This window comes from Magnolia sinica, chromosome 9 (assembly GCF_029962835.1).
Source record: "Magnolia sinica isolate HGM2019 chromosome 9, MsV1, whole genome shotgun sequence".
Taxonomy (NCBI): Eukaryota; Viridiplantae; Streptophyta; class Magnoliopsida; order Magnoliales; family Magnoliaceae; genus Magnolia; species Magnolia sinica.
In genome coordinates, this window is record NC_080581.1 from 4,559,459 (window position 1) to 4,703,637 (window position 144,179).

At 39.3% G+C, this 144,179-nt stretch overlaps 6 protein-coding genes and 1 non-coding gene across 10 annotated transcripts; 3 read left to right on the forward strand and 4 right to left on the reverse strand.

Annotated features, from left to right (window-relative positions):
- Positions 1-26,682: 26,682 nt before the first annotated feature.
- Positions 26,683-26,789, forward strand: LOC131257110 (small nucleolar RNA R71). Its single transcript, XR_009177129.1, has one exon. It is a non-coding gene; the product is annotated as a small nucleolar RNA R71 (small nucleolar RNA).
- Positions 26,790-50,866: 24,077 nt separating this feature from the next.
- On the forward strand, positions 50,867-64,152 carry LOC131256711 (protein-S-isoprenylcysteine O-methyltransferase B-like). 3 transcript variants are annotated; one of them, XM_058257716.1, is made up of 5 exons: positions 50,867-51,259; positions 60,316-60,559; positions 61,977-62,105; positions 63,644-63,749; positions 63,847-64,152. In XM_058257716.1, exons 1-4 carry the CDS (start codon positions 51,004-51,006, stop codon positions 63,732-63,734), a joined length of 720 nt encoding a protein of 239 aa, XP_058113699.1. In that variant the 5' UTR covers positions 50,867-51,003; the 3' UTR covers positions 63,735-63,749; positions 63,847-64,152. The 3 variants fall into 3 exon arrangements, with proteins under 3 accessions (XP_058113699.1, XP_058113698.1, XP_058113702.1); XM_058257715.1 differs by having other exon boundaries at positions 63,644-63,745; XM_058257719.1 differs by lacking the exon at positions 61,977-62,105 and having other exon boundaries at positions 63,644-63,745.
- A 3,724-nt stretch (positions 64,153-67,876) lies between these two features.
- LOC131256712 (pyruvate dehydrogenase E1 component subunit alpha, mitochondrial-like) lies at positions 67,877-87,859 on the reverse strand. Its single transcript, XM_058257720.1, has 8 exons — positions 87,061-87,859; positions 86,762-86,841; positions 82,412-82,489; positions 77,392-77,487; positions 77,220-77,291; positions 76,965-77,018; positions 76,775-76,840; positions 67,877-68,257 (listed from the first exon to the last, which is right to left on the reverse strand). Exons 1-8 carry the CDS (start codon positions 87,788-87,790, stop codon positions 68,213-68,215), a joined length of 1,221 nt encoding a protein of 406 aa, XP_058113703.1. The 5' UTR covers positions 87,791-87,859; the 3' UTR covers positions 67,877-68,212.
- A 7,163-nt stretch (positions 87,860-95,022) lies between these two features.
- Positions 95,023-99,712, forward strand: LOC131256714 (nifU-like protein 3, chloroplastic). Of its 2 annotated transcripts, none has more exons than XM_058257723.1 (4): positions 95,023-95,255; positions 95,500-95,620; positions 96,656-96,945; positions 99,385-99,712. In XM_058257723.1, the coding sequence occupies exons 1-4, from the start codon at positions 95,142-95,144 to the stop codon at positions 99,574-99,576; spliced, it is 717 nt and encodes a 238-aa protein (XP_058113706.1). In that variant the 5' UTR covers positions 95,023-95,141; the 3' UTR covers positions 99,577-99,712. The 2 variants fall into 2 exon arrangements, with proteins under 2 accessions (XP_058113706.1, XP_058113705.1); XM_058257722.1 differs by having other exon boundaries at positions 95,028-95,255; positions 96,647-96,945.
- Positions 99,713-100,268: 556 nt separating this feature from the next.
- Positions 100,269-102,161, reverse strand: LOC131256713 (pentatricopeptide repeat-containing protein At3g61360). The gene has a single exon (XM_058257721.1). The coding sequence runs from the start codon at positions 102,002-102,004 to the stop codon at positions 100,442-100,444; it is 1,563 nt and encodes a 520-aa protein (XP_058113704.1). The 5' UTR covers positions 102,005-102,161; the 3' UTR covers positions 100,269-100,441.
- Positions 102,162-103,547: 1,386 nt separating this feature from the next.
- LOC131256715 (uncharacterized) lies at positions 103,548-108,022 on the reverse strand. The gene is made up of 3 exons (XM_058257724.1): positions 107,810-108,022; positions 107,541-107,711; positions 103,548-103,900 (listed from the first exon to the last, which is right to left on the reverse strand). Exons 1-3 carry the CDS (start codon positions 107,941-107,943, stop codon positions 103,654-103,656), a joined length of 552 nt encoding a protein of 183 aa, XP_058113707.1. The 5' UTR covers positions 107,944-108,022; the 3' UTR covers positions 103,548-103,653.
- A 29,237-nt stretch (positions 108,023-137,259) lies between these two features.
- On the reverse strand, positions 137,260-141,970 carry LOC131256716 (squamosa promoter-binding-like protein 8). The gene is made up of 3 exons (XM_058257725.1): positions 141,282-141,970; positions 139,170-139,366; positions 137,260-138,000 (listed from the first exon to the last, which is right to left on the reverse strand). Exons 1-3 carry the CDS (start codon positions 141,899-141,901, stop codon positions 137,573-137,575), a joined length of 1,245 nt encoding a protein of 414 aa, XP_058113708.1. The 5' UTR covers positions 141,902-141,970; the 3' UTR covers positions 137,260-137,572.
- Between the last annotated feature and the right edge of the window lie 2,209 nt (positions 141,971-144,179).

Here is a 144,179-nt window from a genome sequence, read left to right on the forward strand (position 1 = left end):
CCCCACCATTTGTATTCAAATTCCATAAAATCAGTCCGTTTAAATAGTCAACTGCTCCACATCATTGGAAAAAAAACAGACGGGTAGAAAAAACTCAGTTTATCCGTCTATTCGTTTCATTCAATTAGGACCATCCAATAACTGAAACATCCTAAAAGCAGTGTTACGAGAATTTTTAACGGATCAGATCTAAAACAAGTGTTCCAAATTATCAAATACGGTGGCGTGTACACATACGCGTGTGGAATTAGCAAAGCGTCGAAAGGAAGTGAATGTGGTGCAGGTAAATCTGGCCAATCAGAATCAAGGACAGAAACGTAAATCTGTACAAATGTCAGGGTCATTTTAGGAAAAGGGGACCATTCGATGAATAACATGGAAGCAGAAGATTTTTTTCATTCATTTCATATACGGACAGAGAAGACAGAAACCTGACGGCATCTTTCTGTAGTCAGGAGTAGATTGGATTGCAACGAGCACGCGCTGCTGCCCGTCCAAGGTGCAGCCGTACACCTGTGGGGCCCACCTGGCACCTCATCCTCGTTATCATCATCACCATCCGCACCATCATCTGAAACATCATCAGGCATTGATCAAAATCTTCAGAATAACCCTACAACGAAATACTTGGGTACTCTGCGAGAGTTTGATGGTTCATACACACGCACTGAAACACGTGCATGCGTTTATCTCAAATCTAACGGTCCAAATAGTGGGCCTACATACTTTGGACCTTAAAAGAGCGATTATCCTGAATGGATTCTCAAAATTTGGTGGATTGATGAATGGAAATAGTAAACGGTCTATAATTAAAAAAGGTCCACTAATTAGAGGTTAGGAACATTTTATGTTTTTATAATTTCTGCATTGGGTCCCACGATTTGGACGGCTCTAATGAGTTAGAAGTATGTCATCTCTACAGTTTATGATTGCATAAGCATGAAACATCTGTCCTGCTAGAGTATCAAATAAGATAATAGAATACCTAATCTACGGCTAGTATTGTAATGGGGTTGACAGATCTTGCTTGCCAGGCGCTACTACATGAAAATCAACGCCAACTCATCTGTCCTAAATAAAATAAAATCCCAGCCACATGTTTCACCTTTTCTTTATAATATAGGATAGAAGTACTCTCGTGCACGAATCTCTGATGGGGAGGAGTAGGTAGCCAGCCAGCCATACCAGAAGTGGCTGGGGGCTTTTTAGACTCGATGGTGGGGCCCACCTGATGAATGGATGGATGCGGATTGCCTGCTACCCCAACCGACAAGAAGTTCCTGTGATCATGTGAGAAATTCATCAGGAACATTCATTTAGTCATGAGCTCAAAATTGAAGTCGATGTAAAATTCAAGTGGGTCACACCATGAGAAATAGTTAAGATTGAACGCCCAACTCATGTTTACTCGTGAGCTAGAAAATGAAGCCAATCCAAAACTACAATGAGCCATGTGATCCAAAAAAAAAAAAAAAAAAAACAAAGAAGATTAAACACCCAATGTTAAAACATTTGTTAAGGCCACAGAAGTGGATGTAGCACACATGTACAAGATCCATCCATTCACAAAGTGGGGCTCAACATGAGGATGACTTATTCTAAAACCCATGTGGCTCTACTCTATAGATTAGTCCTTTTGGATTGAAAATTGAGTACAACCTTTTTTTCCTTTTTTTTTTTTTTTTTTTTTAATACACACACACATACCCCCACACACTCATGCTGGTGGAATTTCACCACCATGGATTCTTGGATCTATCTTATTTTTAGGCTCAATCCTTAAAACAGGCTCACCAAGTGGACGGACGGTTTGGATATAACTCATACCTCATAATGGGACCCGCATAATTTGGTGACGTCAACACACCAGCCACATCGAAGGTGTGTGGTACACCATCCAATCCGCTTCCTAAGCCCCGATTCAGTACTAGATCTCCGTACAATTTAACTAAAGGAAAATCATCACAGTCGACAGATAGAGCTTTCAATTAGTACAATTCCGATATCCGAGCCAGCCCTACTAATTGGACGGTCGGATTGTCGTACATGTATGGCCCATATGCCGTGGACGTGCGTCCGTGTATCACCTACAGTACTCTGACATACTTTGGTTTTGTTACTCTTCTGTCATTTCATCCACAGAAAGTGGGCCTAGTCACGTTCATCATCCCACCTGCTTTGCTCCACTCGTACCTTTTACCTTAAAAGCGGATTGATTACTGAGTAAAATTTGTGGGGCCCACCGTGATGTATGAGTCTTATCTAAGCCGTCCATCCGCTTTTCGAGAGGCTTTCTCTCAATGGTGGATGTCACTATCCCCACTGTGTCCTGTGGTGTGGTCCACTTGAGCTTTCGATATATTTAAAATTTTCAACCATGGCTAAAAGGAGCTGGAGAAACGGATGAACGGTGTGGATGAGACACATACATCACGCTGGGCCCCACAGAGTTTAGCGTGCTGAGTTACTCAGTACGCAATCTGCGTCCAGCTTTACTGAACTATTATTAAAAGTGTTAAAAAAGAATAGTAGTTTTAGGTGTACCCAACAAATATAGTACATCAGAGATTCCACTCTCTGAATCAACAGTACACAGGTGTGAATTACGTGGGGCCTGCCCATGTAGTTGCTAGTTCCACACGCGTGTGTAGCCATGCCCATGTAGTTGCAGGCACACGTGCAAGATCCGAGCTTTCCATCAGGTGGGCCACACTGTTTAGATAATGTGCCCCAAAAGTTGGGCGGTTTTGATTGTCGATTTCGTTTGTATACTGTAGCCCACCTCCTGAGCCGTGAACCGCCTGATTTTTTTAGCAGAAGATCTAAGCCCATGTGCAAGGGCACCAAACGTGTGGAAGTTGCTGACCTCAAATAGCATTATGTGCAATACCATCACCGTTCAATTTTCTGACCACACGGTGATGGGAAACACGGGATCTGTTTGGTGGGCCGCACATCATCATCTTTGCATGATCCTGAGGTTCATTTCTCTATTGCTCTCATTGCACGGTATGGTGCTCCTGCTCCTGAAAGTTCAGTTAGAGAGTCTAATCAATCGATCTGAACTGTCCGTTACGTCAGGAAAATATTTCTCAGACTACCGTACAAAAATCTCAGTGCTAAATGATCCAATTCATCCTGATTTGGCTTGATTGTTTATAGCCGTTGTTTTTCTAAGCCGTAGATGGGATGGCTACGATTATCTAACAAAAATGATTCAGCAATCCAAGATGGCCTCTAACAAAAAGATGGATCAAATTGTATATTGGACTTCTTTTTGTGTAAATGATCTTGACCGTCCAAATTAAAGACATTGATGGAATGGTTAACCTTTGTTATATTGGTGTGATTCTTTCATCATTCACTATAAATGATCAAATGATTTCAATGGTAGACCTTCAATCCCCCACTACGTTTTGCAGTGTGGTCCACTTGATATTTGAATCTGTCCTATTTTTCTGCTCAAGCCTTAAGAAAAGCTACGGTATAGATATAACACATGCCTCATGATGGGACCCACATAACTTGGTGACAACACGCCACCAATGTATGGGTGGTGTGTGATACACCATCCAATTCGCTTCCCATCACTATCCATCTCGATGGTTATGAGATCCAGTGGAATTTGTGCAGCTCTTGGCAAAGACATTCGCAAGAGAGTATCATAGGTGTACAGTAACTTTCAAACCTACTTTGCATGACTTAATCGTTTAAGTAGCAATCAAAGCTCACCCCATCCCAAGACTATCGAATTAGGTGGTGCCGTAGTTACCACGCAATCTAAGTATTTTATATATATATATATATATATATATATATATATATATATATGGAAAAGGTACTATGCACTCAACGTCACGATTAGCTCCCGTGAGGTCGAGCTGTGTGGGCCCCACCGTGATACCTGTCGACCATCAATTCCGTGCATTTGATGGGTACCCTCTAAATTATGGGATATCCCAAAAATCAGCCGTATACGGAACTCAGGTGGGCCATACCATTTAAAATTATGTGAAACACCGTTAAAACATATAAAAGCACTTGGTGGGGCCCACCTGAGTTTTGAATGCTGCTGAAACTTGGTCTGAACCCTCATGCAAGTGGGACACACATAATGGATGGGCTGGATTTGCAAACCACATCTCGGTGGGCCAAAAAAACGGATTATGAATGTTTTAATGGTGCACGGCCCCTCCTCACTTTTGTATATGGTGTGGCCCACAGAAGTCACGGATTGACTTGATTTTTGAGCCCTAAGCCCATGATGGAATGGTGCATCTGACTGATGGGTTAGATGTTCGAAACGCATCACAGTGGGGCCCACATAGCTCGACCTCATGGGACGGACTCGTGAGGTCAAGCGCATAGTACCTTTTCCCATATATATATATATATATATATATATATATATATATATATATATATATATATATATATATATATATATATATATATGTTCATCAAGTCCTATATATAGACATACACATGTATGGACACTTTGGTCTCACAATGTAGGAATCTTTAGTGGGTCCGGAATAGGATCGGCTTGGGAAACTCCAACTTGACAAAGACCAGATGGATTTGTATTGCCATCACATATACTTATAAGTTCTGGGAGATAGATCAGGGCATTGTTGATCCGATCGACACAGTGAGGTTCTCTTCGATGGAGCAAAATAGGACACCATTAGTCTAACTAACAAGTGAGTTGAATCAATAGCATGTGATCCGACTGATAGTGAGTTGTTGGTCTGACCAACGGTGCATCGGTCCAACCGATAGTGTTACGCAGATCAGTGTAAGTCGAGGTATTTAAGTCCAATTGCGATAAGGGCTTAATTGATATAAGTGTTTTCTTTCAGAGTAATAGGTTCTCTTCGATGGAGAAGAGTAGGACACCATTAGTTCAACTGATAGGTCAGTTGGATCAATAGTGTGCAATTTGATTGACAATGAGTTGTAGATCGAACTGATGGCATGTCGGTCCAACTGACAGTCTTACGTGGATCTGCGTAAGTCGAGGTATTTAAGTCTGATTGTGATTAGGGCTTAATTGATATGAGTGTTTTCTTTTAGATGGCAAAAGTTTCGGAAAGTGAGAGAATTTTCTACACTTGTAAGGGATTGAAAAAGAATTTTCTCATGGGGCTAGGATTTTTCCTATATACGCATTGCAAGGGAAGATTGTGTTACTTCTGGAATCGAAGAAAGTGAGTGTTGTAACTTGAAGTTTTTTTTTTAAAAAAAGAATTATAGTAGAGATCTCTATCATTTTGTATCGTGGCTTCTTTTTTTTTTTTTTGCGAGGCTTTTCCAAGAAAAAATCGTGTGATTGTGTTTTGCTTACTCTAATTAATTTAATTGTTCTATCTTTGTCAGTCGTGCTTCCACAAGACACAGGATTGACGTTGGTGTTAGATCTAAATTTCTAATATATATAGTTAATCCAAATTTATTATAACTCGAAATTACATCATAGTGGTGTGAGATAAAAGCCGATTAACTCTGATGCTAATTTGCTAGATTACAAATCGATCTTAGCAGTCTCGTATAAATGCATGATCACGATGAGTGAACTGTGGGTCATCATTGTTAGTCCCACACAAGGTTGAAAAACCCTAATCTATTTTTATTTTAAAAAAAAAAAAAAACCTTTATCAACTTCGTTATTTGATTAGTACTCTCTTTTTCTATTAGTTGTTCGATTAATATTGGATTTAAATAGAAAATTATTTAATAATTTAAATTAGATTAAAATTTTGTTTGTAATATTGCATTTTTTTAAAAAAAATTATTTTGAATTGATTATTAGGTTTTTCTCTTTTTCTTTTTCTTTTCCTTCTAAATGGAGGTTGAAGACCTTCTTAAGTAAAACATGTGTTTGGTGAACAATGGAATTGTAACCAACTGACTAAATTTCACAACTAATGTCGTTGACTTGTACACGTGTGACTTGAATGTCATGTGTAAATGGCGCAAATATATGCGCAAGGTAGTTAAAACACATGCATCAACATGGCCCCCATAGATGTATTGGAATTCAAAATCTATTACAAATCCTGCAATATCTAGGGTTGGTACTAGATGATTTGATATCTGGGTTAATCCAATTCTTCCCATTGTTTTCAAATAGCATTTGAAATTTACATGGGCCCCACTTGCATTTTAGATATGCCTGCTGTGAAACAAATATGCTCATGGATTGCTTCACTCACTAATGTTTCTACAATTTTAGAAGTCTTATTTCATGGCACACATTTTCTATGTGAAGAGAACACTCTTTCATAAAGGAAAGCCATTCTCATAAAAGAGAGATGGATCCTTTGAAAGGAAAGGAACTGTCTTATTTTATTTTTTTTAAAACAAGGTTCTAAAGGTGACTTAGCTCCATTAGGAGATACACCTTGATCCATAGCTCAAGTAGCAGACTGAGTAAAAGATACCTCATTTCAACACTGAGGTCTCGGTATCAATTTCCTAAGTGGGGGTGGCTAAGAGTGATGTGTGAACTGACAGTGGGGTATACTAACAAGCTAACAAAAAAAAGAAGAAGCACATTTAGGAGATAGGGTTAGACATGGTTGGATTTTATAACTTTGTAACCTAAACTTCCTTTCTACAAGTGGTGTGGTCTGCTTGTGACCAAACAGCTAATGCTCATGGATTGCAGTTACTGTTAGGGTTCGAAAACTCCAACCTGATTTTTCGACAGACTCGCAAGAGTTTCAACACTAAGGTTATGGTTTCCGTACCCATTGTGGTTAAATCCTTCTATAACGTGAGTGCATAGATATATATAGGGTCGTGATTGCATGTAAAAAGTTAAAAACCTTTAAAATTAAGCATTGGTGAGTGAATCAATGGAAACTTGGAGGTAATTCACCACAAGAAGGTGGAGAATTTGCGGGTATTCCAAGTACAAGAAAAGGCATATGAACTGGTCAGCAGAAATACTGAGAAAGATGATGGGCGCCTGTAAATCCTTTGTCAGTACACTCCTTTTTCGATATTTTTCGATTGATTTTTCGATCTTTACTAACAAGTCTGACCGCTGATAAAGGTTATTTTTCTTGTAATGGTTTGTATCTTTTAATATGCGTTTCCAAACATGCATTAAAGCTATATGTATTTTTTAAAGGACATGAAAAGGGTATTAAGGTCTTTTAGTTTTTTATTTTTTAACAAGAACTGTAAATAAGTCGTACAAATTATTGGTATTTGAGTCTGATGGGTATCAAACAAAAAAATTATATAAGGACATCTATCATCATAGCTTTCTCAATAATGAGTTTTCAAGATAAGACGTTTCCTCATTCGCCGCTTCCTTCCAAAACTTCCCATCCACACGCACACATTTGAAATGTGTGTGAGATCTGGGCTTTTCATGCGGTGGAATTGTGCTGTGGGGCCCACTGTCTGTTCAGTTCATTTTAGGGCATGAGCCCAAAATTGAAGTAGATAACAAAGCTCAAGTGTATTACACCATAGGAAATGACAGGAATTGAATGGTTACCGTTGACATATTCTTGGGTCATACAGTAGTTTTGGATCAAGCTGATATTTCTGTTTTCTCTTCATCTGTGTATGTGTGACCTTATGAATGGGTTGGATGATAAATAAACATCACTGTAGGCCTTAGGAAGGTTTCTACGGTAGACATCATTATTTCCATTATTTCCCGTGGTGTGTCCCACTTGATCTTTGGATATGCTTTAATTTTTGAGTCATGCCGTAAAATGAGCTGGTAAAAAGGATGGACGGCCTGGATAAGAGACATACATCACCTGTGGGCCCCACATCTGCTCTCATCCAAAATAACGATAGTATCTTCTGCCTCAGTAATCAGACTGTTTCACTGCTCAGGTGGGCCACCGTAAAAAAGGTAACCTGAACCGTTAAAACAATTTTTATTTTCTAGCCATTCATTTTTTCTATATACCATGGCCCACCTAAGGTGTGAAATGGCCTGATTTTTAGGCCATTACTGTAGCCGACGTGATGGAAAGTTATGATCAAGCACACGTGTTTGATCCTGTCACGTATACCTCTGCGTGGATATGCGGCGGCGCTGGACTTGCGTGTAGAATTAGCAAACCTAGGAAGATATAAGACTTAAAGAGTAATGGAGAATGGGCCCCACGTACTAGGTACACGTGGGGCCCACAATTGCAGTCATCCTTGATGTGATGTTGTGCATCGAAAATCTACGAGTTGGAAGATCCTAACTGTCAAATCTCCGGCCTTTTCTCTGTTAAAAAAAGTGGACGGTTGTTGCATTTTTCTGCCTTTCTCACCACCAATTGAAGGGTTGAGATTAAGTTGGAAGATCTTAGCTGTCAAATCTTGGGCCTTTTCTCTGTTAAAAAAGTGAACGGTTGTTGTATTTTTCTACCTTTCTCACCAACAATTGAAGGGTCGAGATTTTTCCATCTGGGAAATTTTATTGCTTGGGGTATAGAGCGTGTGGCCCATCATATCAATTTTTTGGATAGCTAGAGGATGGCCTCATCAAGGACCTTTTTTGTACAGGGACCAACCAAAGTGGGCCCCATAATATCAACGGTTTGGATCACCAACCAGGACCCACTTGTATGAGCATTGTGTAATTTTGTAGGAACGAGTATGGAGAATTGATCCGATCCGTCCAGCTAAGATGGCGCTTGTGTAGGAGATCACTGCCACGAAACAGTAGGCCCCAACATGAAGATCACCTGGGATGAAAATCGGGCCGTTGAATTTTTCAGGTGGGCAAAACCATGCATTGGGATCATATGACAACCAACGGTCTGATTCAACATACAGGTGTGGTCCAATGGTAGAGTGGATTATCTTGCGTTTTGAGAAGGATGATCTGCACGGTGGGTCCCACCATTTTCATGGTACCGATGTACTATACAAGTAGCATGTTAGTGAGAAAGATTGTATGGTACCACAAGTTGAGGCATCCTTGCCTGTATGAGATCAGTCCTGACAGGCCCGAGTATGAGAAGAGGATGAGAGCTGACTAGGATAAGGGTCTTTTAGTCATTTAAAAGAGGAATTTTATTATTTCTGTTCTGATTCACGTGCAGCATGATTGTGTACTATACACGTGGCAGTTGTACGATGGTCCGAATAGGCATTCTGTTGGCTAGTAACGAAAAACTGATTCATTGAACTTTCCCGACCGTCCAATAAATGGACCTTTTTCAGCTAAATGTCAGTCATTTCTAACTTGTCTTTTTATGTTCATTTGTAGCCACAGATCAGTAAATTAAAAATTTCCTAACTGCACGCTGTATTTGACCTATCAAATGAAAGGTGGACCCCCATCATAGATCACATGTGGAAAATATCTGCACATGATAAAAACCAGTGGATTGCCAATGATCTGACCCAACACACAGGTGTGGCCCACCTGACTATCAGAACAGCCTAAAATTTTTCGCTTGGCAATCCTCATGATGGTTCCCACCTTTTGTATGGCTCAGATATCCTGCACTGCAATCTGATGATGGTGGCTGCCTCGAAATCTCAAGATTGGAAACTACTAAACTTTCAACTGATGGCCCACCAAACAAAGGTATTTTTTGGGTGTCCCCATAAACGGATTACCCATCATATTAACGGTCTGGATCATAGATCCAACGGCTAGTCCCGATATATCTAATAACAATACATCGGGATGCATTGTAGCCTCGGATCTTGCTACGTATCTTCTGTAAAGCTCTATTCTTCTGCATAAGATATCGCTAAATACCTGCCGACATGATCCGAGCCACGCAATATTTTAAGTTCAAACTCCAAAGATGATGTAGTTTCCCAATCACCAATCTGGTTCGTACAATGTAAGATCCTTAGTGGGCCCCACCAAAGAGTAGTGAAAATTGGGCCATTGACTCGTCTACTCGCGACTCAGGCTCAGACCATCCCGGTCTCTGGGTCTTAGACCCATGATTCTGGTCGATGGTTACGGCTACTGCCTCCTATGGTAAGCGGAAGCGGATTGGCTTGTGTGCCGAGCACCAATGATTTGGCTGGTGTGGGTACGCTGTGGTGCGAAGTCGAGTGCTGCCCCTCCTCCGGCCTAGGGCTGTACATGAACCGAGTTAGATTGGTTAGCTCACTTGACTCGAAAAAGCTTGATTTAAAACTGTGTTCCAGTTGAGTTGTGCTGATTTTTTTAGAAAAAAAAATTTCGAACTGAGTTTGAGCTTGCTCGATCTTGACTCGACTCGGATCAAATTCAGCTTGAATTAAACTCGGTTTGAACTAATTCGGTGGCTCAATTACTTAGATATTGATGTTGCTCACCAAGTGTTTGATGAGATGACACAATGAAGTATAACTAGTCACGAGGAAGGCATGCATATGAAACAATATTATTTTTTTAAAAAAATGTTGCTTAGAAGATGTTTGATGAAATATCTATAAAACCACTGTTATTATTTTACATACAGTGAGATTTTGAAGCTGCAGTTTATGTGTTTGTAAAAATGCTACACAGGCGAACTTGGCTTGAATTGGCCTGAGCTGCTGACCAAACCGAGCTGGAGCTGGCCTGTTAGGCTCAAGGACCAAGCCGAGCCTAGTTCAAGCTGGGGTTAGCAAGTGACCGAGCCAAGTCGAGTTGTACCAGCTCTACAGCTTGACTGGGTTCGACTAATATACACCTCTCTACTTAAGCCCCAGGTTGTACAAACGGTTCAAAGATACATGGCCTCAAAATGATGTATTTATTAAATCCACACCATCTATCTATTTTATGAGGTCATTTTAGAGCACGGTACCAAAAATGATTTATATCCACAGTAGAAATAGCATTGGGAAAATGATTCTCACCATTAAAACATATGTATGGCCCACCATAGCATTTGTTTTCCATCTAATATGGTAGTAAGGTCACACATGCATGCATGAAAAGTAAAAACAAATATCATATTAATCCAAAACTTTTGTGACCCCTAATAGGGTTTCAATGGTAGCCATTCAATTCCCCACAGCTTTTTGTACTGTGGTCCACTTAATCTTTAGATCTAGCTTATTTTTCGATTCAAGCCTTAAGACTAGCTCGCCAATTGAAAGGACGGTTGGGATATCACACATACCTCCGGATGGGACCCACAGAACTTGGTGGCGTAAACACATCAGCCAGATTGGTGGTGTGTGTTACGCCAGCCAATCCGCTTCCACACCAGAGTGGGCCCACTAACATTTGTCTCTCACTAACTGATTGAATTTCCTCATCAATAGATTACCAACACGTGTTATTGCGTGCGCTGGTGCTGTCCAAGGTTGATGAAATCTAATGGTCACGCGTGATTTGACCCGTCGATGGTCTGTTTGATTGGTGAGAGTTATTTAATACCTCCAGAGCGCATGTCTATCCATGTACACGCACCAGCAACTAGAATGAAAATAACACATATTTACCTCAATCCAAACCGTCCAAAACACTGGGCCCATCGAAAATCCATTGTAACCCAAAATGTTCGAATTGTAGACCACCAAATGAGTGGTAATCAACAGCCGGAATTAACAACCAAACATCCACTAATCAGAGTTTTGGATAATCCAGCTCGTTTAATTTAAAGTTTGTAGTACATCTCAAACTGGCCCACGATCTGAATGGTTTGGATCGGTTTGATAGATAAATGTGCATTGAAAGTCATATTTCACAACAACATCATTGTTTTATTGATGATAGATACCCATCAAAGAAAGGTAGTTAAACAAGCAATTGACCGTCCATCTTCCGGACAAGTCGACGGATTAGATTCTACATTCTTGAGTAATTTAATTGGGCACGGAAGCAGCAACGGGGCAGCTGGATGACACTTTTAAGATGCAAAAGGTGAGTTTTTCTACTAAAAAGAGAACATTAATTACATGAAAACTCTCGCATATTGCTTAGAGTTAGTTCCAATGTTCAATGAATTAGATTTGATAGACTTTGAGTCTTTATAATAAAGAGGCGACGAGATGGTTGATGGTTCACCATTGCTTTTTTAATATGGTGGGACCCACAGGAGATTTGATAATTCCACACCTATATAAAGCCATACATATCTACATGATGGCACATGTGCAAATATGAAACATTTGTATGACACTCGAGCTTTTTATAAGACTGAAATATAAATAATGTTTAGACCTTCTACCTGAAAAATTAAATGATTTGTTTCTTTAGGTGGGGTATTTGTTTTCATGCATTGTGGGTGATGCGAATTGAAATACGAATAATGTTTAGACCTTCTACCTGAAAAATTAAATGATTTGTTTCTTTAGGTGGGGTATTTGTTTTCATGTATTGTGGGTGATGCCAATTGTATACGGAAGCCTTTTGCAGGATTTTCATTGAATGCTAGGTGGGACGTACTATGATGTTTGGTAGGAATTCAGTAAATTTATCTATTTTGCTAAATCATGTTAGGACATAAGACTAAGAATGTAGTTCCAAATCTCAAGTAAGTCGCATGATAGGAGATGATGAGTATTGTATGTCCATCATTGAAATATTTTGTGGGGTTGTAGAATTTTTGGACAAGGTTAATAGTTTTGTATTTTCAGCTTATCCCCATAGGAATGAACTTTTGAATGGTATAGATGTCATACAAACATTACTGGTGGTCCCATATAGGTTTCAATACTTTTTATAAATACATTTTCTTTTATGTTGCCCACTTGAGTTTTACAATTACCTCATTTTTTAGCCCATTTCCTAACTTAATTTGACAAAATGAATGGACATGGTAGATTCCTCACAAACACCATGATAGGCCCCACCTACTATGTATTGTAATAAATATCTTAAATCAAGTCTGTTACTGGGTTTGTCGATGTCATTGATGGTCTGTTCGATGTCACCTTCGATCACATCGAATAGTTCTCGATCCCATCGATATTTTTTGAATTTTTTTTAGTTGGTCACTAGACTAACTGGACACTTTTTCAATGTCATCAATGAGTGTTCGATGCCATCGAGAATTTTTGAAAAATCTTATTTAGTCTCTGTATAGTTAAGGTGTTAGTTTGATGTCATCAAAGGATTAGTTTCGATGCCATTTATGAGTGTTCAATGGCATCGATAGATTTTGCTCAAATTTTTCACAAAGCTGGGAATTTGCAGGATTTGTTTCCGATTTCAATTGGGATTCTTTCCAAGGCTATATATATGGGTAAACGGGAGTAAGAGATATTTTAAGGGTTTCTAAATCGTTCTAGGGTTTCAAAGGATATAACAAGGGTGGAATTCTAGGTTGTTTGAATGGGCTAAGCTCTTTCTCTTTGTAATTTCTGCTTTTAAAGTGATTATCTATCGTCTTGTGCCATGGTTTTTTCCCAAACGAGTTTTTCCACTTTAACTTGTTGTGTTTTCTTTGTGTTATTGGATAGCTATTCTTGATTCATCTCTGTGTGCTTCCGCGGTCCCCCAACACCATGATCTGACAAAATGGATGTACAGGGTGGATTCGTCACAAACACTGCGGTGGCAGCAAAAGACTTTTGCAGGCAACCAGCATCCCCTCGTGGTCCACTTGAGTTTTGAAATGTGCTGAAGTTTATGCTAGAAGATCTAGCCAGTACATGTTACCAGATGGAAAGCTCATACATCTTGACGCATGATTATCTTTGGTAATCCAGACCATTGAGTCGTGGGACCAATTACAAGCATAAGCATGATTATAATCAGGATTATCAAGCTATCCTATCCATGAAATTAGTGCCCATGAAATGGATGTTTTAAAGTAAAATCGTCAGCAGTCCAAATAAAAAGTCAAAATCAGATGGTTAGTATAATCTTGAACCTTAAAAGTGGATGTCATGAGCTATCTAAATCACACAGTTTGGACTCTGACTTGGACGGTCTCGATTGCCCGACAAGTTTGCTTAGTGGATGAGTCACACCACAATTTTGAAAGTGGTGGTGAACCATCACAAGATAAGATGGGTGAGAGAGAGAGAGAGAGAGAGAGAGAGAGAGAGAGAGAGAGAGGAATCTGAAAGGGGAGGGCCCAACCTTTTCCCTTATCTTATGAGCTTATCCGTTTGTATTTTAGAATAATATCTCCATCCCATATGCTGTCTAAGTGCCTCCTTATTTGTAAGTGATGCCTCATCTCAAAGTGCAATGCAATCCTTGGATACTCCTATCATATACCTCTATGGCAAACATAATCCCTTTTCTCTCTCTCCATGAAGGATCATTTGATTTTATGGATGAGACAGAGACAAGTGTTTTTGAAATGACTGAAAGATCCTTGAGGAATGCTTGCACCTACTAGGGTACAAAAACTGACCCCCCTCAAAAAAATAAAAAATAAAAAATTCCAAGTGGAGTATGGCTTTCCCTATTAAGGTTGGCTATTCCTACTAAGGTATTTAATAACGGCAACAGTGGCTGTAACTATCTTATGGTCATTACAATAACAGTTATAAATGAGTTTTTAATGGAAAAAATGTATCAACTTTGTTTTGACCCATCATGGCCATTACAAGCCCAACGGTCACCACCATTAATATCGTTATGTGATGGCTATTACAATTGTAATGTAATTGTATTTTAATACCATGATACATACACATGCATGCATATGCTATTTTTGTTTAGGTCAATTTAAGCTCGATTTACCTGACCTAAGTTTTGGTCAAGTTGGTTCATGTTGTCAAGGTATTTGGTTAGGGTTAGGGTTCGAAAACTCCAACTTGATTTGAAATCGAATTGGGTTTGGGTTGAGAAAATTAACATCGGGTTAGTTGGGTTGGGAATAATCATATTTATTTGGATCGCATCTGGTCGGTTTAGAGTTTATTACAAAGGAATTTGGATTGGAATTTAGGTCAAGTTGGGTTCTCTTTTAAGGTTGGGTTGAGCTCGAGTTGATACTGAATTTGAGCTGGAGTTGCGCCAGTAATGCAACCATGAGGTTTGGATTTGAACTATATATCAAAGATTGGACTACTTGGTGGCATAAGTATAGCAAAGTACCATTTAAAAGTGCAATGTAAATTTTTAGTATTAGATGAATCATTGCTAAAGTTAGAAATTTTTTATTTAAAAAACATTTTTTTAAAATATGTAACTTTTTTTCCCAATTCCTTTTAAGTGTTATTAGGAAAGACTTTATATTAAGATTTTCATCTAGAGGTTTGTAATGCAAACCAAGACTGTAGTAGGGACATCCTCACATGCATACGCGCTATGCCGGGCTATGGCCGTCCATGAGCCACTTGTATTCTTGTTTTTTTTTTTGTGTTGCTACACACGTATGTAAGTCTACTTCTTTCTCTACTCTTTGTGTGCAAATTAGTAAAGATTTCTCTATCTTCAAGAGGCTTTGATTGTGTGTGCACTTGATCCAAGCTATCCATCATTGAAGAGAACTATTATATCCCAGAAACAAAAGTGCTGCGATGCAGTGCGTCAAGGTTTAAATTCTTATAGGAATAAATGTCTTTAAGACAACAACATTAACATGCCTCGAAAGTCTCTTTCTCTCTCTCTCTCTCCCCTTATTTTATTATCCATTTCGATTTTTGAATTATTAATTTTCTATTTATCTCTATATTTTGAACCAACAGCTTAGCCTTGGTACATGCAAATGACATATGAAATTCCTTTAGGGCCAGTTTGGTTTTCCAAATTCAGTGTAAATACTCTATAAATAACCAATTATTACAATTTTACCTTTTTGAAAATAGGCAGGAATTTCTGCTTTGAAAAACAGGCCAAAAGGACCAGCTTAAATTTGTGGGGCCCACTGTCATGTATATGACATATCCGCGTCATCCATCCATTTTACCACAACATTTTGAGGCATGAGCTAAAAATTGAAGCAGATCCAACATTCAAGTGGCCCGCACCAAGGTAAACAGTGGCCCCAAGAAGTTTTCAACAATGGGTGTTCGATTCCCTTTTTATTGTAGTGTAGTCCACTTGAACTTTGAATCTGCCTCATATTTTAGCTCATGCCCTAACTACAGTTGGCATAACGAATGGATGGTGTGCATATATAATCCACATATATCACAGTAGGCACATATATTTGGTAGCATCTTCAATTTTAATGTTGAAAAAAGTATAAGTCAAATCAATCTTACGAAACAATACAATAATTATCAAAGAAAATAATTATTATCCATTTCAATGTATTTAAATTTACTTTAGAAAATCAAACATGCCCTTAGCTTGCTTGGGAGCGTGTAAATAAAAGAAGTGATAGTGACATTTTCTTTGAAAGTTGTTTTTCAATAAAGCATTTGGAGAGAATTAAAAATAAAAATAGCAGAAATAGTGGCCAAAAAGCATTTTATACTACTTTTTCTATAAAAAGACATCTTGTAAAAAGTGTTTTCCATCAAAAAGTGAAATCTTAATTGAAGAAAATTGTCATTTCATGGAAAGTATTCCACCCAAAGCATTTCAAAATAAGACAAATGTAGGAGTGTAGCTCTTTGTTGAAATGATAATTGGGAAAGAGCCAAATTGAGATTAATCAATGGTTGACGTCCAAACATGGCCAAAAATAAAATTTTGGATTGAATTTTGTGAGAATTGAGTATCTATTACAAGGATGTGTTTGGTTGGCCAAATGTCATGAAATTTCAAAATGCCATGAAATTTCTTGACATTTGGTGCAACCAAACGAGCTTTTAAATAGAATAAATGCATTTGGATTTCGTGCTTGCAATAAAAGTTTTTTACTAGCAAATCGTATCAATATTAGGCATTGACCTAAGTGGAAATTTATTTTTATTTTTATTTTTATTTTTTTGAAATACATCTTGAATGCAACCTTGAAAATCAAGAGACGTGGCAGACGTGGAGGAGATCTGGGCCCTCGATGTTCCCTTGATGTAAGAGCTGATTTGCATCACCCGTGGTGACATGGAACATGTGTGTGAGATCAGGCCGTTCATCAGTCCACCTGATGAGCAAAAAATGAACGGTTAAGAAAAGGATGACGATACGTGTCTCGCCTGATGACTGACATTTCTAGATTTTTGGACAACGGGATGTTGAGGCTGAAAACCCACCTGCTGAATGGCCGAGATAACCTACACGTGTGCCATGAACCACGTCAGGTTTTCTGATGTTGGATGGGTATGTAAGGACTGAAGTAGCTGTTCTACCCAATTTGTGGTGATTTTGAGAAAGCCAACAGGAGGGCCACACGACAGGGTTGTATGGTGAATAAAAAGGAGATCACAATAGCTTTAAAGACTTGGAGTGTGTTTGCATGTTAGAGGTAGCGTAAATCTTATAATACATGCCATCGATTGCTTGAATTGTATTATCGCTGATGTTATAGGTAAAAATGGACTTACCAGATTTACAGACTCGAAGACTGGATTGTTTGAGGGCTGAAAAATCACATCGGAATCGGATACCGACCTCGGCCTCGACCAAAGACCTAGATTTTAGAGGTCGACCTTGGACTTGGATACCAACCCTGACTTCGGAGGTCGGCTTCGGATACCAACCTCGGCCTCGGGTACCAACCTTTGGCTCGGATATCACCACTACCTTAGAATACAAATATACATACAATATATTCAGATAGGATTATCCTCTGAGATATTCGGATAGGATTATCCTTCAAGATATTCGCCCAGGATCTCGGGAAGTCAACATGACACGTCCGAAGGAAGATATCTCTCGTAATATGCAATTACCATTCAAGAGGTATTGCTATATACGCCATCACCCCTAAAAGTCTATAAATATATCATCTACCATGAGTAAAGGTACACACAATTCAACTCAGAAAATACTCTAAAAAACTTGATGTTCAACTAGACCTAGCTTGCCAGTTTGACTTTGGCATCAGAGGGTCCCCTGTTGTAGCCAGGGTCTCCATTTTTGTCTAGTTTTGTAGGTCTCAAGTGGTCTAAGGAGGAGGTCCGAATTTCTGCATCAACGGTTTGACACTGTCTGTGGGAATGACATCAAAGTCATTCTCATCTTCTACAGTGATTCTACAATGGCGAAAAGCAGGAAGAGTGATTCTACAACCACGAAGACCCGCCCTCACAAATTCAGACTGATTCCGCACCCGCAGGCCTTGTGCAGCGGTCCTGAAACCAAGGAGGTCAACTTGTCTCTCTAGAACATCAAGTCGAAGCCTTGACCGATAATATTAACTAGATAATTTAGATCTTGGAGAAGCAAAACCCATCCCGACTAAGGGATAAATGCACGGTGTTCACTCCCCAAGTGTAGGGTTGTGATGTAGTAATAAACTCGGTAAGACCGAGGTCGAATCCACAGAGACTGAAACTTGTACGTTTCCTAAAACTAGGTAGAAATAGAACTAGCCTAAGATGCAATATAAATCAAATATAAATTGATGAATAATGGTGAGAGATTAATGTAAAACTTAAGGAATTCAGAGGAAGGAAACTAGGGTTTCAGAGGATCCACTTGTAGAGATCAGGGAGATCTTATGCCTGCTTCAAAAATCATGAAAATTAAACTGAACTTCTTCTGATATAATTCTAAAGAGATGAAAGGTATATGAATTAGAATGGATTCCATCACTAAACCATGCCCAGGAGACAAAGTTAACAAAGAATTAAACTAATTACCAACCAATCAACATGCTATGAAGGTCAGGAAGGGTACCGTCATCCAACCATGCCCAGGAGATGATGGCGAACAGGGCTTCCTAACGTCATAATCAAAATAAGGAAAAAGAAATACTCAAAGCAATTGCAAACCCATTGTAATTTCAGTCACAACAGGCCATTAAAAACTAAAAATATTCCCATATTAAAATTACATGGAAAACCTCTTCAATTTAAATAACAAGGCACAAGCAACATCTCTCCCATTAGACTACAAGCTTCACCTCTTAGCCCCAGCTAAGAGGTTTAGCCTAAGATAGACATAATTAGGCTGATTCTTTAAAATAAATAAAAATAAAAGAAAACAAACTCTTCACTACTCTGTCTCTGACTGCTCCACATCCAGCCGAGTGCCCCAAACCGAGTCTCCCACGGCTGCCTCTGTCCACGTCCCCACGAAAAAAAGATCCCCTCCCCACATGCTCTCCCTCCTTCTTATAGCCAGGGAGTCGGTTGGAGAACCTACGCACCTGCGGAGCGCTGGAGTCGGTGCGTAAGCTTGCTTTACGCCCCTGTTTCTTTTACGCAGCAACTTTAAGCGCGTTGCGTTTGCCCCATGAATGCCTCATATGTTAGATCCAAGCCATCCAGGCTCCTTGAACTTGATCGATGGTCCCCTGGGTTGGATTTGGACAGTCAGAATCATCGGACCAATCCTGTCAATGGTCCCTGAATGGCCCGAATCAACCGGGTCTCGGACTATGTTGTCGCAAGTTGCTTGTGCTGACGCTTTGTGTGGCCTAGGATCGATCGTTAGGCCATAAATCCATTCCAACCATTGGATTGGTCTCGTCGGTCGGAATTGATGTTGTTCGGGTCGCATCTAGTGTGGCCCATCAAGAATATCGTTCTACCGTCCGAACTGCGTTTGGCCAAGACTCTTCTGAGTGTGTGTGCATGGGTTTAGAGAAACTCCTTTTGTACGGTCGGTTCGACCTTCTGGAACGAATGGACGGCTTGGATCATCCTGATCAATTCAGAGGGTGGCCCAACATGATTTTTCACAAGCTCCGTTGCGAAACAGAGCTTTCGGACCTCTGTTTTGATGATCGGTGGGCCTATGATCAAGGTGTTCAGGACAATCCAATCCATTCATTGGAATGCTCTCGAAAAACCATTCGAAAAAGACTATTTTTGAACTGGAGTCGGTGTGGCCCATACGATCTTCTGTGCTACCGTTCATCTTGCTTGCGGTTAAGATCTTCACCCGTATGCTTGCATGAAGGAGAAAGGAAACCTAAGCGTCGATTTTGGCTAACCCTTGGAACGAATGGACGGCTCTGATCATCACTCCGGGCGTCTAGTGGGGCCCACTGGCCAAAACCGCAGCTGCGGAGTGAAGACGCTGGAGTTTCTTTTGAAAATTTGAGAAGATATCGGTCAGCGTAACGCTGACCGATTGGGAAAATGGCGGTGGACGGCGAGTGCGTGCACATTGTGCACATGCACTCTCTTGAGTGGGGTCCACTGAGATTTTTGTGAGAAATCCGTTTCGTCCATCCTTTTCCTCATCCACTTTAAGGCGTTGATAATGAAATTTAAGTATATCCAGATATCAGGCGGGCCCCAAATCAAGATTTTAGGGGCTGATCTGTCCGTTAGGCCACTTCTAGAGGGATCTGAAGGTTGAAATTCGCCATGTACGGTTAATTTGTGGGCCCTTTGCCATGTATGAAGTTTTGAGCTGAACGGATGGTGGGAACCTCGTGATCTTGCATTCTGGCTGACTTTCAGGCCGCTTGAGCTTTAGTTTCTCGATTTTCGTGGATCCCTGGCTTGTAATTCCGTTGATCTTGGTCCCCTGGAGTCCGTCGCTTGCCTTGGTGACTTTAGACCGTTAAATCCATGCTTTCAGTACCCTTTCCCAATCCAGGCTCAGCTCGCAATTCCACCTTGCAACACAAACATGATTAAAATGGGCTATTCAATGGTACCATGTTTGTAAATCCTGGCAATAACTGGAGTCTGATATGCAATATTCGACCCTCAACACAACCCCCAATCAGCATCTTGCTAGTCCCGAGCAAGGTATGCGAAAAATAAATTCAGAATTACAGGACAATTTCTACAAACTCAAGAGATTTATGAAAAACAATTCAGATACTCGAATTCTAAGATTCATGAATGTTGGCATTACTTTCTCCTGAAATCAAGCTCACGGTAAACTTCATAATCAAGCTCAAATATTAATCCATTAATTAAAATGATTCTAAATATTGAGTTCCATGGGTGTATCGTGTAATCTCAACTTATCATTAAGGTTCACTTCTTAATTTCATGATATTATCGGTAAACACTAAGATAATTCATAATAACTCAAACTTTCCTCACGGATCATCTTTTCATTAATCGACCTTTGATATATATATATATATATATATATATTTTTCATTAAAATACCGCCAAGGGGAGGAATCAAATCTTCACCTATAGGGAGCAAACCTATGATGAAGACCATTGCCCACCCCTTTCCATCGGCTACTTTGGAAAATCAAACCTTCACCTATAGGGAGCAAACCTATGATGAAGATTATTCACCCAATCCTTTCAATTTTCTCAGGCCGGTTCCTTTCATGCTTAGTGAGTACCAACTTAACCCTTCAGTATCAAAATGAAATCTTAATGTGTAAATGAAATGTGACATGTGAAATCATGACTCAATCAATGTTTAAAACCTCTAACCATGGACTAACAATTTAAACTTAATTAAGCACTCTAACAGATACTGAATCCAAACGTCTTAAATTTCCAACATCATGTATCTTGAAATTCCAAGTGCCCTAGATGGTTGTCAAAAATCCCTTCGAATTCACAAGAAAGTCCAGAAAAATTAAAAATTTCCACAATTTTTACTTAAGACGAAGAAAACACTGATCAGATAACCTAATTTCCCACCCCCAACCTAAAATCTACATTGTCCTCAATGTAAAAGAATGAGCATGCAATGCACATGAGACAACGAAAGTAAATGAGAAGTGATGGGAAGATAATACCTGAACGAAAGAATCAAGAAGCTTTCCAAGAGATCGTAGTATGGGCATCGGTCAGCACGAGAGAGAAACCAACAGAAGTAAAATAAAATAATAAAATTCTACCTATACCACTTTCGTAGGTGCTCTCAATTGCATTTAGCGTATGCAACAAGCCTTTAAACCCCTAGGTTTCCCCTAGTGGACGAGTTGTAGTCTCGTGAGGGTTTGTAGTAATGTTACCCACAAACATTGAACTAACTATTGATAAAAATGAAATGAAATGAAGAGCTGGGTTGCCTCCCAGGAGCACTAAGTTTACCGTCTTCAGCCAGCCAAATAAAACAACTACCCTAGTCCTATGAAAGCGATAAACCTACCTATACCTCCATCAGACTAGGAGATCAATCCTGGTAAACAGGAGCAGTTAGGGGCATGGACATGTCCTCTGAATCAAATTTCTCGACAAATGGTTTCAATCGATGTCCATTGACTTTAAACTCCTTGCCATTGTCGGGATCTCTTATCTCAACGGCCCCATAAGGAAAAACAATAACAACAATGTAAGGGCTGGTCCAACGAGATCGAAGCTTACCCGGAAAGAGATGTAATCGAGAATTGTACAAAAGGACCTTCTGACCAGGCGTGAATAATTTTCACAAAATGTGTTGGTCATGAAATGCTTTCATCTTGTCCTTGTAAATTCTCGAATTATCGTACGCATCATTCCGGATTTTCTCAAGTTCATTCAATTGAAGTTTGCGTAACGAGCCCGCGTTGTCCAGATTGAAATTAAGATTTTTGATCGCCCAGTACGCTTTATGTTCCAGCTCCACAGGTAAGTGACAACCTTTCCCATAGACAAGTCTAAAGGGAGACATTCCAATAGGGGTTTTAAAGGCAGTACGGTATGCCCATAAGGCATCGGTCAATCGGATTGACCAATCTTTACGATCAAGGTTAACCGTTTTCTCCAAAATGTGTTTAATTTTCCTATTAGAAATCTCAGCTTGCCCACTTGTCTGTGGGTGGTAAGGGGTGCTCACCTTATGAGAGATACCGTATTTCTTCATTAAGCTCTCAAATGGTTTGTTACAAAAGTGTGAGCCCCCATCACTAATGTTGGCTCGAGGCTTCCCGAATCGAGAAAGGATGTTTTCTTTTAGGAATTTAATGACCGTGCGATGGTCATTAGTTCGACACGGAATCGCTTCGATCCATTTAGTGACATAATCCACGGCGAGCAGAATATACAGATTTCCAAACGATTGAGGGAATGGTCCCATGAAATCGATGCCCCAGCAATCAAATGCTTCAATGATAAGGATGGGATTCAAGGGCATCATATTTCGACAGGACAATGCTCCCAATTTCTGACAACGCTCACAAGCTTTGCAAAACTCATGAGTGTCTCTAAACATAGTGGGCCAGTAAAAGCCACACTGCAGAATCTTGACCGTGGTCTTTTTAGCAGAAAAGTGACTACCATGGGCTTGAGACAGAAGGAGATGACACTTCGATGCTCATCGTCTGGTACACATCTCCTTAGGATTTAGTCTGACAATATTTAAATAAATAAGGATCATCCCAAAAAGTTGCATACCTCGGTGAAGAATTTCTTCTTATCTTGCGATCCATTGTGTCGGTATGGCACCCGTAGCAAGATAATTAGCAATATCATCAAAACAAGGTGAAAGGGAGAATCAGAACATAAGTTAATCAGGGAACATGTCATTGATATGGGTCGTCTCAGGGGAATCAGAGGTATTAAGGCGAGACAGATGATCGGCCACTACGTTCTCTACTCCCTTTTTATCTTTAATTTCCAAATCAAATTCTTGGAGTAGAAGGATCCATCGTATCAGGCGGGGCTTAGAATCATTCTTAGAAAGAAGATACTTCAGTGCCGCATGATCTGTATAGATAATGATCTTGGATCCGATCAGGTAGGACCTAAATTTGTCCAAGGCGAACACTACAGCTAAGAGTTCCTTTTCCGTAGTCGAGTAGTTCACCTGGGTAGAATATAAAGTTCTACTTGCGTAATGAATGACGTAGGGCCTCTTATCTTTTCTCTGGCCTAGGACCGCCCCGAGCGCATAATCAAAAGCGTCGCACATAAGCTCAAAAGGAAGGCTCCAGTCGGGTGGCTGCATGATAGGTGCAGTGGTTAACGTGCCTTTAAGCTTGGTGAAAGCTTCCTGGCATTGCTCAGTCCACTCGTACGGAGCATCCTTTTGAAGAAGGTTACATAAAGGACGAGAGAGGAGACTAAAGTCCTTTATGAATCGCCTGTAAAACCCTGTGTGTCCTAAGAAGGATCGCACATCTCTGATGTTCTTGGGTGGAGGTAGGTTAGAGATAAGATCGATTTTTCCCTTATCTACCTCAATTCCCTTGGACGAGATGATATGCCCAAGGACAATTCCCTTCTGAACCATGAAATGGAACTTCTCCCAATTAAGTACTAAGTTCTTTTCTTCACATCTTTTCAGCACACATTTAAGACTTTCCAAGCACTTGCTGAAGGATGGACCGTAAATAGAGAAATCGTCTGTGAAGACCTCTAGATATTGCCCCACCATGTCAGAAAAGATACTAAGCATACATCGCTGAAAGGTAGCAGGGGCATTACATAGTTCGAATGGCATCCTTCGGTAGGCAAAAGTGCCGTAGGGACATGTAAATGTAGTCTTTTCCTAGTCTTCAGGGGCTATCTCTATCTGGTTGTAGCCTGAATACCCGTCAAGGAAACTATAATAGGAATGACCAGCTAACCTTTCCAGGATCTGATCAATGAATGGTAAAGGAAAGTGATCTTTCCTCGTGACGGTATTCAACTTCCTGTAGTCAATGCACATTCTCCAACCAGTAGTGACTCTAGTTGGCACGAGTTCATTATTAGCATTGGCTACGATAGTGATTCCGGACTTCTTAGGGACCACTTGAGTTGGACTCACCCATTGACTATCAGATATAGGGTATATGATACCCACGTCCAATAGTTTAAGAACCTTGGCCATAACCACTTCCTTCATGTTTGGATTTAGTCTACGTTATGGTTGCCGAGCGGTTTTTGCATTATCCTCAAGATATATGCGGTGAGTACAAATCAAAGGATCGATTCCCTTGAGGTCCGCTATCGTCCATCCCAGGGCTCCTTTATGCTCAATGAGAGTAGAAATGAGCATACTCTCTTGTTCTTTCTCCAGGTGGGCAGAGATCACCACCGGGTATGTTTCATCTTAACCTAAATAAGCATATTTCAAATCAGAGGGCAAAGGTTTTAGGTCAAGCTTCGGCGGCTTGAGATTAAACGGTAGAGGCACTACATCGGTTTGTGGCAATTCTTCAAATTGTGGCCTCCACCGGTTAACTTCAAGTAGCGGTGCAGTATCAAGCAAGGCGCACGTCTCCCTAATCATGTCATCATCAAAATCATGGGAGTGGGCCAGGCACGTCTCTAGAGAGTCAGAGGATAAGGTTAGAGGTGTCGTATCTTCCACTAAAGAGTCAATCATGTTAATGTCGTGGAAATCGTCATCCTCCTCTAATTTTTTGCCGTTATTGAAAAAGATGTTTGACTCTAATGTCATATTCCCAAAAGACAGTCATGACACCATTCCTGCAATTGATAATTGCATTTGAAGTGGCAAGGAATGGGCGGCCAAGAATGACGGGGATCTGAGTGCTTATGTTGTTGATGGGTTCGGTGTCTAGGATGATAAAATCTACAGGATAGTAAAATCTATCAACTTGGACCAACACATTATCAATTATCCCTCTTGGTACACGAACAGAGCGATCAGCAAGTTGTAGTGTGGTTAGGGTGGGTTTTAATTCACCCAAACCTAACTGTTTGTATACCGCGTAGGGAATCAGATTGACGCTCGCTCCTAAATCAAGAAGTGCATAATCAATTCGATGGTCCCCGATTACACATGATATGGTTGGGCTACCGGGATCCTTGAATTTCTGTGGCACGTCTTGCTTTAGGATGGCACTCACTTTCTCGGTCAAGAAGATCTTCTTTTGAATACTCTGCCGTCGTTTAGTCGTGCATAGGTCTTTCAGAAATTTGGCATATGAAGGTATCTGTTTCACGACATCAAGTAGAGGAATGTTGACTTTCACTTGTTTCAACACCTCTAAGATATCCTGAGAGTTAGAGAGAGGTTTTGGTGAAACCAACCGTTGGGGGAATGGAGCAACTGGCTTCTCTAGAAGTTCCGGTTCTAATTTTTGTGGGGCATTACTAGATCCATCATTGTTGTCCTCTTCTGATTCTTGAGGCTTTTCAGGCCTAACCGGAAGAGTTTTATCAATGATCTTTCCACTCCTAAGAGTGGTGATGGATTTAACGTGCCTCATCTGATTTGAAGAGCTGGGATCATTGATCTCGTACTGCGGTTTAGGATTGGGGAGAGGTTGTGCAGGAAGCATCCCCTTTTCTATAACCGTCATACGAGAATCTATCTTTTGCATAAAATCTGTAATTCCCCGCATTGCCTGAGCCAGCTCTTGTATGGAATTTTGAGCCGGTTCCTCTTGAGGTTTCACTTGATTTGGATTTTGATTGAAGAAACCTTGAGGGGTAGCCGTTTGTCCATTCCTCCAACTAAAGTTTGGATGATTTTTCTAACCAGGATTGTACGTATTGGAGTTAGGTCCAGTAAAAGGTCTTTGATAGTTATTTACGGCATTAGCTTGTTCATTCAACACTCCTCGAAAGGCGGGTATTGTAGGACAATTTTCAGTTGTATGAATGTTGCAATCACGGATGGCGCAAACAATTTCATTAACCTTATCCTTCTTTCCTTCCATGGCCTCAACTTTTCTTATGAGAGTAGTCACTTTACACTTGAGATCATCCTCTTCTTTCAAGAGATATAATCCACCTTTCTCCTTTAATTGAGTCGACCTAGACGTGGTGTTCGACTTTGGGTAATAGTCCCATTATTGTGTTTTTTCAGCAAGACTATCGAGGTAATCCCATACCTTGTCAACATCTTTATTAATGAACTCTCCATTACATATTGTCTCGACCATTTGGCGCATGGAAGATGTCAGTCCATCATAGAAAAAGTTTGTAATGCGCCACGTTTCAAATCCGTGTTATGGGCATGAACTAACTAAATCTTTGAACCTTTCCCAACATTGGAAGAATGTTTCATCTTCCTTTTGGGCAAAGTTCATGATTGCTTTTCTGAGGGTAATCGTTTTATGATGTGGGAAGAATTTTTTTATGAATTCCCTCTGCATGTCGTTCCATGTGCCAATGGATCTAGGACGCAGTGAATGTAACCACGTCTTAGCTTTCTCTTTTAAGAAAAAAGGAAAGAGTTTCAGCCTAATTGTATCCTTCGATACATTAGGAAAACATAATGTAGCTATAATCTCATCGAACTCTTTTAAATGTAAATATGGACTTTCTGATTCAAGTCCATGGAATTTGGGAAGGAGTTAGATAACTCCTGGCTTGATGTCCATTTGTCCTGTGTTTTCAAGGAAAATCATGCATGAGGGCATACTCACTCCCGCCGGTTGTAGATAATCTCGTAAAGTACGAGGCGGGGGTGCCTGATGCACCTCATTCTCATCTTGGGTATCCTCCACCCTGGGTGGAAGTAGAGGAGGTTGGTCTTCAGCCATAACTTCAATTAACTCAGGAAATTTCGAGCGGTGTCTAGTCTTGCGATGGATAGTCAACCCCTCAACCAATCCTCCTTCAGTCAAGAGACGTCGAGTGTTGTCACGGGCCCACTTGGGCATAAAACACTCGTAGCCCTCAATTTAAATTTGAAACCTAATCCTAAGAAAGAAAATCTAAAAAGAAAGAGAGGGTTGGAAAGGAGTTACCAAATTGGAGCCCCTAAGTTGAAGACCTGCAAAATAAAACAAAATAAGTTAGATTTTAAAAAGGAGAAGAACAATCCTTAAAAAGAAAGGTAGCAGTGAACTGATTTCTAAAAGAAGGAATTCCTAAAAGAAAGTGGAAATTTCTAAAATTAGGAAAGTCCTAAACTAGAAAGAAAATTACTAAAAGAGAACTGAAAAATAGAAAGTAGGGAAGGAGCTTACCGAATTAGAAATTTCTATCTTAAAGGCCTACAAAACAGGAAGGTTAGTTTCTAAAAAAAAATTCTAAAAATAAATTAGGAAACAAAATTAGATTCTAAAAGAGTTAAAATTAGAAAGTTACTAAAAATAAAAATAAAAATAGAAAGTTAATCCCTAAAAAGGGAAATAACTAGCCTAGTTTCTAAAAACAAAAGAGGAAAATTTCCAAAAATAAACTATTTCCTACAAATAAGAAAATACTAGAATTAGAAGATTTCTAAAATTTAAACCCTAATTTTAAAAGTGAAAAAAGTAGAGCAATTAGGAAGGAATTACTAATTTAAGAACTTATGTCAGGATCCTACAAAACATGGAAACAAGTTAGTTCTGGAAATCAATTAAAAATCTAAAACTAAAGTTAGTCAAATTCTAATATTAAACTAATTCTTAAACCTAATTAATTTCAGGAAATCGCAACCATCAGTCCCCGGCAACGGCGCCAAAAACTTGTTCACTCCCCAAGTGTAGGGTTGTGATGTAGTAATAAACTCGGTAAGACCGAGGCCGAATCCACAGAGACTGAAACTTGTACGTTTCCTGAAACTAGGTAGAAATAGAACTAGCCTAAGATGCAATATAAATCAAATATAAATTGATGAATAATGGTGAGAGATTAATGTAAAACTTAAGGAATTCAGAGGAAGGAAACTAAGGATTCAGAGGATCCATTTGTAGAGATCAGGGAGATCTTATGCCTGCTTCAAAAATCATGAAAATTAAACTGAACTTCTTCTAATATAATTCTAAAGAGATGAAAGGTATATGAATTAGAATGGATTCCATCACTAAACCATGCCCAGGAGACAAAGTTAACAAAAGAATTAAACTAATTACCAACCAATCAACATGCTATGAAGGTCAGGAAGGGTACCGTCATCCAACCATGCCTAGGAGACGATGGCGAACAACAGGGCTTCCTAACGTCATAATCAAAATAAGGAAAAAGAAATACTCAAAGCCATTACAAACCCATTGTAATTTCAGTCACAACAGGCCATTAAAAACTAAAAATATTCCCATATTAAAATTACATGGAAAAACTCTTCAATTTAAATAAAAAGGCACAAGTAACATCTCTCCCATCAGACTACAAGCTTCACGTCTTAACCCCAGCTAAGAGGTTTAGCCTAAGATAGACATAATTAGGCTGATTCTTTAAAATAAATAAAAATAAAAGAAAACAAACTCTTCACTACTGTCTCTGACTGCTCCACATCCAGCCGAGTGCCCCAAACCAAGTCTCCCACGGCTGCCTCTGTCCACGTCCCCACGAAAAAAAGATCCCCTCCCCACATGCTCTCCCTCCTTCTTATAGCCAGGGAGTCGGTTGGAGAACCTAAGCACCTGCGGAGCGCTGGAGTCGATGTGTAAGCTTGCTTTACGCCCCTATTTCTTTTACGCAGCAACTTTAAGCGCGTTGCGTTTGCCCCATGAATGCCTCATATGCTAGATCCAAGCCATCCAGGCTCCTTGAACTTGATCGGTGGTCCCCTGGGTTGGATTTGGACAGTCAGAATCATCGGACCGATCCTGTCAATGGTCCTTGAATGGCCCGGATCAACCGGGTCTCGGACTATGTTGTCGCAAGTTGCTTGCGCTGACGCTTTGTGTGGCCTAGGATCGATCGTCAGGCCATAAATCCATTCCGACCATTGGATTGGTCTCGCAAAATCGGTCGGAATTGATGTTGTTCGGGTCGCATCTAGTGTGGCCCATCAAGAATATCGTTCTACCGTCCGAACTGCGTTTGGCCAAGACTCTTCTGAGTGTGTGTGCATGGGTTTGGAGAAACTCCTTTTGTACGGTCGGTTCGACCTTCTGGAACGAATGAACGGCTTGGATCATCCTGATCAATTTAGAGGGTGGCCCAACATGATTTTTCGCAAGCTCCGTTGTGAAACAGAGCTTTCGGACCTCTGTTTTGATGATCGGTGGGCCTATGATCAAGGTGTTCAGGACAATCCAATCCACTCATTGGAATGCTCTCGAAAAACCATTCGAAAAAGACTATTTTTGAACTGGAGTTGATGTGGCCCATACGATCTTCTGTGCTACCATTCATCTTGCATGCGGTTAAAATCTTCACCCGTATGCTTGCATGAAGGAGAAAGGAAACCTAGGCGTCGGTTTTGGCTAACCCTTGGAACGAATGGACGGCTCTGATCATCACTCCGGGTGTCTAGTGGGGCCCACTGGCCAAAACCGCAGCTGCGGAGTGAAGACGTTGGAGTTTCTTTTGAAAATTTGAGAAGATATCGGTCAGCGTAACGCTGACCGATTGGGACAATGGCGGTGCACGGCGAGTGCATGCACATTGTGCACATGCACTCTCTTGAGTGGGGTCCACTGAGATTTTTGTGAGAAATCCGTTCCGTCCATCCTTTTTCTCATCCACTTTAAGGCGTTGATAATGAAATTTAAGTATATCCAGATATCAGGCGAGCCCTAAATCAAGATTTTAGGGGTTGATCTGTCCGTTGGGCCACTTCTGGAGGGATCTAAAAGTTGAAATTCGCCATGTACGGTTAATTTTTGGGCCCTTGGCTATGTATGAAGTTTTGAGCTGAACGGATGGTGGGAACCTCGTGATCTTGTATTCTGGCTGACTTTCAGGCCGCTTGAGCTTTAGTTTCTCGATTTTCGCGGATCCCTGGTGTGTAATTCCATTGATCTTGGTTCCTTGGAGTCCGTCGCTTGCCTTGGTGACTTCAGACCGTTAAATCCATGCTTTTAGTACTCTTTCCCAGTCCAGGCTCATGAATACGCCCTGCATCACAAACATGATTAAATCAGGCTGATAAACAGTACTGTGTTTGTAAATCCTGGCAATAACTGGGGTCTGATATATAATATTCGACCCTCAACACACGGGCAGCCACCGAGTTCTCTGCACCACCTTAAGCATTGATTGACTCGCAGAGAACCAATCAACATCCTAGGCAGTCGAGCCATGCGCCCTTTTACACCTTGGGAACTATCACGCTCGTCGACTCCGACTTGCACCACACGTTGGAGAAGAAGAGGCATGGAAAAGCTCCTGAGGCGGTAGCCGAGAACGAGGGCCACTGGAAGGCTGAGCTCATGAGGATTTGAGGATAAATCGGCGACATCCAACAAGTTTATCATGCTCGAGTCCCGACCTCAGTCGAGGCTATGTTGGAAGAGATCGAGACCATCATACCAACCAACATCTGAAAAGTCACTTCCATTGGTACACTCTCTTGAACACCAAGCCGAAGCAGGTAATTAAGGAAGCTAGGCTGGTCAAGTAAACCTGACAACCAAGTTGAACCAATTAACTGAGCTCGGTAATAAGGCTCATTGGATAATACCGACCTCCACGTCAGATACAAAGGAGTGCATTGACTGACCGACCTGCTCGATTACAAGCGACCTCCCTTTTTAAAAGGGAAAAAGGTGCTCATGATTCTACTATTGTATTTTCTACTGTTTTATAGGCTTCTACAATAAAAGAATTTCCCTCAAGTTATGGGAAAAAAATTCTTTTAAATGATTTCTTGACTATCCAAACTACGTGACTAACTACGAGGACTTCCCTTGATGTAAAGGAAGAAAGCCCTCTACCATGAATTCTACTATGGAAGAGTTTTCCTAGATCAGGAAGAAAATCTCTTTTGCCACGATTCAAGTTATGCGATCAACTACGAGGGCTTCTCTTAGTGCTAGGGAAGAAAGTTCTCCACCATGAATTCTATAATGAAATAACTTCCTCGGGTCAGGGGAGGAGAATTTCTTTCAAATTTTCACTATCCGAGTTGTACGATTGACTAAAAAGACTTCCCTTAGTATAAGGGAAGAAAGCCATTCTACTGAGTAATTGGCCTACTATTACGTGAACGACTGAGACTTTCCTCAGTTAAAGGGAAGAAAAATTCCTCCTATTAGTTCTACATCGCTTGACCTACTCGTTCTACTTCGATCGGCCGTTGATTGAGACTTCCTTCAGTTGAAGGGAAAAAAAATCACTCCTATTAATTCTACCGTGCGCAATCTACCGCTGAAAAATTGACTTATCAATCTTACGATTGCTCGGCCCACTAGATATACTCTGTCTGACCTCTTGACCTCCTAACCTCTTCGGCGCAAGTCATCACATAGTGTCAGTCCACACTAACTTACTTCCCGAGCTCTTGAAGAACGCTCGGAAGTAGAGGGCTACTGTTGTGAAAAAAATGGACTAAACAAATGTATAGACTCGAAGAGTATGGATTGCTTGAGAGCCGAAAAATCACATCGGCCTTAGATACTGACATCGGCTTCGGGTATCAACCTCGGCCTCAGAGGTCGATCTCGACCAAAGACCTCAACCTTGGAGGTCGGCCTCGGATACAGACCTCAGCCTTGGGTACCAACCTCTGCCTCGAATATCACCACCACCTCGGAATACAAGTACATTTTTAATATATTAAGATAGGATTGTCCTTTGAGATATTCGGATAGGATTATCCTCCGAGATATTCACCAAGGATCTCGGAAAGTCAACACGATTTGTTCGGAGGATGATCTCTCCCGTAATACGTAATCACCATCCACGAGGCATTGCCATATACTCCACCACCCCCAAAATCTTATAAATACACCCGCTTCCATGAGTAAAGGTACACATAATTCAACTCAGAAAATACTCCCAAAAAGCCTACGTTCAACTAGGCCTAAAGTGCCTGTTTGACTTTGGTATCAGAGGGTCCCCTGTTGTAGCCATGGTCTCCTTCTTTGTCTTGTTTTGCAGGCCTCAAATGGTCTAAGGAGGACGTCTGGATTTCTGCATCAACAATTAATATACAAAAAGCATGGTCAAGTGATTAACATGGAAAGATGTGGAGTGCAATTGAAAAGTTTAAGATATAAAAGACAACCATATAAAAGGTGACTAAGGGCAACCAAAACAAAGCCTTGGCCGACATATGAAGTAACCGAGTAGTATTTAGAAGCGAAACAAACAAAGGGACATATCAAAAAAAGAAGGGTCTAGAAAACTACGTGGCAATGATTCAGATGTCATGTTAAAGAGAGAAAAATTTAGAAGAATTAATACTACACGTCATCAGACGACCGACAAAAGCAATGCAGCCGATGTACCGATGAATAATTAGTAACCAAAGCAGAGCTTGGTTGAAAGAAGAGAAATACTCAGGAAATAAATAAATATACGAAAAGAAGGTTCTAGAGAAAAGTAGAATTAAAAAGGCTTTTCGATTACCATAACTATTACAGTAATGAAAGAAGTATTTGCAAGAATAAGTTACAACAGAACTATATAATTAGTAGAGGAAGTGAACGGAGCAAAAGGGTCTTACATCAATCAAACCAAACAAACCTATCAATGTATTTTATTTCAGCCTATCTTAGGAATAATGATAATCAAATTGGTAGTAATTCTGAGCTATAATCTTTAGATATAATCCAAATATACACTCATACATTGGATTTGTTCTTAATTCAATATCAAACATTTTTATTAAGAGACGCATTCTTACTATTGATCCTAGTGATCAATTACGAATTTTTTCTTATGTTTGATTTGTACTGGTATTATAGAAGTATTTTCTTGTGGAAGGCACAAAGTAAGCCATCTTTGAAGGAAAAATCTAACCCTTCAATTGCCTAATGGTTACAAGCTTCTGTAAGTGGCTGAGTATGCAACCGATCTTCTCATTATCTGGATATATACCTTGATAATATTGGATGGACGTATCTACCTATTTTGACGCTTGGATTTAAAGTTGATCGGCTTGAATTGAGAGCTGTAGTGATTCTGGTATGTCTGCGCATACTACACATGACAGAAAGCAAATCAAGCGGCCAACAATAACAACTATTACTGGTACAACATTTGACTCATTTTTCACATTTCTTATGAAATGAAAGTGATCCATCCACGGCATGTCTCAATCACAAACCTACCAAAATCTGATTCTTTTTAGTCTCATCAAGGTCAACCCACCATCAAATTGGGATGCCACGTAAAAAAATTAGGCCGAGCCAGTGGCTCACAACAAGAGTTCAAAGGTTTTTGGACGGTTGTATATTGTTTTTATTTATGTGGGGCCCACCTTGTTGTGGATATACCCTCCCTAATTTTGTATTATGTGATCTCTACCGTGATGATGAGATGCTCTTATGAAACCTTAGGTGGTGATACCATTTTAAAAATAAATAAATAAATAAATAAAACAATCAACCATCTAAAAACCTTTAAACTCATGTGGACCACGTGATGGTTGAATTAGCCATCCAGGCCATTGGTCCATTGAGTCATGGTCCGGCAATCCGGCCGAGTATTTTATATGGTAAGACCTGGAATATCATTAGCCAATGATTAAATGATTAAATCTATGTTATTGGTCATTGAGAATATATATATATATATATATATATATATATATATATATATATATATATATATATATATATATATATATATATATATATATATATATATAGTGTAATTGAGATTATGGGGTATCTCAGATTTGCATTTCAATCATGACAAATAGGGCCATGGTTCGATAATCCAGACCATTAATCTGTTGAGTCTCATGCGGTAGATTGAGAGTGTCCCAAAAATATCATGATGACCAAGTGCATGGAAACCTTCCCATGCACATAGTTGCACTTGGAGTTTTTGGTATTCCCATGGCCCATCTGAACCGTCCTTTAGGTCCATCCCCCTCTTCTTCCACTACATAGCGATTAGAATGGTTTTAAACATCTGTGATTGGGTGTGTGTGTGTGTGTGTGTGTGTATATATATATATATATATATAGAGAGAGAGAGAGAGAGAGAGAGAGAGAGAGAGAGAGAGAGAGAGAGAGAGAGGAATGGTCTCTTGCGCAGGCCCCGCAGGGAACCTTTGTGCACACCAAGCTAATGTAGTGGGAGTGAGTAGGCTGGGAGCAGGCTCTACGGTGATGTGTTGGTGAAATCTACTCTGACCATTTTATTTTTTTTTATATAGTAATTTAATGGTAGGTCCAAAGAATAGATAGATTCATGATTCAAGTGGACCATACCAAGAGAAACACTAGGAGAAGGATATGCCTACCGTTGAATTTTTGCAGGGCCTATAGTGACTTTTATATAAAATCTACTCCAACCATTAGATGCCTCATGAAAATATATGCATTGGATAAAATTTTAGACATTTATGTGATTTATGTGGGCCATACCAATCCAAACAATTTAGACAGTGGGCGTTCCATTCATTGTTTCCACTTATATGGTCCAATTAAATTATGAATGTGGATGATTTTTAAACCCTATTGATAAATTATTGTGACACATCTTATTATCAGAGTGGATTTCCACGCTATAGCAAGACCAGCAGTTTACATGCCGAGCGAACGGATTAGGTGTGATCTGGGACTGACCCAAGAGGATACCACCCTTAACATGGGCCCACCTTGATGTATGTATCCTGTATCTACTCTATCCATCTGTTTTGCCAACTCATTTTATGACGTGTTTTAAAAAATGAGGCAGGTAAAAATTTGAGGTGGACCACACTACAAAAAAACAATGGTTACTGAACGCCCCCCATTAAAACCTTTCTAAGGCCCACTGTAATATTTATTTGTCATCCAACCGGTTGATTAGGTCATGTAGACCTAGATGAAGGGAAAATACAAATATCAGCTTGATTCAAAGCTTTTGTGACCCTGAAGAAATTTTTAATGGTGGAGTTCATTCACCACTATTTCCCGTAGTGTGGTTCAACTAAGCTTTGGATCTGCCTCGTTCTTGATCTAATGAGATAAAATAATCCAACAAAACAGATGCACAATATGGATAAAACATATGTTATAATGGGGCTCACATAACACTTTCAGTACTCACTAGAGCTGGGCATCGGTCTGGATCGGATCGAATTACGTCCAACTCGATCCGATCTGAAATCTCAATGACTTGACCTGAACTCGATCCGATCCAAGACTGAATCCAGGTCACAAGACTCGGAGCGATCTGATGCATGGTTGGCCTGACCCGAACCGAGTCGGATCGAGTTGGGTACGATTCGGATCGTATGAATTTAATCCAACTGTTTCATGTGGTGTGGTCCACTTCAGCCTTTAATATATTGCCTTTTTGTGCTCAAGGCCTAAAATAATATGTCAAAATGGATGAACAGGTTAGATAAAATATATACATCAAGGTGGGCCCCACATGGCTCTGAAAGACTTTTAATCTACCGTATACAGGTTTTTACTGGACTTGGACTTTTGACGTGCACTGCACAAAATGGCAGTAGCTTGCTTTTCACGCAAGCACAGCTTCCACATAATGACTACTATATCTACGTTAGCGAGTTCTGTGGGTCTGATCATGCGGTATGTGTTATATCCAAACCGTTCATCCATTTGGCGAGCTCGTCTTAAGGCTTGAGAAGAAAAATAAGATAGATCTAACTATCAAGTGGACCACACGAATAGTTTAATGGTGAAAATCATTCTCTGCTACTATTTGTGGTGTGGTCCAGATGAGCTTTGGATATTATTTATTTTGTGCATAATTCTCTATAATGATCTCTAAAAATATATGAATGATGTAGATATAATAAATACATCACTGTGAGGCCCATATAACTTTGATCTCCTTTGAACCGTTTGTACAACTTGAAGCTCGAGGAGCACCAGACGCCAGTACCCGTACTAGAAACGGACTGGCTACTCCCCTTGCCACCGGCCAATGGTGGTTGGTGCTCTGTGGGCCCCACCATGATGTATGTGTTTCATCCATGCCCTCCATCTATTTTTATAGATCATTTTATGTTATGAGAAAAAAAAATGAGGTATATCGAAATCTCAAGTGGCCCACATTATAGGAAACAGTGTTGAATGAACGTTGACCATTAAAAATGTTTTGGAGGCCATAAAAGTTTTTGATCAAGCTGATATTTATTGTTTCCCTTCATCTGGGTCCTTATGACCTAATCAACAGATTAGATGTCAAATAAACCATACAGTGGGCCTTAGGAGGATTATAATGGTGGATATCCAATCATTATTATTTTCCCGTGGTGTGGTCCACCTGAGATTTATATCCCTATCATTTTTTTTGTATAAAGTCCTGAAATGATTTGTAAAATGGATGAATGGAATGGATGAAACACATATATCTCCGAATCAGGTCGGATCAGATCGAATCGGATCCAATCGGATCGGTCCGGGTAGGTATGGATCCGAACTCGACCCGAAACACTTTTGGATCTGGACTACCTTACTCAATCCGCACCGATCCAAGCCGTCGAATCGGTTCAGATTGGGTCGGATCTACTGGATCGAGTCAGGATTGCCCAGCTCTAGTACTCACCAGCAGGAGGTAGCTGCTAGAAGAGTCAGCATGCACAAGGACGTGGATAGGTAGGCAAGGCAGGGAGAGCCGAGGTGGGCCCACCTATTGTGTACAAGAAATCCACTTCGATCATGAGATGCATGACATGAATTTAACCATGGTGCTAAAAGCTCACCCGCATACACAATTCAGGTGGGCCATATGAGTGAAAATAGTGCATGATGCGTCCACCATTTAGATTGTTTCACTTGTATGGCCCCACATAAATCTAGGATGGGCATGATTTTTTGTCCTTGTGTATGTATTTCTAGGAGTTAGGTAATGGATTGAGTGGATTTCGCATAAATATCACAGTTGACCTTGTAAAATTTTAATAGTAGACGTATCCTTCTACTACTGTTTCTCTTGGTATGGCCCACTTGAATTATGAATCTGTTTATTCTTTTAAACCTATAGTTAAATTGCTATCAAGAACCTAATGGTCAGAGTGGATTTCACATAACATCACCATAAAGCCCACCCCAAGCCCACTCACTCCCGCTCCATTACTTTGGCGCGCATAAAGATCTCATGTGATACGGTGTGCAGGAGACCATTACTCTGTGTGTGTGTGTGTGTGTGTGTGTGTGTGTGTTGTATTAAAAGAACAATCTTCTTTTTCCATTTTGCTAGATCATGTGTATTAGTATGAATTTTTCAATGCAGCCAATGGAAAGTGCACTGGACCTAATGGATGGCCCAGATAGGCCAAATGGATGGACAGGAGTCCAAGCTCTTATTTCTCTTGTTAGTTACCAAGAGAGATCAGAGGATATTTTTTGGGGGTACATCACATCCACGGAGAGACAAAACAGACCAATGATTTGGATTACACCAATTTCCTGCTAACAAAAAGCTCCGCGGAGCCACCATAATGTGTGCCACATCCACTCCATCCATCATTTGAACCAACTCATGTTATGACCCTAGCAGAAAAGTAAGGCCCAATCAAAACTCAGGTGGGCCATACCAATTTTCTTGGGGTTGAGTTGAAATTTCGGATCAAGCTGATATTGGTTTTTTCCTTCATTTCGGTGGAACTCTGGATGGCATATAATATATTGGCACTCGGTTTGTTTTTTGTCACGTGTAATATGTGTCTGTGTGTAAAAATCGATAAAGCAGCTCGATCCAAACTATCTAAACTAATCAACTTTCAAGCATCGAAATAAGTAGAAATGTGTAATGCAAACTTTCGAGAAGATCAATCACTGAGCCACTTACAAAATTTTGTAAATGATCAGGCGATCATAAGAGGGTAGGGTTCTTCCTCCGAAAGTGGGTTGTGTATTGTCTTCCATAAGAAAGGACTTTTCAGAATACCAGTGCAATCGAGTAAAATGAAAAACTCACAATCGGTCATTAGGAGCTAGTGTAGGAATGCATCTCTTAAAAGAACTACGTGATATAAGATAAAAGACAAATCCAACGCACGAGCGTAAATTTGGATTACAACTACTGGATTACCGTTATTCCTAGGATAAGCTAAGATAAAAATAGATTTGTTTTGATTTGATTGTGTGTTGGATTGAATTGGGGTTCTGTTGATTTTTCCTGCAACTTATAGATTTCTCATGCTACTCTACTTCATACGTTTGTCTCCTTCAATCCAATGATTATGGCCGCTGAGGAGTTGTCACATTAGCTTTTCATATTTTCCTTCTTTTCTTAATATGCGTCCCTCTGACCTTTCTATTTCGCTCGATCATTTTTCACTTCTGGACACCTCTCGGCCACTTGTTCTGCTTCTGAACACCTCTCGGTCATATCTTTCCACTCGGCCGCACATTACTAAATGCCTCTCAGCTACTTAGTTTGTTTTTAAATACCTCTTGTTCGCACCTCCTAGATGCCTCTCGGCCACCTTTGCTTTTAAATACCTATTGGTTGCTCTCTATCTTATCATTCTGCTCGTTATGATTCCGTAAAAAGCACTCCAAATATCATTGAAAATCTTTAGCATGTCATATCTTTCCCTTACTATAACACGTGTCCATCCTAGATTAACTACTTCAGGAACGGTCAGAAATATGATACAACACCTCTTCAACAGCTGCTTCATTTGTTACAACAACATTAGCAGTTGCAAAAGCATTACGACCACCCATCCAGCTCATGATTTTGCACCATTGATGTACCGGTTAGTATATTTATAGTCAGAGTCCAACTTGGCATGTAAAAAATTATTGGCACTCTATTTATTTTCTGTCACGTGTAGTGTGTGCAGACATGCCAGAATCGATAAAGCGGCTCGATCCAAACCGATCAACTTTCGACCCCAAGCACTAAAATAAGCATACACGTCCAATGCGAATGTATATGATCAGATTCTGAGAAGATTAGTTGCTTACTAAGCCACTTGTAGAATTTTGTAATAATCAGATAATAATCGGAGGGTAGGGTTCTTTCTCCCAAAGTGGGTTGTGTATTCCCTTCCATAAGAAAGGACTCACAAAGGGAAAAACTCGTAATCGGTTACTAGGAGTGACTGTAAGAATGTGAGAGATGTATGTGTGTGTGTGTGTGTGTGTGTGTGTGTGTGTGTGTGTGTGTGATTTGTGAGATGAATATATGTGAGAGATCTAGGCCATTCATCAGGTGGGACTTGTTACTAACATGTCTATCCCCAAAAATGGGTATACTCCAGTCATCAAGTGGACCACACATGTTTGTGGAAAATGAATGTGTAAAATAAAAATTGACCAACAACCTATATTCAATGTGCATCTGTGGCTCTCCTGATATCTTGGAAAGGCATGCTTTTGGTAGGGCCTGCCTGGCAACCTACTTCCCATATGATGAGCTTATTATCGTAAAGCTTGGCCCAAAAATTGATAAATGCTTATTTTGTACATGCATGTTTCTAATATATCAGTTGATCAAGTGGCCACACAAAACAAGGGAAAAAATAGTTTTTTTATATATATATATAAAGTTAGGCTAGGTCGAGTTAAAATAATGTGAGCCCAAACCTAGCTTGAAAATTAATCAACCTACGCATATAAGGCCAAACTTATAAATCTAAGCCTCATCTAAGTCAGGTTCATTGGACCACTTAGCCCATTATCACCCTTACCCAAAACCATGTATGTATGTAAATTGAATTAAACTGCCTAGATGTTCGGCTCGACTTTAAATGGATCATAAACCAAACATTGTTAATGCACTTATTTGTCAATCACATGGGTCAGTGTGTAGTGTATCGGTTGAGCCCTTAGAAGCTGAAAACCGAAGACATATGATGACATGAAGCATCAAGGAGTGAAGGATCGGGTAAATTGAAGTGCCTTAAAAACCCTAATCTTAGACCCAAAACAATGTAATCTCTAGATGATCTGTTCCTAAATAGGTAGACCATTATTGTTTAATCATCTGTTAGCTTTATGCGCTTCATTACAACATACTTAAATAGATTATTGAGGTTCAGAGTTGTTGTAAATCTTATAACCTATAGACAACAGAACTCTGGGTGAGTTCGATCAATCCTCGATTAATTAAGCAAATCCTCGATCAATTGATAATGGCTAAAATGATCCAGCAACATTTTAGGCCAAATTCGAACTATGTTCGATCGATCAAGGAGTCAATTTCGATCGATCGAAGGTGTTCAAATCTGTTTAGTAAGTTTGTGATTTTTAAGCCGAACTAAGTTCAATCGATCGACACACCAATCGAAGGTGCTATTTTTTGATAATTTTATAATCATTGGAACTCAACTTCTTTGTAAAGGGCATTCGAAACTAGGGTATTTTGATGGTTTTTTTTATACAAATAGAACTTAGTGATTCCCCACTCAATATCCCTTTCCTAAACTCCAAACCAAAAAATTTCAAGTCATCTTCCATGTGATTAAACACTTTTTTAGATAACAGACATTACACGTACAGAAAAATCATTGTCTAAATTTTTTATAATACTCATCCAAGTAAATCTCTAGTTGGAATCAATTAAAATTATTAGTGGTAAGAGATTCAATCCAGTTCTCATTACCTTGGTCACGTCATAGGTACATCTATGAAATATGTTTAATCATGGAGCTGAACCATTTGCATTAACAATTGTGAGAGAAAATGAGAAGTTGATTCAAGCACGGGAGAGCATTGAAGAAACATCTTAAGAAGTGCAACAATGGGACTCAATCTGACCACCAAGTGTCATTTGTTAGAGTCAATGTATACTCATTCCTTGTATATGATTAAGTATAAATGTTGAGATCTAAACTCGAATAGATTTTTGTGTATGACTAAATTCACTGGACACAGATGCGCATGTGTTACTCTCTGTGGTAACATTTGGCGGGAGCAAAACATAGGTCCTTCGATTAGGCTAGATGTCACGCCCCAAACCCGGAGATCGGACTCACAAGAAATCCTGATCGCTGAATCCGGTACCGACAACCTCCATAGTACCCCATTCTCGGCTCTCATACGCTAAATTCCGATCCTGGAATCTTAAAAGGAGGATTTTTCAACTTACATTTATCTCGAAAGAAGCATAACCACAAGTTTACCAAAATCACAAAGGTAACATCATCATCACATATCCACTAATATAAACAGTTAAATACAATGCTGAAAGGGAATTACATATGTATCAAAATCAAAGTTCCAGAAGTCTGCTGCTGCGACCTAACGCGACCTACACGTATCTATCGTGCATAAGCTTATAGAAAACTTAGAGGGTGGTGAAAGTGTGTATAAGGTAAGTACCAAGTATACAATAAAGCCCACAAATCATACATCATCGGAATAAACGAAAATACTGACAAGATTATAAATCATACGATATCAGAGTAAGTAAAAATATACTGGTAAGTCCATGAGTTATATAATATCTGAGTACGCAATGCAGATCATAATGAGCCAAATATCATATACTGCGGATGCAATGCATGTCTAAGCCATATAAGTGCAGAAACGTAGCAATCCAAAATGTTATATGCCGCAGATGAAATGTAATATGCGATGCGAATGAAATGACCAAGCTGGAGTGAAGTTGGGATGATAGTACATAGTATCGCAAGCTATGAGGTCTATCACAAGGGAATTCTATCCAAACCAGTCCCATACCTAAATTTGAATAGTCAAACACAATGTGGTAAACTCCTAATCTCAGGTTAGTTGCGCGCCCCAACCGAAATCCTGGCAATTGCAAAGGTACACGTAACAAATAGTTGCGCACCACCAGCCTGAGTGGATAGTGAATGGATGAATGAATATGTAACTCCTGCTCAATAAGTCCACGTATCAGTACTGTACATCTCTGAGATCATCACCGGGGTCTAGTACACTCCACACTGACTGCCGCCTCCCTAACTGCACAGCCCAGCGAGTGGAAGAGACCACACTATCCGCATAACCAGTAGTCTGTCAATACCTACCCGGCTCATCGATGGCAGACTCATTTGTAAGCTGGTCAAACTCAGCCTAGCTTACAGCCCCTCACTCGGGCAGATAAGGCCACACCCTCTCCCAACCGAGCACGACACAGTGGGAGATGCGGCCTATTAATATTCGGCACTTGGGCGCTCATGTATCCACTTGGTTTAGACGTTGGGGCTTCTCTTGGCCTCGGAAGTTTAAGGACTTTCACCCACAGACATCCAAAGTACCCAGATGCTCGAACCAAACATTTCTGGTATCCAATCCGGCCATCTACGATGTGCCTGTGGAGGTCATGGCCCTGATGTCGCTAGGGCGTATAATGATCATGTCACACATATGCGAGATGCATGAGTCACACCCTCCGGTCATGCAGCAATTTTACGTATACCGCGTGCTCATATGTGTAACTCCTATCAGTAAGTCCCATAAATAGTCTGCCCAATGGCATATGCTATGATCAGTCACTACTCATATCAAACATACATATGATGTATATGGGCATGAGTCATAGAGTTATATTAAGCATGTTATATGATGATAAACTATCCTTACAACAAGGATGGGCCTAGATGGCCTATACACAACAAGTTTGGCCTATCAATAGGCCCTAGAGAGAGTTATAATGTGGACCTTTAATCAACATTATTCTTACAATGTGGACGTCAAACCATCATTGCTCCCAAGCCACGACCCGTCATAAATATCATTACACAAACCATGGTGGAATCACACATTGCAATGGACCTTATATACATCCCGTTGGGCCTCAACCCATGGGCCTCAGAAACATCAAATGGGCCGCATCAAATGGGCCTTATATACATCAAGGTGAGCGTTATATGCATTGTAATGGGCCATAACCCATTTAGAGATCATCCTAGAGCATTTCCAAGGGAATGAATTGTATCGAAAGATCATCTGGACCATACAACAACTAGCAATGGTGATCATGATTTCCACCGCTAAAAATCCTACAGGGCCCACCACAGAAAACCGTGAGAGCACCCACACCCACCGTTAAAACATTTATAGGACCCACCATTATGTTTTTTTTTTAATCCAACCTATTCATAAGTTAACATGGAGATAGATGAAGTGAAAGCAAAAACATCAGCTTGATCGGAACTACCGTGGCCCTTAAGAAGTTTTGAACGGTGAATGTCACTGTCCCCACTATTTTCAATGGTGGGGTCTACTTGAACTATAGATCTGTCTCATTTTTCTCATGCCATAAAACGATCTCCCAAAATGGTTGGGCGGTATGGATACAACACATGCATCATGGTGGGTCCCACCGTCCAAGGTCTGGACAATGTGGCTACAGAAAACATATATTATGGTAGAGTCCACATGGGTGGACGGGATAGATATAGCACATACCTCGTGCGTGGGGCCCACCACGACGTTTATCTTCCATCCAATCTATTAATAAGGTCACAAAGACCAAAATAAATAAATATTATATTTATCCAAAACTTCTGGACTCCAAGGGAGTTCAATGGCAGACGTTCAATCCCTCACTGTTTCTGTGGCGTGGACCACCTGAGCTTGTTGCACGGCTGATTTTTGGGGTGGCCCACAATTAGAAGGGGCCCCATCAATGCACGGTGTTGAAGTTCTACACACATCACAGTGGGGGCCACGACTGGGATCCACGTCCCTGCCCCTTAAGTAACGCAGCAGCAGGACGCTGTTGCATGTTTTTATTTTTATTATTTTTATTTTCTTATGGATTTTCCTAGGTGGGGCCCGCATCAGGTGGATCAACTCCACCATTAGATTCTAGGACTCAAGACGAACCAACAAGCCCAATATTCAGCATGTTTTGGTGTGTAGAAACATCAAGATGGGCCCTAACTGATTTAAACAGTAAAAATCACTGTTTTCTAAGCTATGGCCCACCAGAAAATCGGATTGGCTTCATTTTTCAGTTCAATGCCTAAAATGGGCTGAGAAATAAGATGGATGGCGTAGATTTGATTTATACATCAAGGTGGGGCTTGCATGAGCGGTCCACCCAAAGTTTTAAATCAAACTGATATTTTTGTTTGCTTGGTCAATACACCACACTGTCAGTTCACACTTCACTGTGTGGCTGTGTCCAGCATCCCTAGACGCTAGACGGTTTGGTTACAACACATTTTCAATGTAGGCCCCACCTACAGATGGCTTGGATAAAATACATGCTTCATGATGGGGTCCATCCGGGTGGGCCATACGACCACATCATGACAAAAAAATGAAAGAGAGAAGGGGAGAGAGAGAGAGAGAGAGAGAGAGAGAGAGAGAGAGAAATACGTGTGATGGAGGGACCCCGACACTATGGGCCCTCCCTTCCATGCATTCAATTATACATCAAGTGGGTCCCAATACATGTGGGCCCACCAAATCAAAATTAACGATGGAGATTCCTTCTTCACCAAAATGGAAGGTCTAAATGACCCCTTTTGAACTAGAAAGTAAACATCATGATGGGGTTCATAGAAAATGGCCCCATCATGGAATGATCACGAGAATCATAGTGGGCCATCGACCACATCTAGGGTCCAAAGTGAGATCCATACCATCAATCGGTAGGCCCCACTTGGCCCATCATCAAAACATGGAATCTAAACCTATAGAACACCCACCGTTTGATCTTCTTGGTCCGATGGAACATCGATCTCCTTGTGTCTCACTTTGATGGAAGATGATGAGAAATGAAGGGCTAGGATAATGGATCTTGGGATAGGAAGTGGGCCACACACAACACACTTTTCTCTCCTTGGAGTGCTTGGACGTGCACTTCTTTAGTTGCTTGGAAAATGTAAAGAGAAAGAAAGAGAGAAGGGGTGATTGTAAGAGAGGTGATGGGTGTGAGTGATGGATGTGAATTGATAGATGTACTTGACATGTACGGGTGTGTAAGAGAGAGAAAGGGAGAGAGTTAACTTTGGGGTTGCTCTTGTAATTAACATGAGGTGATTGATTGATTAATTGATGAGACATAATATAGAGATTCTCTTGGGATTGCAAACGCACGGTGTTTTCTCGAATTGAACACGGGCTCACATCTCCTCGCCAGGGTATCGGATCGGTGTGCAAGACGCGACGTTGGAACCACGGCGACGGTACGATCGCAATGGTACAAGTCTCGGATTGAGCCAACTCAAATCTACGAGATACGACTTAGGGTCGTGCGCAAACGTCAATTATAAGTCGCAAATTGTCGGAATTCGACGAAGAGGACCGTGGAAACCTACGGAACAGTACAAGCTAGGATACAGGTCGTACACTAGAGGTTATTGGTTAGCCCGTATAAAACTATTATAGGTTCTCATGTATGGCTCTAAGGGTTAGGCGTGAACCTATATTGAAAACTCCTAAGATATTGAAATCTGGTACACTTGAGGAGAGTGCATTTGCCGGGATTAGAGTAGGCAAATAACCAAACCACTATACATACTTGTGTTCGCAATTATATTTATACTTAATTATGTAATTAGTTGAATTATATAAATGCTTGAATTCAATTGTATGCTAGGCACTTAACTTGTAAGTACACACGATATCGGTATCTTTATCATATAGAGTAGTTGATCAACATGTTGTATCATTTATAGTATATGAGAATTGGACCATTAAGCCTTAATTGTTTATAATTGGTAAATTAATTAATTAGGTAAAGTAATTTTAACCGATCATATTCACACCTCATATAGGACTTAGCCGTAATTATAAGTTCTACTAAGCTTCCGTGTAATGTGGTGTCGTATTAGACAATCAACGCAATTTCAAAAACACGAGTATAGCTCAAATTAAACCGTCCAAATAATGGGCCCCACTTTACATGGATTATTGTAAAACCTAAGTGAAATAGCAAAATCATATTTTAATTGTCAGATGTGTACATGCTTGATGGACATTACTTTGTATACTCAATTTCAATTTTAAAATAATACATCATTTTAAAACAGAGTTTAAAATTATTCCATTTCTACATGTGTTTATCAAACCAAAATAAAAATTTATATAAAATTCAAATGGATTATCATTTTTAATTCTAGTCTTTTTCAAACCATAATTAAAAAATATATATTCTATGCAAAATAGCCCATCCGGGTTTGCAGATGGCACTTGCAAGTAATATCGCTCATGCATGCTTCCTCCTCTAAAGGACCACAAAATGGACGGTCAACTTTCAATATCAGTTGTCTTGATGATCAGAATAATTGAACCCACCAATATGTGGTGGGTAAAAGTAAAATACAGCAACGGTTCACATTGGACGGTAAAAACGGCCAGATACCAAAGGGTTAATATTGGAATCTTCCCGTCGATGAGTTTTTTTGCAGTAGCCGATGGACCCGACTCAATTTAAGCGGGTCATGGTCCAAATTCCCGGACCCGTTTAGAAATCATACCAGGTTCAGTTCCACCATTTTGGATCCGATTAAAATTGGGTTGGGCTTGGTCTAGGTGGGGTCCACTTAATTTTAAAATTACATATATATTAATTATTCTAACAGAGGTTTGTACGCCGTATGCATATAAGATAGCCTGTTTACACCGCACATGTGACAATGTGGTACGCATGCATGTGATCTCATCCATCCATTCAGGTGGGCCAACACTGTAAATGCCTTATTTAACACATAGACCCCACCTGAGCCGGATTCAAAACCAATATCCAAACACTAAAAAGGGCCTGTCCATGGGGCCCACCTTGATGATTTTTTCATATATCCACGTCTTTTCAGCCTATTTTTAGGACGTGGTCCCAAAAATTAAGTAGATCCAAATCTCAGGTGGACCGTACCGCAGGAATAGTGATTGAATATCCACCATTAAAAACTTCCTAGGGGCCCATCATAATGTTTATTTGCCATCCAATCTGTTGATAAGGTCAACCAGATCTGGATGGAGGGAATATACAAATATTGGCTTGATATAAAACTTTGGTGGCCCACAAAATATTTTTAATGGTCATTCACCACTGTTTCTAGTGGTGTGGTCCACCTGATATTTTGATCTTCTTAAGTTTTGGGATCACATACTAAAATGTGATGGAAAAACGGATGGACGGCGTGGATATACACCTAATCTGCTCCCACCCGAGATGGGTTAGCATCAAGGAGCAAGGACATGGTAATCCTGGTTGGGCCTGGGTTAGGGTGAGCCAGTGGGCTTGGGTCGATCCTCAGTCAAACCTGGCCTGCCCATGTTATAACTCCACGGAGAAATGATCACATGCAAGGTTGTATGTTGACTTACCATACAACGCTTTATTTTCTCTGACCTGTAATCTGTGCATAACATCCAGTCCGTGAAAAATGTGGGACCCATCATAATGATCACCTAGAATGAAAACCAGGATGTTACATTCATCATGTGGTTTGTACCATTGAAAGCAATGTACAGACAATGGTCTAACTCAACATCATCGTGTGTCCCACCTAATCAATAGATTGCTACGATTTTCACTTCAGGTGATCGGCATGGTCCACTCTTTTCATGGGCCGGATGTTCCATTAAGATAACACAATGCTATATATTGTCAAGACTCTCTGATCTGGGCCATCTTTCAATGATAGAAAAGGTTTATACTATGGTTGAAAAAAAATTCACACATTAATTATTTTTGCAAGCTTAATCTAACGCACGAGCTCAAAAATAAGATAGGTCCAAGAAACTCGAGTTGGGCATGTACCAAAAGGAATACTACCCGGATGTATAATGTTTTTTTCTTTGGGTTAGCTTATTAGTATACACCCTGCTGTTAGTACACCCTCCGCTGTTAGCCACCCCCACTAGGGAATCGATACCATCACCCAAGTGTTGAAACGAGGTATCTTCTCTCAGTCTACCACTTAAGATATGGATCAGGGTGCACCTAGATGTATAATGTTGAAACACACACACACACACACACACACACACACATATATATATATATATATATATATATATATATATATCATGCCGTCCATCCATTTTGAAATATAACTTTAGGGCTTGATCCCAAAAATGAGGTAGACATAAATCTCAGGTGGACCACATCATGAGAAAACAGTAGTGATTGAATTCCACCATTAAAATCCTCCTAGGTCAACTGTAATAGTTATTTGACATCTAACTGGTTTATTAGGTCATAAAGACTTAGGTGAAGGAAAAAAAATATATATTAGCTTGATCAAAAGCTTTTGTGGCCCCAAAAAAGTTTTTAATGGTGGCCGTTCAGTCAACACTGTGTGGTCCACTTGAGATTTGGATCAAACTCATTTTTGGGCTCTTACCATAAAATGATCTAGAAGAATGGGTAGACAACATGAATGATACATATACATCATGGTGAGGGCCACAGGGCACCAACCGGTAGTGGTAGGGAGATTTACCAATCCACTTTCTTTCCAAACGCCAAGCCAATCCCTACACCCAATAATCATTGCATTTTCCTAATTCCATCCTACTTAAACCCATGTAATCTTATGCACCAAACACCCCCTTAAAGATCAGGCTGGATTATCAATATGCCTGGGATTGGACCAGTTACAACAGCCTGTCAACCTGATTTTTAAAAAAATGCTTAATGGATAATGGCTCAGGTGAGCTGACCACAATGTTAATGTAAAATCCACTGAATGACTAGGTGATTCACACAATGTAAGAACAATGGCTTAAAAATAATTCCATGTGTGATTTAGGAGATCATAAAATTGTAAATAGTTCATAAGGCAATGCTTGCCATATAAACTATTTCTCTTGGTGTGGCCCACATGAATCATATAATGTCTTGATTTTTGTGCACTTGCTTGAATTTTGGTGTGGCATTTAATGATTACACTAAATTTGATATAATTGTCATGGTGGGCCTTATAATAATTAAGGGTAGATGTCTCTTTCAACTTCTTCTTTTAATGTGGCCCATATGAACAGTAGTTTAGCCTGATTTTTTCACCCTATTATGAGATTAGACATCTCATGATCAGAGTTAATTTTAAATACATATCATAGCGACTTGTAAGGAATGAAAGTTGGTGTCCTCTCTCAACTATTAAAAAAATCTTTAAATGTATTTTCATGGTGGCCCACCTTTTTTCTTTTAATTTTTATTTTTTTCATACACCCACATCACACATGAGAGCGGATTAGGTGAGAGCCCAGCCTCACCCAAGATGGTGCGGCCCTTAAGGTGGGGTTAACCTGGGGCCCACCTTGATACATGTCCTATGTATCCATGTTGTTCATTTGTTATTTCATATCATTATCATTTTATGGCATTATTTCAAAAATGAGGTAATCTAATTATCAGGTGGACCATACTAATAGAAAAAACAGTGATTAATTATTAATGGGCGACAAAAGTGTTAGATCAAGCTTTTATTTGTTTTTTCCCTTCATCTAGATTTACCTTACCTTACCAACAATTGAATGGTAAATAAACACTATGGAAACATTAAGGTGTGCCATAAGAAGTTTTTAATATTAGATGGTCAATCACCAATATTTTTTATGGTATGCTCCACCTAATAATTGGATATGTTTCATTTTTTAGATAATACCTTAAAATAATATAGAAAAATGTTTACACGGCATGAATACATAATACATGCATCACCACCTCATGTTAACCCCACGATAAGTGGGGCACCCTCCTGGGTGAGAACGGGTCCTACCATTAAAAACTTCTTAAGGTGCACGTTAATGTTTACATGGTGTTTATTTACCAGAAAATCTGTTGATAAGGTCACATAAGCCTTGATGAAGGTAAAAACAAATATCAGCTTGATTGAAAACTTTTGTGGCCCATTAATAGGCAATCACCATTGTTTCTTATGGTATGGTCCACATGATAATTGGATCAACTTATTTTTTTGAAATAATGGCTTAAAATGATCTGTAAAAACAGATGGACGGCGTGGATACATAATACATACATCAAGGTGGGCCGCACCGTCCTGGGCGAGACATGGGTCTCACCGAATCCGCTCTCACTAAGTAAACGTCTTCGTCATAACATTTTTAACCGTGATAACACTTGAATGCAACGGAGTTGCGTGCATGCTACGCGCTCCTCGCTCAAACCCGGACGCGGAAGCCTTCGGCAGGAAGTTCCAGCGCTGGGAACGCAGGTGGGGCCCGCCGTGATGATTTTCAGGAATTCACTCCGGCCATCCGTTTTGTGAGATAATTTTAGGCGATTATACCAAACTTGAACAGGATCCAAGACTCAAGTGGGTCGTAGTTAAAGGAAAAGATAGGAAAATTCTTACCGTTGAAACTTCCCTGGTTCGACGGTGATGTTTACATGCCATCCATACCGTTAATAACTGAAAACAAAAATATTAGCATCATTCAAAACTTCTAAAATGAACTCACAAAACGGATGGACGGTGAGGATTTCTCACAAACATCCCAGTGGGCCCCACCTGCGTTCCCAGTGCAGGAACTTCCTGCGAAAGCCGCGTCCCCTCGTATTCCTTTTTTCTTATTTTCTCCTTTTTTACAGCACAATAATCCCTCTTTTTCTCACGTTATAGAATTCCTTTCATAAATCAATCAATCTGGAATTGATAAATGAGAACCTCGATCGATGCCCTTCGAATTTGAATCCTCTCAGATTCTGAAACCAAACCCTAGATTTTCGATTTTCTCTGAAAACCCTAATATCGCTCCCGGCATCAGAGCCGAAGAAGTTCAAGCCCTTTCACGGTCGAAAATGGCGGATTTCTTCGGGTACACGTCTTACAGGCAGTTAGGGCAGCTCTTCGCAGCAGTTGCCTTCTTTCATGGCTCCGAATATGCCCTGGCCGTCGCCATCCACGGGAGATTCCGTGTTTCTCTCAGCTGTACGTTCTCTCTCTGCATTTTTTTTTTCTGATTTTTTTTTTTTTTTTCAATAGGGAATTACCCCGAGATTGTTTGTGGCAATTGTTTCTATGGATTTGCATTTATTATTATTATTTGATCGATCTAGTCTGGATATTTAGAGAATTTGGATGAGTTCAACGGACTGTTATTATTGTTAGATGGATCAGCTGATATGAAATGGGGTATTATTATACAATCCTTGTTGCAAATTATCGGTTTGATCAGTGTTGTACCCTATTTCTGACCTTTTTGGAAAACCCATTTGGAAATGATACGTGGTGTAGCAAGGGAAAGATATAACATGGTAAAGATCTTAAATGATGCTTGGAATGCTTTCTACGGAATCACAACTGACAGAATGACAAGACATGAGTAGTTAAAAGGTATTCAAAAGCAAACCAAGTAGCTGAGGGAAGCTAGGAAATAGAATGCGGCTGAGAAGCTTGATCGAGAGGTCAAAATGAAAAGATGCGGAGGGTGGTTGAGTGGAGCATGGGTGAGCGACCGACAAAAGAGATGCGGCCGATGATCGATTAACGACCAAGATCTTAAATGATGCTTGGAATGCTTTTTACGGAATCATAACTGACTGGATGACAAAACATGGGTAGTTAAAAGGTATTCAAAAGCAAACCAAGTAGCTGAGGGAAGCTAGGAAATGGAATGCGGCTGAGAAGCTTGGTCGAGAGGTCAAAATGAAAAGATGCGAAGAGCAGTTGAGTAGAGCGTGGGCGAGTGACCAACAAAAGAGATGCGGCCAATGATCGATTAACGACCAAAATCAAAGCTTGGTCTAGAGAAGAGGAACGATCAAGACGTAATAGAAAAAAAGGATCTAAAGAGAGACTTTTCGGCTACCGTAACCGTTGCAATAATGGAAGAATGATCTGGAAGAACAAGCTACAACAAAAATCTATAAATAGCAGAGGAATGTGAAAAACAACCGAACAATCTCAAAAGAAAACTAACCAATAACAAATTTATCAATTTATCTTTTATATAAGCTTATTCTAGGAGTATTGGTAATTCGTAGCCATAATTTTTAGTTGTAATCCAAGTCTATGCTCATACGCTGGATTTGTTCTTTATCCAATATCAAGCACTTCTTTCAAGAGACACATTCTTGCAGTTGCTCTTAGTGACCGATTGTGAATTTTTCCTTTTGTTTGATTTGCAATGGTATTCTGAAAGTCCTTTCTTGTGGAAGACATAAAGTAACCCATCTTCAGAGGAAGAACCCTATCCTTCGATTATCGCCTGATCGATATAAACTTCTGCAAGTGGCTAAGTAAGCGATCGATCTTCTCAGAATTTGGTCATATATGTTAATATTGGATGTGTCTGATTATTTTGACGCTTGGGATCAAAGTTGATTGGTTTGGATCGAGCCGCTGTATCGATTCTGGCATGCTCTCATTATTAAAAACAAATCGAGCAGCCAACAATCAGATGGGTTGCTTCCTGTAGCATGCGGACTGCTAGTGATGTCCTTTTTGCACCCATTTGCAGTACGAGGGTTGGACACTTCGACTCCCGTGGTGGATGTGGTAGGCCTACTGGTTGAATGTTCTTGATCATTGAATGGTGGGCCCACTTGTTCAAGACATGAGCAAAATTAGTCGGGAACGAGCATTGGATGTTTCCATAATAATAACATTACATAAAAATGGGAATGGTTTGGTGTGAAAACAAAACAGTAATTGCGAGAGTTAGTTGCATCTGAACCTTATGAATTTTCGGATGGAATTGGATGGGAAACACTTGAGTACTTCGTGTAGGTACCTATCAAAGGTAGCTTTCTCTAATGTGGGACAGCGATTTGATGTGCAAGAAATCCATCCCTTCCATCGCTTGTTTGGTCTTGATCCCAAAAGTCAGGCTGATTCAACATTCATCCAGTTTAAAATTACATAAAAAACTCTAGATTATCGGGGCATGACTCACTTGAGTTTTTGAATAATGGGATTTCTTTTTTCCCTTTCATCCTAATGAGGTACATCAGGTTAATGAATTGAATGGCATATAAACATCATGGTGAGCCCTACACAAATCTAATGGTGGACGTTCCATCCCAACCGTTTCCTACAGTGTGGCCTACTTGAGTTTTGGGTCATCAAGACTTTTGGGTTCCAAGGTGAAGATGAGGCAGCATACCTTATGGACAGGTTGGATCTCATGAAAGTTCCCCCCCACGTGGTGCTTGGTTAGTGGTAGGTACCCAGGCGAGGTTACCGTTATGTACCTACATGAAGTATGCTAGTGCGGTTCAAATCGGACTCCATTTACTTTTTAGGAGGTAGAGGGATCAAGCAGGGTCCACTTCATTGTGTGGCATATGATTCAGTTGTGGTGATATGTGCTATAGGGAGCTTCACAATGCATTACTTCCATTATCTTGGTCACTTTATCCATGCTGAGGCTGATGCCGATGCCATTTTCTTCTTCCAATTTGTGGGTGTGTTATGATATATTGATTCTTTCCTGATCTATGAAAACTGTTGGAACGTACTCGTTCAGATAGAGGGAAGACTTCGTTGGAGAAAACATAGAGAAATGGGAATGACACCCAAAATCAGAGTTACACAAACTAATTAGTTGGAACTTTACTTCATGACAAAACAACTGATGGATGTCATCATCAATGTTGTCAAATTATATATATATATATATATATATATATATATATATATGAAAAGTTTTAAAAATGAAAAATAAGGGGAGAAATTTTTTTTAAAATGCAAAAAAAATTAGGGAAAACTTCCCTAAGTGATTAGATAACTTATTTTACTTATTTTAGGTTTGTTTGAGACAAATGCAATCAACAAAAAATAAGTACATCAACAATCTATTTAACAAAACAATTAACAAGCTATTTAATGTACAAATACAATTTATAAGCTATTTAATTATTAAGAACTTCAAACATAGAAATTTTATTGATAAATGGAACTTTCAAGTTTTAAGTTACAATTTACAACTTAATGTACAAATACAATTTACAAAACACACACACACACACACACACACACACACACACACACACACACACAACTTACAAAATAATAAAATATAAAAAATAAACATACTAATACTATATACATTGATCCAGTTGCCATTGTGGCATCAGATCAACACCATCGTCATCATTATCGTTGTCATCAGAGCTGTCTCCTTCTTCACTTATACTTCATCTTGAATCTTGAATCTTGTAGCTCATTGCCTTGTACACTTGTACACTTGAGTAAAAAATTTTTTTTTTAAAAAGCACTTGAAAGAGAAGGTTAGTAATAGAGAATGTAGAGAATAAATGGGACTTGAGACTTGAGAGATTAGAGAATGTAAGAGAAAGAGAGAGAAATGTAGAGAATGAATGAGAGATTAGAGACTGTAAGAGAATGTAGAGAATGAATGTAGAGATTGAAGAATGTAAGAGAATGAATGAGGGAGAAATGTAGAGATTCAGAGAATGTGAAGAATGAATGTAGAGATTAGACTTAATCCCCATTTGATAGCCACGAAATGAATTTAAAGTGTGGTAAAAGGTAATGATGGTAATTACATTAGTAATTCTCTCCACCATCTACTTCAATAGCAGGTCCATTTCTGTTGTTTGATTCACTGACCAGAACTGCCATCCATACACATGCACTCAAATTCCTTGTTTGATAGCAACAAAGTAGAAAATTCAACGAACAAGTGATGAAGGCCTATGGTGGTCCATCATAAATAGCTTCAACCAATGTCTAAGACACACACAAGCATATATATTAGACACAGGTCCTGGATGGTGGATGAAATGGATCGTGGCCGATGCATAGAGGGTGCAATGGTGTTCTTTCGACTTTCTCTTTTTCCTTGATTAGGAGTTTCTTCTTCCAGATCAATGAATAACGTTCAGATGACAACACTAATGGTGTTTGTCTGAGGTTCAGACAAGCTTATATCTTAAACACAATTCATGGAAGAAATGCATCCAATCTACAACAGTGCATGCAACATGAGACCGAAGAAGATGCAAAGACACACCCAGATCCAATGTTTGAGGTGGTATAGGAGAACATTGTTTGAAGTTTGAAGCTGGAGAAGATGAAGTCCAGCTGGACGACCTTGACAACATCTTTCTGGTTAGACAAACATTGATGCCGCTATCTACAAAGGCGTTCAAACATCTGCACAGTAATAGCACGATCAGAGATGGAACATTGTTGAAGTGGTGTATCTGTGCCGGTTGCTGGAATGGAAAAAAGAAAAGAGATTTCTGACATTTTATCCATGTGAGACCACTGATTCAGATGTGGGTGAGGACCATTGTTGTCATGTGCACATATGCATATGCGATCTGGCACATATGTGAAAATAAACAATCACATATGTGATGTATGCGATCGCATACATCATATGCAATCGCATATTGGCCAATGGTTGGCACATTATTAATTTTTTTTCTAAAAAAATAAAAATAAAAATTCTATAAAAGGCTTCCAAACCTCCCCCATTTTCAATATTCTCACTTCAAAACTCTCTTACTCTCTTCTTCTCTTACATTTCTTAATTCCAAGTGGTCTCTCTCTCTCTCTCTCTCTCTCTCTCTCTCTCTCTCTCTCTCTCTCTCTCTCTCTCTCTCTCTCTCTCATTTCCTACTTCCAAGTGGTCTTAATTTCTTTCTCTTGCATTCCCTCTCTTGGAAGTTGGAAGATCAAGATTCAAGCACTTGATGTTTAATTAATTGTTTAATTGATTTTATTTCCCTCAAATATATTTTAAATATGTAAAATTAGTTATCTATTAACTTAGGAAAGTTACCCTTAAATTCGGCCACATATGTGATTGTGTGATCGCATATGTGCATAGGCATATGCAATCGCACATGATTGCATATGTGATTCGACAACATTGGTGAGGACTACCTATGACTCAACGGTTGGCTCCAGTCTTGTTGAAACTAATTTCTTGTCCTGTGTTTGATACGCCTGGGAAAAATGAGAGATGACCTGTTTGCAGTACCTGCGCTACCTCACTACTTTCAGTGCGTCTCATGGTGTGGGTCCCACATTGGGCTATGTATGAGAGATCCCAGCTGTCCCTCTATTTCAGGAGCACAACTTACTCCATGAGCCAATAAATGACAAGCAGCCAAATGTCAGGTGGGCCATGCGCTCAAAATACAGTGGTAATCACAAACCGATCACTGAATGTGGCTGTCTTGAGATGATGTTGACTTCAATTTTCGTACACACATCTAAGACGAGATCTTGCACAACAGACGGACAGCTTCAATCGGGCAGAAGTATGAATATGTGGGACCCACAAAAAGGAGCAAACTGTACTACAAATATCGCAACACACGCATGCAATGAGCAGAAAGATACAAATCAGGGAAAATTTTGTGGGAGCATGCAGGAGAAGCTTCGTCAGGAATTATGCTAAACTACAGCTCCTGCTATCAAACACGCGGTGATCCTAATAATGGTGATTTTACTACCATCTACTATCAATTCAGTGCTATCAAACAGTCTTAGAGAATGTAGAGAATGAAGGAGCTATCAACTGAGGTCTTGGTATCTATTCCCTAGTGGGGGTGGCTAACAGTGAAGTGTGAACTGACAGTGGGTGTACCAACAAGCTAACAAAAAGAGAGAGAGAGAGAGAGAGAGAGAGAGAGAATGTAAGAGAATAGGGGGGAGATGTTGAAAATGCAAAAAAAAAAAAAAAAAAAAAAAAAAAAAGAGAAAGAAAAATAGTCTCAACAGTCAGATTTCTGACCGTTGGGCCATTATGCAATTGCATACGATTGCATAATGTCGCATATGTGCCGAAATTGGCATATGCGATTTCTTCACACATGTGCGTGTATGCGATCACATTTGACAACATTGGTCATCGTCCTTGTATCAGTCTTGTTTCATGCTTGTATTTTGATTCCCACAATTAAAGATGATCTATTTTTAGCCTAATTGATGGTAGAGAATGAGAGGGGGAGTACTAAGATATGTGAAAGCATATTTATTTGCTTAAAAATAGTTAAGCATGTCAATTTTTTAAAAAAGTGGAAAATTTTGTTGAAGCATAAGCTTATCATTGCACGTCTTTTTTTCTTTTATTTTCTTTTTTAAAGCTTTGAGAAGGCTGGATGATAAAAGTAAACATTTTGGAACTAGCCGTTGATGATGAGAATCTACCCATCACCCAGAAAAAAAAAGAGCATTACTAAACCCAGACACGTGCCATCATAGCATCTCAGGTCTGAGATCCAATCCATCTATTAGAAAGGCACCACTATATCAATGCCCTAGCCCAAGATTCAGGTTGATCCACTGGTTAGGTGGGCCACAATTTGTAAAAAAGAAGAAGAAGAAAAAAAAAAGGATGGCTCTCAAAAACTTGGCCAAAGTTTTCTAACCCATCCGCCTGTTTCTAATATTGGCATCCACATGCTAAGTGGACCAGATTTATTTTTTGGGAAAATGTGTAAAGGGTTGGACCAACATGATGGATGGATTGGCTCTTGCACCTATGTGCCATGCTGGCACATGTGTGGTGTGTACATGAGCTTTATTGACACGTGTGTGTGCTTAGTAAAGCTCAGAGTATGCTATCCAGCACTACTATATTAAAAAAAAAGTACTACTATAAAATAGACACAAGAAATACTTTGATGCTCTGGCAGAGTGTGATGGATAATATGCAGGCAGTTAAAAACTACTGTGAAATTGCATAAATGGCATACCAGTAATTCAAACTAAACCATCTGGGTTATGGGTACCAGTTTTGATGTATCATCAACCAAAATTTACTCTTATTTCATTATCTAAATATTAGATTGTAGGGCATTTATTGGACGGTTGAGAATGAAAATATCTAATTGTCTTATTTTAGAAAAAACTGTCCACAAATCTGACTTTAAGATTTTCCAACCAATCTGATTTTTAGGCCGTAGCCAGTGTTTTAAATAGCTAGCATATAGCACGGTGTTCACTAGTGTTTTAAATAGCGGTAGCGTATTGCGTAGCGTTCAACCCTCCGTAGCGTGTAGCGAAATAGCGTAGCGTCTAGCGTAAGCTACACAATACTTCTATTTTTTATATATATATATATATATATATATATATATATATATATATATATATATATATATATATATATATATATATATATTAAATAGTAAGAAAAAAGCAAAATATATAAATGTCACATTCTTCATAAAAACATACATCACAGTGGACCCTACGCATGTGGGCGATGCCATACACACACCACAGTGAACCCCACATGTGTGGGCCATGCCATACACACACAACAGTGGACCCTACGCATGTGGGCCATGCCATACACACACCACAATGGACCCCACGCATGTGGGCCATGCCATACACACACCACAATGGTCCCCAAGCATGTGGGCCATGCCATACACACACCACAGTGGACCCCACGCATGTGGGCCATGGCATAAAACACCACAGAGGACCCCCACACGTGGGTTGTGGCATAGAACACCACAGTGGACCCCACGCATGTGTCCCACGTGATGGTTGGATGGGTCAAATCCATGCCATACACACCACAGACCCCATAAAATAAAATAAAATAAAATAAAATAAAAATTTGAAAAAATGGAAAAAATAACACAACATTTCAACATAAATAAAAATAAAACTAATTAACAATGATTAAAGGGCCAAAATATACCTTAAATAGAGATTTAATCAACTGAAATTTGATTTTTGGGAGTTATGTGTCTGCGCAGCTGCGAAAAGAGGGATACGCGATTTCTCCCTTGTTTGGGCTTCAATGCCCCTGAAATTCCAGCAAAATGATGCTCTTGTAATTCCAATTGAACTCCAAAAATTGGATTTGAGAAAGGGCTCTTCGAAATCTTGGAATCAAAACTTCAAAAATGGGGAACCTCCTGCTGCTGCGGCATTGCAATAGGGTTGTTCGAAAGGCCTATTGCGGTTGTTTTAAGTTATAAAAAAAAGACTTATAATATGAGTCCCCCACCACCTACTCAAAAGGAAAGATGCCCGGTCACCACCATTTAATAACAAGTTTTTAACTAAAATGACTTTTATTTTAAAATTCTTACGGTAGTCCTGAGGCGTACGCGATATACACTACATGCTACGTATGTGTAGCGTACGCTACAGCCCTTGTAGCGTACGCTACTGCGTATTTACGCTATTTTATACGCTACGTAGCGTTTTTTGTACGCTACGCTACGTAGCGTACTCTACATGCTATGCTACCACGCTATTTAATACACTGGTGTTCACTGTTTTGAAGCATAAGGCATAAGCTACATCGTGTAGTGTAAGCTATATGCAACTTCCAGATTTTTAATAAAGGCTGGACTTGGTTGCACCAAATATCATGAAATTTCATCCACATAACAAAATGATAGGAAAAATAGGGCAGAGATTAGTATAAAGATTAAGAAATAGCAATGAAATTGATTTAACACTGTAACTTATATTATTTTACTAAAACCATTGAAAGCATTATTTTTATTAAAAATAGAAAAATATTACAAATCATTGAAAACATTAATTAATTTTAATGTTGAGCTATTTCCATGAGCTACTTAGCATGAAGGCTACTATACGCTACGTAGCATAAGCTACATGCTATGTATTGTAATTTATTTAAAGCACTATAACTTAGAGATCTTGAGTTCCACAATTTAGTCAATTTATTTGAGTTAATACATGCCACATCCCATTTGTGTGCTTGCTTATCAAGCACCGTACGCAGCCAGAGTATCGGATGAGATAACTCCCAAGACATTGTTATCTTTGTTTTTTACTTTTTTACTCGTGAACCATCGTGCTTGGTGTTTTTACCCATCTATCATGCAAACTCTGCTGTGGTTGAAGATTACAGGACTCTGTGCTTATTAGAAAAATTAGTTCAGGAAAGGGGATTTGTCTATGCATCATTGTATAAGTACAAATTGCAAATTAGGTCCTGAAAAAAACTTCTCTTCTCACAATAATACATTTCTGACTGAAAATTTTACATTCTGATCCATTTGCAGCACTTCTGATCAGCAAACACTATCTTTTGGCAATGGCTTTTGCATTGCTAGAATATGTGTTAGAGATTTTTCTATTTCCGGGAATGAAGGAGCTTTGGTGGATAAGCAACATTGGCCTTATGATGGTGGTAGTTGGGGAGGTCATACGTAAAACTGCCATTCTAACAGCCCGTCGTGCCTTCACACACAAAATCAAGATTTATCACGAAGAGCACCATGAGTTGGTCACTGATGGAATCTATAGGTAAGTGGTTGCTGGAATTTGCTTGTCATGGGAGGCAATTGGGTTTTAGAACGGTTAGCTTTTTTCTCTGTGCCAAAACCCAACTGATGTGAAGACTTAACTTTTGTTGTGTCCAACCCTTTCGTGGATCTCAGTATAAAGCTGCTAAATGGAAATCGGCCAACTTCTTGGTTTTGTAGTCCAGGACTGTGCATGAACAATCTGACTTGCAATAGAAGAGAGGCAGAGCTTTTTACCTTGATCTCATATGATACGTAACAGTCTTACATTTAAATGGAGATCTAGGTGGGGAATGTCCAGACAAAATTATTCCACCTTGGGGGCGGATTGGATTTAGGCAAAGTTATGTGGACAGAAGTTGTCCGGGATAGACAGCTTATTTGTAGTTTGTCTTTTCTTTTATTTATTTATTTATTTTAAATTTAAAAGAGCTTATCCGTAGTTTGTCAAACCCGTTTATGCACAAGAACATAGAATTTGACTGTTAGTGAGGATAGCATGTCTTGGCTAAAAATGTGGAATAAGGATAGGGGTAGTTTACCCCTAGTTTGGTGCATGAGGGAACACAATGCTTCGTGCACATGTGTGGCATGTGCCAAATCTGCCCCATGTGCAACTGTCCAAATTTTTAAGTGCCTCATATGTGCACGTGCCACCATCAATCTTCAAGCACTCAACATGTGCCACATGTCAATGTACTGCAGATGCGCTATGAACGCTACATATGCCACCATCCATATCCAGCTCCCTACATGTGCTGCAGTCCATCTTTACTCCCCTTTCCAAGGTGTTTGACAAACAAAGAACATAATAGCTAGTTCAAGAAAACATGACCTGGGTAACCTATCTAAGACTTTGACCTAGACAGTCTGTGCTGATACAGCTTTGCTTGCATCTATTGCAGTCTGCTTTCTCAGCAGCCTTTTTTTTTTTTTTGCAATCTGATCATCTTTCAAAAAAAAAAAAAAAATGTTTTCATATCTTCTAGCCATTGGTCCCCTCTCTCTCTCTCTCTCATCAAAACAATGAAATGTTAAACCAAATCCTTAGATTTTTCTTCTTCCATGAACTAAATCCCATCCTTAAACCCAAACAACTGTATCCTAGATTTTTATTTTCTCACTAAACCTATGCATTGATTGGAAATGGCAACTTCAAACTTCAGAGATCTCAAAGCAATCCCATTCCGCCGCACCCCCCCCCCCCCCCCCCCCCTTCAGTTTTCTCCTTATTGACATGATTTTCGCGCTTCCATTTAAAGCAGTTTTACTGGTTTCCCTGCGGAATTGGTCATGCCAACAGCAGTACTTGATTGCAAACCTTTTAACATATATGCTTTCAGGCATGGTGAAGATCTGGATTTATAGACCTGTGTAGAATGCATAGATTAACTACTTGTATTCCACGTGCTTCACAGATTCGTCCGTCACCCAGGATATTGCGGCTTTTTCATCTGGGCACCTGCTACTCAGATAATGCTGTGCAATCCCATCTCCACGGTCGGTTTTACTTTGGTTACTTGGCGCTTCTTCTCAACACGTATACCGTATCCTTTCATACTGTAGATAGTGTATTTTGAAAGGTAAAGAATTGAATTAAAAAACCCCAAGGGGCAAAAGAATACGGGGAAGAAAGAAACAACTAAAAACAGGGCAAAAAGAGCAAGAACAATCTCTAATCAGGGTTCCATTCCCTGATGGATGAGAAAACCTTGGAAATAGCTGCCGAGAGGGAGCCACTCATATCCCTAAAACAGCGGTTATTCCTCTCGTCCCATATAGTCCACAGACCAGCCAGCAAGGCTACTCTCCATTTAGCCCTAACGTTGGCTATGGGCATACTGCCATGCCAAGAGGCAAACAACCCCTTCTGTAGTTCCTGGTATTACCCAGGAGATAATTGTAGAAATCCAAAATGCTGCACCACAGCCCCCTTGCGAATGAGCAGGACATAAAGATGGAAGACAGGTTCTGCGTCCCTTTTACAGAGAAGGCAAATATTGGGAAGAATCATTCCCTGTTTGCGCAAGTTATCTGCCATAAGACCTTTGTTTCAGCCAATCAGCCAAGCAAAAACAGCCACCTTAGGTGGAGCGCCATAAGCCTTACTGCAGAAATTAACATCTGGGTATCTACGTCGAATAAGATTGTGTAGGGACTTCACCGTGCATACTCCAGATTTATCGCAAGCATCCAGATTCTCCGGAACTGGCACCACTCATTGAAGGTGAGAAAGAAGTAGTATTTCACCGGAACCCATGCGCCTGCTTCACCGGACTGAGAAAAGCACTCCTTGACAGTAGTATTTCTGAGGGATAAGGGCTACAAGATTCGGAAATTTGGTTCTGAGAATGCTGTCCCCTAGCCAGTGGTCTTCCCAAAATCAAATCTGGGTCCCATTACCCAAAGAGAAGCCCACACCTACCCAAACCTTGAGAAGCAGCTGCATTATCGATTTCCAAACATTGGATATGCACACTTCCGCTTCACACATTGCATACATGCAAATCAATCCGAACCATCCAGATGGTGGGCCCGACCACTCTGTGGGGGCACAGCCCCAGAATCAGATTTATTGGACATGCTTAACCCCTATTAATAGGCATTGGTTTGTTGAATTCGCACTGTTGAATTTTCTCCATATTAATCATCCATTTGATGGCCATCAATTGGATGGTTTGGATCGGCTGTTGCTTGATTTTGGGTTGTAACACTGGACCCATGATTTTGGATTGAAGCTATATGCTGCATGTACAGTTGCTGTGGTTCATCACTCTTCTAATATATCAAATAACTCCTTGTAAACGTTCAGTTGCAAGCAACACCCAGATCCATAGTTCAACTGGCAGACTGAGTGGAGATACCTCGTTTCAACACTTGAGGTCTTGGTATCGATCCCTAGCGGGGGTGGCTAACATGGAGTGTGTGTACTGACATGGGTGTGTACTAACAAGCTAACTCAAAAAAAGAAAAAAATAAATTCAGTTGCAAGCATCCTGTTTGTTTTGCATTACCACCCTCTGCATGCGCACGCCCATGTATTGCTGTTAATGTTTTCAGATTTTCTTAATCTTTGAGAAAACAGATATGAAGAGTTCTTCTTGAGGGAGTTCTTTGGATCTGAATACGATGAATATGCACAAAGGGTTCCTTCTGGCATCCCTTTTGTAAAGTGAAGAGATATTCAGTGAGTATATCCCCATTCTTCTATCCTGTCTCCCTCATTTTCTTTCTCGCATATGTAGTTGCATTTCTCATGTGGGTATGTTTCTTTCTCCCCACATATAGGTCCCGCTGGCTCGTCATCAGAATGTTTGGGTCACTGGGGCTTCATCTCATCTGAAATTGATCAGATGTGCAGCTGGTGAAGCACGTGTTCTTGTATTCTCTAACAATTGGTAACTTTCATCCAAAAGTGACCATGTAAGAACAGACGAAACGATTTTTTTATGCATGGCTGCTAGAAGGATGAAGGTGGAGGATGCAGGCGTGGTAGCTGACCATGTAAAAGCTTTAGCAATTCATCCACAACTGAGCATCGTGAAACGTCGAGGCTGTTTTTGGTTTGATCCTTTTATTGCTCGGTTGCCAAAGGAATGGCTGGTGGATTTGGTATTCGGCAATTTTCTTTTCAGTATATTGGCTTTGTGGGACTCACTAATCGCAGTTTTGATGCTTGATCTATGCCCACATGATCAGACCTCCTGGGTTGTATACAACAAAACATGGCAATGGTTGTTTCTGTAGAGCGGTCTTATAGTGTTTCCTTAGACACATGCTGCATTTGTTTTCTTTGTGAAGTATTGAATTTGGTATCTAAATCATCTCTACCATTCAAAGGTGAAAATATCCACGATTCCTCACCGTCCAATCAATGGATCAGCCACTTAAAATTTGCACTAGTTAGTTGTCCATGATTATCCGATCTATGTGAGCTTTTGGGCGGTCGGCTGGAAATTTCAGCAAATTGTTAAATTAACGGACAGTAGTTTTTTGGCACATTCTCAAAATTTTGGCAGGAACCATGCGTTTCATGAGCTGCAAGGGCCGGAGTGATGAAGTGGAGTCCTTAAATCTACGATGGGGTACAGAAGGAAAGGTAAGCACTCTTGTGGGCAAAATTGGTTTTAGACTTCCTCACATGGCTTTTGGATTGCACAGGCAAATAGAGTTTTGATATTGATATCATCTCAACAGGTATTATATGATCCCAGACCTAAGTTGGTAGACTCGGGTGGTTGATATCATCTCAACCATGGATCCTTACTCTTGCTCGGGTGGTAGACTCTTAGGAGTTTCAACACCCGGTCAAGGGTTTGAGTATCCATGGGTGGTGAAATTCCACTGGCGTGACCGCCTGAGTGTGTGGGGTGTGTGTGCGTGTGTAAAAATAAAAATTAAAAAAAAAAATATGATCCCAGACCTAAGTTGCCATGTTTTCATTGCAGGTGGACCATGCCGAAAAAGTCTCCCGGACTAGAACGGAAGTGGATTGCGTAAACTCTATGGGGTCCACTGTGGATGTATGTCTTATCCAAACCATCTGTTTTCCAGCTCATTTTATGGCATGAGCCCAAAATTCAAGCTATCCAAAGGTCAAAACTTGTGGCCCCCCAAAAGTTTTCAACGGTGGGTATTCAATTCATATTGTTTCCTGTGGTGTGGTCCACTTGAGCTTTGGGTATGCTTCAGCTTTGAGCTCATGCCCTAAAACGAGATGGTAAAAATGGATGGACAGTATGGATAAGATACATACATCATGGTGGCCCCATAGAGTTTACTCAGTATGATTCCCACTAGAAGATGTTCCTACTGAACAATCTTGGTCATTTTTAGTTGTTTAGGCTGTTCTATGACCCAATCTGGAAGGTCAGGATTGTCCCATGGGGGGGGGGGGGGGGGGGTGTGATGAAAAATGGTCCATTTGGGCTAGAGCCCAATAGATCAGTGGTCTGGATTAGGGCTCCCTTCCTATACAGCATTGGGTTCAGTGAAACATGAGCTGGACCGTATGATCTTTAAACTTAAAATGGTCAATGTTTTTGTGTTATGGTGGCCATTGATGATTGGACTGGGCCATTCATCATTGGTCTGGGCCCCCCCTTCAGACACCGAGCCCCGTCATTGGGCAAAAGTATGGTAGCCCAAGCCTCGGTCCTGTAAGGTTGGGTTGATTAGCCGCTGGTCCCATTACCACCCCTGTCATGGACCGTTGAGCTGTGGGCACCACTCATCCATCTCAAGGAACCCGTTTGGATGATGACACTTACTAGTTCAAGCGACTCTGGATTTTGCTAATTAGATAGACGGCTGTTAGATGTGGCCACACGAGGTGGTACAAAGTAGATGTCAACAGTCATTAGGGTGAGCCTACACTTCCTTTATCATACCGTCTACAGGCAAAGAAGAGAAGAAATTGGTTTGCGCTACAAGTATTAAAAGTGAAAAGAAGTAAGTTTAATTCAAATCATAGAAGTTCAATTTAAATCGTTCATGGCATCTTGTGTGATAAAATCTCAACTGTCCTTGCCAAGCAGCTACTTTTTTTTTTAATGATGATTTTACTCTTTAATAAACAGTTTCTCAGACTAATTTATAAGGGCAAAAATGTATAAAACTACCAGCATTGTATATATTGTGGATGAAATGCACTTAATTTAATATATATATATATATATATGATAATATGAATGTGCAAAGCTTCGTTGCCCATTCGATTTCTTGTACAAGGGTACATAGTTGATATTTTGACATATTGTCAATATCACACCAACATGTAACATGTAGTTGGTCTAACTCACAACATTTATTCTATATATAACGCTAGTAACTTTTTGGACATTTTTAACCCTGTAATTATTGGTAGGGAGGGAAAAACAACTCGGATTTTGTCCTGGTGTTTGTATGGCCCTTCAACCTGAGGGTATTTTACTCCTTTCAACTCTTTCCCGCACCCACTTTTTATGTTTGACGCAAGTGTAGCATTTAGGGGCCTACGAGGCCCAACGATAAATATGTAGCATCCACATCGAACATGCATTATGCCAGATCATATTATTATGTCGGTACAAAAACGAAGCATGAGTCACACCTCTAGAAAAGTGGGCATTGGTATCTATAAAGCCTATTCTGCATGTAGCTGAACCCTTTCCTTCAGCCTCCATTTTTATCTCCCTTCGTATGTGTTGCATTTGCCATACCCACAATTTTATAATCATCCAAACCGTTCTCATTCATTAAGGACAGAAAAAACCCTAGTGATCAATGGAACCAAACCTCTTTAAGGCGTATAAAAATCACACTAGTCCAAAACATAAGTTTTATATGATACTTTACGAAATCATTTGATCATTGCAATTTTGGTCAATGGCCCATTCATGAAGCCTTATGGTGAACTAATGGTTTGAATCATGGAATGCCACACGTATGCTCCAAACCTAGTGGTACTGGATCTCATCCGGTAACATGCTGCCGAAAAACTGTCTTCTTCTTTTTTCCCCTAGCGACTGGCCACCATCCTTCATATCAAATTGCATCGAGTTGGACAGTATATGATTAATGGCCACCGACAGTCTATTCGCCATAACAAACATAACATATATGAAGTGCGATGTATATACGTTTACATCAATGTAGCAATATGTTAGGTCAGACAGATTTACGGATCAGCCCGGCCCCAACCTGTTTTTACCAAATGAGCCATTAGTACAAATCCAAGCCCAAAAAAAATTTAATAAAATCAGCACCATGTTCTTAGGCCTCATACTCAACCTAAACCCACAAGGACAACCCTACGAGGATCAAGAAGCAGGCCAATCCAGTTAACCTATTGCCAGCCCTAGGCACACATTGTAGAGGGCATGATGGGATGAAACAGCTTTTGAATCATGCAAGGTACAAAGAGATGGCATGTATGATGTTCAACATGTGATTTCATGTTGGCAAAAATCCATCTAACGAGAAATACATGGCAATATATGATAATGCAGAGCACATGCCAACCTGCCACACGTGTAACCATCTATCGGTTGCTCCCACTGTGAACATTCTCTCCAAAAGTTCCGAGTATGTTATCGCTTCAGTTGGATCACATGTACAGATCGGTATACAATTCTCATTCCAAACATCCTTCTTTCACTCGGATACAGGCCTCTTGAAGAGTGGATCCCACCTGCTTTTTTGCCTATGCATGTTCACAGTACAGACCAGTCCATGAACGTTGAGGGAAGACAGACGTGTCAGGTTGGCATGTGTGCAACAAACAGCCTCTTTAATCAATCCTATAGCAGAAATTGCCTTAGTATTTCTCATCACCCAATAAAGCAAAAGGATGTCATTGAGGTAAATACCAAGAAAAATGTGTTTCAAAAGACGAACAAAAACGTAACTGGGGTAGGTTAATGTAATGTCCCCAGTCAGAAGAAGAAAATACAGCGCATACGGAATTCATCTGAATCAGCAAAACAGTAAAACCCCATCACCATTATCATCCAATCCAAATAAAGGAACAAACCTGCCCAACTCCTCGGGAAAAGAATTATTGTAATGATTTCCTATACAGAGGCAGGACTACCTGGGGAAAGGGAAGGAGCCACCAGCAACATCCAAACTTCCACCCCCATTATTTCAATGACACTGGTTATATTGAATTTCCTCAAGGAAGAACAGCTCTCAGCTCTTTCCGATCGGCCCCGAATGCCTGCCATAGAGAATAGTTAATCATGCAAACGGATTTCATCTCTGAAAACAAAAACAATAATAATAATAATAACTTAAATAAAGAAATATGGCCCATATATAAATACTGGAGAATCAGTTTGACAGTAGGACTAATAAAATCACCCAATATGAAATTCAGCCAAGTCAAAATGATAATGATAATGATGATGACGATGACGATGATTGGATGGTCATATCTCTAATCTGAACAGTTGGATAGGCCTGATCTGTATACTGGACTTGTTTGGACCAGATCTTATATCAACCAGTAATGGTATCCCTTGCTGTGGTCTCCCAATGGACCAATAAAGAGGCCTGCATCAGTTGATCATCTTTTTCTTCATTGTGCCTTTGCTAGAGAGGTTTGGGACTGCTCTTGCATTGTCCATGTTTTTTGCGTGATGCGGGCATCCATTGAGGGCTTTCTCTTGGCATGTCACGGTGGTGGCAGTAAGGCATAAAGGAAGGAAGCTTTGGCGGATCTCTTCTAGGTGGTCTTTGGGCAATTTGGGTGGAAAGGAACTATCAATACTTCCAAAATCGATGTGCGTCATCAGCCCTTTAAAAGGGCAACATTGGATGTTACGGGCTGGGCCTCTTGTACAAAGGCTCTAGTCAATTGTGCCCTCACATCTTTGTTTGTCTTCTATTCGGTAATTTCAGCATAGATATTGCATCTATGTTCTTTTAATATTGGAAAAAAAAAAAAAACCACTCTCAAGAACAAAAATTAAAATTAATAATAATCCTGGAAAGAAAACGCCAACGAATTCAGAGGCTGAGGCGGGCAGTGATCCATGGCCATGATTTGCTTGTCTCACTCCGTGGGCTTCAGTAGCAGACGATGATGAAGGCCAATGTGTCAAACTAGCGTCTCTCGCATGGAATTGTCTTTACATGTGTCTGTCATCCAGTAGCATTTCTACTTCTCTATGAAATGGATTTGCTGGCCTTCAGTTCTGGATCATCAATGGTGTATTCTTTATCATGTTGGATTGTTGTCCTCAGCCCCTCACCACAATTCTCTAATCCCTTTGCTCTGATAGTAATTGAGATGAGACTAATTCATCCGTCTCAACATTCACATATCGCATGGATTCACAAATCTGATCGAGTTGTTCATCACCTTTTCTGCCGATCTAATCACTGAGCCAACTTCTATCCTGTCCACTACTATAACTGTGTGCTCATCCATCGATCACCAATTGATTCGTTAGTGGATTCCTTCATTCCCCATGGGTTGATTTGTTCGTGGATTCAAAAGTTGACCTACCTGGGAATACACCGGTGGATTTCATCATCTTGGATCGTGATGTCTTCAAACACACCTCCGGATTTTCAGATGATGCAAAATAAGATTCAAGGAGACCTTTCCAATGCTAGCTATCAACATTTGCTTGGGCCATTTCTTGGAGATTTTTCATTGATTCATTGAGTTTATGCCTACTTTGTCAAATTCTCAGATCGATTCCTTCCACATCTCACTCGTCATCTTCCCGCTCCTCTTTGAACCTTCCCACGGCTTCTAAATATAAAGCATTACTTCTGGATGACGGGTGTATTGAGGTGGATTTCATAGCAAGAAACAGGATATCGCAAGGACTCGCCATCGGGATCATAGGAAGAAAGGTAGGAATTGAAACAACAGGAAGATGGATAAGAATTCTTGTGAAAGGCATTTGTATCCAGACAAAATCAGAAAAGAGGGATTACGAGGATGGTAAGATATTGTAATAAAGGCAGGTGAGTCTGACACGAGTAACCAAACAAAAACTAGGAGTATCCATCTGTTGAAGACTTCTCATTAAGCACCAATGTTTTAAATTAGCTACGCTATGAAGCATAGCTATACGCTATAGTGTAGCTTAGTCTTAATGCTACATAACTAATGAAAATAGCTTAAGTCGCATGTAGCCTATGCTACATGATTAATTTGCATAAGCTACATGCTACACACTACGTAGCTCACATTACAAGTTAAACTACATTAAAATCAATTAATGTTTTCAATGATTTGTTACATTTTTCTACTTTTCAATAAAAATTAGTTAATATTTTCAATACTTTTAGTAAAATAACACAAGTAACAGTATTAAATCGGTTTTTCCTTTCCTATTACTTCAAGTTGCATTTGGTTGCACTTGCACCAAATATAATGAAATTTTGTTAAACTTCATTATTAATCAAATCTAATTTGGTGCAGAATATCATGAAATTGATGCAACCAAGTACAACCTTGATTAAAAATCTAAAAGTAGCTAACTTACGCCTCACACTTCAGAGGGGTGAACACTACAATACACACTATTCGCTATTTAAAATAATGTTAAGCACAAGTAATTGGAAACAGTAATGGGCAGGTTACAGGTTGCTCAAACGACTAGTTAAAAGGGTTGGTTTCTTAGACAAGTTGTGGAGAATATCTGCCAGACAGATTATGGACAGTGAGTGGGCTATGGGCTATGACTATGTTGGGTATATGGAAGTTTGCGATGGAAACGGGCTTAAAAGAGGGTTGACGAATGTTGGTTTCGGACTTAGATTTGGGACTGATTAGGGCTGAAATGCCAAGGTTAGGAGTATGGTTTGGAGACAGATTATGGGCAGATTGCCTGCAAGGTATGCAGATGGAATTGGGGTTCGGACGGGCAAGTTTGGCTCTAAATTTCGTCCATATATGGGCAGCCTTAAGACTGTTTTCAGGGGGGTAGATTTCTAAGGACAGATTTCATAACAGTTGATATTAGGCCTACAGTTTTGGGACAGATCATAAAAGTTCAGGTACCCATACAGATTGTAGAAGTTCAGGGACACATTTTGCAGCATGTTATAGACTAGATTTAGTCAGGCTAGCTTAAGGTGGTGACTGGGATAGACTAGCTGCTATGGTCACTGTATGTTATGATTTTAAAGGCTGAAAGTTTTTGTTTCAGGAACATGGAAAGGTTATTATAGGGTGGGTTGCAAGGGCTGCAAATTGGGACAATTTGGGACTGAGATTCAGAAACTTAGACGTTAGGGGCTTGTCTCTAAGATTTGAGGTTACTTGTGGGCCACTACAGCGTTCACAATATCAGTCTCGATGCATGTATCACACCCTCGGGATACAGAAACATTTCAATATCGTAAGGAAATTATCACATGCATTGGGGAATGTATTGTTGACCAAGGGAAACATTGGGGAAACATTTGGAAAATGATGAAATTTTCAATAGAATTTCAGGACAGGTTAAAAAAGACATGATTACACACTTAGAACTTAAAAAACTTGTAAAAAAAAACAAGTATCAATAATAAGTTCCCATTATTTAAGGGCCTAAATTATGCGATGTCTGACAGAAATGATGCAATTATATCTAAAATGAGCACATATAATTCAAATATCCTAAACTAATTCATATTAAACCATTCAAATTATGGGTCCCAATCTAGATGTATGATGAACCAAAAATTATGCTTCTTTTTAAGATAATGAAATTTTATTAGAAAAAGAAATCCCAAAGAAGACTAGGCAGATTACACCAGCGAAGATCAATACAAACAAGAAAGGTTACGGTCATCCAGGGCCTTTGTGCTTGAGGCCCATCCCAATACATCTAACTTTGCCCTTCTATAGACCTCCAAAACCGACACACTTTGATTCCAAAAGCACTGATTATTCCTCTCCCCTGTAGAGCCCAAATGCCTGCCAGAAGAGCTAACCTTCATATCACCCTTCCCTTTTTCCCAACCCCACCCTCATGCCATGCTTGGGGGAAAAAAAACACCTTTTTATAGATGCCAGCATCACCCATGACACTTTGAAGGCTACAAAGAATCTCTCCCATACCTCTCTAGCAAAAGAGCAATGGATAAATAGGTGATTAATCGACTCCACATTCCGCATGCACATTACACATATATTAGGAATCACTGTCTTCCTCTTATGAAGATTATATATAGTAAGCACCTCATTCCTACCCACCAAGCAAGCAAAAGCCGCAAGCTTAGAGAAGGGAGCCATAATACAAACTTGAGAAGTGTAACCAATGTGCTCTCTGAAAGATGACCTTGTATAAGGACCAAATTGAAAATTGACCTGATTTTTCCTTATTCCACACAATCACATCCCTCTCACCCAAAGGACGATGACGCTGAAGTCATGCCAAGAGTCGAAGGAACTCGTTTGTTGCCTCATCTTTCAAGTTCCTCCAACATGGAGGAGACTAAACCACTTCACCGCCAAAAAGCGAGAAACATTGAGCAATAGGATCATTCACATCCAAACAAAATCTTGCTAGCCTCAGAAACTCAATGGAGCCACATTTCTCCAACCCACACATCCCCCACATTTCTCAACATCTCACAATTATCCTCAAGTAATCCACATTCTCTTCTTCTGCATCGCAAAAAAGGATGGTATCATTGGCAAATTGGAGGTAAGATATCTAGAAATTTGCATTCTCCACCTTAAACCCACTAATAAGATCTGCAAATAGACCTTTATCCAACATCATATTAAGTGCTTTCACTACCACCATGAAAAAGAAGGGAGATAATAAATCCCCCTGCCGAAGACACTCTCAAAGCTTTAAAAACCTGTTGGATACTCGTTAACCAATAGACGGAACTTGACCAGCCAAATACTCTCTAGAATCCACTTCCTCCATCTCTGCCCATAGCCCAAACACCCCAACATATAATATAAAAAAATCCCAATCGACGTGCTCATATGCTTTTCCAATGTCAAGCTTGTAAGTGATGTCCTTTTTCCCTTGTGACGTGAATTGATGTGTTCATGAGCTACTAATGCACTATCCAAGTTGTCTTCCGACAACAAATGAACCTTGAACATTCAATATTATTGTCACTATAACCACAACATCTAGAAGCCAAGATTTCATGCCGTGTGGCCCGCTTGAATTTTGGATTTGCCTCATTTTTGGGCCCATGTCCTAACATGATCTAGTAAAACAGATGGACAGGGTAGACCATGAATTTCTCACAAGCATGATAGTGGGCCCCACCTAGCTTCCTGTCACAAGAAGTTCCACTAAAAGGCTTTTGCAAGCAATCCACATCGCATTGGGACAAGGATACCTACTGATGCTGCAAGTAGGGTGTGGTCGTGTTGGTACTGCTCGGGGGGTCTATGGGCCCCACCAAGATGCATATGCTTTATCCACGCCATCCATTCATTTTGGCATATCATTTTAGGGAATGAGCCAAAAAATGAGGTGGATCGAAATCTCAAGTGGACCACATCAAAGGTAATAGTGGTAATTGAATGCCCACCATTAAAAACTTCTTGGGTGCCACGAAAGTTTTCGATCAAGCTGATATTTGTGATTACCAAGTCTATGTGGCCTAATCATGAGGTTGGATGGCAAATAAAGATTATAGTGGACACTAGGAAGTTTTTAATGGTGGGTGTTTAATCACCACTGTTTCCTTTGGTGTGGTCCGCCTGAGATATGGATCTGCCTCATTTTTTGGCTCATGCCCTAAAATTATCTAGAAAAATAGATGGAAGAAGTGCATAAAACACATTACATCATGGTGAGGCTCACAGAGCACCGACTGTAGCCACTCACAAGTTCGAGAAGTATTTTCAGTAGCTACCGTCTTCATAAAAAACGAAACAAAATGTTTTTTTGGAGGCATTTTCAGCAAAGAGGGTTTCTTCCGGAGGGTTTCAAAACCCTAATTCCAACCAAAATCAAGTAAAAATCCACCCAAATTTCCAAAATAGTTGTTGAAATCCATGTCTCTCACCAAATCCATCATCCAATTGAAGAAAAAAGATAATTTTGAGGTTTTTTCGTACCTCTCGAAGACCGACTCACGGCTGTTGATCGATCCACGATTAGCTCACGAGATTTTGCTTCTGATCAACAATCCTCTCCTACATGTACCGAAAATCACTCTCTCACATAGATCTTTAAAAAAATAAAAACTAAAATGAAAGCCTTTTTTTTTCATTTTTTCAATTTTTATAGGTAGTTGCAATCGATATTTTCATCGACAACCCAATTTATCGAGACATTGATATTATCATCGAAATTTCACCAATATTTGGCAGAAAAACGAATGTTTGACGATAATATCGACATTTCGTCGATAACAGGAACACTGATTGTAAGTGTGAAAACTATAAGTTGGCCAATTCTACCTTAAAACTGATTATTAAGATCCTTCAAGCTCTGCCTTCTCACACATTTTTCTAACCATTCCTACTAGATGATACCATCACAAAGAGAATAGGAGATAAAGGATCCCAAAGGCATAATCCCTTAATCGCCTAAAGAAGCATTTCAACATCTTATTGACCAAAATCGAGAAATGAGAAGAGAACACATTCAAACATCCGTCTTCTCCACCTCATCCAAAGGAGAATCCCTCTCAGTATGTATTCAAGAAAATTCCAATTTACATGGTCATTGGCTTTCTTAATATCAAGCTTAGAAATAATTCCCAGTCTTCCTTCCCTGTGTCTAGAGTTAATACACTTATGTGATATAATCATATAGCAGTTGAGAATCCATATACCAAAATGAGAATCAATTAACCAAAAAGAAAAGCCTTTTGCAAGCTAGATATCACATGACTAAGCACCTTCCTAAATCTTGATGCTAAAATCTTTGCCAAAATTTTATATGGGTCACCCATTAGACTCATGGGCTTCTGCTCCTCCCTTGGGATCTAATGGAATGAAGGATGTCCGCATCTCCTTGGACAGGCTCCCCCTTCAATGAAATTTTCGAACAAACTCTCCTTTAATTTCCTTCCTAAAGACTTAATAAAACACAACATAAAAGTCAACCAAACAAGGGGCTTTTCCCCTCCCTAGAACCATCATCACTAACCACAACTATTCCTCTCTAATAGGACACTCCATCCAAGTTGCCTCTTCATCATTGCTTGACTAAATTTGAGAATTGTCAAGGCTTGGTTAGACCCAACCCCCATCTGAAAGGAGATGCAAACAAGACTTCAAAGTTTCCATGAAAATTTCTTGCCTCTCCTCCGCCCTTCTGCCATTACAATTGGCATTTGCAACTCTATGAAAGAATTATGTTCTTTTCCATCTTCCTTTAACCAAACCACCCTAGATTTTTGCCTCCATATAATTTTGTCCTCCTATTTTGAAGTTTTGCACTGTTGGATCTCTCAACTGAGAGGACTTCTGTTTCGTCCTTTCAATCAATCCATTAAATTGCCTCCGAGTGCATAGCTTTTGAGACCTCGCCTACCCCAAACCTCAAAAGCATACTTTTGAAACCTCCAACAACCTTAATATCACCAGGACTTCCAGGTTGTTTAACACTCCAAAACTTTCTTGAAGGATCCTTCCAACAAGTAGTGCTATTCCCAAAATACTCTAATTCACACTCCTTTTATTAATTTTTCTTTCATCCAATTCTTTCCAGCCCAAACTTCGACAATGATCAACAGCCACCAACCTCTCACCTTCTCTTTGAATCCATCCGACAGCTTCCAACAAGTAGTGCTATTCCCAATCTATAGAAACTAGAACTAGAAATCTATCCAGCCTTAACATCACCAGGACTTCCAGGTTGTTTAACACTACAAAACTTTCTTGCAGGATCCTTCTAGGCGTCACTCCTACTTCACCAGGACTTCCTGGTTATTTAAGCCTGTGAAATTCAACCCTCCCATTGAGAACAATAAATTGTTGACTATCCACCCACTCCAAAACTTTCTTGCAGGATCCTTCTAGGTGTCACTCCTAGTTCAAATCGCTCATGCTCCTGCTTCCTAGCCATTTATACTTATAACATTTTGAGACAGATTTCCTGTTCCGCAACTGTTGGTGCTTTGCTTCACTCTTCGTGCAACTGTCTCTTAAAAGCTCCTCATACCACTGTACACACAGGGACCCAACAGGGCTAACTCCATCTCACCTAACACCATCCAATTCCTGCCATAGCTCCTTGCACTGACCCGGGCAAAGGTTGCATTGATTTCCCTAAGCATCATTTATAAAAATCCTTTGCAGCCACATGGACAGCCCATCACCTCCAAAACTTATGGAGGTGAGAATTCACATAAAACCGTTGTTCATCCTTTCGAATGATGTGGGAACAGATTAAGAGCCCACCAGCTTTAACCAAACACTAGGTTTCACACAACCACAATTTCACCCACTGGCCCAACTGCATCCAGTGTCACCCTGTTAGCATTGCGGCTTCCCAAGTTCTACATAAAAATTATTGAAATACACTATTAGAATGTAATATTTTATTATTCAAGTATTTCTACAGATGTGCCAACACATCTGACTTTTAAAAGCCACAGATTCGGGTCCCCATATCCACATCTAACACCAAAATATGCTCATGTCAGCATATATTAATAACAGATTAGCAAGTTAGTGATTTGCACAAACAAAGGTACTGTATGAGCCAACTCCAGAAACCCTACATCTATTTAACAAGTACGAATGAAGTACATAACAAGCGAAGAATGCCAAAATGGTTCGTCTGAGGTGATTTACCTCCACTCCATAGCCTTTTACATAAACATGGTTGAAAAGCTCAGAAGGATCGGGCATGGGGCTCTCCTAATAAAATGAAAAACAACAAACAAGCGTTACAAATCAAGAAACATCCAATTCATGCCCAAATAACACAAGTATAGCAAATGACATCTTTAACAAAATACTCCATACACCCTTCAATGCTTACCTTGGCTTGTGCAATGGCGTCATCTACTTGTTTTCTGATACTTTTCTCAAGATCCTGCACAGAACAATAATGGCAGACAGTAGTTATGTTATAGAACTCAGGCGATGTATGCAGCATCCTATCTCCTGACTTGGCTCCAACTTTCAGATTGTAGCTTTCATTGAGCCCGTAACCAAAAAAAAAAAAAGCATGGTTCATTTTAAACTTCCAACCAGGTAAAGATCTAAACATTAGAAATGCAAGCAGTATGCATACCTTGAGCTCTTCTGCAGTGGCTAGATCATGAGACAATACCAACTTTCTTATTCTTTCAACCGGATCTCGCTCCTGCAAGCATTAAGTGACACAGAAAAATCCTTTCAGTTCTGTACATGCATGAGAAAATATGAAGAGTATTTGGCAAGTCAATTTCTCTATATCATCTGACCTGCCTGACGCCAGATATCTCATCACGTGTGCGGTAGGTGCTCCCAGGATCCGACATGGAGTGCCCATGGTACCTGTAGGTGTCCATTTCAAGAATCTGAAGAACCCACCACCAGAAAAGACGTCAAACACAAGAAAAATCAACCAGCTAAAAATGGATCCAAAAAATTATAGCTGACCCCACATATGGAGAGTGAGACTGTGAAATTAGACAACATGCATTGTATTTTATTATAGCGAGCCCTTCTGAGCTACATTTAGTTATTAAAAAAAGGTATGTAATATTCAATTATGGCCTTCCAGACATTTATTATCCGTATCTTTAAAAGCACATGCATACGGGTAATCTCAGGTTTCAGTACAATCAAGATCTCCTACGAACCATCTGCAGATTTGCATTATGTAGAGTAATGAGCAGAAGATTGTAACATTAGATACCCAGTGGTTGTCCTAATTGTGGAACATGAACAAACACTCAAAGTCAAAGTCAGAACAACGGGCAATGGATTATTGTACTTTTTCTTTTCTCAAAACCAGGGCATGAAGTAGGCAATAATCCAGTTTTCTTAACTCGAAACTAGGCAGAGAAAAATCACCACAAAGACCAACAGACAAAAGCTTTGATACCTTTTGTCCTAACAACAAGAATCTAAGACCAAGCATTTCTTTTCTGCATCAGGTTCAGTGTGAAGATTATGTGAAAGGACCAGAAGCAGAGCTTCTGTATGTCACAAATGAATACTTCACAATGTGTAGGCTCATAAAATAATATAAAACACCGTTGATTTAAAATAAAAATAAAAAATTTAAGTATCTATTGGTTCCTAGAAGAGGTCTGGTGATCAAAGATCTCATGCATCCTTCACAGATTTGCTAGGCCATCTTCAGGAATCTGATGATGTCTGACTTGACCTACAGCCCACTGCCTTGAGGGTCAAATCTATAAGCACAGACTGCATTAGTGAGTATTAATTGGAAGAAGATATACTTTTCAGCTCATTAGCGTCATCCACCAGCAATCATGCCTTACCATAAAGACCAGAGACATAATGGAGCACTTTAAGTGAGGTTAAGCATACAGTGACATGCACAAGTAGCTTTTTCACACATTTTGTCTAACCAAATCACTGCAATTCCTTGCTCAATAGGATGAAGCGTTTCAAGAAAATATTGGTGACTGAAAACTATTGAACTCATTGAGACAAATACGACTCCATCGAGTCATGTCAAGGCCTGTTCCATCAAATAAATGTTTGAAGTGTTGGTATCGCACTACATATTGCACCCTTGGAATATGGAAAGATCGTGAGAAACATTGGGAAATATACATGTATTGCGAACTAAGGGAAGCATTAGGAAAATTCAGAACAATGATTTTTCAATGAATCTTTAGGAGATGTAAAGACATGTGATTACACACAACCCAAAACATAAAAAAGAAAGAAGAAGGGAAAAAGAAAGAAGGGGAAAAAGCATAACACTTTTCCATTTTTTAGGAGACAAAACTATGCATTGTAGACCATAAGTGATGCAATTATATCCAAAATGAGTTCGTATCATTCAAATGTCCTACGGAACACACAATAAAACACAACAACACAACCAAAAACAAAAGAAGAACCAACCAAAGCTGATACATTGGGTCACATTGGGTCTCAGATACAGAGAGTTATTCAGCCATGGGTTATGTTTAAAAATATATATGTGTGTGTGTGTGTGTGTGTGTGTGTGTGTGTGTGTGTGTGTGAGATTTAGCTTCAAGGACGAACTTTCTTCTTCTTTTTTTCTTTTTTTTCTTCTGAAAGGTAGCTTCAAGGAAAAACATACATTGGTCATACATATATTGGTCTCAGATCCACACAGAGTCAGCTGTGGATTATGTTATAAAAAATTTTAATTTAAAAAAAAGAAAAGAAAAAAAAAAGAACATATATGAGATTTAGCTTCAAGGACACTTTTTTTAGAGGTAGCTTCAAGGACATTCTATTTTGCCCATGCCAAGAGGAAGGAAAATGTAAAGCCAACACCCTTCTTAATCAATTGCACTGTCATCCCTCTGTTGTGGCAAAGAGAGAGCTAGAGCTCCATTTTTTATTATTGGGAGATGGATAGAACTTAACTATTACTCTTTTTTTTTTAAATGGATAGATCTTGAAGGGGGAAACTGGAAAGTATATGTACCAATTGTAGATTCACCACTCCCACTCAATTGGGAGACAAGGAGAGGAAAATATCCAAAAATGGACAGCAGAATTAATTTCAGGAGTCCTTTACTAGAAACAAGAGGAAGAAAACCCTCCTATAGAATGAAGCATTGAACTCTGGGTCTTGGGTGGCATGGTCAAGGTCATGGCTGCCGTGATATCTTGTTTGTATATACTATGATTGTTGATACATTGTAATTTATGTATTCCAGGGTAGTATCTCATCGCAGATCCAGCGATACTGATATAGCAAGCAATATCATCTAAACATTGAACACTACATAAAGAACTTTCAGAAAATCTCAAAAAATAGTGAAAAAATATGCATGGAGAGGATAGTGTACCCTATTGTAACCAGTAACTTGTTAAAGTGCTTTGGTTGGGTATGATGTGGGTATTAATGGACAATTAGTAGTATAATCCTTTATAGATAGACCTGTCAATAGGTCAGATCCATGTCAGCCTACACCACAAGCCCAGCCCATTTATTTACAGGGCCAGAAATCCAGGACCAGATCAAGCCTATGCCCCAAAAGTCCTAGCCAGAGCTCAACGCATGACGGCCATAAACAGATCTTTGTCATTCTCATGCCAGGGCTCAATAGGGAAGTTGCCAAAACCTGTCTGCCCATCTTATTCATATTCTTGGCCTAAATTTAAGCCCAGGCTGGGCCATTGACAGCCTTATTTATGGCTCGAGGGTGGTCAGTTGTCTCCAATGGACCTCTTCGGAAGGGACGCCCATGGAAAATCCTAATGGCAAGGTAAGCACTGTCAGATCGACAGAAAATGGGCTTCATGAGCAGAATAGTAGACCTTTATGTAATTATGCATCATCCTCGGTGTTGTCAAAATTGTTATCGTATCGCAAATCGTAATAGGGGTTGAATCATATTGGATCACAAATCGTATCGTAAATCGTAAGATTATTTATAATTTTCTTAAATTTAAAAAAAAAAATGAAAAATATAAATAAATTAGAAAGAGTTTAAAACTCATCAATCATCCTTTTGCCATCAATATGCGCCAAGTTATACCATGTCATGATAGTGTTAAAGGATTCTTATCTTTCCTTCTATTTTGTCTTTCAAGAAATATCCCTTAAAAATATACAGGGATCCTTTAATAATTTCCGTTCCTGTTACCTTCTTAAATACATATTCCAATGCAGCCTTTGATACTAAAGACAGACCAAAAAAAAAAAAACTTGATTTCTAAACATAATTCCACAAAACACAAGTCAACATGATCGTAACCATCCATAACCATTCCAGATAAGTCATACATCAATTTGGTGTTTCGACCATTTAAGAAGTAAGAAATCATAAATAAAAAAAGCTCCATGATTTAACGATGAAGAGAATCATAAATCGTGACTCCCTCCCTTGGTCACTATCATCAGTGACCATTCTAAGCAACCAGCTTTGGGTCTCATTTTCTCATCCATGATCATCAGGGTAGCATCCCATAAATCTGTTGCATGAATCTATTCCAACAACCTAGTTCTTATCCTGAATTTTATTTTGGAAATCTGTACTTACCTGAAATCGCAAAGTTCTGATCAACCGGATTTTCATGTTGCTGTTGAGAATTTATGCTCTTAGATTTCATAAGATACATACTACCTGATTGAAGTTTGAACACAGTTGAAACAATCAATACATCCTGGTTTTCTAGTTGATCAGGTGTAGTAACCTCATTTTCTTGAACCGATAGGTCATTGTTTTCTGTTCATAAAATCCTTCTTACACCTTAATTTTCAATATTTGAAATCAGAAGTCCATGACTCTTTTCTTTGAGACGGGTTTTCTACCCTTCTTGTAGCAAGTAACCTCATTTTCTTGAACTGATAGGTCATTGTTTTTGGTTCATAAAACCCTTCTTAGACCTTAATTCTCATTGTTTGAAATCAGAAGACCATGACTCTTTTCTTTGAGACAGGTTTTCTACCCTTCTAACAGTCCATACCCAACAATCTCAGTCCACTATTTATTCACCAATTTATGATCTATACCCCTCCTGCATAATAGTATAAGTTTATTATATAAACTATATAACTCTCGCGTATTAATTATAGTCTAAATAACCTCCAATATAGTTGGATCAAATCCATTGTTCACAGTACAAAATGTCCAAGCTAGAATACATTCTTTGAAAGCATAATATTCCATATCAGGAATAAGCCACTAATTTGTAATGTTAATTTACTAGATGCTTGATCAACAGCATTCATCAAGCTTGATAGATATTCTAAAGACTCTTAGACCATACTTCTTTTACTCAGGAATTTTTTTTGAACAATTTGTGCTTTCCCCACAATGTAACCAGCAACTTTAACCAAATATTTATTTTAACATTTTATGGACATTGACAATAGTAGATTAATACTTGAAATCATGAAGCTATCAAATTGATTACATAACATGATAGACCCTCACTGATAGTCCATTTCTTGGCTTCTTTATGCCCATGATTAGGCTAGGCCTGTGCTACTACAGCATCTGAATGGGAGGTTTAGTGATATTTTCTCAAGAGGTGGAGGGATTTCTTTAATAATCACATTCCAATTTTTTCCCCTAAACAGTGTCAGTAAGCACGGAGGTTCAGTTTGGATGCCTGGCCCCCTGCCTATGGCTAAGTAAGGCACCACCAATTTAAAAATCAAGAAAGCAAATCGGCAAAATGATTTCCAAACAACAGGACCCCATAAACAATGGAACTACAACAGCAAATGATTTGAAATCAGCAGCAATGATCACAATAAGGACTTCAACAAAGAAAATTCATAAAAATACAGAACCAATTAAATATACTCACAATAGGTCCATTTTTTAAAGCATGCTCCTTAGCAAATTTACATGCTTGCTTCACAGCAAGAGCATCCATTCCATCTACCTGTTACAAAATACAAGTACGAGAATTCATCAAAGAAATAATAGCATTATACAGATTATAAAAGGGCAACTGAGCCCACTAGTCCACTTTTACCCAGATCAACTAAAATATATTAAGGGAAAAGCACCACTTGCATATAAATTCCAAGGCAGGAGTCATCTTTTACCTTAGATTATTATTCCCGGTAATCTACTGTGCAGTCCTTACCTCATGCAGAAAATAAAATGAAGATTAGCAAAATGAATATTCTCACCGTTCTTCGAAGGTGGAGAATCTTCCTTTACTTGTGTAATGGTTTATGTTCTCTATGTTAACCCCGCTATGACACGGGATAACCAACCACTTGCTCTAAAAGATCGAACTAATAGAGCATGGTGAATCAATCCCTTTATCTCATAGCCCAGGCCCCACTTCAAATGAGTCAAGCCCTTGGCTCCGATACCACTTTGACGCAGGACAACTAACCACTTGCTCTAAAAGCTCGAACTAATAGAGCATGGTGAATCAATCCCTTTATCTCATAGCCCAGGCCCCACTTCACATGGGTCAGGCCCTCGACCAAACCCCCCTCATGGGCCCCACTTCACATCGGTCTCGCCTAACGGGCTGCCCACCCCAAGTGTGCCCCCGCTTCACACGGGCCACCCCACTCGAGCCCGGTGTGAAAAATGCCCCTGCATTACGCTATAAATTCATGTTTGCTTAGTTGCACCAACCTTCTACCTAGGTGCCCCTTTGGCTTCGAATCGTGCTTCAAGCTCACACTCCTGATCCCACTTCTCTAGGCTCCAGCAGTTTATAATAGCCAACATTTGGAAACATACGCCCAAGCTAAACAAAAACGGTGATGCTACGACACAGGCCGTTATGCAATACGAGTTCGTAACAGCCCATGTTAAAAATTGCAGACTATAACGGGCCTGTAATGACCATTGCGTAATGGCCCTCACCATTACGCATGTATAAGGCTCCTTTTTAGGGCGGTTTTTCCCTTTCCCCCATTTTTTTACTGTATTTGTGCATTTTTTCGAAGATTAAACACAAAATTTAAGCATTTTCAACAAAGTGAAGATCTAACGCCGAATTTGGGAAAAATTGAAAAATAGGTTTAAAAAATGTTTTTCTTGATACAATTATATTGATTCAACAATATATTACCAAATCGACCAAATCTTCCTATATTTGCATTCAATTGGCCATGTTTGTACAATTTTTTAATTTTTTGTATTTTTGTTGGTTTTTATATAATTTTCACTATTTTTGAAATTTTATTTATTTTTTATAAAATATTTGGAATGTAAATTGTTCAAATGTGTATAGAGTTTAGATCTAAACATGCATGCACTAAATTAGTGTTTTTCATCTCTTTTTTCTATTTTTTGGTTTTTTAGTAATTTCGGGTCACTTTTAGGATGAAAGGGGACAGATAGTTTTTTTTTTTTTAATTTCTTCCCCAAATTTCTTTAGGGAAATGATATCAAATGCTTAAGAATCTGCACCCCACAAACTGCAAGGTAGCATATGCCCTCAACTGAAAATCGCATATATTGTCTATCTTATCCGTCTCCATTGGTGGGTTAGAGAAACTTACGTTTTTTTTTTTTGAAAGACAACAAAAATTCAATAAGCAACCCACAAAGTGGGAAAAGAATACAATCAAGAAGCGCTCAACGGCGCTGAAAAGATCGCCAAAGACGCGGATTTAACATACACTGCCCAACTCGAAATAAGCCCTGATGATTTTAGGAAGGTATTTTCCACTCTCTGCAAGCTCACACATTGAGTACCCGCGATATAATCTACAATATGGGTATTTATTCTATTATGTAAGGTCACGTCTTCTTGAAAGTTCCTTGCAGGAGCTCGTGATACGAGAGCTTCATTCAAGTGGCCTTGGTGGTCACTTTAGAATCAACAAAACAATAGTCATGGTACAGGACTATTTCTATTGGCCGGGTTTTGAAGAAAGATGTAGAAATTGTCATTCGGCAGTGTTGAGTAAGCCAGGTAGGCAAAGGTAGCAAGCAAAATATTGGTCTTTATACTCCACTAGTGTTTTAAATAGCTCGTAGCATGTCACATAGCATTCATCCCTCTATTGCGTTTAGCGTAAGCTACGTCGCAAGGTATTCCAAAATGGCTATGTTTACGTAACGGTAATGGTGGTAACTGTTATACATTATGAGGTCGTAACGACCGTAACAGCCGTTACAAAAAAGATGACCTGCAACAGCCATTACGGAAAAGATGACCGGTAATGGCCATAACGAGGCCAAAATAGGTTTTTCAACAGGAAAAAAAAAAAGGCGCAACTGCTGTCATGGGTCATAACAGTAACGGCAATGGCTGTTACGGCCACCATTACCATTATGGAATACCTTAACATCATGTGTAGCATAAGCTACACGATGCTTCTATCTTTTAATTAAAATAAAAGGAGAAATATAAGTAGTACAAAAAGCATTCACAATGATGATGGGATGCCACAAAAATCAAGCCTTGGGATGTTTCTATTGCTTTGATTTATGTTTATGATGAACTTATTTTGATTCTAGTTTGATATTTAAGGAATACTTTCAATTTTTAATGGTTTATTGTGACTCAAATTACAGTAGATCTACAATAGCTTTAAGTATCTTCTTTGCATGATTAGAGATTATGAGATTGGTAAATCCTGTTGTTTGCCATTGTCTCATGGGCATGGCTTGGTGATGGAATCCCTGCCAATTATCATAATTCTCCTCTTTTGAGAATTAGGTCAAAGGAAGTTCAGATTGATCTTAATTGCTACATCTTCCAACAAGTGGGCCACACCACAGAAATCAATGTACAGCCACCCAAAAAGCCTTTACAAAGTTATTTTAAGGATTGAAAGGCTAGTGTCCGAATGGGTGGGCGGTGTATGTTAAGGCGGCTTTGCCTGCCATTCCTTTTTGAGTGCCTAAATGTTTTGGGCTTGTATTCTTTCTACTTTGGCATTTCTTAATAAATTATCATTCTCTCTCTCTCCCAAAAAAAATAAAAAAATGCCTTTATGATAGCGGTTAGTGCACAAGATTGTTACATCCACTGGGCAATGGACCACACTATAGAAAACAATGTCCAACCATGAGCCACCTAAGAAAACCAAGCTTATCCCACGCCATAGAAAACAATGCACAACCACCCAAATACCTCACTGATGCATGGTGGCCCACGGGATGGTGAGATGGGTTGCATGCAATGCAACACACACCACAGCAGGCCCCACAGAGAAAAATGTTGCAGAACAATCCTATCCTACAATATTGCATGGGAACGAGCCTCGTATAAAGGAAAAAAATTGGAAAAACCATGGTGGTTGCTGAGATGGATTCAGGCATTTAGAAATGTTTGTCAGCATCTCCAGATTTTTTCATCACATTTTTCTTTTTCGGGAGGCAAACTCAATGACTCCCTTTCTAAAGAGGTCACTGATGATTGGGACCATGTCCCTGAGTTGCAGCTTTGTTCATCATTCTGTTCTTTTTTAATGAAATTATCAGTAATCAGAAGAAAGAAAAAAACATTTTAAAGGTCATCTCCAGTACTTTCCTGTCTCCATAGCTTGATATCTATTAGAAATGTGACAGTAGTTACAGTAATGGCTACTGCTAGCAGATTAAACACTTCTTTTATCTTTTCTTCTTTCTCTTTTTCCTTTTCCTTTTCTTTCTTTTTTTTTATGAGAGTATAAACCACAAAGAAAATATATTGAAGAAGATTTTTAACAAGGGAGATTTCTCTTTGAAGTTCCATAATCACAGGTCTTAGATACTTAATCACATGCACATAAACACGAAATCAAATCCATATATGAGATCTAATAACAAGAAGATGGTTTAAATAATTTGTCTGATGGTCCACATTAAGTTGGGGCCCACCTGACGTGAGGGCCAAATGTGAAAAGAAAAAAGTGGACAATTAAAATAAATTGACCGATACTCCACATTTAGTCTAACCACATGGCCCTCCTCTTGTGTGGACCAGCTGATTTCTGGACGAGGGAACATAAGCAATGGAGACAACCTAACAAATGCACAAATCATTGCACAGTTTGAAACACTTTTACAAGTGCCCCCATTTCCATTTGCAGAATGACATGGTTTTTTGCAGGTTGTGACATATTTTGCATGAGAAATCAGTGAAAAGGGGGAAAAAAATCAGGTTCGATTCAAAATTCATTTCATAAGACAGATTCCAATCATACACAGAAGAAGAAAGAAAAAAAAAAACAATTAAATAACTACACACCCTCAAACCAGGAACATAATCACCACGCTTGTAATAAGATGGACTCTTGGCTGCTCTCCATTCTGCCGTTCCCATTCCATCTGCAAAATTAAAAAATAAATAAATATTAAAATTAAAAATAATAATAATAATAATAAAGAATAAATAGAGAGAGAGAGAGAGAGAGAGAGAGAGAGAGAGAGAGAGAGAGAGAGAGAGAGATAATAACTTCAAAACAAAAGAAAATTAAAAGGTAAGAAAGAAACGATGCAGATAGAGGCAAGCTCGATACAATCCTCTATTTAGGTTGAGTCTCTTACAGTGATTGTTCTCACAGACGAGAATAGCAGGCAGATCCCAAAGTGCAGAGATATTAAGGGCTTCGAAAAGCTGCCCCTGATTAGCGGCCCCATCACCGTAGAGAGTGAACGTGACCTTATTTTCTTTGGAATACTTCTGGGCGAAGGCAAGGCCGCACCCGAGTGGGACCTGCGCGCCCACGATCCCGTGCCCGCCGTAAAACCCGTTGTCCTTCTTGTAGAAATGCATGGATCCGCCCTTCCCTTTGGAGCACCCGTCCCTGCGGCCCATCAGCTCGGAGAAGGCCTCAACGAGGGTCCCGCCACGACCCAGGAAGATGCAGTGGTCGCGATATGCAGTGATGATACAGTCCTTCTTGGTGATGGCGGCCTCCATACCGACAGCAACAGCTTCCTGGCCGTCGTATAGATGGCAGAAGCCGCGGATGAGCTTGGCCTTGTAGAGGGAGTCGGCAGCAATCTCCATCCGGCGCATCAGGGCCATGTCCTTGAAGAAGGAGAGGAGCTCCTTGGGCGTGGTTTCGACGGACCGCGATGGGGGATCGCATTTGTGGCCAGTGAAAGGGATGCTGGTTTCGATGGTCAGGATCGTCTTGTCATCTTCGGCATGGGATGAGAAGGGACGACGATGGAGAGACGATGGGTGATGGACGGAGAGGGATTTGAGGAGGAGATTCGATAGAGAAGGAGATTGAGATGGGGTTGACGCTAACATGCGCCGAAGGGCCATCTTCACACCTTCTCCTGGAGTTAGATGAGAAATCAGAGATCTTCTGTAGTCAGGTGATACAGAGCGGAGGAGAGAAGTGGGAATGGCCGGTTTGATTTTTCGTCTCACCTGGAAATGGTAAATACCCGGAAATGGGTGATTATTACCGTTTCACTCGTCTGAATATTCACGGGGATTTCACTTCTTGAAAACCGGTTCAAAGTAATAGCGGCCATTTTTAAGACCCGATTTTAATGTATATGAAATATTTATTCCGTCCACTCATCTTTCCACGACATTTTTAGATATGGGAAGAAAAATGAGTTAGATCTAACACTTAACTAGCCCATGCCAAAAGAAATGATAGTCCCTGCAAGTTTTTAACGGTAAGTATTTAATTCACATTTTTTTCTATAACATGGTTCACTTGAGTATTAGATATATCTTACTTTTTTTTGGCTTCTATCGTAAATTTATCAAACATAAACGGTGTGAATATATGATACGCATCACGGTGAGACCCACAAACGTTTTACAGTATTTGTAATTTTTATCTTCAAAAAAGTAGGCCGTCACGGGGAAGAGTGCGGCAACTACGGAGGGAAATAATTATTACCATTTACCCCGGTATTGCAAGGTGGGAAGGAGAAAGGAGTTCGTTTTGCCTCCATCGCAGCACACTATCTACTTCTTGTTCAAGCACACCTGGGCCCACATGCTGAGATTTTTCGATGATTTGAACTGTCCATATTCTTGTAAGTCCGATGAATAAGCTTATATCTGATCATTATGATTCAATGATGATCCTCAGTTTTGATTTTTAGAGTTAAATTCGAACCATTGAAATTTTCTTTTCATTGCTCTAAATTCATCAAATGATAGTGATGGATACTATCATCCCTTCCAAGTAAATTTCTTGTAGTGGTTCTTATAGAATATAATCCGAAACCTGGATGGTTCAGATCATCAAAATACTGATCATGTGGACCCCAGTAGACGGCAACGCGCATCTAAATCCTAAGTCGCGCCAGGGCAAAACGAACTCGCGAAGCGATGCACGGGATCTGAGGTTTTCTAAGCCCACGTGTGTTTGTATAGACTGTACACGCAAACACACATGCGAAATGACACATTTGTCCGTCAAATTATTATTGCTTGAGATGGACCACCTTTTTAAACCACCTGACCCAAGAATAAGACAGGTTCACTACTAAGTGATCAAGGATTCAAGAATGTACTCGACAAACGGACGGCTCAAATGACATTTTCTAGCCGTCCATTTGTTTTGTGGACCGTGTTCAATCTCAGTAGTGAAATCCGCCTGATTTTTGGGTAAGATGATCTTTAAGTGCGGCTGCATTATCGAATGGTCATATCTCACACGCATGAACCATTTACTTAGATGTCCGGCGCTAGGCTATACGTGTGCACCACTCCCAAGGAAGAGGAGAAAACTTGGATACTCTAGCCCATCGAGCCATTGTCACGTAATGTATTTATTCTATTCTCCACTAAAAAAAAGAAAAAAATGTAGTGGGAATCAAATTACATGTTGAGTCAGTCATTATGCTATATAAAATCATTGGCCCACCGTAGATGTTTATTACTTGGTACGCCCCTCAGGATCATTAGACCCACTGTTGAAACCCTCTAAACGCCCATGATGCTTGTTTGGCATCCAACCTGTTCATAAGATGCCACCCACGTACCTACATGAAATGAGAAAACTGATATTAGGTTAAGTCAAAATTTCCATGGCTGTTGAGAAGTTTTAATGGTAGTAGTTCCATCATGCTGTTTCCTATGACTAGTCCAGTGAGTTTTGGATCTATTTTAATTTTTAAGTCATCCTTTTAAATGAGTTGACCATCGGTTTACAGGCCTTGGGCAACATCCTGCTCTAGGGATATTCTCAGTGACAGTTGGGGCGATTTGGAGTCGTTTGGAAATTATACACATGACACAAGTCTAACTACCCTTGGGAGCTGGTAAAGGGTGTTTGGCGTATGGAATTAGATGATATTAAGTGAGATGGAACTTTAAATTCCTTGGTTTGAAAAATCATCATTTTTTTATTCATAGTAGATTTCTAACATTAGATCTTGTGCATGGAGTAGGGAGGGTTAGGCCGGGCTTTCTGCAATTCAACAATGATTTGTGAAATCCACGAGATTTTCTCCTAAAATCATAAGCTAGGAAGTTCTTATACTAGAAAGGGAGGTGGGGGCCCACCTTGATACTTGTGAGGAATCCACCACATCCATCTTTTTTACAAGATTATTTTAGGGTAAGCGACCAAAAATGACACAGATTTAAAACTCAAGTGGGTAAAGTTTTCTATGTTGTCAGTTCATCCCAGCAGGAATGAACTTATAAACGGTTGGGATGACAAGTTTCAACGGTAGGAAAATCTTTCCCTACTCTTTCCTCTAGTATGGCCCACTTGAGTTTTGGATCTGCTTGACTTTTGGTTGCATGTCCTAAAATGATCTCACAAAATAGATGGACGGGGTGGATTACTTACAAACATCAAGGTGGGCCCTACCTTACTTTTCATTTTAATTTTCAAACACGATTTTCGAGATTGATAGTTGTTTTCCATGTACAACCAAACACTACATGAATCAAAACATATATTTAAGTCCTACATCCTACATGATCTAAACACCAAAGTGAATAACTCACCCCCTAAGCATTAAGAGACAATCTACTGACAAGTGAGTTTATTGCAAAAAAGCAATTCCATCTCACTTAATATCATCTTATTTCATGTGCCAAACACCCCTAAAGTAGACCAGAACAACTGTGATATGGAAAATCTGCCTACCCACGGGCCACATGGGAGGGTAACCTGGAAGCCATGTATACCAACATGTAGTTCCCTCGTGCCCTGCCATGGATGGTTTGTCTCAAAATTTTCCAATGTTAGCCATCCAATCCATCTGATCTTGTGCCCACTAATATAGAAGGTGGAAAACAAAAACAGTTAACAGTAATAAGTAGCGTGATAATTGGAAAAAAAAAAACGATTTGTTCCCTACTAGCACTTGCCTTTTATGCTTTAGACCGAAAACCTCGCTTTATAAATTTTTTTCTAGACTTGACCATAATTGTCACCCTTAGTTACTAAATCTCTCAATGTCAGATATTTATTCTTGAAATTTATCAGACTGCTTTACCGTGAACTTGGCAATCTCCTTGGTTACGATTGGATTCATGGCATGTCATCCTTACCACCAATCTCCTTGGTTACAATTGGATTCATGGCATGTCATCCTTACCACCAATTTACATAGGGCCCACCTTCATGTTTGTGAGCAATCCACTCTATCCATGTGTTTTGCCATCTCATTTTACGGTGCCTGTCCCAAAATGAGGTAGATCCAAAGCTCAAGGTAGGCCCATGGCCCCAAGATGTTTCAGCGGTGGGGGTTCAATCTCCATTTTTTCTAGACGTTTGGCTCAATGGAGCATGGTATTGGCCTCATTATTTGGCCGATGCTGGTCCAACAAATGTTTCAATGGCAGGCACTTAATCCCCACTGTTTTCATGTTCGTTTGGTTTACTTAGCTTTAGATTGGCTTCATATTTGGTCCCATACCTTAAGATAGGGTGCAAAAATAGATCTGCAGAGTGGATTTGTCACAAACATCATGGTAAGCCTCACCTACGGTCAAGCAACCCTTGCCCACTAGGCTCACATGTCCATCAGGCCTTTTACTTGCACATTGATTGTTGTGCCTTGATCATATGTGGGGCCACTTTAATGTTTTTAAAAAATCCATCATGTCCATCTATTTTTCCAGCTCATTTTAGGGCATAAGCTTAAAAATGAGGCAGATGCACAACTCAAAGTGGCCCCCAAATGGCCTGAGGATGTTTCAATGGTGGATGTTTCATCCCACTCTTTCCCATTGTCTAGCCCATTAAAGCTTGTATCAATCTCATTTTTAGGCCCATGCCATAAAATGATATGAACAAATAGATGGATAGGGTGAATTTGTCAATTTTGGCCCCATGCCTTAAAATTATATAATGCAGGTACACGGACCAAGTTAGCTTGGTCAGCTCGCTTGACTCGACTCGAAAATGCTCGATTCGAATCAGTTTGAAGTTGAGTTCGAGCTGATTCAAGCTGATTTTTTTAGCTTGAAAAAATTTCAAACCGAGTTCGAGCTTGCCCGAGCTTGACTCGACTCGTATCGAACCCTAACTCGAATCAAACTCCGATCAAACTAGTTCAGTGACTCGGTTACTTTGATATTGATGTTGCTCACCAAGTGTTTGATGAAATGACTCAACGAAGTGTTGGGTAGTGGCAAAGAAGGAATGTAAACGAAACAAATACCATTTTTCCTTGATTCTGATGTTGCCAATAAGGTGTTTGATGAAATACTTATAAACGGCTGCTGCTATTTTACATATAGTGAGAAATTGAAAGTCAATTGCATGTGTTTGTGAAAATGCCACATAGGCTCAATTTTGGCTTGAACTAGCCCGAGTTGCTGACCGAACCGAGTCGAGCTGGCCAGTCTGGCTCCAGGACCGAGCCGAGCCAAGTTCGAGCTAGGGTTAGCTAGTAGCCGAGCCGAGTCGAGCTGAGGCCAGCTCAACTTGGTTCGACTCGGTGTACACCCTTACCGGTGAGACTTGCATTCCCATGCAACCTATTGTCCAGTGACAAAGTAAATGGTAGGTGGAGATGGTGTAGTCCCGACCATGAGGCTCACCTTGATTTATTTATTGTATATCCACACTGCCCATCTGTTTTACCAGCTCATTTTAGTGAACAAATCCAAAAATGAAGCCAATCAACCACACCACAAGAGAATAATGGTGATTGACCATTAAAAATTTCTTGTGGGTCATGGTAGTTTTAGATCAAGCTATTATTTATTTCTTCCCCTTCATCCAAGTCTTCGTTACCTTATCAATAGGTTGGATGACAAATAAACATTAGGAGTGGGGATTATTGTAACGCCCCGACTTTTCAAGATCCGAGTACACGACCTGTTTCCAAAAATCCGAGTGTTAACCTTAAAGGATGGTCAAAATTGAGTATATATTTTTCTTTTATCTTTCATCAGAGTAAGCAGATGAGCGTAGAATGGACAAGTAAGTATAAATGAAAATTTCAAATTTCATTTAGAATACACAAGTGGTTGCCTATAATGACTTATACAAACTAATGTCTTCATTCTTACAATTATAAAATGAAATAATATTACATGTGAAATAAAGTAAATTACAGCAAATTTAAGATATGAAATTCTATAGCAACCCTTAGCAATCACAGTCATGCATCCCTGTCAAATGTAGCTTGCTCCTCGTTAATATAAATATGAATTTCACTTGGGCTACCTGTGCTACCTGTACAGTTATATATTTGATGGATGAGTGGCCAACTCAGTATGAACTCCCCTCAAGATTACAATTCCATTTTATGAGTTTGGATCCCAGTCCTACAAATCATCTCAACCATAGATTGCTAATGCAAACCCAATCCACACCATTTCCTTGCAAGATTATCCTAAATCTGCCACCATTAGTGTTCCACAATGTATAAAGGGAATCAATGGTTAAATTTTTTATAGCCATTCATTTGTTTTGATATGGTTTGGCCCACCTGAAGTGTTAATTGGACATGTTTTTTTTTTTTTTTTGGTATACAGTGTAGCCCACCTAATGAAAAGCTCAGATCTCACACATGTCGCAACATGTCACATGCGTATTTGTTAGATTTGTACGGCTCCCTCGCGCGAGTAGCACTGTTGTGGATCAGGTGTTACCCGAGTAGCACTGAAGTGGGTGTTTCCCTGAACGTGGGGTCCACATTGATCTATATGTTCTACATCCACGCCGTCCATCAGTCTTCCCAGCTCATTTAAGGGAATGATTCCAAAAATTAAGAAGAGTCAATTCCCAAGTAGAACACACCACAGGAAACATTGTTCAATGGCCATTCAATACTTCTCGTGTGCCAAGGAAGTTTTGGATAAAGCTGATATTTATGTTTTTCCTTCATCCAGGTCTGTGTGACATTATCAACAGGTTGGATGGAAAATAACAATTATGTTGGGCCCTAGGAAGTTTTTAATGGTATTCCTTCAATGGCCACTTTTCCTTATGGTATGGTCTACTTGAGATATCGATCTCATTCATTTTTTGTACCATGATCTAAAATGAGCTTGAAAAACTGATGGACGGTGTGGATATACAACACATGTATCCAAGGTGGGAAACACCCACTACAGTGTTACCCGGGTAACACCTAATCCACTCCCGCTTCTGACGCGCGCACACCCACCTAAGAAGGGCAGTTTTATTTATTTATTTTTTATTTTTATATACTCTTGCTGCGTATGACGCTTGATACGCAGGCACATGGAGACGGTACACATTTTTTTTTTTTTTTTTTAAATAATTTATTTTACGGTTTAATTTGAATTAGTTGAATGCCACATGGAATTACCAGTTAAAGTGCCTGCGTGTCATCATTATAGTCTGCTAGAGTATCAAAGATTTCCCTAAAAAAGCAGTGTTCGTAATTGCCCCCTCTCTGTTTATTGCTGACGTGGGATCCCCTCTATCTCAATTTAAGAGGTTGGATTCTATCCACAGAGAATCTCAACTCCTGTCAAAGACGGTTTCTTAGCGGCCAATCAAAACCCCTCTCATCATCCATCCCAACGGGAACGGATTGGCTACTCGCCCTGCCACCAGCCATTGGCTGGTGGTCGGTGCTCTGTGGGCCCTACCATGATGTATGTGTTTCATCCATGCCGTCCATCTATTTTTTCAGATCATGTTATGGCATGGGAAAAAAAATAAGAATATCAAAATATCAAGTGGACCACATTACAGGAAACAGTGTTGAATGAGCGTCGACCATTAAAAACCTTTTGGGGGCCATAAAGGTTTTGGATCAAGCTGATCTTTGTTTTTTCCCCTCATCTGGGCCCGTATGACCTAATAAAAAGATTGGATGTAAAATAAACAGTACAGTGGGCCTTAGGAGGATTTTAATGGTCAATATCCAATTTTTGTTTTTCCTATGGTGCGGTCCACCTGATATTTATATACCTCTAATTTTTGGCATGAAGCACTAAAATGATCTGTAAAAATGGATGAACGGAATGGATGAAAAGCATACATCATGGAGGGGCCCACAGAGCACCGACCACAGCCACGGGGCTGGTGGCAGGGGGAGTAGCCAATCCGTTTCCCATCCCAACTCCAATCTATTTCAGATTAATAATTAAAAAAATAATAATAATAATAAAAAATCAAAGAACCCATTTCGCAAACCTCTTCTACTGTCATCCTACCACTTTCTGCAATGAATTTTCTTCATTGACACAAAAACACAAGATGGAAGTGTTTTCAACCCAATTCCAATGCCTAAAACCAGCAGCAGCTTCAAGAAAAACCCAATTCTCACATTCATTTGAATCAATCTCACTTACCCATTTGCCCTTCTTCAAGGTACTTTCACTTCCCACCTTTTCACCCAAAAGAAGAAGAAAAAAAAGGAGGGGTTGCGTTTGGTTTCACCAAATATCATGAAATTTCATGATTATTGTGAAATTTCGTGATATTTGGCGCAACCAAACGTACCCAAAAAAAAAGAAAAGAAAAAAAGAAAGAGAATTTCTACCTAATGCTTGCTCTTAGTATCTTTGTAAGGACTGAGTAATCTCATAAACCCACTATTTATCTTCTTGCCCAGAGTTCTGTTTTGGAATGTGGTCTTATTTCGTCGAAACAGAACACGTTTTGCAGAGGTCAGTTTAGCATCCGACACTTCTTCAGCATTGGATTCAGTCATCGCGGGAGAAGAATTCGAGCAGGTAATTGAATTGGAATTCCCTTTCCCTGTCATGGTAGAATTAGTGTCATGTTTGGACGCACTATTGACTTCAGTTGCGATTATTAGCTAAATAGTAGCTAAATAGAGTGGACATAACCAAATTGTAGTTTAACATTTCGTTGTGAGGAAGGCGCACCCGAATTGCAGTTTCATTCCTTTCATGCCAACTTGAAAGTTGCATAATTGCAATTGGGAGCCTAGTTCCTCAATATGAATACTAAGGAAAGTAATTGCAATTTGGTCAGATCCTATATCATCCCAATTCAAGGGTGGATTCAAACACAACTTCTGGAGATGTTACAAAAGCAACCATCTTCCATTGTTCAATATGGAGATTGTATTGTTGACCATGAATTACCGACTTGTCTGAGTCGACCCCAATTCTGTTGAATCCAATCCAGTTTGGCGCCACAAGTAATCAATGATAATATGCTTGACTTGGTTCGACTCAGATGAGTTCCCAAGACTCGGCTGACTCCCTACTCCACTCAGGACCAGATGAGTCGTTCTGAGTCTCTGAGTCTTCAATCCATGTTGTTGACAACGATTCGTTCTGAGTGGCTGACTCTTCAATCCATGTTGACAAAATCTACTCAGAACCAGCTCTACTCAGGATTGGACTGATCTGGAACATTGGTCTGATGGGTCCTACTTTCAACGGACCGTGCCCCAAATATCTCCCAGGTTGGAAGATCCTGCTCACCAATCTTGGCCGGCTTTCGGTTGAACGTGGACTGTTTGTTGTATATATTTTACTAACCATCTATTTTAAGGCCAATTGTCCTATCGAGTAGAGTTTTGGGCATGATTCGTGCATGGTGGGACCAAACAGGCCATGATCTGGACCACTAAATTGTGGATCTGCTTTGCACAAATGAGAGCTCATGTTTGCTTTGTGCATTCAGATTTGAGAATCATATAATTCAAGAATTGGCTCTCTCTCTCTCTCTCTCTCTCTCTCTCTCATTTGCGTCATGGTTATATGTTTTGGTTTCTGATGTTGAAGGCAGTGCAGCCCCTCCCAGTTGTGTTCTGCCATTAACCGAAGAGAATGTTGAAATGGTCTTGGAGGAAGTGCGGCCAGGCCTTATGGTAGATGGAGGAAATGTGGTTCTGCATGAAATCGATGGCCTTGTTGTGGTCTTGAAGCTACAAGGGGCATGTGGGTCATGTCCAAGCTCAACAATGACGTTGAAGATGGGGATAGAAACTCGGCTGATGGACAAGATCCCAGAAATCCAGGCAGTTGAGCAGATCCTGGACACCGAGACCGGTCTCGAGCTCAATGAGGAGAACGTCGAAAGTGTAAGAACAAGACCCTTTTGATTGGCTATTTGATAGGGCTCTTACATCTACCATTTTCCATTCTCTTCTAGATCAGTTGATATAGAAGGTCATGACATGCAGTCTTCCATTTTTCCATAAATGCTAACTACCCAATACCAATCTTATAGTTCTAACTAGTTTATAAACGAGACGAACAGATTTCAGTTGTGTTTGGATGCTCAATTGAGTTGGATCAGCAAATGATTAATTTCAAATAAAATGGAAATGATCAAAGTGAGGCTGGCACTCCATCTTTTATAGCGAAGGAATATCCCCAAATCGAGATTACACCCGTTCGAGGTCCAACTTGCAACATGGGGCTAGGTTGTTGTTGTATAGCAGAATGGTGTTAATATCTTGCATATTGAATTGGATTATTGCGGTATAGTGCAATTGAGCATCCAAACACTATACAATGCTTTGTACTTTCTTGGAGAAGCTAGTGACCAGACTTGTTGTGTTGCTGAATCATAGCCATGGGTACAAAACTTCTTGCAACTAGTGGCATCTGTTCTATTATGCCCAGCAAGGTTATACCTGAAAAAGAAAGAGAACTGGGCACACTCAAGATAAAACAATCATCAGTCCTGATTTCCGTTTGTTTTCCGCCTCCTCCTCCTTCTTCTTCTTTTTTTTTTTTGTTCAGAAGGCCAAAACAGTCTAAAGAGATACTGAATAAAATAAAGATCCCAATCATCTCAAACATTTGAGATCGAAGCCCATTCCATTACATCCAGCTCAGCCCTTCTAAAGACCTCCGATGCTTCCCTACATAGATTGTGAAAGCATCAATTGTTCTGATCCCCCATAAGTCCCAAATGTCAACCAAAAGGGCCAGCTTCGAAGACCTCCCACCTTGCGTTTAGTTTCCGACCATCAAAGAGGAGGTTTGAAAAGGCTACAGGCATGTTGGTGTAGCCCAAACAGGTTGTAAAACAAATGGACAGCTAAAAAATAATAATCTTAAAGCCATCCATTTTGTTTGATAAGCCTTTGCCTACTTGATGATATTTGTTCCTGATTTTAGGCCAGAAGATCTCAAGTGTGGCCCACCTGATGCAATGCTCAGTTCTAGCACGTGTGTGATACTGGCATGTGTGTCATAGGGCTGTCAATGGGTCGGGTTCGGGTCAGGTCCTATAGACTATAGTACTCATACTGGGCTAACCGGGTTCAAGTCAGGTCCTATAGTCACCATTAAAACTAACTGGATCCTGGCCCATCCCAATTTTAACTGGGTCTTAGTCGATGGACCCGGCCAGAAGCCAATGGGACCCAAATTTAACCAGGTCCAAAGAGTTAAGATCTGAACACAACCTATTACCTGACGGAGCAAATTAGACCTGGACCCGTTAAAATCGGATCAGATCATCAGGTGCCCGCAGCAGGTCCTGGTGCATTGACAGCCCTAGTGTTCCAGTGTAGATGGGCAAAGCTATACATGCATGTGGGCTTGGCATCTTCAACCAAATCACAACCACATGTATAGATAATCACCCCTGGTTGATGATGACATGCCCAAATCGCACCCACATGTTTGATTAAGAGTATTCATGTGATGGTGTTATTCCTTGTTGGAGAGTAATTATTTCCCAACATGTGTAAATTTGGTTTTCGTTGTCCTTGTTGGTGGGTTCTGTTTTATAATCTCAGTTGTCTTCTTTAAGCCAACAAAGTGGGCCACCCGGCATCTTCATGCCCCAGCCGAACCTTGGGAACATTGAGATTTTTTTATTTTTAGTTTTTTTGAAGACACGGGGTGTCCCCACCTGTTTTTTGAAGTGAGACTAATCCCTATGGATACACGCAATAAATAATTTTTTGAAATAGTGATGTCAGAGAATTCAGTTCTAGTAGGCATTGTATGATCATTGACCTGGCATCCTCAGTTTGTACAATTGGTTCTATGGTTAAGTGATATGGACCATTGATCTCATGGGTCCACAGTGGATGATGGATCACACCCAAAAATCTCCCAGGTTGGAAGATCCAAGCCATCCAATTTTGGGCTCTTTTTTTTTTTTTTTTTTACAGGTGAATGTTTCTGTATTTCTTTTACTGTCTGTCAAATTTCATGATGAAAATCGAAGGGTTAGGATTCTACCATTGGAATGATTTTTGAGGAATGGTCATCCGATCCCAGAACCATGTGCCCCACTTGTACAAACTGAGGACCTGAGAATGCTATGATCCTTCGTCCTGGAAGCAAATAACAGTCTGGCATGCAGCTTCTTTGGTCATGAATACAATCTTCCTATGTCTGAATCAAATTCCTTTTGAGTTAGTTCTGCGAATGGTCCATTTTCTGGCAATCATGCAGTGATATCATATTACTTACATTAGAATTCTTGCCCTTACAATGAATGGAGTCTGCTTCTGCCACAGCTAAATGGGTTGAAATCTGATTTCATCTTTCAGGTTCTTGCTGAGATAAGACCATATCTTGCGGGCACGGGAGGTGGGGTACTTGAGCTTGTTCAGATCGATGGATATGTTGTGAAAGTCCGACTGAGTGGGCCTGCAGCAGGGGTAATGACAGTCCGTGTAGCTCTTACACAGAAACTGAGAGATAAAATACCTGCAATTGCTGCTGTCCAGCTGATAGATTAGTGAAATGAAAGTGAAATTATTTATTGTAAAATGGGGAAAAGATGTTTCAAAGTTATTTTTTCAGAGCCTACTAATATTGTAATTTTGTAGAGAAACAGTTGTCCTTAAATCATCATTTCTGGATCCTACTCTTTAACTGGGTGTTTGAAGGTTCCTCTGGTTTCATACTCCCACCAATGAGGAAATGCAATGACTTCTTGCCAGACCTGGTTGCCAAGATCAGGACCTTTCATCAGGCTGGTGTGAGCCATGCATGTATGTTGGGTATGATCATTACTCGATTTCCTTTTAAGTGTGCATTTCCTTTTACTTGTGTCTCATGCATCTAAAGCCGGACTGTCAAGCCAGGGAAATGGATACTAGCATGGCTTGCCTGATGAACAGCCCAGATCTCACACAGGAGGTCATGTTGGCATGTGTGGAACAAGTAGGTTCAGCTGTAGAGGTATGCAGAAGTAGCCTTTAATAGAGACGGGAATGATTGCATTTGAAATACGTTTGAGCTGTGTGGGGCCCACCTATGATGTGTAGAGATGGGAATGATTGCATTTGAAATACATTTGAGCAGTGTGGGGCCCACCTATGATGTGTTTGTAGAATCCAAACCGTGCATCTGGCATGTTTGGATGACTGACAGGTTGGGTGGCACACACAAATCATGGCGGGCCCCACACTGCTCGAACACCTGATCATTTCCCTATTAGAGAATTCCACATTTATTCATCTCAAGATGTGCATTAGCATGTCCATGTATCCAAAACATTCGAAAAATATCATGTAATACATGTATAACAAAATGTACAAAGAACATTTTGCAAGATCCGATCTGCTGAAGTACCTTGCTTTAAAGTCATTGATTTTCTTCTCAAATCATACTAATGGCCACAGAAAGGCTGACGGCATGCCCCCTCGACGGGGGCAAAACAGCTTGTAATCTCTTCATCATCTGATCAAGCTCCTCCAACTTCTCCCTCTCCCCGGATCGCACTAAAAACCCTTCCAACACACGAAAACCTTCTTCACTTGGATGCCTCCCTCTAGCCACCACCTGTTTCATACACCGATATGCCTCCTCCACCTTTCCTCTACAGCACAATGCCGTTACCAACAGATCCAGCGCATGCCCATGTGGGCAACATCCCTTCCCTACCATGTAGTCCCATAGATCCAAACCCAAATCCAGCAATTGGTTCTCACAGAAAAATTTCATCAACATCACAACCGTCCGCATCTTTGGCACGAAATCCTTCTTGACCATCCTTCTATAAAGCTCACAAACATCCCCAACTCCATCCGAATTCTTCAATCCCAAAAACATTGTATGGTACGTCACGTTGTCATGCCCAATACCCTTCTCTTCCATCTCATCCATCAAATCCAATCCCCCCTTCAAATCTCTTGCTCTAAAGAGTGAACCCATCAAAGCATTATAAGCCCCGACATCAGCCCGCAAGTTCCTCATTGGAATTTCATCGAACAATCGGCGGGCGCGAATTGGGTTACGGGCAATACCTGCACCATGGATCAAAGTAGTGATTGTTTCTAACGTCGGAGAGAAACTCGCACCTTCCATCTCTTCCATAATTCTTAAAGCATCAGACAAGCAACCCTTCTTGCAATATGCATCGATTCTTATATTATAAGTAATTACATTCGGCTTAAATCCTCTTCTCATCATTTCATGATAAAACAACTCTACTGATGTAATATCTCCTGATTCTTTAAAACCCAATAACAATATATTCAAAGTCTGTGTGTTTGGACTGAATCGGGAATGCAATTTGCGGAAAACTGCTCGGGCCTCCTTCATCTGCCTCTGGGTGCAGAATGCTCGAAGCAAGATATTAAATTCGTCAACCCCAAATCGTCTCCCAACAAGTAGCTTCTCCATTTCATCGAACACTTCAAGGGTGTCCTCAAATGATTGGAATTTCGCATATTTCGATAGAACAATGCTGAGAGCTTTGTTGGTTATCAACCACGGGTGTTTGAGGTGGATTTCTCGCATCAGTTCCCAAGCTTTGTCAAATTCATGCATGCGGGTGATGATGTGAAGGGTCTTCTCAAAGGAGTCGGGGGATGGAGAAAGGTGGGTCGGGTATTGGAGGGAGAATTTGAAGAGTTCTAAAGCCTTGAGGCCATTGGCGTGTCCGGAGAAGAGGCGGCCCAGGACGGATTCGACGAGAGGGGTGGAGAGAAGATTGAGGTGGATAAGATGATGGTGGAGCAATGGGTGGAGAGGGGAGGCCGGGAATGGATGGTCGTTGATGAGTTTGGCGATCCGGTCGATTTCAGAGGATGGGGGAAGGAGGGCAGATGGAGGGATGGATGATGATGATGATGATGATGATGATGGAGGGATGATGAGATGGTTTGATAGTTCTGGGAGTTGGGTGATATGTGTTTTCAGTCTCCTTGTAAAGATCATCTTCTTGCGTTTTTTGAATTCGGAGGGAGGAGGTCCAGTTGTGTTTTTGAAATTAACGGATATATATACGAGGGGAGGTTATTTGATACTCTGGCAGATTACGACGCTTGATACTCGAGCACTCAGAAATTGTGCACGTGGCATGCATTAATCCAAAGTAAACCGACTAAACTCCAGGATCCAATGTCCATATGTGACATTCCAAAATCAAGTTATTTGAATAATCCTAACGGTTGATTCTTGGCCACTAGTTTTAACTGTCCAATAAAAATCCACCAACCAAACAGTCAGATAATGACCGTAATTTTTGGTTCGTGATTTTAATTTAAATTACTTGGATGCCACGTATGCAATTTATAAGTAATCTATAAGTGTCTGCGTATCATCTATCACACTCCGACCGAGTACTAAATTCTTTCTCATATCCGATTAGGATGGGACAGTGGGCCGGATGGCCTGGGCTGGGCCCATGTAGTGGTCACTTTGGGTTGGACATGGGCTGACTGTAAAGGCCATGTCATGGGTCTGAGTACATGAATATTCAGGCCGAGTAACCAAATGGACTTGATGTGACAGACACCAGTCCAACTTATTTACCACCAGTGATTTAATATCCAGACCAGATCGGAGGGTCAGAATGATTCGGCCCAAAATGGTCCACTAAAAAACCAATCAGGTAACTGGAAACTGCTTTATGAAAGATTGCATGTTAATCACTCCTACATTCTATGTGATCTTACATCAATCAGATTTTGAGTATGGCTGTCAATGGGCCGGGCTGGCCCGCTTTACTCGTAGGGCTTGGATCGAATATTAGCCCTGTGAGTATGATTGTAAATGGGCCAGGCTGGCCTCTCAGGCTTTCTCACCTATCCTGCTGCGCGTAGGGCTTGGATCGAACATTAGCCTTGTGGGCCACCAAAAGGTTAAGTCCGTTTCTCAGTTGGGCTGGGTTTAAGAGCCCATTAGCCGGGACCTTTTAGGGTTTAAGTACATTTTTGTTATATATCATGCATGGTAGGGAACCCTTAATGAGCAGCCCAGATCTTGCACAGAAGTGGGTGTCTGGGCTTAGGATTGACTTGGGCTCGCATAGTGATTATGGTCCAGACTCGGGAACATTTGTTTTGGCCCATCACCGGCCCAGGTAGGGCAAAGGCCTAGGTTTTAGTTTGTTGGCTGATCTCAGCCCGGTGCGAGCTTTGACGATGGCATGGGTTGAAGTGGGTCAGATCAGTTGGATGAGCAGCTGGACCGAACGGGTCCACAAAACAAAGATGGATGTCCCGTCCGGTCTCGAAACATAGTTTAACGCCGCACGCCTAGATTCGGGTCGATGGCATTTTAATCATCAGGGTGGGGATGAGAGTGATGGGATGTTAAGCTTTATCAACTGGGCCACTGGTCACATAGGACTTTTAATGGGCTGGGATGATCAGATATCTTTGGGCCTCGGCCCATATTAAAATTTTAAGCCCATTTAATAGCCTGTCGAAGCACCCTTCTTTGGGATAACTTCATTTTACTTATGCTTATAAAATCATATAAAATTTCATAACTGCAGTATCATCTATACATTGAAATTACAAATACAAGTGGCTAATGCAAGTTTACATAGTATCAAAAACCTGTTGATTAACAGTCATTGATTAGAAGTTGTCCTCATCGTCATCTCTTGGGCCCCTAATTCTTCTAATTATGGATGTGACCACACCAAACACAATAAGTAGCACAAAAATGTCGAATCCTCCTCCGATGCCTACGGCCACACTGGGTCCCGGCGCAAAGAATGAGAAAGGCGACCAACCCCATCCGCCGTAGAATGGCACCCCGAATCCATATCCGTACCCACCGACAAGAGGTGGGGCCACCGGTGGATTGATGTAAACATTCGTCCTGCACATTTTAACATTTGTTGATTCAAAATAGCTTAGTATAATTTGGAATTAAGAACTATATTTAGTAGTAACATTTGAACATGCATTGGAATTTTTAGGTATTAGTGTCCTTTTGTTTGGCCCAGCATACCTAAGATGGTACAGCTTGTGGTCCACCAAGGCTGGTGGGGCCATCACTCTTAACATGCATTTATCAATTTTGCACGGACAAATGATGAATGGTCCATTCTAGAGGAGGCAATGGGCTGAGCCCAGCATGGGTCTGAAGCCTGAAATATGGATAAAATCCATATTTCCCACTTAAATTTTTTTTTTATATATCTATTTATATCTATTTATCAAATGGGCCACACATGAAAAAAGAAATAAGACATTTTAGAGGAATGAAAGAGCTGTTTGCCAGAACTCGAGGAGGTATTTGAAATTGAATGTTTGTCATTGATCAAATGGTTGCTACTTGTCAGATTAATGAGATCTTTGGATCATAGTTCAAAATTTTGAGTTGTATTTAATGAACGGTTCGGATCACTTTATAGGACTGTATAAGTGTCCCAATGCAACTAGGAGCATTCCTTATCCTGTACTTGGGATCTTGATATCTAATACATAATTATTGATAACAAGAGCTGATAATGTATTAGAGATCAAGATATCTAATACATAATAACTGGTAAATAAAGTATCTGCTTGTTTGAAGTTGTTCATCATTTTGTAACCTCATGCTTGCTTCATCGTTGATCATTTGGTCGGCTCATATTCATTGTACCTTTCAAACTCAAGTTCCTCCTTCCAGAGCACCTTGAGTTTGAGGAGTGTTAGAGGATATCAGATAAATTAAGATACTGCCTCTTTTATTAATACTACGTATCTATTAGGACTTTCCTAAATCTCCCTTCTATATATTTTCCTGATTGTTAATGAAATCAACACGGTTACAGCTTTCCACAATATAACATTTCTGCGTTTAACAGAGATGAACTTGTTTTTTAGCAGAAAAATTTCTAGTTATGTTTGGTTAAAAGGATTTTTACCAAAAAATTCCTCAAGAACTCTGATTTTACCAGCCTGTCTTGACTTATACCAAAATGTGCTTTTTGGTGAGTGAAATGACTAAGATTCCCTTTGTTTGTTGTTGTTGTTGTTTTTTTTTTTTTTTTTAAAAATAAAATTCTAAAAGGAGTGGTAGAGTTGAGCATTGCAGGGTTCAAGTGGTGTGTTTATGACATCCAACCCGTCCAATAGGAGCATTCTGCCATCATGATCATATGAACTAAATGTGAGTCTCCGATCCAATCATTAGGTTGGCTACACATGATTTTAGAGGTTTTTTCTGTGGTGTAGCCCAACTAATGATTAGATCAGCCTGCTTTTTTATTTGTATAATCATCATGGTGGGATAGCATCATGTGGGCTGCAGAATGCTCAAACCCATTCACTCACCAAAGAGCGCGTTTTGGTACTTTAAATAAGGCAAGGCATTATTTGATAATAACAGAGTTCTTGAGAATTATGTGGTGAAAATACCCTAGTTTTAGAAAAAAGCATAAACTAACAAATCCACACCAATTCTGCATTGGTTAAAGGCTTTTGCTTCCTTAATGAAGGTTGTGAGTTTGAAATTCTTTGGCTTTCTTAACTTTAATTAGAAAAGAAACAGACCAGTGACTCAGTTTTCATGTGAATTTGGTACTGAGTCACAATCATAAGCTGAGCTTTTTAGCGGGGTTTTCACATCTACTTTTTTCAGCTCCAATTTTACCTAGTGGGAATGAGATGGAGTTTCTGAAAGTGCATCCAAACGCATAAAACGAACTAGGTTTGGCTCAAAATGCTATTTAGATGTCGAAAGGCCCTTTTGAGGGTGCATCCAAACAACCCCAAGCATGTTTTGAGTTAAGTCATTGAGTTTTAAAACTATAATATTAATAAGCATAGATTCATATACAATCATAGTTTGATTAGGATGTATGCAATTTAGAAATGATTGAGAAATGCTCTATTGCTCTCATACCCCTATAAGTTATAGTGTTCCAAGTTGCATTGAGAGACAGTCCAACCCATTATCTAGACTGTTCATTAGATTCAACATTCAACGCTCATGCTACAACGAAAAAATCACATTGACTTAACAATCTTAACCATCTGATTGGTAGCATTTAATATCGACTGATAAGATTGTTTACACAAAAAAGGTCAAATCAACAATTTCATCCATGTGTATGTTAGGGCCCATCATGGGTTGCATATCAATGTAAAGGATCACAATCTCGACGGTAACATCCATGGCTTCGAAAAAAGATAGCTACAAAAAATAAGGCCAAATCAAGGAGGGAGAGGAGATTCTGGTTTGCAAAATGCATCCAAATGCACAACAACTGCTATTTGGAAAATGGTGTTTTGGCCCCAAAAAACCCTTTCGAGGGTGTGTCCAAACAGGCCCTTAATTAATGGGCAATTTAGATCCATTGCTTACTGTCCAAATGACCCATTGCAACTATAAGCACTATAGCTTATAGTGGAATCCCCACCATTGGAAGAGAGATCTTGTGATGGATGGCACATGGACCAAAAATCTCCACCATTGAAAGAGGGATCTTGTGATGATGGATGGCACATGGACCAAAAATCCCAACATTGAAAGCCCTCACAGTGGAACATTTGGCCTTCTCCTGGTTGAATGTTAACAGTCACAGTGCCTTTCTTCTTAATTGTCTATTTGTTGGGCCACCTATTAAGGAGTTGGGATTTCAAAAAGGAGTTTTATTTATTTAGTGGCATGGACCATTCACAATAAATCCAGTAATCTTAATGGTTTGGATCAATGGTTCATGGCTTCCACTTTCTAGACTCTTATATTGGTTTTGCACCATTTAAAAAATGGTGGACACTCATCCTCCTCACATGTGGAGCTAATGCATAGACCATCCAAATTGTGGGTCCCATTGTGGATGGAGCATATTTAAAAATTTGCACTGATCAAGCAATCTGAACCATCAATTAATTACTATCACAAGATTGGAAGTGATAGTTACTAACTTTTAGGGTTTCATAGACTTCCATTTTCCAAGCAATATATGCAATGGCTAGGATCAATGGATCAGTGATTCTCTGTAGCCATAGAAATCCACAAGAGGCCCACCTAATGAATGGTTCAAAACTTTCCTAAACAATTCAACAAATGGCATTTTTCATCCATAGTCTTAGATTAAACATACTAAAACTTATTAACTATCAATTCCAATCTTGTAACATACATTATATAAATATCTAAGTGCGCGTTTTGATGTTCAATTGAATTCAATTCCAATAACCAAAATAGAAATTGGTCTATTTTAATTCATAATGATACGGACGGTCCATAATTCAAATTCAATGCATTTCAAGTAGGACTAGAAACTAGAGGAATTTTCACATATTATTTCAATCCAATTCAATTAAGCATCCAAAAGAAAATTTAACCTTACCTCGAATTGTTGGATCGTTACTCTTGCTCGGGGGTAGACTCTTAGGAGTTTCAACACCCAGTCAAGGGTTCGAGTATCCATAAGTGGTGAAATTCCACTAGCGTGAGTGTGTGGGGGTGTGTGTATAATAATAATAAAAAAAATAAAAAAAAACAAAAAAACAAAAAACCTTACCTCGAATTGTTGATCCTAGGGGGTGATGCTTTAGGGGCTGCCGATCGGAACGCCTGACCGCCGACTCTACCACCCGTCTTCGCCGCCGATGCTTCATGCACCGAACCCAACGTCAGCACACCGGCCGCGAGTGTAACGATGGCCAATTTCGCCAATTGCATCTCTTTTGCACTATACATCCAAACACATACAAGTTTAAAATTACATATCATGACTAATAATAGTATTTTTACCAAGAAATTGCACGTAGGGGCAATTTGGGAAATTACCCAGATGGGCCATCATCTTTCTCTTTGGTGGGCCCACATAAGACTACCAATGAGGTGAGGGGCTTCTTCTTGTGTCTGTAGATGGGAGAGAGAGTGTTGGTGAGGAAGGTTTGTTGAGAAGAGGCCATGGCCATGGTCTGGTTAATGGGCTTGTGTTGGTGAATGGATGCGGTCGTGGAGGGGTATATTGGGCAGATTTTGCATATATGTCTCTGGGTTGGGCCTTATCCTTTTTATGATTGAGAATTTGCCACGTGGCAGAAGGATACTGGTTTGGTGGAATTTTCAAGAAGCCAAGATCTTTCTGCCCTTCCTTGGCTTTGTCGGGCACATGAAATGCTTAGGCCTATGGAATCTATGTGGGAGTGAATTTCTTGACATTATAAATTATAAATTATAAATTTTGAAGGGATTTTTTAGAGTGCGTTTGGTCGCACCATATATCATGAAATTTTGTGATATTTCAGGAATAGTCAGCTCTAATTTGTGGTAGAATTTTATTATATTTTATAAAAATTTATGCAACCAAACACACCTGAAGACCCTTTTTGTTTTTCAGTTCACATAGTAAAACTCATTGTAATTAAAAATTATCACTTACACTTATGATTTATAAAGGGTTTGTACCATAAAATGAGCTGAGCTGGCATAATGGATGAATGGCATAGATATGGCATATACATCGTGGTGGGCATTATAACTTTTATTAGGAGCGTTAAAATGTGAAATTTACTGGGGAAAGAGAGGAAAGAAACAGCTTCAGAGGCAATATTTCCTCTCTCAAGTTTATGTTGACAATAAATAATTATTACTCATGGACAAGTACTTATATGACATACACTTGAGCTGGTAAGAAGTAATTATTATTCATTTACAAGTGTGTGTGTGTATATAATTTCTTGACATTATAAATTATAAATTATAAATTTTGAAGGGATTTTTTAGAGTGCGTTTGGTCGCACCAAATATTATGAAATTTTGTGATATTTCAGGAATAGTCAGCTCTAATTTGTGGTAGAATTTTATTATATTTTATAAAAATTTATGTAACCAAATACACCTTAAGACCCTTTTTGTTTTTCAGTTTACATAGTAAACTCATTGTAATTAAAAATTATCACTTACACTTATGATTTATAAAGGGCTTGTACTATAAAATGAGCTGAGCTGGCATAATGGATGAATGGCATAGATATGGCATATACATCATGGTGGGCATTATAACTTTATTAGCAGCGTAAAATGTGAAATTTATTAGGGAAAGAGAGAGGAAAGAAACAGCTTCGGAGGCAATATTTCCTCTCTCAAGTATGCGTTGACAATAAATAATTATTACTCATAGAGAAGTACTTATACGACATACACTTGAGCGGGTAAGAAGTAATTATTATTCATTTACAAGTGTGTGTGTGTGTGTGTAAACCAAATATGCTGTAAAGAGCTTTGTGAAGCTTACTGCTTGAAGTTGTAAGAAGTAATTATTACTCAATTATAAGTAAGAAGTTTTTTATTTTTTCTTAAAAGAAAGCCAAACACACCTTAAAGGAACTTTGTGAAGCCCGCACGCTTCAGATGATAAGAAATAATTATTACTCATTTGCAAGTAATTATAGCTTCAAATAAATAAATAAATAAAAATAAAAAAACCAAACATGCCCTAAAAGGTGATTTGTGAAGCCCACGTGACTTGAGCTGATAAGAAATAATTATTACTCATTTACAAGTAATCGTAGGATTTTTTTTTTTTTTTTATAGTAAAAACCAAACACGCCCGGAAAGAGCAATATTCACATTGAAATTTCATACATGCAACGCTTTCTTTCCTCCCCACTTGTGTAGAACATTGGAGCCGTGCAAAAAGGTGCACTGCATAATCAGAACCACTAGTTATTCATCAGTCAGGCTACACCAGCAAGATCAGTGTGCAATCTATGGTTTGACTCAGTATACGGGTGTGGCCCACTTAACGAGTAGATAGGTCCTATTTTCTATCCTGGTGCTGTTTATAGTGTGGTCAACGTTTCGAATGGCTCAGATCTTCTACAATAGTGGCACAATGGCCAAGAATAAAGTGTCCTATATGAAAGTAGGGGTGGCAGTGGGCCGGGCTACCGGGTCCACCTGGAAGCGGATTGGCTGTGTACCTTACATCAGCTATATAACAGCTGTATTAACGTCTGTAAGTTCTGTGGGCACGATCAAGTGGTATGTGTTATATCTAAACTGTTCATCCATTTGACGAGCTCATCTTATTGCTTCAGACTAAAAATAAGACAGATCTAACTATCAAGTGGACCACACTACAAAAAGAAGTGGGAGATTGAACATCTACCATTGAAATCCTTTTTGCGGTCGTAGAAGCTTTGGATCAATATGAAATTTGTTTTTCCTCTTCATCCAGTACTTTGTGGCCTTATGAACAGATTAGATGGAAAATAAACGCTATTATGAACCCTACGAATTTTTTAACGGTGAAAATTATTATCTCCACTGCTATTTGTGGTGTGGTTCATCTGATCTTTGGATATGATTCATTTTTGCTCTAAAATGATCTCTAAAAATAGATGAACGGTGTAGATATAATAAATACATAACTGTGAAGCCCATGTATTTTGATCTCCTTTGAACCGTCCGTACAACTCGGAGCTTGAGGAGCGTCAGTGCTCGTCTTCGCACGACACGTACCTACAGCAACTGTTCAGCTGATGTGTGGTACACCAGCCAATCCGCTTCCGAGCTTAGGCTCCTGAACTTGAGAGCGGATTGCATGTGCTCCCAGGCACAGAGATATACCTGTGCCGGGGCTGTGTGGAGTCCACAGAGATGTCCGTTATAAATCCACTCCGTCCATATGTTTTCAAATACCAAAACAGTTTAGGATTATAAAAATCAGGAAGACCCAAAACTCAGGTGCGCTATACAAATGAGACAATGGGAACGAAAACATCCACCGTTGAAAACTTCTAGAGCTTTCCATGATGTTTATATGCCATCCAAACCATTCATATGGTTATTACCACTCAGATAAACTGTAGGAACAAATATCTTCCTGATACAAAACTTCTGTCACCTTCAGGCGTTCAATCCCCTCTATTTCATATGACATGACCCACATGAGTTTTGGATATGCCTGATTTTTTTGTTCCTATCCTATTGTGGTCTTTAAAAACAGATGGACGGAGTGGATTTCTCACGGAAATATCTGTGGGCTCCACACAGCCCCGGGCACAGGTATATCTCTCCACCCGGGGCACATGCAATCCACTCTCCTGGAACTTGGCCCGAGGCCCTGAAATGTAGGCCTGATGCCACGGCCGAGCTGTGCCAGGGGTAATGATGAATGGCCAGGACCAGCCCAATAGCCCAATCCAGTAATTAGGTGGACCACCATTATAATGGTTTAAAGAGGCATGTTACTGGTTTGCAGGTCATGTTTCAAAGATCCAAACCGTTCATCCGTAGGATTTTTGATGAATGGAGGATAACTCATAACTCCAAAATAAAAATAAAAATATGAAATTGGGCTAATGTAAAAAAAAAAAAAAAAAAGCCCTTTTATAACTTAACTTTTTCTTTTTTATTAAGGGCCAACCCTAGGAATTTTCAGCCCATTAGGGGTGAGCGAGGTCTTGGGCTTAGGGGATTAGGGTTAGCCCAGGGCTAGAACCTGGCCCACTCCATTGCCAGCCCTACCTGAAAGCAGGATGATCAGAAAGGAGAAATGATCAATGGTTTAAAATGCAAAAGGTCCATTTTGAAAATGGTGTAGATGGACCACCTAGTGGGAAATTGGCCCATGGCCCACACATGATGAGTGGTCAACTATCGATGAGGTCGATGGGGGGCCGCCAAGATCTTAGACATATGGGCCGGATTTGGGCTGTATATTAATAGTGGCCCAGGAAAGGGCCCAGTTTCAGTTTATTTGGACGGTTTGGATTGAAGACATTCTTGCCAAATGCACACCGTCTGTGCATGTGGTTCATTTGTACTCATCAGCATATCAAAGAGAGGAATTGTAGCACCTTCTCTCCTCGAAGAGGATCCTGATCTTTCGTTTCGATGCCTGCAAAACAGACGGTTATGAAGAGAAGTACAACGACGGTCTACATTCGACAAAAGAAAGTATCCGGATTAATGGCCAGGATCTTCCAATCTGTTTTCGGCACATGGCCCATCCACGAGCAAGGCAACAACTGAACGGTATGATTACCGAACCGTAGGCCCCATATCTTGTAACAAAAAACTCAAGTATACCGAAGATGGAACTTCCGCTACTAAGTAACTTCTCTCGCTGCCTTTTTTCAGGCACGTGTATGGTGGAGCCCACCGTGATGTTTGTGAAATATCCACCAAGTTCATCCGTTTTCCAGATCATGTTAGGACATGGCTCAAAAATGAGACAGATCCAAAACTCAAGTGGACCGCACATGAGAAAACAGTGGGGATCTATTGAAGCATTTGCGGGCCACAGAAGTTTTGTGTCAGTGAACGGCGTAGATGGCATATAAACATCACAATGAACCCAGGAAGGTTTCCACTATAGTATGTCCCTACCCACTTTTTCATATGGTGTGGCCCACTTAAGTTTTGGATCTGACTCATTTTTAAGCCCTGACCTAACATGATTCGAAAACACGGATGGACGGCTGGATATCTCACAAACATATGGTGGCCCGTTTATAGGCTAATTAGTTGTTACCCTTATTGTGAAGGGCCCACCTTCATGATTTTTTTGTAAATCCACACCGTCCAACCGATTTTTCAGCTCATTTGAAGACGTCATTCAAAAATTTAAGTATATGCAAATCTCCAGTGGACTACACCATTGGAAAAATTGGTGAATAATCATTAGAAACTTTTTCTAAGCCATAAAAGTTTTGGATCAAGCCCATCTTTGTATTTTCACTTCATCCAAGTCTGGTCAACCTGATCAATGGGTTGGATGGTAAATAAATATTATGAATCTACTTACAGTGGGCCTTGAGAAGTTTTAGAGCGTTCAATAACCACGAGATTTGGATCTGCTTAATTTTTTGAACCACGTACTGAAATGGACTACAAATTTTAAAAATGAGTGGAAAGCATTAATATACAACACATCATCAAAGTGGGCCCTACTGTAAGGGTAAACCCCCCTAGTAACACATAAGTTACTCCCCAGCGGATTGCGTCCTGCCCCCACCTGAACCGAAATCGGTGGAGGCAGAGCTCTGTGGGGCCCACCTTCATGTTCAGATTTTATCCACGCTGTTCATACGTTTTACATATCATTTTAGGTTATCAGTAAAAACAATGAGGCAGATACAAGCGCCTCAAGTGGACCATACCACAGACACCCAGAGCTATAACTCAAGTGGTAGATTGAGTGAAAGAAATCTCCTTTTAACACTGACGTCTTGGTATGATTCCATAGAGGGGGTGGCTAACAAAATAACATTATATATATAAAAAAAAGTGGACCATATCATGGGAAGCAGTGGTGAATATATCATTTTAGGTTATTAGCAAAAAATAAAATAACAAATGAGGCAGATACAAGCGCCCCAAGTGGACCATACCACAAGAAGCAGTAGTGATGATGATACCTACCGTTGAAGCTTTCATCAGTGGATGTTAAATTTCTAATGTGTGGTCTACTGTTGCCTTTAATTGTTGAAAAAATGTGTTAGAAATACTGAAAAATAAAATAAAATAAAATAAATTATTTTCTTTCATCAAGCTGGAGAAGCAATTCTTAGGATCTGTTGGATGAGGAGAGATGTGAGTTTGAGATGCTGAAATTTGGACCGAAATATTCTAGTTTATATAGGCACCGTGGAGTGGACCATTGCTAGGTGGCCATCAATAGTTCAAAATGTTTGGAAAATGTTTTTAAACGTTGATTATTAATTTTAGCCGTTTCTAGTCATCGGATCGGAAGATCTAATCGTTGCTTCATCATGGCCCGTCCGTTTTTAGACTATTGTAGCTTTAAGGTATCTATACGTTCGTTTCGAAATAATAATCCAACCGTTTTTAGTTGCATATAAAGCACTGACTCATTTCAGACCCATTGCACTTGGGCTTATAGTAGACCACTCATACTGTGATCGCACCATCTCATGACGGAGCGACCACGCGCCACTAAAACCACATTGCCCACACTACTGTTGGAGCGTGTGTGCACGCAACCCGAGCATTATAATATCCAAAACTCCAAGTAAAAATATTAGACAAACATCCTCGTATAAATTATGATTTTCTTCTTTTTATTTTGACGTGGGACAAAAGCACACATCGCACCTTCCGATTCGAAATTCTTAAAAAATGTTTTGACGAAAAAATCTCAAAATTTTAAAATATTTGATTTTTTCAAAAAATCGCAAATCTCAACATAGATCTATTACATTTTTAGACTCATATATACTTAAATGATATTAAAAAATTCATGACCGGCGTGGATAAAATCCATTTATTCTCAAGGACCCAAATTTATGAACGGCGTAGATAAAATCCTTATATTACGGAAAGCCCCACAGAACCGTGCCTGGACTGACTCCATCCAGGTGGGGACAGGACGCAAACCAATCCCCCCAAAGTTTCTCGCAAGCAATCCGCGTCCGTTGTCTTGCCCTCCAGAGGACAAACGTAGCCAGTCTCAGATTACGTGGTAGCCGAGACACTGATCGCGTGGCGAATTAAGAGCCAGTAAATCAACACCGATTAATTGACTGAGCCACGTGCTGCTGTCAGAAGCCACTCTCACCTAACAACTTTTAAACATGTCGTGGGCGGACCATATCTGACAGTGACATATGACCCAGTTAAATCCTACCACGTAACTACTAAATAAGGTCGGTAGTGTTAGAATCACCGTGCAATCCACCTCACATAGCTGGGCTCATCAGTGGACCCCCGACTGTAGGGCCTACTTTACAGCAAGCCATTCATTCATTTTGACCGTTCATTTAGGGCATGATTCAAAAAATGAGGCAAATTCAAATCTTAGGTGAGTCACGGTATAAGAAACATTTGTGATTGAATACCCATTATTTATTTGCCATCGAACTATTGATAAAATAAAAAAGACTTGGGTGAAGGGAACACAAATATCAGCTTGATCTGAAACTTTGGTGGCCTATTATAAGTTTTTAATCATTAATCCCCACCATTTCCTATGGTGTGGTCCGCCTAAGATTTGTATCTATTTCATTTTTTGAATCATACTTCAAAATACATTACAGATTGAGTGCCCATGGCTGAGTGGCAGTTAGACTCTATTTCAACACTAAGATCGTGAGATCAGTGCTCATGTGTGGTGTCCATGTGCCTGTTAAAAAAGTAACATGCATTATCATGGGCCCCAGAGTCAGGCATCCAAGTAAGCCTTGCCCTCACCTAACCATCTACTGTCATACTTATGAAATTCAGTTTTTACACGAAAACTTATTTGATTGGGTAGTGACCGTCGGTCACACTTGGATTGTGTGCCCTTGCCATGCCAACACGTAGCTTGTCAGGTGCTTCATGGGGCCACTATGATCTATACGTTTTTCACACAGTCCATTTATTTTGAAAGATCATTTTTAGGGCATGCGCCCGAAATAGCAGACCGAAGGCTCAAGTGGACCACACCACATGAAGCAATGCAATGGAGATTTAGATCCTATGGTTCAAAACTTCTTTAAAGCTATGGGAGTTTTGAATCAAGCTGATATTTGCATTTTCCTTTCATGCAGGCCTATGTGACCTCATGAATAGGTTGGAAGGCAAATAAACATCACGGTGAGTCCTAAGATATTTTCAACGGTAGGTATTCAATTGCCACTATTTCATATGGTGTGGTTTACTTGAGCATTCAATCTGGCTCTTTTTTACCCATGCTCTAAAATGAACGGTCAAAATAGATAAACATTGCTGATAATATATATATATATATAAAATGTAGGCCCCACAGAGCCTCTCACATGACAATTTGTATGTAGCTACGATGTGGTGTGGTAAGGTAGTACCCAATCAGCACTCCTCACGGAGCATATTCGAAGGTTGTTGGGTTGAGTATGTACACCGCTTCGATGGCCATCCTCTGACAATGACACATTGCCTGATCAATTCTCACCATCTTAGGTAAATTGTAGTGTCCGGCCCAAAGATTGTCTCACTTCATAATCATTGCAGGGGAACGGATGCCTACTCCCCCTGCTACTAGCCCGGTGGCTGGTTGTTGGTGCTTTGTGGGCCCCACTATGATGTCTATGTTTCATCCATCCCGTTCATCCATTTTTACATATCAATTTAGGGTTTGATCTCAAAAATGAGAGGGATATAAATTTCAAGTGGACCACACCACAAGAAAACAATAGTGATTGGACATCCACCATTAAAATCTTCCTAAGGCCCACTGTACTTTTTATTTGACATCCAATCTGTTGATTAGGTCATACAGGCCCAGATGAAGGGAAAAAAATTCAGCTTAAACCAAAACTTTTATGGCTCCCAAAATGTTTCTAACGGTCGACGTTCATTCAACACAGTTTCTTGTAATGTGGTCCACTTGAGATAGAGATATACCTCATTTTTCTTCTTATTCCATAAAATGATCTAGAAAAATAAATGTACGGCATGGATGAAATACATACATCATGGTGGGGCCCATAGAGCACCGACCACCAGCCATTGGATGGTGGAGGGGGAGTAGCCAATCCGTCTCTCCATTGCAATGAGTTATACGATGCATGCTCTAGCCGCATATGACACATGATACGCGTGCACTTAGAAATTGGACCGTTGACATATTTTCCATAAAATAAAGTTGACTAGCTTGTGGAACCAGCTGTCACCAACCGGCGGAAGATTATTTTGGTTTAACAATTCTAAGCTCTTAATCACGAACACTTATTTATTTTCGTTTTTAACTGTCCAATAAATTTCTACCATTTTAATTACATAAATTTAAATTTTTTTTCTCATGATGCATTTGCTCATAAATCAAAATTTCTACGGTAGCATATGGCTCAATTAAATTTGGCCTCCTTGAATTATCATACCTTTTTGGTGACTTGGTCGCCACATAATATGCACCAACTCTATTATCATAGATATCCATGGTGACCCAATGTAACCCCGCGGTTTTCACAACCTGAGTATATGACTCGCATCCCAAAAACTCGGGAGTTAACAGAATATTAATGACAATTAAATAAGATCAAAATGCAAATAGCGGGAATCAAGCATAGTATAAATATAATCAAGATGAGAATATTATCCTGACCCACTCAGGTGGGGGCCAAATATAAAAACCTCAAATGTAAAATGTTCCAAAACAAACTATCACAACTGGGTCTACTGGTTCAAGCCATAGTATGCAGGCGCTTCCTGGTGCGGCTCCTCATCGTATAACTCTTCCTCGACTGCAGCGGTCTCCAGGTCTGCTGCGTATCCATCTGCCCCTGTACCTGCATCCTCTGTATGGTTGAACATTGATGAATAAGTAACTAGTTCAGTGTGATTTTTCCTCAAGATTACACACCGCCGCCCTAGACAAGAAATAACATAAAAACATCCAGACAAACAAAACAAAGTAGAATACAGTCTTATTATATGCATGAATGTGTGAATGCAATCATCGACCCGAGGATGCTCATCCGTTTGGAGGTTGGGCTCGTCACCCATACAATCATCGACCTGGGAATGCTCATCCAGTCGGACTTGGGCTCGTCACCCATGCAAAGAGGTTGGCCGTTAGCGAAGCACATCACGTACGTATATCACGTACTGCATAACAGTTGTCTGTCGTACATCACGTACGTTAGCGATAAACGCTGGTCTGTGCTATGGATGCATGATTAGCTAAATAATTATTAGTTCAGTTACAATCAGCCAATTTCAATAAGCTCAAGGTCTCTATGGAGGCTCGTCACCAGCATAGGCTGACGGCTCGGGCATAGTATCCCACGACCACCATCCCCGGCCAGTGAGTTTACCGCCTTAGGGTGTATATAGAACCCATCAACACGTGACCGATCAATTCTCAATACAAGGGAACTACTATCGTATGTTGACTACGAATAAAGTATTAAAATCATTAAATGCAGCGACTAAAATGAGACGGTACGTATGATTCAAATACGAGTAAACAGTGGTCATAATATATATTGCAAGTTTCATTCTATATTCAGGTAAGCGGAATCACTCCATAAATGGTGAAACCCCATTAATTAAATGTCACTAATTACAACATCCATATTGAGAGTCTAATCTTATCACAATCAGTTCCGTTACACCCTAAGTACGAACTCTCCTTAGGTAGAGGTTCCGTAGAGAGGTTTCTTTAGTAAGAGTTCTGTAATCAATACGATAATAGGAGGGTATGGCATGGAAGATCAAACATGATTCAATAATCAAGGTAAAGCATATGTACACTTACAATGCAAGGGTCACATAAACATAATGTATCAGTTTTAAGACATGTGCTCAAGGAAACTCATGTGATTCATATGTTGAGTGACTAGCCAAGTAATTTAGACTAATCTAGTATATACACTCAAGCCAACTAATTAAGTACTTTAACCCATCCAAAACACGTGTTTGACTAGCCAAGTATACTAACAAATTCTAATTAATTCTAAGACACGAGTTAAGCTATCCACATATTCTAATTAATTCTAAATTATAAGCTTAAGTAAACTAACCAAGTATACTAATCAATTCTAAGGCATGAATTAAGCTATCCACATATTCTAATCAATTCTAAATTATAAGCTTAAGTAAACTAACCAAACATACTAATAAATTCTAAGGCATGAATTAAGCTATCCACATATTCTAATCAATTCGAAATTATAAGCTTAAGTAAACTAACCAAGCATACTAATCAATTCTAAGGCATGAATTAAGCTATCCACATGTTCTAATCAATTCTAAGGCATGAATTAAGCTATCCACATGTTCTAATCAATTCTAAATTATAAGCTTAAGTAAACTAACCAAGTATCAACCATTTATAAGGCATAAGTTCAAGCAACTAATTGAATGATTTACCATTCTTGGGTCATCATTCGTAGCTACCATAAAGGCTACCCTTAGCTTAGCTTGGGATGGAAAGCCCAAGGGGAAGAAAATCATCACTTGAGTTGTTGTAGCTCATTTCTTGGTTCCATTTTCTGAGGTTAACTAACGGTCCAATGCCGTATAATGGATTTCCTAGGATCATTTCCAAGACAGGAGTTGTATTAATAAGTTGGTGATTGAGCAAGTTGATAAGGGTCCTTCTACATGTAACTTTAGGCCAGACTTGGCCCAACAATCAAGGCCTGAACTGGGCCAACGATGTAGCCCAGTTTGGCAACTCATTTATTGTCCAGAAAATGGCTAGACTGGGCCCAGTTCGGCCCAGTCGTGCTACCAAAGGCTGGGTTGTTGTCTAGCCCACTTGTTTTGCAGGCATGGCCCACTACACTATGCGGTGAGGCTCACAGTAACTGTGGTGAGGACCACTGGGGGTATACCCCAGGTGTGGCTCGCTACAACATGATGAGGCCCACTAGAGTATATCTCAAGTGGGGCCTACTGCAATACCTAGTGAGGCCCACTGGCACATGGACCACTACAATGCATAGTGAGGCCCACTGGATGTGGTGCGGCCCACTGTGCTTTGATCTTAAGTGTGGCCCACCCACTGGATGTGGTGCAGTCCACTGAGTTTTGATCTCAAGTGCGGCCCACCCACTAGATGTGGTGCGGCCCACTGAGTTTAGATTTCGGCCCATCTCTGGGTTGGTTTCAACTGGATTCAAGGCCCATTTCTGACCTGATTTCAGCTGGAATCAGGGCCCATTTGCTGGACTTCTGCAACCCAAGACGAAGCCTGATGAAGGCCTGTTTTCAGCCCGCTATTCGTACTAGCAGGAGGCTAGCTTCACAGTCTAATTACAGGCCGTTCTTAGCCCACTTCGGGGCCCAGGTGAAGGCCCAAAGTCTGCCACCATTCCAGCCCAGCCAAGGGCCTGATTTCAACCCAACTTTCGACCCAACTCTAAGGCTGAAGCTGGGTATGATTCCGGCCCAGTTCGCTTGCCGGACGCCCCTCAGATGTCCCAGTCGTTTGATGAATGGTCACAGACGATCAGTGGTCCACCTCAATCGTTAGGACCTAGGATCATCATCTATCCTCGTTAACGATTAGCTAATAGAGAAGGGACGCTCAGCCTAGAGTTCGGCCCACAACATGATTTCCAAATCCGACTGCTCATAGTTCCAATAACAACGTGCTGTTGGATGACAAGAAAAATGAGGGGAGATCGAGAGCCACCTAGCCTGCTTTGATACCGGTTGAGTCGACTCGACACAACCACAACTACAACAATGGACACCAAGCAATCAATCCAGGTTGGCAAGATTTTATGGCTGTAAGGAACTGACTGCGGTGACCAGGGGCCTTACCTGATGGGTTCCTGGTCTCGGAACTTGGTGAGACAACACCTACTCTCGACCGAGTCATGCTAGAGACGGATCGAGTCGAGCTGAGTAGCTACAATTGCTCACTCGTCTCACTCTCTTCTCTCTCCTTTCTCTCTCTCTTTTCCTCTCTCTCCTTTCGGTGTGAATCCCGAGGACAGTAGTGTCCTTTTATAGGTGTGGGAGAGATACCACCAACGGTTGGAAAAGAACTCCCCTAGCAACGGCCGTGATTGAAAAACGGCCATGCATGAGGCCCATCCACACTTAGGGATGGATTGCTGATGCCCTGCCCCACCGAAAAAGCAAGTTTTTAGGTCTAGTGGGGCCCATCTCGTGATCATGTTTGAACGAGTTAAGGGGGAAGATGACTTGGCCATTAATGGCAGATCACTACCTCATGTATTTCGACATGATATGGTTCGTTTGAGCAGACCAGATGGGACTTCTGATTAGCGTGGGGCCCACTTTTTGGACCACAAATGTGAGTTTCGATTCATCTCACAAGAAAGTCCGATTCTCACCACTTTCTCGTGAGATGAGATGTTCTTATCTCTCATCTCGTACTACCTCATAGGGAAGGGCTAGGATTGCCCCCAGGTGTCCCAGGGAACGGACAGGGGCGGGCCAGCATCTGCTTCCTAAAAAGGAGGTTCTCCTTTTTTACTTTTCTTGGTGCAGGCCATTGTTTGGCTATTTCTGAAAATGGGAGAGCGTGACTTTAGTTGGAAGATGGATGTCTGGGATGGCACGATCAGACTGAGTGTCAAATTGGCTCCACATCCCAAATCCTAGCCACATGCAAGCTTTTGAACGATTCCATCCCAGATCTCTCGTTCTTATGCATGGGCTTAAAAGCTTATAGGGTTATGATTAGACGGGTCCTATGAGCTTGATGAACGGTTCGGATCAGTCGGATAGTGCCTAGGGTGGGCCACTTTGGAGGCCGAAGTCCATTAAATTCATATGGGCGTTGGCAGGAGGAAATTCCCTTCTTTTTTTATTTTTTTTTGTTTTGGATCAATTAAAGCTGGTTTGACCGACTTGGTGCGTCTAGTGCACATCATGCACGAGTTCACAAGGTGCACTCAAACACCATTGTGGGGTCCACTATGATGGTTGTGTTAAATCTACTCCGTCCAATCATCTTGGGGGCCCCACTTAGGGGTCCTTGCCCAATTTGGGGTGGGGCTGAGCCCAGGTGGGCCGTATCACATGCCCTAGGCCCTATTTAGCCTAATTTACGCTGATCTGATGGCTGGATTGGTTTGATACTTAATTTCAATGGCTAATTATGGATTTAAGACGCAATGAGTGCTCAGTTGGCTATCCACTAGCCTTTGAGGATCAATCGTTAGAGTATCATTACAATTAGTTGATTTAGAAACTATCTTGACTTAAGGTGCTTAATCAAGGTTACCTTCTTGACTGATGTAGGTGCATTTCAGCTCCTAGGGCCTCTGATGGATGGTTTTAACGATACCTGGAAGTCTCATCCTGCATACATTGGGTTGAAGTTGTTTGCTAGTCGATTTTGAATTTTCCATTGATGTTGGTTTAAATGGTACACCTAATGTTTCTAAATTTAATTGGGCCATGTGCTTAATCTACAACTTTCAAACATGCTTTCAGCAAGCTACATCTTTGACGGTGGCACGTGCCCAATCACATCCTGTCATGTCAGGTCATCACGATTGTCCATGGTGGTAGAGTCACTACGCAGCCCCCATTCATGCCATGAGAACCACAAGATAGTAGAGCCAATCTATCTACATAACATATGGAAGGGTAATTCATTAATTTAAACTGTCCAATTAGTGGGCCTATCAAGAATAGATGTTGTTTTTAATATCGTACTCATCACAATGTTGATCAAGGTGCCTTGAATTTGGTGAAATTTCGAGTTTTTCAATTAATCGATAGCTTGGTTGGTCGATCAATCAAGAAAATCCCAAATAGATCAGTTTAGTCTTTGGGCAGATTTAGACATGTTCGATTAACCGAACATTAGGGCTCGATCGATCGAGCAAATTCAGAAAAACCAATTTAAGTCTCTAGACACTTTTGTGCAAGTTCAATTGATCAAACATGTGGTGTCAATCAAACGAGTTTGATCAACGGTGCGCGCTACTTTAGCGTAAGTGCATGATTTTGTTTTTAATTCCAGAACCATGTTATATAAACTATCTTTTATGTAGTATTAGGGTTATATAAACTATCTTTTATGCAGTATTAGGGTATAAAAATGTTGTGCTATAGAGAATTGGGTTTTAAAAAGGGAAAATCATCTTTGGAGATGAAGGCTTTTAGATTTGTAAGTTGTTCATCTCTTGTAACTCTCGTTTCATAGTGGATTTGTCGCTTGGAGTTGTGGTTTTCTTCCCTCAAGGGTTTTTCCACGTAAAATCATTATTTTTCTCTGTGATTGCTCAATTTTCATTTCTCAATTCGCATATTTAATTCATTCTAAGGTTGCTTTTGCGCCTAAGGTATGACGCCTACTCACAACAAGTGGTATCAGAGTGTAGGCTTTACGCTTGGTTCACTAGATCGAATATGAGATATGGGTTCGAAAGGATTGAATATGATGTTTGAGAAGAAGAAGTTTACAGATAAAAATAACTTTGAATTATGAGGGTTGAAGATGAAAACCCTCTTAATCCAGCAATGGGTGTCACTGGCTTTACTTAGCAAAAAGAGACATCCTAAAACTATGAAGGAAGAGGATTGGGGTGACCTAGATCAGAGGACAGTGCAATTTAATTGTGCTTAGCGGATAATGTCCTTTATAATGTTATTTCTGATACGACCACTACAAGTTTATGAGAGAGGTTAAAGAGCCTCTACATAACGAAGTCGCTCTCCAATCACCTATATATGAAGAGACAACTTTATATTCTAAAGATGGCGAAATGGTGGGTTTTCTCTTAACACATCAGTGCCTTCAATAAATTAATTTGTAAACTGATAAGCATGGATGTGAAGATTGATGAAGAAGACAAAGCCCTAATGTTATTGATGTCACTTTCAAATTCTTACGAGAATCTGATAGATACACTATACCATGGTACGTATACCTTGGACCTCGATTTTGTTATCTCTGCCCTTCACTCGAAGCATCAGAGAAGGAATAACGGTGGAGAAGGTACTTATGTAGGGGCACTAGTTGCGAAGGAGAGACCATTTGAACAAGAGAAAGGTAAGTCACGATTGACGTCCAAGTTAAAGGACAAAGAGAAGTTAAAGTGTTGGAATTATGGCAGGATCGGGAATATGAAAAAGGATTGTGCAAAACCTAAAATCTAGAAAGATGAGAATTTATATAATTCACCGAAAGAGGCTAATTCAACGGAATCCAGCAAAGAGATGAATGACTGTGATGTATTGTCTATTTCCAAGGTCGGACACTTGTATAAGGAGTAGATTTTGGACATAGGGGCATTGTATTACATGTGTCCTCATCAGAGTTGGTTTACTACATATAACGAGTATGATGGTGGCATGGTTCTTATGGATAATGATCATAAGGTGTAGCGTACTTTGACGGATGTGAGGCATGTTTCAGACCTGACGAAAAATCTAGTATCTCTGTAAGGTCTTAAGGTACTTAGATGTATATTCGTCGGGTATGAAAGTGTCCTAAAAGTTTTAAAGGGGAGTTCTCACTGTTATGAAGGCACAAAGGAGATGCATCTCTACAGGTTAATTAGGAGCATTATATCGAGTGAATTTGCAGTGTCTGTAATAGAATCCACATCTACACATGTATGACATACACGCTTAGGCCACATGAGTGAGCGCGATATGAAGGTACTCCTATATCGTGGTTTAATTCTAGATTTTAAAAATTTTAATTTTTAAAAATTCTATATATACAATGTATGTGTACATTGTATATATGGTAGATAGTTAATATTGTCATTTAAAACTGAAAAACATAGTAATAAAGGACCGTTATATTATCTGCATTCTGACGTGTGAGGGACGTCACCCATTATTTCTAGAAGAGGGTCGTCATTCTTTGTAACATTCATTTATGACTTCTCTAGTAAGGTCTGAGTTTATTTCATGAAGAATAAATTCGACATTGTTATCACTTTTAAGTTTTAGAAGGTCATTGTTGAAAAATAGTAAGGGCGACAATTGAAATAATTAAGGACCGATAATGGCAGAGAGTTTACTTCAAAAGAATTTAATCGATATTATAAGAATAAGGGGATTGTGAGGTACAACATAGTGAGGCACACACAAGAGTAGAACGGTGTAGTGGAATACCTGAATTAGAATCTTTTAGAAATTGCCTGAAATATGTTGAGTAATGCTGTGTTAGGTAAAAACCTATGATTGAGGCCATTAACATGGCTTGCTATTTGGTAAATCGATCGTCATTAACGGATATTGATTGTAAAATTCCTTAAGAAGTATGGAGTGTTCAGGAAGTTGACTACTCAGGGTTGTTTGAATTTGATTGTGAGGCTTACTTTCATTTACTATCTATTGAGAGAGATAAGCTAGACGAAATGGCGATGAAGTGTACCTTTGTTGGCTATGGTGATGGTGTGATATAGGCTATATGACCGGGCCACACGAAAGGTTACATTTAGCAAGGATGTCAAGTTTAATAAGAGTTCCCTGTTCCATAAGTATGAACACAAGGAAATGAAAAAATCAACAGTGATTGATGTGAAAATCAACAAGAGTGATTCAATCGAAGAAGCTTAGCTATAAGAAGAGGTACATGAGTAAGTGGAGCCACCACCTATTAGGAAAAATCTACTGAGAAATTGTAAATTATCAATGAGATACAGGGATGACTCAAATGTTGCATTCACCATCATTACAGATGAGGTGGACCCATTAACGTATCAAGAGACTATTGATGACTCAGATGCAGAAAAGTGGATGATAGTTATACAGATGAGATAAATTCTTTATATAAGAATAAAATAAGGAAGCTGATAGAGTTTCATGTTAGGCGAAAAGTGATTGGGTGCAAGAGGATCTTCTGTAAAAAAACTAGATAGGTACAAGGCAGGACAGGCTGCGAAATGTTATGCTCAGAAAGAAGATGACGACTTCGGTGAAATATTAGTACTAGTTGTGAAGCAGGTATCTATCAGATTTGTGTTGGCATTGGTTGCCTAATACAATATGTAATAAGAACAGTTGGATGTAAAAATAACTTTTCTACATAAAAAATTAGAAGAACATATTTACATAAAGTAACTAGAAAGTTTAAAGTATATGAAAAATAGAATAAGGTTTGCAGATTGAAGATGTCATTGTAAGACCTAAAATAGTCATGTAGGCAATGGTATAAAAAGTTTGATTCTTTCATATTAAGCCAGTGATTTACTAGAAGTGAATTCGATCATTATGTCTATTTCAAATCACTGAGTGATGAAAAATTCATAATTCTAGTATTGTATGTTAATGGTATGCTTATCGCTAGCCATAGCATGTCTGAAATCAACATGTTGAAGGCTCAGCTATCTAGGACATTCGAGATGAAAGATTTGAGAGTTGTAAAGAGGATTCTTGGCATTGATGTACACATGAACAGGAAAATGAGTATGTTATGAATGTTTCAGGAGGAGTATCTTGAGATGGTCTTAGTCAAGTTCGAATTTGATTAGGGTAAATTGGTTAGTACTCCCCACACTGCTCACCTTCGACTCTCTTGAGAACAATGTCTTACTACTGATGAAAAAAAGCAATATATGTCCCGTCTACCCCACTCGAGTGTGATCGACAATCTTATGTACGCAATGGTCTGTACAAGATCAGATAATTTACATGGAGTGAGTGTTATAAGCATATACATATCAAACCCTAATAAGCAATATTGGGAGGCAATGAAATGACTACTTTATTATATATGAGGTACAACAGACTACGCCTTTTCATTTAGAAAATCTAAAGAGAAACTAGTAGGGTATGTGGATGCCGATTATGCTGGTAACATAGATAACAGAAGGTCAACTTATAGTCACTTGGTTGTGTTAACGGCTGGAGTGATTAATTGAATGTGAAAGCTTCACTCTGTGATGACTCTTTCTACAACTGAAGTTAAGTATATGGTAGTAACATAAGCATTCAAGGAAGTTATTTGGTTGAGAGGTATGATAAATGAGTTGGAGTTTCAGTAGGAAGTCATGCCTATGCATCATGATACTAAAAACGTGATCAATTTGACAAAGAACTCGATGTATTATTTCTGAACTAAACACATTATTGTTCATCATCATTTTATCCGAAAAATGCTAGATGTAGGTGACGTTATTTTTGAGAAGATTCACACTAGTGTAAATTCAGCTGATATGCTTACAAAAGTGATTCCTGAAGAGAAGTTTATGTTTTATTCAACTTCTCTAGGCTTTGCGAATGATGAATGGAGACGGAGTGAGCACATGAAGTGATGATGAATGTGCTATGAAGATTAGAGATAAGAATAACAGTTTGGATCAATGGAGACTTTATATTAGAGCCACGGTGTAGATTGTTGATCAAGGTTCCTTTAATATGGTTAAATTCAGGGTCTTTCGATTAATCGACAACCTGCTCGATCGATCAAGAAAATCCTGAATAGATCAGTTTAGTCTCTGGACAGATTTGAACATGTTTGATTGATTGAGCAAATTTGAAAAAACCAAGTCAAGACTCTTGACAAATTTGGACATGTTTGATTAATTGAACATCAGGGATTGATTAATCGAGCAAATTCGAAAAAACCAAGTTAAGTCTTTGGACACTTTTGTGCATGTTCGATTAATCGAACATGTGGTGTCAATCGATCAAAGGTCATCGATCAAATTCAATTGATAGTGTGCACAATTTCAGCGTAAGTGTGTGATTTTGTTTCTAATTTTGAAACTAGATTATATAAACTATGTTTTATGTGAAATTAGGATATGAAGACGTTGTGTCAGAGAGAATTAGGTTTTGGAATGAGAAATTTATGTTTGAAGACGAAGGTTTCAAATTCATAAGTTATTTATAAATTGTAATTATTATTTTATAGTGGATTTGTTGATTCATGATGAGATTTTTTTACTTTAAGAGTTTTTTCATATAAAATTATTGTGCATTTCTTTACTCGATTTTCATTTCTCCATTTGGGTGTTTGACTCGTTTTAAGATTGCTTTCGTACCTAGCAGCTATGCATAACCATGGCTTATTGCACTTATATAGGCCATGAGCTTCTGTTTTTTTTTCTCCCCTAGGAGGAAACTGTTTAGATGGATAGGATCGTCTAATCTATGTGTGTTTTAATAAGATTTTCATCAATATTGGGTCCCATTAGATGGATGGTCCTAATTCCACATGTGATGCAACAATATTACCATATTCAGGTTCTTCCGGTTCTAAGTAGTGGTGGCGCCCGAGAATAGCCATCTGAATCCTTCTCACTTACATGAGCGAAAGCTGTACGTGTGTAAGAGTTTCTGCAAATTAGGCAGGTACAGTGATCGGGATACATGCGTACGTTCGATCTGCACCATTGATTCAATTGTACAGGGTAATTCCACCTACACTCGAGCAGATGGGCCTCACTGTGTCGACTTTCTCATAAATTGGACCCACCTGATTATCAGGTGGGCCACACATGTTAGTTGAATCTAAACCATTGGTCTTTTAACCATCCATTTCTTTTGTACACGTAGCCCAACTTATGATCAACTCAGCCTGATTTATTTTCATATAAGGCACTCTCTGAGAGGTCCTTATGAGCAGGTTGCTTGTCTCACATATGTGCCATATTGCTATACGTGAGAAGCGAGGCACCTAGCATCTCACCTTTTATAACTGTCTATTTAATTCATACTCCTGTTATTAGAGGTAGATTGGGTGGTGACCCCTATACCACCCAGGTAGGTGGCGTTTGGTGATGTGGGGCCACCATGATATATGTGTGTTTTATCCAGGCCATCCATCTGTTTTGATAGATCATTTGAGGGCATGAAATAAAAAATGAAACAGATGAAAAGCTACCTCAAGTGGACCACACCACAGGAAATGGTAGTGATTGAACGCCCACCATTAAAATTTTCCTGGACACCACAAAAATTTCGGATAAAGCTGATCGATATTTGTGTTTTCCTTCATCTAGGTTTGTGTTACCTTATCAACGGTTTGGATGGCAAATAAACATTATGATGGGCCTTAGAAAAGTTTCAATGGTGTTTACATTATCCCCACTATTTCTCGTAGTGTGCTCCACTTAAGCTTTAGATCTGCCTCATTTTTTGCCTTGTAACCTAAAACTAACTAGCAAAACAGATGAAAGACATGGATATATAAAACACATACATCAAGGTGGGCCCCACAGCCCCTGCCTCCCACCATATATCTATACCAGCTTGATGTATGCAGGGCCCACCAGATGAATGACTACTGGCATACTTTGACACTTGATACACAGGCATTAAGAAACTGTGCAAGTGATGTACATTTTATCAAAATAAAAGTAGCCCACCTTTGATTTTCATTTAGTTTGTCCAGTTCTTTTTTTGTTTTCTTCTCCTTCTTCTAAACAAAGGAAATGATCTTCTTCCATGGATGCCTCTTATTCCTCTTTAAGCACTTTTATTTCGAAAGTTGTTTCTATTTCTACATCTCTACTTTTGCTTCTTCTGCACATTTTCATCTTCTTTCAATAAGTCACTGTTTAAAATTGAAATCGGTTAAAAAGACCTAATGTCATGCCCCGAACTCGGAAATCGGGCTCACAAAATTTTCGATCGCTGAATCCGGCACCGACAGCCTCCATAGAACCCCATTCTCGGCTCTCGGCACCCATTCACCAGGTTCCGATCCTGGGATACTACAAGGAGGATCTATAATTATCAGTCTGATTCATAATGAGCATAACCAAAAGCATAACCCACGAACAATAACCACAAGAACACCACCACAAAATTCATAAGGATCTATAAGCTTATGCACGATAGATGCGTGCAGGCGATGTTAGGTTGCAGCAGTGTTAAGCTTGGAGCATGCAGCGATCTTCTGGAGCTTGATTTTCGATTTATGTATTTCCCTTTCAGCATTGTACTCAAATAATTATATTAGTGGATACATGATGATGATGTTGCCTTTGTGAATTTGGGTAATCTTGAAGTTATGCTTATTACGAGTTAAATGTACAAAAAAAATTCTCCTTGTATGATCCCAGGATCGGAATCTGGCATATGAACGTTAGGAACCGAGAATGGGGTACTACGGAGGCTGTCAGCACCAGATTCGGCGATCGGGATTCCTATGAATCTAATTTCTGTATTTGGGGCGTGACACCTAACCTCTTAATTACTAATACATGCTTTGTTTCAAGTTAAACGATCCTAACCTTACATTCATGCATGGTTTTTTAGATAAGACTAATGATATATTTTTCAATTTTAATCATCTAATAAATGTCCACAATAATAGTTAAATAATCAAAGAAGTATAATCTTTTGTTCAAGATGCATTCAAACTAAAGACTAGTAATTACAACAGTCAAGCTCTACTACAAAATTTTCTAAATTATTTCTAAGTGCAAGTAGAGTACCAAAGTTTTCTCGGCAAACTAGATGATGCCAAAAACACAAATATTTCTTCAATTACATTTGGTGAACCATTAAAGTTGAATATAGGTCTGCCATTTAAGTCATGTTTAACCTTGTGATATTAATGCCATGTGATATGTGTAAGACTTTTATTGCATGGATCCCATGTGATTAGTAGTTTGGATAATATGATCAGATATTTGGAGTAAGCACAGTGAGCCCCACAATAGTTGGGATCGGTTTAGATATGTAAGGGTGATAAGCTTATACTCAGCTACTTATTTAGAATTCTTTAAATTGACATAAATTTTAAAGTATATCAATAACAATCTTTTATAAATTATGCAATTATTGATAAGAAATATTATTAAGAACACCTTAATCCATAGCTCAAGTGGTAGACTTAGTGAAGATACCTTGTTTTAATACTGAGGTCTTGGTATCGATTCCCTGGTGGGCTGGCTAACACTGGAGTGTGTGCTGACTGTGGGGTGTGTACCACCAAGCTAACTCCCCCTCCCCCCCCCCCCCCCTAAAAAAAAGGAATATTATCAAGAGAATATCAAAATATATGAGACTTAAGCAAATTTCATACATATCAGATGAAGAAAATTCAATTTTCAATGGATAAAATAACTCAAAAAAAGTGATTGAAGCAGCACTGTAATTTTCTAATATGTCTCTTTCTTATATGTATATGCAGTCTTGGCTCTTAACAAGTATAATCAATGATGCTATTGTTACAAAGACATTTATAAAGACTTACCCATATAAGTATCGAAAGTGAAATTATTGAGAGTTTTAGCTACTCTTATGAAATCTCTCCTCTCCACTTTCTTCTCCTACACTCTTGCTGTGGATCTTTATGTAGTAAATGAGATTTATTATATACTACGTGACATATTTATTTTAACCTTTCTATGAACTAATTTAACCATACATAAGGTATGAACATCGCCTTCATGATAACAATATCGGAACATGACTTAAGTCTATCTTTAAAGACATGTTTCTATTATTTCCATCTTTTTATACTTTTCATATGCCTATCCTCTTTCAATTTCCAGTACCTCTTATCAATATACATCACTAATATAGTTCATCCGTAATATTCATATAAGTCACACACACACACACACACACATAATTTTTTATTTAAAATATTTTTAATCAAAACATTTTTCATAACATCAAGCCTTTCAATTAATGAATATTGGTCACACCTGTAACAATCCTAAATTTTGGTGTATTAAAAAAACTAAAATAAATATTTAAATATTTTATTTTTAGATAAAAAAATAAAAATAAGTTAATAATTGAGTTGGTAGAGATATTCTTAGTTAAGAGAGAGGTCTAAGGACTAATTCTTCAAGTAGAAATAATATTTTTTTTTATCAAATGTCATAAAATAAATTTCAAATTTAGGATAAAGGAGGATGTGCACGAGAGGCTTCTGCCCTAAAGAAAAAGGGAGAGGAGATTCTAAGAGGGCTTGATCAGGTAAGTTCCAACCCATAAATATTTGTAATTTTTTATTATGTTATTAATTTTTTTTCGATATATATAATGGATGGTGTGAATCATCTACACGATCATTGTATAGGTGTGTAGAGAAAATTTTAACAAAGTGATGCTTTATGATTTCAGATCTGGTCAATAATATTTTAGGAATAAATTTAATGGATGAAATCTAATTGTGTTAAGATAGATCTGAATAGGTCATTTGATCCTAAGCACCAAAAGATAACACTGCCTCAAATTTTAGATCGATCTAACCATTAGATATACCACACTAGTCAGATCTATGAATGTTTAATAAGGAAAGTTTAGATTTATATGCAACTGATTGGTATCACTTATCGTAGAAAGTCGAGTTGAACCATCAGCGTATATGTGGTTAAATCTACACTATTCATCTAATGTGTAGCGGCAAAATATGTCAAGACCTTAAGAATCTCAATGATCTAATCATCCGATGGGCCACCCCGATTAATCATTTGACATTCAATTTCAAGATCTTAAAAAGAAAATCTAAATTTTGATAATTAAATTTAATAAACATATAATTTTAATTATTTGATCATTTAGGGTTTGACCACCTAGGATGTATATCAAAGATGGACCCTACCGTGTAATCTAATCATATGGATAATAATGTTGTTGATATAACTGATAGGATCTCTGAATTCAAACTAACTTAATTATCTTGTGGATTCTACACTATCAGACTCAAGTGAGTAACTCAATGTGTCTCATGATTCATTAGAATTAAAATAAATTATTTGTTAATATTTGATTGATTGATATATTTATTGGAGTATTTTGTTGCAATATTGTATGTTACAGTAAATCACTTGTTAATTTGTGTCAAATTACATGACTATGATAATTGTATATTAAATTGACATATGAATGTTTTTATCAAAATAAATATTTATAACAGTTATGAAAATGATACATTCATATATTATCCATCATTTATTATATCTACATAATGTATGGTTGATCTTAAGGGCCCTCCTTGTAAGAAATGTTGATCTTGGTAGAGCGTTACCAGATGTGAGCTATGCCCAAGCTTACTAAAAGGTGGAAGTCTACCTAATGGGTGAATGAGAGTTGACGACCTCCAACCCAAGCAGATGGACGATCATCCCATTTGATGCATTCATACACAATTTGCATTTATATTATTATGCATACATTTTTACATTTACTGCTTGTATTATTTTAATTGTTATGATTATGAACTATGCTGGGTTTTTTCACTAAGCTTGGTCAACTTATCTTTTCATTGATGGAAAAACTACATAGATAAGTAATTAGCTGATAAGTTGGCGCATGAACAAGAAGTTGTGATTGAACTGGTGTACAATACACGTGAAACGTGGCTATATCTGTCAGGAGAGGTATTGACTGCATTTGGACTATTCCTAATTAATTAATTAGAATTTACTTTGTTATGATGATCTGATTTATATATAATGAATGATGGTATTATTTGTAGGATTTTTAAATATTTGATTGGTCTATTTAATTAAATTATTCTGGGTCTGTAGCAAGTATTCATTGGTAAACAGTATTGACTGGTAAATGATGCGTAATTTATGCTAATTAAATGTTTATGTATGATGAGAATGGATGAATGTTGGTGCTTAAATTATTTGTGTGAATGATGATGAATAGACTTAGTAGGAATGTAAAAAAATAAATATTACTTTCGCCTCTTAATAATCGTATAATAGAATGAAATTAGTATACTTTGTGTATGAGTCACGACTTGAAACTCGGGTTTGAGGGTGCACACTCTGTACTCGAATTTCGGAGCGTGAAAGAATGGTATCAGAGAGATGCTTTTGCTAAAAGCTAGAGTGACTTATAGGTTATTTATCCTACTACATTTCATAAATTATAAACCCTTGAAATTAGAAACATTTTCTTAAGATTTTCCTCTTCATTGATGTATGAATTGATGAACATAGAGACCCAAAACTAAGTTCCTATTAATTTTTGTTGAACGTATAAATAAAAATTTAGATTCCCTGCACTCTTATTTGAATATAATTTATATTAAGATGGGTTAATATAACAAAAATGAATTTTAAAGATATTTAATCCACAAAATTCTGTTGGACAACAATGGGCAGTAAGAATTACCCAACTTGTAAAATTCATAACTATAAAAGTACTACTCCGATTGAGGCGATTCGAAACCCTGATCGAATATAGACAAGTCAAAATTAAGATAAAAATAATAATAAAATTCGAATCTCACAGTCACTATACTGATTCAGTAAGTTAATATAGGCTGGTCATAATTCATCAAATTCTGGATAAGTCTGACTGTAGGACTTCTAAAAAATTTTATAATTGAAATTTTTATCTAAGATTTTACATATACATAGTAAATTTATAATAAGATCTCTAGAAAAAATTTGAACATAATCTAAATTTTTAAGTACAATAAAATGTGATAGAAACAACAGTTCGAAAATTAATCTGTCCGTACTGGTTTTCTATTGATTTAATTAATAGAGTTTTTTTTTTTTTTTTCATTTTGATAATTTTCTTTGGTTAAATTAATATTTTTATTTGAAGTACTTTATTTAAAGAAAAAAATATATTAAGTATAAAATAAAATTAAAAAAAAAAACCATGATCTCTACTAAAATTTAAAAATTTCTTCTTATAGCATCATAAGTCGATACTTAGTGAAAAAATAAAAAAAAATTTACTTTAAAAAAAAGAGAAAAATTTAAATATCAAACTCACTAGAACTTTTTTTTTTCAGCTATAGGACAACGTCTTCTCTAAATTTCAAGCTATTGGGAAGGTATTTCTAATTTTCTAACAAATTTCAACATTATAGAGTGAAAATCTGGGCCCGTTTGGTGTCCCTGATCAAGCCAGATAAATTTATTGTTTAAAATAATTCCTGAATATTCTTTTGAGTCATGTACATACCCCCGGACAACTTTATAAAATTTTATGATGATTAGAGTTGTAAAGAAATTATAAACATTTAAATATTAGGCTGTAATCGATAAAAACGGTTGTTGGACAGTAGAATTTTTTCCCCTCAGCAGTAATGAAAACCCTATTAAAAGTAATGATCTTAATTTGAAATTACTATTTTTTTCACTAGATAGTTAATGACATACTTTCCAAATTTCAAGTCATTCTAACTTTTGGTTCGAATGTTAAAATTCCGTAAATAACATAATGTCTGTAATCCGAATTTAAAATTTTTCGTTGGTCATTTCGAGAGATAAAATATATAAGATCATTAATTGTTGTGATGTCTGAAACTTAGAAACCCAACCTAGGACCTCATAATATTTTAAAAAAATTTACCCCTCATATTTTGTTAAGTAATGGAAATCACCTGATTTAAGAAACTCATAATTAATTAAGTACAAGTCCAAATAAGGTTATTCAAAGGCTACGTCATATATTGATAAATCGAGTTCAAAAGAAAGTAATTAAGAAACTAGAATTTATATATATATATATATTTTTAAAAAAAAACTAAATTTAGTTTTTTTTAAACTGAAAAAAAAAATCGCTTATTTCTAGACAACTCTCATTGTCCGAATTTTTGAATATTCTATAAACCTTAGTTTTTGACAAAATTTTACATATTTATAAATTCACTATTTGAAAAATTAAGAGACCGATCCAATGTCTAAAACCAACCACAACATAAGTGTGACCAACACCATTAAAACTAGAAAATTTTGATATGTTAGTTTCTAAATCTTGAGGGCAAGATTTTATTTTAAGAGAGGTAGAATGTAACAATCTTAAATTTTGGTGCATTAAAAAAAACTAAAATAAATATTTAAATATTTTATTTTAGATAAAAAATAAAAATAAGTCAACAATTGAGTTGATATAGATATTCTTAGTTAAGAGAGAGGTCTAAGGATTAATTCTTTGAGTAACAATAATATATTTTTTAAAAATCAAATATCATAAAATAAATTTCAAATTTAGGATAAGGTAGGATGTGCTCATCATATCTTATGAAGTCTCTTTAAAAGGAGATACAAGAGGTTTTTGCCCTAAAGAAAAAGGAAGAGTAGATTCTAAGACGGCTTGATCAGGTAAGTTCCAACTCTTAAATATTTTTAATTTTTAATTTTGTTGTTAATTTCTTCCCGATCTATACAATGGATGGTGTGAATTATCTACACGATCATTGTATAGGTGTGTACAGAAAATTTTAACAAAGTGATGCTTTATGATTTCAGATCCGATCAGTAATATTTTAGGAATAAATTTAATGGATGTAATCTGATTGTTTTAAGATATATTTGAATAGGTCATTTGATTCTAAGCACCAAAAGATAACAGTACCTCGAATTTTAGATCGATTTGACCATCAGATGTGCCACACTAATCAGATTTATAAATGTTTAATAAGAAAAACTTAAATTTCTGTACAACTAATTGGTATCACTTAGCATAGAAAGTCAAGATGGGCCATCGGTGTATATGTGGTTAGATCTACACCATTTATCTAATGTGTAAAGGCAAAATATGACAAGACCTTAAGAATCTAAATGATCCAATCATCCGATGAGCCACCCCGATTAATAATTTATCATTCAATTCAAGATCTTAAAAAAAAATCTAAATTTTGATAATTAAATTTAATAAACATGTAATTTTAATTATTTGATCATTTAAAGTTTGACCACCTAAGATGTACATCAAAGGTGGGCCCCATCATGTAATCTAACCAGATGCATAATAATGTTGTTGATATAATTAATAGGATCTCTGAATTCAAACCAACCTAATTACCTTATGTATTTTACACTACCAGACTCAGGTGAGTAACTAAACATGTCTCATGATTTATTAGAATTAAAATAAATTATTTATGATTGTTTGATTGATTGATTTATTGATTTACGTATTTTGTTGTAATATTGTATGCTACAGCAAATCACTTGTTAATTTGTGTCAAATTATATGACTATGATAATTTACATTAAATTTATATATGAATGTTCTTATCAAGACAAATATCTATGACAGTTATGAAAATGATATATTCATACATTATCCATCATTCATTGCATTTACATAATGCATAGTCGATCCTATGGGCTCTCCCTAGAAGAAATGTTGATCTTGGTAGAGTTTTATCTGATGTGGGCTATGCCCAAGCCTATTAAAAGGTGAAAGCCTATTCAACGGGTGGATACAGGTTGACGACCTCCAACCCAAGCAGATGGACGATCATCTCATCTGATGCATTCATATACAATTTGCATTTATATCATTGTGTATACATTTTTGCATTTAGTGCTTGTATTATTTTAATTATTATGATTATGAATCATGTTGAATTTTTTCACTAAGCCTAACCAGCTTATCTTTTCATTGATAGAAAAACCACACAGATAAGCAATTAGTTGATAAGTTGGCGCATGAACAAGAAATTGTGACTGAACTGGTACACGATAAGCGTAAGACGTGACCATATCAGTCAATAGAGGAATTGATCGCATTTGGACCGTTTCTAATTAATTAATTAGAATTTACTTTGTTATGATGATCTGATTTATATATAATAAATGATGGTATTCTTTGTAGAATTTTTAAATATTTGATTAGTTTTATTTAATTAAATTGTTCTATGTCTGTAGCAAGTATTCATTGGTAAACAGTATTGACTGATAAATGATTCCTAATTTATGTTGATTAAATGTTTATGTTTGATGAGAACATACGAATGTTAGGGCTTAAATTATTGATGTGAATGATCATAAATGGACCTAGTTAGAATGTAAAAAAATAAATATTATTTTTGCTTCTTAATAATCGTATAATAGAATGAAATTAGTAACACTTTGTGTACGAGTTACGACCCAGAACTAGAGTATGAGGGTGCATACTCTATAAACAAATTTCAGAATGCGACGACACCACGTTACCATGATGTGCTGGGGATGGTCTAAAACCATGGGCAGTCCTTTTTATCCGGAAAGACGATGCTAACCATTACAGGAAAAAAAAGAATTGAATATAAACCCCTAATCTCTCTAAATACTTTCTATAATCTATTTGGCAATAAATCATTCTTCATCTACGGCCTGCTCATGGTGGGGCTTTCCACAAGAACGGCTCTGATCATCCATACATTTGACCCAACTAACACAAGTCAACGGTCCAACGATCTCTTCACAAACTACCCAATTTCTGTTTTATTGAAAACAGCACCCATGAACCCATGACTGTCTCTCTCTCTCTCTCTCTCTCTCTCTCTCAGAGCATTTCAACTTCAAACATGGCATGGCCCAGCTGTAGTAAATTCTGCAAATCCTCAGGCTGGTGGGGCTGATGGGTTTGATCTGATGATCCTCCACCGGTTGATTGCGATGCTTCGTTCGGGCTCGGATACAACAGATGATGACTTCCACCTGTCGACTGAGCTGGCCCGTTTGAGCTTGAATACATCAGATGATGATTTTGATTGCTGCAGCAATTGCCAGTATAGAATCCTGAGAAAGTCTGTTGATGGGTGTATGTCATCTGATCATGTGATCCAGTTTCAATGGCTCTGATGCCACCCAGAGACAGCCCTGGCCCACTCCATGGCTGGGCTGCTGAGATCGTCACCTTCTGTTGGAACTGCTGGTGCAGCTGCTGCTCTGGGTCGACTTTGTTCATCAGCAATGAGAGTGCCGAGGGTGCTGTTTGGTGTTCAAACAGAGATTAGATTGAATTCGATGCATGTGGGGCCCATTGTTTGATAATTCAAACCGTTGATTTGATGGAGATCAAACGTATGGTCATTTAGGGGACTGCCATCTAACCGTTCATTAGATGTGCTCTCTCATGTTTGTTCTGCATTTCAAATCCAGCCTGATTGATAACTCAGGTGGGCGACACCGAAAGGAACAATGGTTGGGAGACTAATGTCTACCATACACGTTTCCAGATGGAAATTAGGGTCCACCTTGTTGTGTATATTCTATCCAAACCATTCATCAAGTGGGTGACATTAGGATTAAGGGATGCACTGATAATCAGGCCGTTCCAATACTCAAGTGGGCCACATCACATGAATATATAGGTTTCAGGCGTGATAGTACATTGCTGCCTTCGCTTTGTCCCTCCTGAGTTTTAGATCAGGATGATTCCTGGGATTAACGGTCAGTATGAAGATTAGCACCAGAATCACGGTTTGGATTGCTTGTAAACTTGACGGGTGGGCCCCACAAAGCTCAAATACCACTTGTAGATCCGAAGTACTCCCAACCATCTGATATTGTTCCCACAATACAACATTTGAAGGGACACGAAAACAACGGCCCGCATTCAACGGGGAGAAGACCAAATGTTGCAGTGGAGATCGACATACCAACTACAGGCCACAACAAGTGCCAACGTGGCTTATGGAGCAAGATCAAAGCCGTTCGTGTGGTGGGTCTGACCATGTTGATTGATCTGGACGAAAAACCAGGCTGGACCGTTCTTCAGGTGGGCCACAATGTTAGACTGGCCTATAAAAACTTTGCCAGCCTTCTTTTTCCAGCCATCTAGCTCTTTCACAAACCGCCAATGCCAGTGGACCTATTTTCACGGTGGGACCCACCTGATGAACAGCTTTATCTTGAACTACCTATTTTCAGGGTGGGACCCACCTGATGAACAGCTTTATCTTGTACTTTCACGTAGCAGCCATGTACATGCATCTGGGCCAGTAAAGCTCATTAAATAGTTATAAATGCTTCAACCTTGGAGGTTTTCCATCAGATCACTCATCCATGGCCAAAGTCAACATTTTGACGGTTGGGATCATTGAATGGTGGGCCCCACATGCCTCTTGAGATAGTGAAAGAGAGAAGCAGTTACAGACCTCTAGCGTCTTTTGCTGCCGCTGGTGCTGCTTGTTGGCTTTTGTCCGTACCATGTTGGGCAGCTTTTATTGCTGTGGAGTCTTGTGTAGCCGTTGATGCTGCCCCTGCCTGGGGCTTTCTTCTTCGACGGTTGTGATCGGCCAATCGCTTCCTACAGCTTCTCTTCACTTCATCAAATTCAGCCAGTATATGAAACCTACCCACATTTCCACACCCAAAACCACAGATGAGAAAATGAGAGGAAAAATTACCAAAAGATCATACCTCCGTGGTACACGTGGCAAGGTGATGTATCAATTTGGACCGTTCATTTAGTGGTCCCTACTGTTGATTGAAAATGGTTCAAAATATATATTCGATGGATGATCCCAGACATCTGATCAGTGGCCTTGAAAACAGACGATGGGAAACATAAATGGTGTTGGATAAGGATCATCTGATAAGTCTGCTTTTTCAAAAAGTGGGCCATCCATGGCAGGGCCCACTAGATATACCGTTCTGATTAATAGGTTTGGATTGTAAATGGGGCCCATATTTAAGTTGATCTGGACCATTGGTCTGACTGGCCACATATTCGTGAATGGGGATGCCCTTTGAAACTGAATTGGATTTGAAGATCTTAGACCATCAATCCGGTGGGCCCCACTGTTGATGTGGGGATGCCAAGAAAACCTCCCAGATGGAAAGATCCTAAACTGGAAATCTTCAGCTGTTGCTTTATTCTAAAGGTTATGATCTTCCCATCTTAAAGATCTTTTAGATATCCCCATCCAGACCCACCAGTCTCAAAAGATCAACGGTCTAGATAATCGGACTCGCGGCCCCACATGCATGGATTCCAGTGCAGCCTCAAGCATCAGATACTGTGAAATCTCAAATGAAAGTACAGAAAACAAAGCGGGTTCCGTAAAACCTTTGTATTGAAAGGTCGCATTAGAACGTGAATGATGCCTGATGCGCCAGTTTTTATATACAGAAGTCCCATGGTTGGAAGATCCAGACCGTTGATCTTAAGTAACCTACATGTGGATGACTGACACCTAAATAATATGGCTGATCATATTATTCCAGCCTTTAATCGGCTAAGAAGAAAACAAAACAACGGTCCAAAGTAAAACCCTCGGAAGCAATGGACAGGATCATTCAATCTGGAAATATTTTGGACCATTCATCCATCCGTGGTGGGCCCCACCAAACCATGGTCCCAAAATTGTACAAAATCCATATATCACGACACCATCCGCGTTCTATGCATCAATTCCCGACAAATCCTCTTTTTATTTATTTTTATTTTATTTTTTTAAATTCTACGTTGCTAAAAAAAAAATAATAAAAAAAATTTCCATCATTACTTTCAGTGAATCATCAAAGGCAAGCCAAGCTAGGGTTTTGCAGTCCTGCAAAAATGCTGTATTGTTGCACCCAAATCTCCACTGCCATGTTGGAGTTCTTACATGCAATCTCCAGAAGAAAACTCAAAAAACCCATTTTCCGCCACTATTTTTTTAATGCTTGATTTGCATTTACAATGCTTAAAAAATCAAAATTTCCCCAAACGATGACAATATCCAAGTATAGAAAAATAGAGATCTATTTTCCATTGGAATCTTCATCTACTATTTTTGAATAGATGATGGAAATTAGGAACTCCAAATTTTTTTTTAAAAAAATTATTATTTAATTTCAAAAAAGAAAAAAGAAAAAGGAAAAAACAGAAAGGAAAGACATGGGGTTTTTAAATCCTTTTCAAATGCTACATTCCACCCAAAATTTCTATTACTATGTTTGAATTTTAAATGTTTTTTTTTCTTTTTTTTACAAGAGAAAACTCAAATTCTATTTTTCTCCTTAATTTTGAATTTTTCTTTCTAGCTCATCCAAAAGAAAAGATTAAAAAAAAAAAAAAAAAACCAAAAACCAAAAATAATTAAAAATCATTTTCCATTGTCCAATTTCATCTACTACTGTTAAATCTTCAATAGACCATCATCATCAAGGTTATTGTCATCCAATTCAAATTCCAAATTGCACCCAAATGACTACATACCATGCAGAAGAAATTGCATTCATGAAATTAAAAATAAAAAAATAAAAAATTAATTGCATTTTACCTGCTACATTGCTGGCAGAAACGTTGTTCTAGTCCGCCGGCCAAAACAACCTTGGTAGCTTTGGAATGGAATTCACAGACCTTATGCCGACGATGATAATGCTTTGCATTGCTTAGATCAACCTTGCATCCTTCGGCCTGGCATCTTGGGATCTGACTGGTGTGATAGAATCCACGGGACCGTTTGAAGAGTCGATCAATCACGGCCGTCTCTCGTGATGAGAAGTATGTCCGATGGCCTAGATTCAACCCAATCCGACCGTTGGTGTAACTCCCCCCATCGAAGCTGAAACACTCATCTTCCCTTTTGAGGAAGCTGCTGGGGTAGCCGGCAATTTGGGAGTAGGAGGGGTTGAAGGTGGAGGAGGAAGGAGGAGGTGGTGGAGGAGGAAGAGATGGAGGGGGGAAAGGAAGAGAAGGGGAAGAGAAATCAAGAAAGCTTGTGGTTGGGTGGATGAAAGGGTTGGTGCTATTGTGCGCAGTGGATGGGTGAGTGTTGGTTTCCCAGTCCCAGTACTGCTTCTGGGTGTTGGATTCCAAGCCTATAAAAGACATGATAGAAGGAGACGTGCTGTTCCAGTTCCTGCAGACAGTAGTTTCAGCTGTAGTGGAACTGTTCATCTTCACTCCATCAAAACAAAGAAAACCCACTCCAAGAAGAGAGAGAGAGAGAGAGAGAGAGAGAGAGAGAGAGAGAGAGAGAGACTGGAAAGGAAGTTGGACAGAGAGACTGGAAAGGAAGTTGGTTTTCTTCCGTTCTATGGTACAATAGAAAATGAATGCAGTTAGTATAATAACGAGAGAGAGAGAGAGAGAGAGAGAGAGAGAGAGAAGAGGAGCCGGAATTTGCTGGAAAGGAAGTTGGTTTTCTTCCTTTCTATTTTTTTCCTAGAGTGCAATATGACTCATGAGAGAGAGGCTTTTATCTATCTCCGAGAGAGAGAGAGAGAGGAGCCGGAATTTGCTGGAAAGGAAGTTGGTTTTCTTCCTTTCTATTTTTTTCCTAGAGTGCAATATGACTCATGAGAGAGAGGCTTTTATCTATCTCCTGCTGTCTCTTACAAGCCTACAGCTGGTGTAAATGGTGGGATGGTGAAATCAATGCAGAGCCGGAATTTGCTATTGATAGCATTGAGAGAGAAGGATGGGTTAGGGAACCAAGGTTGGAAGAGAAAAGAAGAGCTTTATGGTATCAAAGCACAGATGGGTGATTTTGGGCTAAGCATCTCAGTGGTTGGTTTGGAGTTTCTTGGAGTGTTTGGGTGTGATTTTCCTTCTCTCTCTCATCTCTTTTCATAGGTTTCTTTTTCTTTCTTTCTACTTTCCTTGGCTTTCACTAGCCTTATAATTCTGTCAGAAGGGTTGATAGAGATAGTTGTACGATGGAGTTAGGAGAGAGAGAGTGTGTATGAAACGTGAGAGAGAGAGAGAGAGAGAGAGAGAGAGAGTGGGATTGGTCTTTTCTCGAGAAAAAAAAGCTCTGCTGTCATGATGCTTCATAAGCATTCACTCATAAGCTGTAACTCATTTAAATCAATTTTAGACCCTACAATAAATAGGGCCCACTCTATCTGAGTCACAAATCATTATTTTACCATCAGGTTATTTCCTGTCTCTCATGTTACTGTGTGGCTAATGGTTTAAATGAAAAGTATCCAATGGTCAGAATTCAACAAACAAATGTCCACTAATCAGGATTGTTCAATGACTATTATTTCATGTTTTTAGCCTATTTATCTGGATTACATGATTTGGACGGTTTAGTTTTATCTATTGCATGCAATGTATACAGTTTTATTAGTGCATGTGTACGAATCATAATAGTCTAGTAGAGTATCAAATAACGCCACTTGCTTGGTTTTGTGAGTAACTCGAGAGAGGAAATGCCCACTGTACGTGGAGGAATTTGTTTTGCCTCCGTCGCGATTCAGGATCTACCGTGTGTCGCCACCCACTGTGGCCCACATTTTGAGATGATCTGATAATTTGGACCGTCCCTATTCTCTTTACTACAACAAGTAAGTTTTTAATCCATAATAAAACTTCAATAATAATCCTAACCTTTGATTTTTAGAGCTATATTTGATCCGTTGTTCTGAATTGTATCTACACATGCTGACAATAACAATCATCTTCTCAGCATAATTCTCTGCAGTAGAGTACACAAAATGGACGGTTCTGATCATCGAACTGCATCTGAGCCCGAGTGGACTGTGACACGCGCTGGACTGGGATTTCCAATGCTTCCGGAGCCAGAAAATGCTTATGCTTGTGTGTCGATGTACCGTACACGTGGTAAATGTACATGATCATTACACCATGCATCCCACGGTCTACACCACTGATTGGCCACTGACAATGAATTGCGTGGATTCAACTATCCTAACCATCCACTAACTGAAAACAGTGTCATTTTGTACTGTTCAACTCACTGATTTAAAGGCTAGATGAACATGAGTAGCAATGGCTCAGGTGGGGCCAATTGTACAGGTTGGGTGCAGGTGTGGATGTGGGTTCTGGTGTTATCTTTTACCAGGTTAGTAATTAAAGATTACAGATGCACCTGTATTTGGGCTATGTGGAGACAAAAAGATATGTATGACAAATCCACGTTGTGCAGCTATTTTGAAAGATCACATCAAGACAATATGCTAACAATTGGGCAAATCCAAAACTCAAGTGGACCACACCAAATGAAACAGTTGGAACATAGATGTCCATTGTTGTAACTTTCTTTGAGCTGACTATGATATTTATATGCCATTCAAGCCATTTATAAAGTTATCATCACTCAGGCATAAACTGAAAGAAAAAAAATATCATCCTGGTTAAAAAAAAAAAAAAACTAGTTTTGGATCTGCCTAAGTTTTAGAATCTCGTCTGATTTTGGTCTTTCAAA

Excerpts from the sequence above, each read along its gene's own strand:
- LOC131256711 (XM_058257716.1), top strand. The coding sequence starts at position 51,004 with ATGCCCTTCGAATTTGAATCCTCTCAGATTCTGAAACCAAACCCTAGA. Across the intron at positions 51,260-60,315 it reads ATTCCGTGTTTCTCTCAGCT|CACTTCTGATCAGCAAACAC; the intron begins GTACGTTCTCTC and ends ATCCATTTGCAG. Across the intron at positions 62,106-63,643 it reads TTCTTCTCAACACGTATACC|ATATGAAGAGTTCTTCTTGA; the intron begins GTATCCTTTCAT and ends TTGAGAAAACAG.
- LOC131256712 (XM_058257720.1), bottom strand. The coding sequence starts at position 87,790 with ATGGCCCTTCGGCGCATGTTAGCGTCAACCCCATCTCAATCTCCTTCT. Across the intron at positions 77,488-82,411 it reads CTTTAAAAAATGGACCTATT|ATTCTTGAAATGGACACCTA; the intron begins GTGAGTATATTT and ends TGGGTTCTTCAG. Across the intron at positions 77,292-77,391 it reads AGATATCTGGCGTCAGGCAG|GAGCGAGATCCGGTTGAAAG; the intron begins GTCAGATGATAT and ends TAATGCTTGCAG.
- LOC131256714 (XM_058257722.1), top strand. The coding sequence starts at position 95,142 with ATGGAAGTGTTTTCAACCCAATTCCAATGCCTAAAACCAGCAGCAGCT. Across the intron at positions 95,256-95,499 it reads CCCATTTGCCCTTCTTCAAG|AGTTCTGTTTTGGAATGTGG; the intron begins GTACTTTCACTT and ends CTTCTTGCCCAG. Across the intron at positions 95,621-96,646 it reads CGGGAGAAGAATTCGAGCAG|GCAGTGCAGCCCCTCCCAGT; the intron begins GTAATTGAATTG and ends CTGATGTTGAAG.
- LOC131256713 (XM_058257721.1), bottom strand. The coding sequence starts at position 102,004 with ATGATCTTTACAAGGAGACTGAAAACACATATCACCCAACTCCCAGAA.
- LOC131256715 (XM_058257724.1), bottom strand. The coding sequence starts at position 107,943 with ATGGCCATGGCCTCTTCTCAACAAACCTTCCTCACCAACACTCTCTCT. Across the intron at positions 107,712-107,809 it reads AAAGATGATGGCCCATCTGG|TGCAAAAGAGATGCAATTGG; the intron begins GTAATTTCCCAA and ends TTGGATGTATAG. Across the intron at positions 103,901-107,540 it reads CCTAGGATCAACAATTCGAG|GACGAATGTTTACATCAATC; the intron begins GTAAGGTTTTTT and ends TAAAATGTGCAG.
- LOC131256716 (XM_058257725.1), bottom strand. The coding sequence starts at position 141,901 with ATGAACAGTTCCACTACAGCTGAAACTACTGTCTGCAGGAACTGGAAC. Across the intron at positions 139,367-141,281 it reads TTCTGCCAGCAATGTAGCAG|GTTTCATATACTGGCTGAAT; the intron begins GTAAAATGCAAT and ends AAATGTGGGTAG. Across the intron at positions 138,001-139,169 it reads GGCAGCAAAAGACGCTAGAG|CACCCTCGGCACTCTCATTG; the intron begins GTCTGTAACTGC and ends AACACCAAACAG.